The sequence below is a fragment of the Brassica napus genome, chromosome C9 (genome assembly GCF_020379485.1).
Source record: "Brassica napus cultivar Da-Ae chromosome C9, Da-Ae, whole genome shotgun sequence".
Lineage (NCBI taxonomy): Eukaryota > Viridiplantae > Streptophyta > Magnoliopsida > Brassicales > Brassicaceae > Brassica > Brassica napus.
In genome coordinates this window covers 30,580,416-30,723,109 of record NC_063452.1, presented here as the reverse complement: position 1 = coordinate 30,723,109, position 142,694 = coordinate 30,580,416, and the positions used below count along the sequence as shown (strand labels likewise).

The 142,694-nt window shown below is 38.6% G+C and overlaps 12 protein-coding genes, 1 long non-coding RNA gene, 1 other non-coding gene and 2 pseudogenes across 18 annotated transcripts in view; 8 read left to right on the top strand and 8 right to left on the bottom strand.

Moving 5' to 3' along the window:
• Positions 1-7,488: 7,488 nt before the first annotated feature.
• On the bottom strand, positions 7,489-19,919 carry LOC125593199 (annotated as a pseudogene).
• A 6,004-nt stretch (positions 19,920-25,923) lies between these two features.
• LOC106439144 (N6-adenosine-methyltransferase non-catalytic subunit MTB) lies at positions 25,924-29,587 on the bottom strand. Of its 2 annotated transcripts, none has more exons than XM_013880519.3 (6): positions 27,668-29,587; positions 27,339-27,422; positions 27,132-27,236; positions 26,948-27,056; positions 26,598-26,755; positions 25,924-26,491 (listed from the first exon to the last, which is right to left on the bottom strand). In XM_013880519.3, the coding sequence occupies exons 1-6, from the start codon at positions 29,537-29,539 to the stop codon at positions 26,081-26,083; spliced, it is 2,739 nt and encodes a 912-aa protein (XP_013735973.2). In that variant the 5' UTR covers positions 29,540-29,587; the 3' UTR covers positions 25,924-26,080. The 2 variants fall into 2 exon arrangements, with proteins under 2 accessions (XP_013735973.2, XP_013735974.2); XM_013880520.3 differs by having other exon boundaries at positions 26,598-26,749.
• A 3,067-nt stretch (positions 29,588-32,654) lies between these two features.
• LOC125593649 lies at positions 32,655-32,761 on the bottom strand. The gene has a single exon (XR_007329549.1). It is a non-coding gene; the product is annotated as a small nucleolar RNA R71 (small nucleolar RNA).
• Positions 32,762-36,635: 3,874 nt separating this feature from the next.
• On the top strand, positions 36,636-39,119 carry LOC125592585. The gene is made up of 3 exons (XM_048767840.1): positions 36,636-36,758; positions 36,876-37,331; positions 38,676-39,119. Exons 1-3 carry the CDS (start codon positions 36,636-36,638, stop codon positions 39,117-39,119), a joined length of 1,023 nt encoding a protein of 340 aa, XP_048623797.1.
• Positions 39,120-57,021: 17,902 nt separating this feature from the next.
• Positions 57,022-61,458, top strand: LOC106393630. The gene is made up of 3 exons (XR_007328540.1): positions 57,022-58,023; positions 58,108-58,185; positions 58,320-61,458. It is a non-coding gene; the product is annotated as an uncharacterized LOC106393630 (long non-coding RNA).
• On the bottom strand, positions 58,429-66,259 carry LOC106358883 (probable serine/threonine-protein kinase At1g09600). Its single transcript, XM_048768355.1, has 7 exons — positions 63,748-66,259; positions 63,383-63,667; positions 62,984-63,301; positions 62,680-62,907; positions 62,378-62,478; positions 61,992-62,295; positions 58,429-61,901 (listed from the first exon to the last, which is right to left on the bottom strand). Exons 1-7 carry the CDS (start codon positions 64,186-64,188, stop codon positions 61,734-61,736), a joined length of 1,845 nt encoding a protein of 614 aa, XP_048624312.1. The 5' UTR covers positions 64,189-66,259; the 3' UTR covers positions 58,429-61,733.
• Positions 66,260-74,405: 8,146 nt separating this feature from the next.
• Positions 74,406-76,001, top strand: LOC106439145 (annotated as a pseudogene).
• A 5,100-nt stretch (positions 76,002-81,101) lies between these two features.
• On the top strand, positions 81,102-82,996 carry LOC106439146 (elongator complex protein 6). Its single transcript, XM_013880522.3, has 6 exons — positions 81,102-81,298; positions 81,547-81,781; positions 81,865-81,937; positions 82,084-82,283; positions 82,363-82,509; positions 82,606-82,996. The coding sequence occupies exons 2-6, from the start codon at positions 81,560-81,562 to the stop codon at positions 82,738-82,740; spliced, it is 777 nt and encodes a 258-aa protein (XP_013735976.1). The 5' UTR covers positions 81,102-81,298; positions 81,547-81,559; the 3' UTR covers positions 82,741-82,996.
• A 7,841-nt stretch (positions 82,997-90,837) lies between these two features.
• On the top strand, positions 90,838-93,131 carry LOC111209943 (probable serine/threonine-protein kinase PBL17). The gene is made up of 6 exons (XM_022710012.2): positions 90,838-91,220; positions 91,298-91,632; positions 91,710-91,845; positions 91,927-92,063; positions 92,182-92,305; positions 92,402-93,131. Exons 1-6 carry the CDS (start codon positions 91,136-91,138, stop codon positions 92,905-92,907), a joined length of 1,323 nt encoding a protein of 440 aa, XP_022565733.1. The 5' UTR covers positions 90,838-91,135; the 3' UTR covers positions 92,908-93,131.
• BNACNNG51420D lies at positions 93,078-94,338 on the bottom strand. 4 transcript variants are annotated; one of them, XM_048769467.1, is made up of 2 exons: positions 93,550-94,338; positions 93,078-93,399 (listed from the first exon to the last, which is right to left on the bottom strand). In XM_048769467.1, exons 1-2 carry the CDS (start codon positions 94,231-94,233, stop codon positions 93,394-93,396), a joined length of 690 nt encoding a protein of 229 aa, XP_048625424.1. In that variant the 5' UTR covers positions 94,234-94,338; the 3' UTR covers positions 93,078-93,393. The 4 variants fall into 4 exon arrangements, with proteins under 4 accessions (XP_048625424.1, XP_013735979.1, XP_013735978.1 ...); XM_013880525.3 differs by having other exon boundaries at positions 93,078-93,363; XM_013880524.3 differs by having other exon boundaries at positions 93,078-93,366; positions 93,550-94,336.
• An 8,791-nt stretch (positions 94,339-103,129) lies between these two features.
• LOC111209407 lies at positions 103,130-105,713 on the bottom strand. Its single transcript, XM_022709292.2, has 9 exons — positions 105,599-105,713; positions 105,502-105,513; positions 105,306-105,387; positions 105,093-105,204; positions 104,846-105,009; positions 104,654-104,774; positions 104,360-104,584; positions 103,319-103,400; positions 103,130-103,203 (listed from the first exon to the last, which is right to left on the bottom strand). Exons 1-9 carry the CDS (start codon positions 105,711-105,713, stop codon positions 103,130-103,132), a joined length of 987 nt encoding a protein of 328 aa, XP_022565013.2.
• Positions 105,714-107,926: 2,213 nt separating this feature from the next.
• On the top strand, positions 107,927-108,325 carry LOC111209349 (molybdopterin synthase sulfur carrier subunit). Its single transcript, XM_013880530.3, has one exon. It carries the CDS (start codon positions 107,927-107,929, stop codon positions 108,236-108,238), a length of 312 nt encoding a protein of 103 aa, XP_013735984.1. The 3' UTR covers positions 108,239-108,325.
• A 170-nt stretch (positions 108,326-108,495) lies between these two features.
• On the top strand, positions 108,496-114,120 carry LOC106439149 (subtilisin-like protease SBT3.8). Its single transcript, XM_013880527.3, has 10 exons — positions 108,496-110,842; positions 110,938-111,029; positions 111,124-111,221; positions 111,367-111,522; positions 111,607-112,268; positions 112,350-112,438; positions 112,530-112,778; positions 112,863-112,977; positions 113,052-113,244; positions 113,339-114,120. Exons 1-10 carry the CDS (start codon positions 110,726-110,728, stop codon positions 113,908-113,910), a joined length of 2,343 nt encoding a protein of 780 aa, XP_013735981.2. The 5' UTR covers positions 108,496-110,725; the 3' UTR covers positions 113,911-114,120.
• A 68-nt stretch (positions 114,121-114,188) lies between these two features.
• Positions 114,189-115,404, bottom strand: LOC106439150 (splicing factor 3B subunit 4). The gene is made up of 3 exons (XM_013880528.3): positions 115,075-115,404; positions 114,855-115,011; positions 114,189-114,514 (listed from the first exon to the last, which is right to left on the bottom strand). Exons 1-3 carry the CDS (start codon positions 115,318-115,320, stop codon positions 114,408-114,410), a joined length of 510 nt encoding a protein of 169 aa, XP_013735982.1. The 5' UTR covers positions 115,321-115,404; the 3' UTR covers positions 114,189-114,407.
• Positions 115,405-122,200: 6,796 nt separating this feature from the next.
• LOC125592584 lies at positions 122,201-125,989 on the top strand. Its single transcript, XM_048767839.1, has 5 exons — positions 122,201-123,912; positions 124,008-124,539; positions 124,612-124,711; positions 124,797-125,123; positions 125,726-125,989. Exons 1-5 carry the CDS (start codon positions 123,534-123,536, stop codon positions 125,987-125,989), a joined length of 1,602 nt encoding a protein of 533 aa, XP_048623796.1. The 5' UTR covers positions 122,201-123,533.
• Positions 125,990-141,916: 15,927 nt separating this feature from the next.
• The window catches only part of LOC106359691 (DPH4 homolog), an 857-nt gene continuing 79 nt past the window's right edge, over positions 141,917-142,694 (bottom strand). Inside the window, exon 1 of the mRNA XM_048768916.1 lies at positions 141,917-142,694. This exon is cut by the window's right edge and continues 79 nt beyond it. Coding sequence (XP_048624873.1) covers positions 142,148-142,694 — 547 coding nt within the window. The 3' untranslated portion in view covers positions 141,917-142,147.

The following is a 142,694-nucleotide window of genomic DNA, read 5'->3' as shown; positions in this document are numbered from 1 at the left end:
TATCCCGAGGAATTTCCGAGGAAATTCCGAGGAAACACAAAATTGGGTTTCCTCGGAATATACCGACGGAATCAATCCGTCAGAATATTCCGAGGAAATTCCGAGGAAAAATGGGTTCCTCGGAAAAAACCGATGAATTCCGAGGAAATATTATAGCCGTTGGAGAGCCGTTGGGGGATTTTACAAAATTCCGAGGAAATTCCGACGAACTAGCCTTTTCCGTCGGAATTCCGTCGGAATTTCCTCGGTCTGTCGGCAGGATTTAAACTATAAATACAAGCCCTCTTCTTCCTCTTCATTCACTCCATATCTTCATCCCCCCTCTTACTCTATTTACACACGAATTTGATTCATAAAAATATGTCTTCTTCAAATTATTTTCGTTCTTGGATCGATCGACCTCATTTGGATCCGAACACTAGATTGCTTACGGAAGAAGACCAACGAGGTATAACCGAATTCATGGGGTTAGTTCACCAACAACCGGAAGAAAAAACAGGTATGTTAAGATGTTCTTGCTCTAATTGTAAAAATAGAAAGGTTATTAAAGAGTGGGATGTTTGGACTCATCTATATTTGAGTGGGTTTTCACGAAGTTACATAATTTGGTATCATCATGGAGAAACTGATTATGAATATGGTAGTACTAGCGAACCTCAGCCAGCGGTTAGATTAGAAGAACCAATTAGAACGGATGTAGATTATGGTGTAGGTACTGAGCAGATGGTAAATGATCATTTTAGAGGGGAAGATTTACCCAATGCAGAAGATAGGAGATTTTATGATATGTTGGATGCTGGAAAGCAACCATTGTACGAAGGTTGCAGAGATGGTCATTCAGCTTTATCATCTGCTACAAGATTGATGGGCATTAAAACAGATTATAATTTGGCTGAAGACTGTGTGGATGCGATTGCTGATTTTGTAAAAGGTATTCTACCCGAGGATAATATAGCTCCTGGTTCATACTACGAGGTTCAGAAACTCGTAGCTGGTCTTGGTTTATCGTATCAGGTAATAGATGTATGCAGCGACAACTGCATGATTTATTGGAGGGCAGATGAACAGCGGGTTACATGCAAATTTTGTGGAAAGCCTCGTTATAAAGATACGAGTGGAAGAGTTCCAGTGCCATATAAAAGGATGTGGTATTTACCTTTGACGGAAAGGTTGCAGAGGTTGTATATGTCTGAACGCACAGCGCAACCAATGAGATGGCATGCAGAGCACTCAACAGATGGTGAGATCAGACATCCTTCAGATGCAAAAGCGTGGAAGCATTTCCAATCAAAGTATCCCGACTTTGCGTATGAGAGAAGAAATGTCTACCTTGGATTATGTACTGATGGTTTCAGTCCGTTTGGCAAAAGTGGAAGACAGTATTCTCTATGGCCCGTCATTCTTACACCATACAACCTACCCCCAAACTTGTGCTTGCGACGAGAGTTTTTGTTTCTCTCGATTATCGTTCCCGGACCAGAGCATCCTAAGAGATCACTTGATGTGTTTCTTCAGCCACTAATATATGAGTTGCAACAACTATGGGCTCAAGGTGCTGAAACATACGATGTTTCGTGTAAAGAAAACTTTCAAATGCGGGCAGTACTAATGTGGACAATAAGTGATTTTCCAGCATATGTTATGTTGTCTAGATGGACAACGCATGGAAGGCTATCATGTCCATATTGTCAAGATAACACTGATGCTTTCCAACTAAAACACGGAAGGAAAACGTGTTGGTTTGACTGTCACAGGAGATTCCTACCACCCGATCATCCATATCGTAGGAGTAGGAATTTGTTTACGAAGAACAAGAGGGTGTTTGACAGTCCACCTCCGGAAATTTGTGGGAAAGATTTGAAGATACAACTAAGAGATTTTGGTGCAGAAAGGACGCCAGACGTCGGTGGACATGAGCGTTTTCCGGTAGATGATGTTGGAGAACTACATAACTGGCACAAAAAAAGTATTTTCTGGGATCTGCCATACTGGGAGGATCATCTGCTAAGGCATAATTTAGATGTCATGCATATTGAGAAGAACTTTTTTGACAATCTCATGAACACGATCCTTAATGTTCAAGGTAAAACAAAGGATAATTTGAAGTCAAGACTGGATTTAGTCGATATATGTGCTCGTTCAGAACTTCATGTTGATGAGAATGGTAGGGCTCCCTTTCCCATATACCGACTTGATGCAGCGGGAAAAGATGCGTTCTTTGATTGGATTTCAAACGATGTGGAATTTCCAGACGGTTACGCATCAAATTTGCGTAACTATATCGACAGAAAGGAAGGAAAGTTTACTGGCTTGAAAAGCCACGATTGCCATATAATGATGCAGCGCCTCCTTCCGTTCGCCTTCAAGGAACTATTACCACGAAATGTTCATGAAGCAATTGCAGGGATAAGTGGTTTCTTCCGCGATTTATGCACGAGATCAGTGACTCTTGAAGGTATTGAAAATTTGAAGACTAACATAGCCGTGATTCAGTGCAACCTTGAGAAGATATTTCCTCCCTCATTTTTTGATGTTATGGAGCATCTTGTTATTCACCTGGCAAGAGAATTGGAACTTGGTGGTCCTGTGCAGTATAGATGGATGTATCTGTATGAGCGGTATATGTTCCATTTGAAGAAGATGGTGAAAAATTTAAGTAGGGTGGAAGGTTCTATAGTCGCACAGATGATCAATGAAGAAACTTCAAACTTTGCCGAGTACTACTTTCCAGCAGAGGTTCAGACCAAAAACAGAAGACCTGCTCGGCATGATGATAGAGGCGAACGGGCAACATATCATGTTACGGTTCCAGACATTTTCACAGACGTTGGACGACTTAGCGGAAAACCAAAGGACCGTCGACTTACTGAGCAGGAGCGCAGTCATTTGCAAACATATTTGCTCACCAACTGCGAAGACGTTCTACAATATGAGAGGTAAATAAATGAGCTTACAAATTTTTATTTTAACAAGTTGAAATTTAAATCTTAATTAATTACATTATTGTCATCATATACAGGATTTTCATGGCAGAAAAGCGGTTCGAGTATAGATACGCCACAGAGGACGAACTAGAAGAAATGAAGCAGAGAGAATTTACTGGATGGATGTTTACTTATGTGAGTGCTTTAAACAAATTAAAATATATTTTATCACATATTTATACTAATTCACATTTATTGATATAACATATATATATGTGCTATTAATAGGTGTCTGCTGGTTTAGCCAGAGGTGAAACATTTGACGATTGGATACGTGAGATGGTCGTTGGACCAAACTTTGTTGTGAAGTCATATCCGAGATTTTGTACTCGAGGATATGCATTCACAACTCAGAAGAGGAGACGTTCGAGTACGACTTATGATGCTGGCGTTTGTTCTGCATCAGGAGATGATGTATACTACGGACAAATACGGATTGATCGATGCGTTTTTGAACAAATACGGATCGATCGATCACATTCTTACGCTTTGGTCCATCTTAGTGATCGATCGATCCGTTTTTGGACATATATCCATCGATCGATCCGTTTATAAAAAAACTTACAAGATTTTCCGAGGACATTCCGAGAAACATTTGAGATTCTCGATCGATCGATCACATTCTTACGGTCCGGTCCATCTTAGTGATCTATTGATGCGTTTTTGGACATATATCTATCGATCGATCCGTTTATAAAAAAACTTACAAGATTTTCCGAGGACATTCCGAGGAACATTTGAGATTCTCGATCGATCGATGGGATAATCTCATCGATCGATCACATTCTTACGGTCCGGTGCATCTTCGTGATCGATCGATGCGTTTTTGGACATATATCCATCGATCGATCCGTTTATAAAAAAACTTACAAGATTTTCCGAGGACATTCCGAGGAACACTTGAGATTCTCGATCGATCGATGGGATAATCTCCTCGATCGATCACATTCTTACGGTCCGGTCCATCTTAGTGATCGATCGATGTGTTTTTGGATATATATACATCGATCGATCCGTTTATAAAAAAAATTGACGTATTGAACCCCAAACACTAGTTCCTCGGAATTTCCTCGGAATATTCCGAGGAAGAAGAGGGTTTCCTCGGAGTTCCCTCGGAATAATCCGAGGAAATTCCGAGGAAATAGGGTTTTTAAACCAAAAACAACGTTTTGCGGTTTGAATAACACCTATATAACCCTTATTAAGTGTCTTACGTTCATTATGAAGTCAAATATTTGTTCCTTACCGTATAATTAACATTTTTCCGATTGTATGAACGAAATCCCACAACATAAGAGAAACACTTATACCTTTTAATGAACGGTAAAGGGAATAATTTCAATTAGTTTTAAAATTTGTTATTTCATGGTTTATGCTCATCTATACAAAGAATCCTCAATGGTATGCATTACAATTGTATAAGAAATGAAATACGGCAAAAAAAAATTGATGTTTTGAAACCCCAAACACTAGTTCCTCGGTATTTCCTCGGAATATTCCGAGGAAATTACTATCCGTCGGAATTTCCTCGGAATATTTTCATTTTACCGGGCAAATATTTCGCAAAAATTGAAATTAGAATTTCGACGGAATTCCGACGGATAATGTCCGTCGGACCCTAGGTTTTATAACCACGAGCCCCTTCTTCTTCCCCATTTCTCTCTTCTTCCTCTGCGCGACTCCTCTCTTCTCTCCGGCGATTTCCCCCTGAAATCCGACGATATCTCCGGCGATCTCCCCCTTCTCTTACACAAATCATGTAAGGACCCTATCCCACTCTCTTTGGTTCTATTTGTTAGGTTTTTGTGTAGTTTTGATAGATTTTTGTTAGGGTGATTGGTTAGGATTGTGATTTGGTTGTATAATAGGTTTAGAATTATGATTTGGTTGAATAATTTGTTTTGTTGAATTGATTTAGAATTTTTTTATAATTTTTTTTTTTTTGTATTTATAAAATCGAATTTTGTATTTTACAAATCGATTTTTCTATATAAATTTGATTTTTTGGATTTTACAAAAAAAAATTTGTATATAAATTCGATTTTTTGGATTTTACAAAACATTTTAAATATCTATAAAACTTTTTTGTGATTAAAAACTATTATTTGGGATTTAAAATATTTTTAATATATATATATATTATTAAAACTATTTTTTGTAATTATTAAACTATTTTTATTTATTAAAACTATTTTTTGTTTATTAGAACTATTTTTATATATTTATTAAATATTTTTAATATATATAAATCTTTTTTTGTGATTAAATTATTTGGGATTTAAAAAAAAAAAAAATTAATTTATATATTTCTGTTTTTATTAAATATATTTTTTTAATTTACAGGTCTCATGATGATCAGAGCCGGCCTCGACAGCGTCGTGGTCGTGGTGGTACGGGAAGCCAGTCTCAGGATTCCAACCATTTTCAGGATTCCCCTTCGCTGCACCCGCTCCTGCTCCTCTCGCTCCCGCTGCTGCATCCGCTCCTGTTCCTCCAAGTCCTCCGGGAGTGATGCGTGTTGCGGAGTTGGTTCAACAGCCCGGTCGTGACCATCTTCCGTATCTCACTCCGTATCCACATGGACGGGGTCAAACATGGTAATTAAACATTTTTTTTTTCTTTAAATTTGGATTCATTATTAACCGTTTATTCTTTTTATTAGGTTCAACCGATCCGGGAACGGGATCAGCGCATGGATCAACCGTATGATGTACTCGACCCTCGACAGTGGACATCCGACTTTCACTCACTTCCCTACCGACAAGCAGGTTCTGTGGTTTCGTCAGTTTGCGGTAAGTATTCTAATTTTTTACTTATATTTTTAATCTTTAATATAAATTTTCTACTAATTGTGTTTTTTTTTCAGCAAGAGTTCAACTGGAATTCCGATGAGACGCTTTTTATCTATCACCACTTCGTCCATAAAGTTATGGACAACTATGGGAAGCAGATCCACGAGTGGAAGAAGAAGTGGGAAATCAATAAGGTTCGATTTAATTTATTAAACAATTTTTTAATTTATTAAACTATTTTTTAATTTATTAAACTATTTTTTTTTTTATTAAAAGGTCCCAAAGTCGATGAACGACACGGTCTGGAAGGAGTTGTGTGCGCATTGGGATAAGAAAGAGACGAAAGAAACTTCTTCCACCAACTCCACCAACTGCAGGAGCGGCCGTAAAGGGAAGGGCATCTACAAGCATAACTTGGGTGCTCAATCTATTGCCACTCTAGGAGATCGCATGGTAAGTTCAACCGCTTTTTCTTCAATTATTTGAGTTTCAGAATTTTAATTTATTGTGCATTTCTTCTAATTTCTAATGTTTCTTTAATTTATGTTTTTTTCAAGGTGGAAGAAAATGATGGCGAGCCGGTTGATGATCTCGCCCTAATGAGGAGGGCGTATACCAACAAGAAGACCGGCCAGATTGATGACGGTCTTGTGAGGGACGTGGTCGACCTGGTCCAAACTCAGGTGGTAGACGAAGTGTCTCAGCTTCAAACCGAGGATGACGCTTTTACGGCTTCGACCAACTTGTCCCGGTTTCGAATCAACGAAATCGTTGAATCCGTAAGTTCTTTTTTTTTTAAAGTTCAATTCATTTATTTCTTGGTTTAAATTTGTAAATTTGGCTATTTTCTATTCAGTCGGTTCCAAAGAAGAAGGGACGTTTGGTCGGTTTGGGTTGTTGCACCCGGTCGGTTCCTCTTTCTTCTGCACCACCGCCCTTTGTTGATCCAGAAGTACTTACGGCTCAGTTGAAGGACAAAGATGATCGTATATCTTTGTTGGAGACCCAGATGGCGGCTCAACAGGCGGGCTACGAGGCACAGAGGAGGCTGAACCAGCAAATGATGGAGATGATGCAGAAGATGTACCCGAACGAGGTGTTCCCGGACGTGCCAGGCCCGTAGTTTTTTTTTTCCCAAAAACTCGGAATGTTTTATTTTTATTTGTGAAACTTTGAATATTAATTAATTTGATTTCAATTTTAATTTTAATTTCATATTTTCGAATTTAAATTTCAGAAATTTTATTTTTTTAAAAAAATTAATATTTTTTATATTCCGAGGAAATTAATTATATTTTTTACTCGATCGATCGATGCGTTTTTGGACATAAATCCATCGATCTATCTGTTTACAAAAAAACGTTCGGAATATACCGAGGGACCTGTTTCTCGGAATATACCGAGGAACTGTTCCCTCGGTATATACCGAGGGACATTTCCCTCGGAATATTCCGAGGAACCGGTTCCTCGGAATATACCGAGGGACATGTTCCTCGGAATATTCCGAGGAATATGTCCGTCGGTATATTCCTATCGATCGATGTATATATGTTCAAAAACGCATCGATCGATGAACGTCCGAGGAAATATCCCGACGAAGTTCTCCCTCGGTATATTCCGAGGACATTTCCGACAAACTAGTGATCCTCGGAATTTCTTCGAAAGTTTGTTTCCTCGGAATTCCGTCGGAAAATTCCGAGGGATTTCCGAGGAAAGAAGAAATTCCGAGGAATACGGAAATCCCTCGGAATTATTTCCGACGACTTGTTTCGTCGGTATGTCGTCGGAATAACGATATTCCGACGAAATTCCGACGATTTTTTCCCTCAAAATCCTTGCTGTTTTCTTGTAGTGAGGAGCTGTCCTTGGAAACATAAAAACGTAACCCCTTTGTCCGCCATGCCTAAAGACAACCTGAGACAAGTTTTTAAAATAAAACATAACATAAAAATACTTTAAAATATCATAGAACTTAGATAACTAAAATGGACCAACAATTAGCATATGGTAAGGACAGTTGTGGCCTCGTTAAAAACCTAACTTGGAAAACCCAGTGGGACAAAACCAAGCTAGGGAAAAAGAGCACACACAACAGCCATTGCTAAATTGTTGATCAGCTTGTTGGAGAGAACTCCATAAAGGTGAAGGCTTCATGATTAGAAACTTGGCAAAGGCATTCTTCTTGATCTTCAATAGACTTAAGCATTCTAGTGACAGCTTCCTTGAGCTTCTTTGATCTAGCACGAGTCATTGGAACTTCTGGAATGGCTAAGATATCTTCACTGTTGATCTCTTCTTGAACAGGTTCATGTTGCATTCCCATGATCACATCATCCACTCCCTCTTGAAAAGGATTTTTCCTCAAATCTGGATCATATGCAACAAAAGGAGCCAAGTCAGAAACATTGAAACTATCACTAACATCATACTTACCTTGCAGATCAAGTTTATAGGCATTGTTGCTGATTTTGTGTGTGACTGTGAAGGGACCATCAATTCTTGGCATCAGCTTTGATTTTCTTTCATTTGGAAACCTCTCCTTCCTCAAATGAACCCAGACTTGATCACCCACGTCAAAGACCATCTCACGCCTGCCCTTGTTTGCTTGTCTAGCATACTGCTTAGTCTTTTCCTCCAAGTTCCTTCTAGCTTCAGCATGAATCTGTTTCACCATCTCTACTTTCTTTTTCCCATCAACACTAACTCTTTCACTCAAAGGTAGTATTAGATCCAAAGGTGAGATGGGATTAAACCCATAAACAATCTCAAATGGTGAAAACTTAGAAGCAGAATGCATGGCATGATTATAAGCAAATTCAGCATGTGGCAAACATTCTACCCAAGATTTCAAGTTCTTTTGAATGAATGCACGCAGGAGTGTCCCTAGAGTCGCCCTATTAACTACCTCAGTTTGACCATCAGTCTGTGGATGACATGTAGTGGAGAATAGTAGTTTAGTTCCAAGTTTAGACCATAGAGTTTTTCAGAAATGACTAAGAAACTTAGTATCTCTATCTGACACTATAGTCCTAGGCAATTCATGCAAACGAACTACTTCTTTAAAGAACAGATTGGCTACATTTAATGCATCATCAGTTTTGTGACATGCTATGAAATAAGCCATTTTTGAAAACCTATCAACAACCACAAATATAGAATCTTTTCATGTTCTGGTCCTAGGCAATCCAACAATGAAGTCCATAGAAATATCATTCCAAGGATGAGTAGGAATAGGTAAGGGAGTGTACAAACCATAAGGCTGAACCTTAGACTTAGCTTGTTTGCAAGTGACACACCTCCCACAAACCCTCTCCGCATCTCTCTTCATGCGTGGCCAATAAAAATGATCCTGCAAAAATTTAAGAGTCTTCGCAATTCCAAAATGCCCCATCAAGCCTCCTCCATGAGCTTCTCTAACAAACAAATCTCTCAAAGAGCAGTTAGACACACATAATCGATTTTCATAAAAGAGATATCCATCCTGCCTAAAATAATGACCAGTAGCTGATTTCTCACAAGATTTGAAAGTTTCCTGAAAATCTAAATCAGTTTCATACATTTCCTTAAGCTGTTCAAATCCAAGCAGTTTAGCATCAAGAGAATTCAAGAGAACATACCTTCTGGATAGTGCATCAGCAACTATGTTTTCTTTACCTTGTTTGTATTTGATTACATATGGGAATGTCTCAATGAATTCAACCCATATGGCATGCCTTTTGCTGAGCTTGTTTTGTCCCTTTAGGTACTTGAGAGACTCATGATCAGTGTGTATGACAAACTCCTTAGGCCATAGATAGTGCTGCCATGTTTGCAAAGCCCTCACCAAAGCATACAACTCTTTGTCATATGTTGCATAGTTGAGAGTTGCTCCACCAAGCTTTTCACTGAAGTATGCTATAGGCCTTCTATCCTGCATCAATACAGCACCAATACCAATTCCTGAAGCATCACATTCGATTTCAAAAGTTTTAGTAAAATCAGGAAGTATAAGAAGAGGTGAATGAGTAAGCTTCTCTTTTAGGCATTGGAAGGCGGTTTCTTGTGCTTCTCCCCATTTGAATCCAACATCTTTCTTGATTACTTCAGTTAATGGGGCTGCTATTGTGCTGAAATCCTTCACAAATCTTCTATAAAATCCAGCAAGCCCATGGAAACTCCTTACTTCACCTACTGTCTTTGGACTTGGCCAGTCTCTGATGTCTTTTACTTTCTCCTCGTCCACCTTAACTCCATCTGCACTCACAACAAAACCTAGAAAGACCAAGTTATCTGTACAAAAAGTACACTTCTTCAAGTTGGCATATAGTTCTTCTTTTCTCAGCACACTTAAAACAGATTCAAGATGTTCAAGATATTCTTCTAGACATTTTCTGTAAATTAAGATATCATCAAAATAAACCACAACAAATACTCCTATGAAAGCTCTAAGAACATGATTCATTAGGCGCATGAAAGTACTAGGTGCATTTGTTAAACCAAATGGCATAACCAACCATTCATATAAACCATGCTTAGTTTTAAATGCAGTTTTCCATTCATCACCTTCTTTCATCCTAATCTGGTGATAGCCACTTTTAAGATCAATTTTAGAGAAAATGCAAGACCCATGTAACTCATCAAGCATGTCATCTAATTTAGGAATAGGATGTCGATACTTTACAGTGATATTATTGATGGCTCTGCAATCGACACACATCCTCCAGCTACCATCTTTCTTAGGCACAAGCAACACAGGAACAGCACATGGACTCAAGCTTTCTCTGATATGTCCCTTCTCCATGAGTTCCTCAACCTTCCTTTGCAATTCTTTGGTCTCAACAGGGTTGGTTCTATAGGCTGGTCGGTTTGGAAGTATTACACCAGGAACAAAGTCTATTTGATGCTCAATCCCACGAACTGGTGGTAAACCCTTGGGACTGTCTTCTGGAAAGACATCTTGATATTCCTGCAACAAAGAAGTCATCTCACTCGGAAGCACCGGTGCAAGGTCAGTCAAGCCAAGGAAAGCTTCTTTATAAACAAACAATAAGACAGGCTGTTTAGAATAAAGGATTTTTTTTATATCACCAGCCTTCGCATAGAAATTGTTTGATTTACTCTTGGTTTCTACTAATTTATCCTTGTTTTCCTTTCTGTTTTTGAGTTGTAGTTGGTCTTGATGGACTTCTTTAGGTGTCATGGGCACCAGCACTGTTTTCCTGCCATTAAACTCAGAAGAATGTTTATTAGTGAAACCATCATGTATAACTCTTCTATCAGATTGCCAAGGTCGGCCCAAAAGGATATGTCCTGCTTCCATTGGTAAGACATCACAGAGAATCTCATCTTCATACATGCCAATGATGATAGGGACTGTTACTTGATTGGTCACTTTCATTTCTCCTTCTTCATTTAGCCATTGCAGCCTGTATGGTTTTGGATGCTTCTTAACCTTCAGACCAAGTTTCTGGACCATTGTCTCACTAGCCACGTTGGTGCAGCTTCCACCATCAATTATGAGACTACAAAGCTTTCCCTGAACCATACAGCGTGTGTGAAACAGGTTCTCTCTTTGCTCTAATTCTTCAGTCTTTGTTTGCAAGTTCAGAGATCTTCTAGCAACCAGCAACTCTCCTTTTATAGGTTCTTCTTCTGATTCTTCTTCTTCTGTGTATTCTGGCGCCTCATCAGTAGATTCAAATTCCCCACTCTCCAGCAGAACCATAACTCTCTTATTAATACACTCATTAGCATAGTGTCCTCTTCCTTGACATTTGAAGCATTTAACATCTCTAGTTCTTGTTCCAACAGCTTCAGTCTTTCCTTTATCCTTGAAGAGAGTGTTTGGCTTGTCTTCTTCTTTCTTTACTGGAAAAGGCTTGATTTCCCTTTGATAACTGGGTTTATCCTCCTTGTGATAGCTAGATCTTCCAACTCCATAGCCTGATCAGGAACTATTCTTTCTCTTTAGTTGCTGTTCAACCAGGATAGCCTTGTCTAACATTTCCTCTAGCTCCACATAGTGTTGCATCTCTATCTGATCTTGTATGTCTCTATTCAGTCCACCCAAGAATCTGGCCATAGTAGCTTCTCTGTCTTCTGAAATATCTGCTCTTATCATTAGAAGTTCCATCTCCTGAAAATATTCTTCTACTGAACGTTGGCCCTGTTGAAGTTTTCTCAGCTTCTGATGTAGTTCTCTGTGGTAGTGGCTAGGAACAAATCTTTTGCGCATTATGGTCTTCAGTTCCTGCCAAGTTTCCACTGGATACTCTCCATTGCGCCTCCTGGAAGTAACTAACTGATCCCACCAACTTAGAGCATAATCATAGAACTCAATAGCTGCAACTTGAACTCTTTTCACTTCAGTGTAGTGTGTGCAGTCAAAAACCAGTTCTATCTTCTTTTCCCATTCCAAATATGCATCAGGGATCAGCTTTGCCATGGAAAGATGGGATTTTTAGCTTCAGACCAGCAAGGTCATCTCTTGGATATCTTCTTTCTTCTCTTACCCGTCTCTGCCTTCTCTGACTGCTGTTAGAGGGTGAACTTCTGGTACCATAATAGCTTTCAGCTTCTTCCTGATGGGAATGGTGAGAGTGCTCAGGCTGTTTCTCTCTTCTTCTTCTTTCCCTTTCGTCCTCCTGATGAGAATGGTTCTGGTTCTGATGAGACTGGTGAGGAGCAGGACGAGATGATTCTGGTTGTCCATGATTTCTCCTATTTCTCCTCTGTCCCTGCCTGAATTCATCAGACTGCTGTTGTAGCTCTTGTCTGAAACCTTCTAGTCTGGTATTCAGCATCTGATCCATTCTAGCAGTGAGTGCATCCAGTAGTAGTTTATTAGCAGGACTGACTCCTTCCTCTTCATTTCCTGTCATGCTGTACCTGAAAAACAAAATAAAAACAGAGCAAACCAGTGAAAAGTTCTAGAAAGACAAACAATTAACTTGCAATCAGAAACAGATCCATGAGGATTTTTTTTTTTTTATTAATGATGCAGGAACATACACAGATCTAACAACAACAACTTAGAACAGATAAACAAAGGAGATTCAGCAGATCTATCAACAACTCAGACCAGATCGAAAATAACAAGCCCTAAATCAGACAATAATCAGAGTTTGGGTCGTTTGAGACCGTGTGGTAAAACTCGCTAAGAGTTTGAGCTTGTTTAAAGTTGAAAATAGAGTTTAAGGATATTTCGAGCCAATTGAGACCGAAAAGTGAATCCCAATAGTAGCTCGAGCTACTGGTAGTGTGAGAATAATGTATAAAACATTTTGCGGTTATATAAGTTTATTTATGAAACTTGTGATTCGAAATAGTCATTTGAACTTGATAATATATAGGTTGTAAAAGTAATTCGAGAATCTATTCTCTTATGCAATGTATTTATGTGTAAATAGATTAAAGATAATTGTTTACCGACATGGACGTGTTCTGGTTTTAACGACTGCGATCTAGCGGAGAAGAAATGGTGTTGGATGTTTGATCAGGTTTTCCTTGTGTAGTTGATGAGAAGTTGATGCGGCTGTGAATTATTAACTTGATATGTGCACAACTCATAGTACACCGTCGTGGACCATGTCGCGCTTACTGCCTCTTGCGGCTTTACTTTTGTTTGGAAATATCGTTTAGACAACATGTGATCTTAGAATATTTCTGCGTGGTTTGTCCAGATTTATCGTTTTCCTTAACATGAAATGATTTCGTGACTGCAGCTCTTTGGGAGTTGTGTTGGTCGATATTCTTGAAGAGTCGAACTCGGCCACTGAGCTGCTAAAGTTCCTGGACATATGGCTCATTGTTTTCATGGAGCAAGATCCAGTTTCGGCTCCTCGAGCTTCTGCATCAGAGATTGAACTCGATGCCATTATTGGAGGAGGGCGGCTTGTCGATCCTTCGTGTTTCACGAGCTCGTTAGAGGTCGAGTCTGTCTTATTTTTAACTCGGATGCAAGATCTGTATGTCCTTAATGATAGTGGATATGTGTTTCATACAGTTCGTATCTGCATCATTAGGGTTTCGGGAGCTCGATAGCTCGAGGGATTTTTGCGTTGCCTTTGGTCGGTCAAATTGATTGGAGCGCGAACTGGTAGGCTTTCGCGTTCGAGTTAGCTGATCCAGTCTTTGCCCAGTCTATTGAGACTTAGGCTGTGGTGGTTTGATTTGGATCGTGGTGCTATCGAGATGCTTCTACGGTCTAGAAATGTACGGATCGTAAAATGGAAAATTTGGGAGCACCTAGAGATTCTCCGTGGCTCGACCGTGTTACGTCGGTGGCGCTCAAATAAGAAAAGTCATCGAGATGATATGACTGTAAATAGTGTCTCTCTTTGATCTTTGGTCTTCGTAGTGGTACCTTTGTCTTAATTCACGACCTCTGTTTGTTGGAAAAGTCTCTCGGCTCTTTTCTTTTCTTTAGAACAAACTAACGGTTGAAGGGTTGATGATAACCGGGTTTTTTATCCTTTGGCGGGATGTTGTCCCCCCAGTTCTTCAAGTGAGGTGACGAGGTTGTAGAACGGAGAAGCCTTTAATCATGACTCTGAGTTCCCTTTTCTTCAATGAGAAGTTTTCCTCATTGGTCCTGAGCAAGCCATCGGCTTCGTCGGTTTTTAATGGTACGTCGGTTTTGGTTAACGAGTTTGACATCGTGATCGTGATAGAAGAACTTGTACCCTTATTCATCTATCATAGTTATAATATGATCTCGGCTCTTATTATAATGAATACGGAGATTTTCTTATGTTGTAGGAAGATCGTAACGAAATGGTGTGTCATCAACTTGAGATCTTGTTGCGCTATGTTCGTAATGGGAGAGAACCGCTTCCATCGAACACATGACTGTATTTGGCTCTCTTTAGCTAACGAGAGTTTCCTGGTCATCTGTTTATAACGCACATCCACTTCTCGTTTGCTTTTCGGGCGGCGAATGTCAATTATTGAATATCTTTCTTCTATAAACAATTAGAATCATTTAACGCCAACAATCACATGATGATAGGAGTATGGTGATCTTTTTAATGTTTTCTCTTGAGCGGTGAGAACTCTTCTTCACTGGAAGGTGAGAGAGGGGTGCTTGTAGTCGTGGTTGCCCAACTTGTGAGCTTTTGTTCATGGATGTCGCGTGGGTAGCAACCCTGGTTCAAGTCTCTTATGATTCTATTTATAATCATCTCGATTGAGACATCAATTTTGTCGCCTTGAGTCGGAAGCTTTCTTCATCGATCTCGAGTAAGATATTAGCTTCATCGGTCTCGAGCAAGACAGTGAATTCATGTAAATATCATCATATGAAAATGAGCTCTTACCCTCATTCATCAGTATGAGCAAGTTCATTTTCGTAACTTTCTTATCTTCAGCGAATAGAGAAGAACATATTCTTTGTGAAGAGTAGTAAAGAAATGCATCTCGTTTTCTTTTCGTTGAATAATCGAGTGGTGGGGGAAGCGTTTAACCATTATAAAAACATAATGTTTCAGTTACGTGGGAATGAAGTAATCATCAAAGTCGCTGCTCTTGCTGAGCGAGGGGAATTCTCTTTAACTCACGAGCTCTTCAGCCTTGGGATGTCGTTTGCGGGAAGTCTCTCTCGTCAAACTTATTGTAGTGGTGATCCCATCTCATTGTGATAGAATTATGACGGTTTTTTTACTTGTTCTTCCTTTTCTTATGAGAGCTCGTGCTCTTGTCTGGCAAGAGGGTGGAAGAAGATTCTTATTCTCAAGGTAGTAATATAGTTCTGCTAATATTTCTCTCAATTTTTGGTTTTGTCGAGTTGCTTTGTCGGATGAAGGATTATATTCTAGCCAAATACGTTACCGTATTTGACTCGTGAAGCGAATGGCGAACATGCTAATGGTCTTTAAGACTTAGGCTCTTCTTCTTTGGAAAGTTCGTGTCTTTGTTCATTGTTATAATGAAAATATGATTTGTTTCTCGTTGTAGTATGGACACGTTTTTTACTTTGTGCATCATGCATAGAATCAAGTGTCTTCCCTCCACAAATAGTCTGAATCGTTTTGTTGTTAATAATCATGTCTAGCCAGACATGGTTTAATGAATGATCGATCGCACCAGGTCGGGAGGACGATTTCATCAGTCTTGAGCGAGACATTAGTTCAGTCTCGAGCGAACCGTTTCCCTTCATCGGTCTCGAGCAAGATGTCGGCCTTATCAGTTTCATTGTCTCGAGCGAGATGTTGGCTTCATCAGTCTCCCGGTTTCTTCAATTATATCCTCGAACAAGATGTTGGTTTCATTGGTCTCGAGCGAGACCGATCGACATGAAACAACTATATTCCTTCCTTGAGTTTTGTTGATAAACGTTAACCTTCTATGGCAATGTGTTCGTACTGAAGGCTTGATATAAATTTTTCTCCTTCTCTTCCAACCAATCACGTGCTGGAATGGGATATTTCTTTATTTTATAATCCAATGAGAGACACGTGTTACCTTCGGTGTTGTTTCTCTCGTTGAACCAAAGAAGTCTTTAGGGGCTCGTGCTTCTTCTTTGGGAAGTGGAGAAGTCATCATAGTGAATGATGTCTACGGTTTTGGCTCATTGAGGTCCATGAATTCTCGTTTGTCACCTTTTCATCAAACGGTGGTAAAGATATTCCTTGTTTCCTTGTCGGTGTTTTGCTCCAAGAGAGATGGTGTAATCGTCATAAAAAGAGGAAGTCAAAACCAATTCACAGGGAATATAAGACTATCATTTTTTGTGTGGATGAAGATCCTCATTATCATAAGATCATAATAATTTATTTCTGTTTGTTTACGATTTTCTCCATCCTTCAATAGGAAGTCTCGTTGAGCTGATTTGCTGGAGGAAAGATTCTGGTATGGTCAAATATGTGACCATGTCGTGAAGAAAATAACGAGCACATTAGTGGTTTTTAAGAGCCTGTACTCTTCTTCTTCGGAAAGTGGAGAACTCTGATCTCTAGACGTCTCTTCGATACAAATATCGAGCTCTCGAGGGTCTGTCGTACTTTGTTTTTTGTACACATTCCAAAATGTGCTCGAGATATTGTGTTTCGGCCTCTTTAAATTCTTCCTTGCTTTTGATCATCTATTGATTGAGGATTCCTGCTTGATTCGTAGTAAGGTCTTTTTTTGCGCTTTGTTCTAAGACCATCTTCTGTTGATAATCGCTTTGACGCATTTGTTCGGTTAGTAACCTTTCTCGTGTTGGGCAATCATTTGACTGGACCCGAACTCGGGAGGTCAGGCTATCAGAACTCATCGTCGGTCTCCTGCGGTTTGAGGGTATTATCGGTGAAATTCGGCGAGATGAATTATTTTTATCAGTAACAGAGATTCGATTTGGCTTAAGTCGGAATTGAGTCTCATGTTCCATTTCTAGTTACGATCGAGTAAGATCGGTGTCGTCGTGATGGGATGGTTCATTTGTCGCGATATTGGACACCATATGAGATGGATCCACTTTCGTGCTTACAAGCCTTAGATCGGGTTCCTAGCAAGGATGTTTTCGTTTCTCTTCCCCCACAGTCGGCGCCAAAATGTAGATCCTAAAATCTACACTAATAATTTGATAGTGATCGGGAGTTCAATCTAGGGAAGAAATAACGTGGGCAACAATATCCTCAGAACACAACGATATAATCAGGTCTGAGTCGTCAAAAATGGACTATATTCGTAGGTCGAATAACGTAGAGATATCAGGAGAAGGAAGGATCGTGACTGAACTCGGGATCAAGCTGCCTACGTACCCGTCAAGGGATCAAGTCTAAACGTAGTTCGGTTATCATCATCTCGAAAGAGATGTCGGTTTCACTGGTCTCGAGCTTGACATCGGCTCCTTTGGTTCTCGAGAGAGACGTCGGTTTATCTCTTACCTTCTTGGACGAGAGGTCGTTTGAGTTTGGTCGGGAAGTCTTTAGGAACTCAGGGTTCAATATTGGTGAACAAGGACTCGTGTCTTGTTCATTGTGGTGGAGAGAACTCGACGTTGTGAGCATTACGTAGACGTCATCGGGATGGCAGTGAAGAATGATATGGTCTCAGGTGGATGACGCTCTATCCCTCAATAAGCCATAATCATCTTTCATTAAATAGGTAGATCGTGAACAATTGTATTCATGGTCGTGAGCCCTTGTGAGCTCCAAAAGTGGGATCCTTGTGAAGATAACTTTCTTGTCTTTTTAGGACTTTCTGTACACATCCTTTTGTTGTTACACATGCTCCTCATCTTCAGCTTTGACCTATTCTATGAGGTCGACAACTAACATATTTGATCCAATCTATAATAGTAATCAACGCCCAATATTAATGGAAGAGATTTGTACAAAATCTCGGTCCAACACCAACTTATTGAAGCGGCATCACTTCACACTCATATAGGTAAATACTTTCACTCATGCACCTGCAAATGCACTTTTTCAAAGTATTTATTAAGAATAAAATTTCAACCTAACTCTTTCTTGCAGGTCCAAGCACATACACTGGGATAATATATATACATGTGCTACAATCTTTAAGTGTAGGCTTTCCACATTGAATTTAACTTCTAACGTCGTATTAGAGAGGAATTGGGTATCCCACCATTAAAGATTTCAAATGGACTTTAAATTCATCCCTTTAACAGACTCAATTACCAAGTGTTTAGCTAATCGTTTCTTCAAATGATATGCTATATTTCTTTCAGACCGAACAAACCCTTATGGTATTCGCCCTGTGAGTGATCAGCTCACATAATGCGCTATATCTAACGCTAGATGTCGCGACTTACCATTAATCACTTGATTATAAATCTTAACCAAGACTACTTCACTATCATAAATAGAAACTGGTGATACTATTTTGGTCACAATAGAATCTCTTAAATTAAATTCCTTCGCCAATATGCCTATTAACCGGCATATGCTAATGCTAAAAAATATTATTAAATAGTCAAACTTTCATGTAAATTTGCTTCTTGGAAGCCCATGAGATGGCACCTCCCCAAGCAAAATTACTCAACAACTTAATAGAAGAATGTTCTTCTATATTGATAATCAAACTTGCATCTAAATACCATTCTACCATCGAAGAAAATCTAACATATAACAAACCATAATTTATGATTCCTTTCAAATATTCAAGTTGTAATACTTTTGTCCTATATAAGGTACAAGCTTCACTCTCACATACATGGAAGACTTCATTGGAGAACAATCTCACAATTGAACTACTTAACAACTTTCTCAATATATTGAGACTGTGTTAACAATAGTTTTTATCTAAATACCCTTCTACCATCGAAGAAAATCTAACATATAACAAACCATAATTTATGGTTCCTTTCAAATATTCAAGTTGTAATACTTTTGTCCTATATAAGGTACAAGCTTCACTCTCACATACATGGGAGACTTCATTGGAGAACAATCTCACAATTGAACTACTTAACAACTTTCTCAATATATTGAGACTGTGTTAACAATAGTTTTTTATTTATATGTAAAATTTTGACAATCACATCTACCTCCCCATGTCTTTCATTGATGTTACATTTGCACCTTATCGGTGATGATGCATTCGCACCCTTTTGGTGACGATACATTCGAACCCTTTTGGTCCCAAACCATTCGCACCCCAAACCATTCGCACCCTTTCGGTCCCGAACCGTTCGCACCCTTTCGGTCCCTAACCGTTCGCACCCTTTCGGTCCCGAACCGTTCGCACCCTTTCGGTCCCGACACGTTCGCACCCTTTCGGTCCCGACACGTTCGCACCCTTTCGGTCCCGACACGTTCGCACCCTTTCGGTCCCGACACGTTCGCACCCTTTGGGTCCCGACACGTTCGCAACCTTTGGATCACGACCCGTTCGCATCCCTTGGATCACGACCCATTTGCATCCCTTGGATCATGATACGTTTGTACCCCTTGGATCAAGATACACTTGCATCTCTTAGTTCACGATGCACTCCTCGAAGAAAATCTGACATATAACAAACCATAATTTATGGTTCCTTTCAAATATTCAAGTTGTGATACTTCTTGTCCTATATAAGGTACAAGCTTCACTCTCACATACATCGGAGACTTCATTGGAGAACAATCTCACAATTGAACAACTTAACAATTTTCTCAATATAATGAGATTGTGTTAACAATAGTTTTTTACTTATATGTAAAATTTTAACAATCACATCTACCTCCCCATGTCTTTCATTGATGTTACATTTGCACCTTATCGGTGATGATGCATTCGCACCCATGGATGCGATTGCATTGTTGGATATTTAAGTGAATCCTTGCAACCATTAAAGTGAAGGATTGTAATTGTTTATGAACAAATGCAATTGTTTGTGATTGTAACTACTAGTGATGAACCGATGCAACTTTTGGTGATAAACCATTGCAACCGTTGATGATTAAAACCTTTGGTAAAGAACCATTATGACTTTTGGTTAACCATTGCAATTGTTGGATACCAATCGTAACTCTTGGACCATTACAACTGTTGGTGCTAACCATTGTAAGTGTTGGTGATAACCATTGCAACTGTTGGTGTTAACCATTGCAACCTTTAGTACTCTATATAAGGTGTTGTACGCAATGGAAAAATAATAGCTTCATAGCTTGAATCAGAAGAAAATCTGAAACTAGTTAATAGAGAGAGAGAGATTCATTGTTCAAAGATCATCAAAGATCTTTGAAGAACCACATATAAGCATTAAAGCTCTATTAGTTATTCTTGTATCTTAGCCTAGAACAAGAGTGAGACTTTGATTGTCTTATCCTACAAAGGGATTTCGTGTAACCCAGGGTTTGGAATAAGGTCGAAATACTCTTTAAGGAAAGCACGGCGGTTCAGTCATTATCCATATATATAATTCACAATTATTCGGGTTACACCAAATAACCAACAATCTTAAAGTGCATCGTGAATTGTTGGATATTTAAGTGAATCCTTGCAATCATTAAAGTGAATGATTGCAATTGTTTAGATAAACAAATGCAAATGTTTGTGATTGTAACTACTAGTAATGAACCGATGCAACTTTTGATGATAGACCATTGCAACCGTTGATGATTAAAACCTTTGGTAAAGAACCATTATGACTTTTGGTTAACCATTGCAATTGTTGGAGTTAACAGTTGTAATTATTGGACCATTACAATTGTTGGTGCTAACCATTGTAACTGTTGGTGTTAACCATTGTAACCTTTAGTACTCTATATAAGGAGTTGTAGGCAATGGAAAAATAATAACTTCATAACTTGAATCATAAGAAAATCTGAAACTAGTTAATAGAGAGAGAGAGATTCATTGTTCAAAGATCATCAAAGATCTTTGAAGAACAACATATAAGCATTAAAGCTCTATTTGTTATTCTTGTATCTTAGTCTAGAACAAGATTGAGACTTTAATTGTCTTATCCTACAAAGGGATTTCGTGTAACCCAAGGTTTGAAATAGGTTTGAAGTACTCTTTAAGAAAGGCACGGCGATTCAATCATTATCCAAGTATAGAATTCACAATTATTCGAGTTACAACCCAAATAACCAACAAATCTTTTGATAATTTGATATGATGATTCAAACCCTATCATAATCCATAGAAAAATATGCACCGTTCATAGTTTATCACTGTACAACCACCCATTGATTAAGTGTTTTTAGACACATATATGTAATTTGATTTGTAATACTAACCTTAGAGACGTTCAACAAGAAATAATAACATTAACTTAGCCTTCAATTTATTGTTTACAAACCTTCTTCATACACTTCATCAAAAATAAACTTTCTCTATATACTTTTATCAAAAAAGAAAATCTTATTTTACAATCAGACATATATATACATAACATCCACGTAAATGTACGCCTGTATCACTCGTTAATGAAAGTGAGAACGTACACATAATATTAATTTATTATATGGCACGCAAAGTATACCATCAAGATTTAAAAGATTCCTTTGGAGGAAAATTAAAGAGAAAGGCAACTTACAAAAAAAAAATTAAAGAGAAAGGTGAATTTGCAGAGCTTAATTTAGTGTTTGAAAGTGACAGGCGCAAATTGTATTATTGCAGAAGAGCGAGAGAGAGAGATAGAAAGTAGAGAGAGAGAGAGGGAGACGTTAACGTTGTGATGCATCTCCTCATTCATTTGCCCTAGTTTCCGTTTTCTCTCTCTCACCTTATTAAGTAATTTTGTCTTTACTTTCCTTCTTAATCACACCAAACTCCAAAACCCTTAATATATTACCAAGTTAACTATTTAAGCCATTCGGTAGGTTTGTGTTGGCCTGGGAGTTTGTTTTCGGTTTAGTTTCGGTTCGGATATTTTGATTTTTTTTTTTTGGTTTTTTGATTCTACATGTTTAGAAACCGTTCGAGTATACACAACTCAATTCGGTTGTTGTTCTCTAAATTTTATTTTCGGACAGCAAAGTTAAGAACCGACTAATACACAAAATTTGGTTCCGGTTTTTAAAATAATTTCAGATATTATGAGTAAAAATATCGGATAACTCATGTTTTCATGTTAAATATCCAGTCATTTAGATTGTTCGAATAAAAATATAATGCAAATCAGATAACTTTAAATATTTCAAATAAATTGTATTCTTAAAATATTTGGTTATATAGAAAATAAATATAATTAATATATAATCTGTATTTTAAAAACCAAGTTCCCATTCGGCTCTCGTGTTGATTCCAGGTTTGTTTCAGTTTTATTGGTTCCAAAGATATAGGATCCATTCATATATTTATGAAATTTATTTCGGTTTCAAATTTTTTTTTTGGTTCTATACGGTTCAGTTACTTGGTTCCAGATAAATATGCCCAAACCTAGGCTTAGATATTCGCGTGTTCATGTCGGATTTGGGTTGGTTTTCTTTGGGTCTGGATCCTTCGGATCTTAGATAGTTAGACTATATAGGTATTTGTAATTTTGTTGGTTCAAGTTTGGTGCGCTTCCAACCAGATCCGGATCAATCTGGGTCACAAAACTAAATACATGTAAGAATTGGTAAATTTTGGTTATGTACCGGGTTTGGATATTTAGGATCCAAAAAAGACCCAAAGTACATGAGTGTATTCGAAAACCCAAATATATCCAAAACCCAAAAAATCAAAAATATTTGAATATCTAGAAATACACAAAAATATCTGAAAAGCTAAAATATATTTCTAAAATCCAAATTTTTTTCTTGAAGCCCGAAAATATATCCAAAAACATGAACTAGAAACTTATAAAAATATGAAATACTGAAATATACCCAATAATACCTACGGTACTACATAAAATTTAGTGTAACTCCAATATCCTATCGACTTTTGAACAAGACCTGAACCCGAACAACACGCGGGTCCAACAAAAAACACAACAGTTTTTTAGCACAGACTTGGACCCGAACCGAACTTATATTTTTGGGTCGATTCCAATCATATTTTTTGGTCCGATTAACATTCCTAAGCCTATCATTCATTATTGTTAAATTATGTTTTAGAATATGGTGTTTAGGATGTCAGAAAGGCTCTTTCAAGGCAGATTATAAATCAATTAAAAGAGTTATAAAAAGTTTTAGCGATTATATATATGGACTAATAGGATTTATCAGTTTTTAAGGCACAGAAGAAACTACGTACGGTCACTGCAATGCTCCTTGTCATTATCAGACGATTAATATACTATAATCAATTTCATAAGAACACGACTACGGTACACAAGAGTAATAATTTAAATGAAGGTAAATATCATTAATTTAAATGAAGGTTTGGTTACAAACTTAATTGTGACCACAATCTGCTTAGAAGCTGATTTGATCCTATAGGTCACAAAAAGAAAAAATTTAAAAAACCCCTAAGATACATGAGATTGATTTCAAATTTCTCACAAGAGAGAATTTGAAAGCAATAGGGAGTAAGATCAAGTATAGCAACAATTTAATCACCCTAAACAAAGCACTTCTCGCTGCATCTGAACAACTCAGAGAAAACAAGGGAATAGCCGGGGGAAGTTCAGTCGAGAACTCACCGAAGTGGCTCCAAGCAGGCATCGACGGAGGCGCCTGGCTACGCCCGGAGCTCCGCTGGAGGAGGACCTCGACCAACAAACCTAGCTATCTCAACTGAGAGACAAAAGTTCAGGCCCGAATCGCCGCTGTTAACATAGAAGCACAAGTTACGGTCAAGCGTAGGCTGGTACAACAGGCTCTTTTCACCGCCTACGCGACACAGAGAATGCAGCAGAGACCACGAGGAACACTAAGTCGGACTGTCGGAGCTTTGAAGATAAGGATATGAAGCATAGAAGGAGGTTTAATTCTCCTTGAAAACAGGCAACCCAGAAGGCGATATAGAACTCAACCTACAAGCAAATGAATCACCACATCGGGTTGTCCTCAAACCCTAGCAGACGACGTCGGAAGCAAGAAGGGGAAGCCAATCACACCACCAAAGGAAGCCATGGCTGTTGCTACTTGAAATAAATGAGAGGTCCCCAACCAGTTCCTCAGACTCGTCATTTCGTCTCGGACCATTAGAACAAGACGGAGAAGCTCTAAAACTAGCAGCCGACGGAGGAGACAGGGGAAAGCAGAGGAGGCGGAGGTTGGAGGAGAAGAGGCAGCGACGCGCTTCATTCCGACAAACCACCGTGGCGGATCTGACCCAGATCCAGAGCGAAACAAACCCTAGATCTACCAAGACGACGGCGCCTCCTGCAAGCATACAGACAATCACGACCTCGTCCTCTCTCCGGAGACACTGGAGACACACCCATACGTCGATTTGGTCACCGGATCCGACCGTAATCCGGCGAAAACTAGAGAAGGAGGAGTAAAGAGAAGGTGAGGAAGCCAACAGCTTTACAGAGAGAGGATTGGATCAAGAGGAGCGGTTTTAGGGGTGGTTGCCAGCGGTTAGAGACTCACCGCCAGCCACCGGAAAAGGATCGAAGAACTCGCCGAGAGTAGATGAGTCGGGAAGAGAGAACATAGAGATTTTCTGTCACCTCTCTTTATGTTTTTTCGTCTTTTTTTAATGTCGATGATTTCCTCTATTATTATTTAGAAATTTTTTTGGTGCAAATATTATTTAGAACTAATATATCGATTATTATCAACTCTAGTCGTACCCATTAAAGAACTTTTTCCCCACTAAAAAATTATTTTAGCTACGTTGAATTTACATTGTTTTTTTTTCTCGTTTTAAATTTTAATGGATCCCTATAAAGTTATTGCTTTTCTTGTAATTATGCTCAGACCACTTGTGTGTATTAATGAAGAGTTAAGAACATGTCAAAGCTGTGCTCGAACCTTCTGAGGAAACACGTTTTCGTAAAGTTAACACCACTGGTCGGGCCTAAATATAGCAACCCAATAATACATAAATACTTTTTCACAAAAGAATATATTTACAATACTTTTGTGTAGCAAGCTCATCAAATTGGAGTTTTAGCACACGAAAAGAGAAAATTATAAATTATAAAACCTAAAATCTAAACAATATGATCTAGAAACTAAACCTTGCATCCTAAATGTTAATCTCCACAACCTAAACTCAACACAAAAATATAAGATCATCTGAGGCAAATTAGCTTTCTGTTTGGAAATTCATCTGACAAAAAAAAAACTTAACAAGAGAAAAAAGAAGCAAAAAGCTAATAACAAATTGTGTTGTTACAACCTATTGACGAGGATATTTTCTTTTGTTCTGAAACCAAACACATCAAAGTCACTCACTGTCCAGTTTGCAGTTTCTTTTTGTCTATTGCTAACATATACTACCTCCGTTCTTGAAAGTAAGATGTTTTAGATTTTTTACTTGTTCCACAAAGATAAATTTTCTATATGTTTAAGGTACTTTTTTATACTTTTAAGAAACATTAAATGAAAATATTTGAATTGATTAAATTTCATTGATGAAAAATTAGTGGAAAGTGTATAATAAAGTAAAAAAAAATTAAATTATAAACATTTATTGAATTCTTAATAAGCGTGAATAGTTTAGAAAATCTTACTTTCGGGAACAGAGGAAATATTTCTGTTCCAACAATGATTGATGTTCACACTCGCGTTTCTGGTTTGGTTCCTATAATCAAAATACTGCAAGATCCATTTTTCATGTGGCTTATGCAGAAGCAGATGTCATATGTGAGAAGGGCTCGACTTACTGGTGAACAACTCCATTGGAAAAATTGGAACCATTTGGTAAAGCTTGATGGATAAAGAAAATGATTACATAAAAAGTTTCTTAAAGAATTACAAACAGGGAACCAACCCCATAAAAAAAAATCCATACAATAGAAACAATTTTGGACCACCCTTCACTTTGAGAAAGAAAAAAAATGGCTCAATTGAATCCGTACATGTCAAAAGTCTTGTCCTCGGGTGGTCTCGGGTTGTTGTTGGCACCTTCAGGCACTCTAAAGCTCTCCATCGGTGGAGGAGCTGTAGCGGGAGATGGGGCCCAGTGTGGAGGAGGAACAGAGAAGTTAGAACCAGAAGCCTCTTGATGTAAGACAACAACATTAGGATTTGCTTGTGGTGAGTTCCCCGTGGTTCTTCGGTTTGAGTTATTTGCAGAGGAGGCCAGAGACGGTGTGTATGATTGTTGTTGCTGATTCTTCATTGGTGATTTGGGCCGCAGAGATTCGATATCAGGAGTTGTCACAACTAGATGCGGTGCGTCTGGAGGCGGATTCCTTCCTCCTCCCCCTTGCCACACTTTACCATCCTTGTCCGCAAAGTTCCTCACAAAAGACTAAATAAAAACACGCATTATCACCAAAACCGGTCAAACAGATCTTCACACTTCTTGTCAGAAATAGATAGATGTCTGCAGAGTGAAAATAAAGAGTTTTTTTTACTTGTGATTCGAAGTTTGAGGAAGAAAGGCCTTTTCCAACAGTAAGCCAGCCAGCTCGAATATTGTGATCTTCGCCAAAAAGCTCAAGCCTTCGCCGACCAAGTGCAAAATGCTCTATTATCCTATACATATCTTCAGGCTTTTGAGTCGAACCTGCAACTTTGAAGCGCAGAAAGGAGCAATTAAGCAAAATGGCTTGCAATAAAGCAGCGATACATATCCATTAACTTTTACCAAAACAATCTTATTTATACTTTCATTCAACTGAAGTTGCGACATGTTGGACAAACTTATCAACAGGCCCACTTAATAAGAAACTTGAAGCTGGAAGCAAGCACATTTTTTACTAACCGTAGGGAGGCTCTTCAGCAATAATCACATCAGTGTCAATGTTAGCATGGATAATATGTCCATCAGTGCTACGTCGAACAGTACCCTTTATCCCCATCAAGCAGTGCTCCTTTACAAAGAGAGAAAAAATAATAATAAGCAAAAGTTGAATCAAACAAAAATGCAATGGTAGGCCATAACAGACCTTGGAGCGCTGAAACACAGTACGAGAATCGTGGCGCAATGTCGGTGCTGCACTACTTTTGTTGGTCTTCACCCAGCAAATGTCTTCGCACCTTCTGAAACCCCACTGTAACACCCAAACAAACAAACAAAAAAAAAAAAATATATATATATATATATATTAGATGAAGCGAATACTTATCAAGACTAACAAATGAAAGGAGCAAACCTTCTTCAGGCATTGGCGCCCTTGCTCTAGCCCAACACCATCACCAACCCAAAGGAAGACAAAGGAGGGAGTGTCAGCTATTGCCTACAGATACATGGAATATTTTTGCTTTGTTATACACCGTCATAACATATATGGAGCCACGAGGTCTACTCACAAGCCAAAAAAAAAAATGTTAAAAGTACCACATCTACGTTTAACAGATGATACTGCTACCCAATATTAAGTCAAGCGGTAAGAAAATAATAACACCAGCCAAAAAAAACTTAACGCTGTAGAGAATATGTATCCTAAACCACCTTTGAGCAGTTAAAAGAGTAAATAGTTACCTCAATCTTAAGATTGATGATGTCCTCAAATGACCAATACTCCATAGTATCAGAAACACCAGGAGCTCTATGGACATATTCCTCCCACGGTGGATCGACAAGAATAACATCAAACTTTGTTCCAAACAGCTCGGGAGATAACTCAAGTTCATGCAAGTCGCCTTTCAAATACATTGGCGCAGACGCGGAATTAGACACAATCTCATCTTTCTTTTGTATGAGCTCCCTAAGCTTGGGATAGTCTTCTACATTGGTAAGCTCCAGCTCTCGGATGAAATTCTGGGGACGCATTCCAGTATCCACAAAGTTCTGGGAATAGTCATTTTGCTCTCCTCTTGAAGGAGCTTTCCCAGGAGGTCCACCACCTCGAGGAGGAGGAACCCATCCCCCTGCATTCTTATCAGAAGAAGGCATCCCACGTCCCATTGGTCCAGGAACATTGAATGTAGAGCCGGAGAAGTTGGGAGGGCCTCCTCCTCTTTCAGAACCCGGTGGGTTAAAGAACATGTTGGGGTTTGGTGGAGTGCCAATCGAAGGAAATCTTGGGCCTGATGGTCCAGGAGGAAGAGGTGAGAGAACAGGGTTAACAGGTAACATATTACCATCGACTCCACGAGCACCAGGCCAGACAAGAGCTGGGGGAAATGGAGGCATGAAAACAGGAGCGCCGGGAATCGGAGACATGCCAGGGGTAAGAGAGTGAATGGGACTAGGTGGTGGCATTCCAAGGTTCGCAAATGGAGGCCCCATGATAGGCAATTGAATAGCACCTTGTTGGTTATCTCTGCCGCCACCTCTTCCTCTTCCACCCCTTGCGGGTCTGTTCCCTTTCATGCCGCCTTGTGGAGTCTGCGGACCTCGGTTAGGCGTTTGCATGAAATTGGTCCGACCAGGTGTTGCACCTCTCTGGTTTCTTGCTTTAGCTCCTGAGTAATCAGAGCTAGCTTCACCAGCTTCGTCTCTCGAATCCTCACCATAAGTTTCACTTCTCTGCCTGTTTTCTTGGTTGTAACCCCAATCTTCATCAGGCCTTTTGGGAGGTTGCTGAGCAAAGTTCATTACCCCATCAAGTGGTTTGGTTTGAATCTCAATCACATCATAATTCTCGTTTGAAACGCCGCCACTTGACAAAGCTTTAACAGCCTCACCCCTGTTTCCATCTTTCCTACCACACAAACGACCATGTGACCTCTCGCCTTCACTCCTTTCACGTCCTTGCCTTGGATACTCCCGTTCCCTGCCACGATCATAATGCAAGTCCCCATCTTTCTGATCTTTATCACTGCTACTAGAATGTCTTCTCTTCCAACCTTCTTGATCCCTGTCTCTATCAGACCATCCATCATCTCTTCCTCTGGATCGGCTATATCTGTCCTTGTCATAGTCAGCCTCTGATTGTTCTGATTCTTGATGACGCCTTCCACTTCTGTCTGGTGTCTTAGACCTGCTAGACCGACCAACTTCCCCTTTCTTAAGAGGACTATCTCTATCATCTTCTTTAATGCCACGTGTCTTACCCTTCTCCTCTCTGCTACTTGATTTCATACTTCTCTCAGAATCAGAAACCTTACTGCTTTTGTTGTGATCCCCTCTTTCGCTGTCAGCAGCAGCAGCTTCGTCCCATCTCCTCCTCTTGCTCGAATCAGAAGAAGACCCATGAGTCCGATCCCGACCACCACTTTCTCTTTTGTCGCGATCGTGATACTCTTCAAGAGCCTTGTTGTCTTCCTTGATTTTACTTCGGGAACTCTCAAGTTCCGATGCTTTTGCACTCAATCTTCTCTTCTCGCTTCTCTCTCCACCTTCCTGCTCTCCGTCTTCATACCAAGTACTCAGCTTTTCTAACGAACTCTCTTCTGATTTTTTCTTCATTTTGCCCTATCTCTCCCTCTTTCTACGGTTAGGGTTTGTATATCAACGCCGATCAAATCGACGAGACGGTGATACCATCCAAAGACCCAAATCAATGGGCCTCCTTGGCCTTATGGGCTACCTACATCTATTTTTATTTACGTTCTATTCTTTACTAATTCAGCTGTTGAATATTGTAAAAGGTTACCAAAGTTTTTTTTCTTTAATATTTACTTTTTTATTATCAACCCGAAATCCAAAATTACAGCGTCAGTTACAAGTTTGACTCAATCAAAATTCCCTAATTCAAATATAGCTACACTAGCTTCGCTTACCCACTACACCAACGCGTTCCACTCTCCACATCCGAAATTTTTAGAATATCAATCGTTGATGATAACCCCTAGAAGGTGGGGTTTTACCTCATTGCCTCGGATTCTGATCTTCTCATGACATCCTCGAAGTAGTTGGTGTATCATAATCTCTTCAAGCTCATAACTTAAATTGTCGATGAAGCTCTCGAAACAAACAGTAAGAAGGAGATAGCAAAACTTGGGGGTGCCACCGGAACCTCACAAACCGCATAAATGATCGGGAAAACGGACCGCCAAGAGCCAAGGGACAACACAGCTCAACATAGATGACACACATCAATCAGACTGCAATGTAGACATAACTCATCTCCACCCAAGCCTCCTCGCCATCTGCAAACCAACTGACTCAATTGAATAGCACAACGATGTCTTGGTCCAAATTACAGGAACTAATTCGATATTTCTTGCGCTTCACATCCACTATATGTTGAAGACATGGAGAGGAGCCGAGATATTGGAACTGAAGAAGTCATAACCATTCGCGAAATGGCCCGAACAGATTGGACCGGTACGAGAGACATAACAAACAAGGAGAGAGAAACTTCAAGCGACGTCGAGACCCCTGCCATAGACGACAGATCCTCGACGTGTCACCTAAATTTCATATGCCAAACCAAAGAAAGAAAGCCACTGCACAGAATCTTCAACATGTGCACGGGCCGACGGTAGCAACTGCCGCCTCTCCTGAACAAAAGCAGACCTACAAAGCGCCGGTGAGAATGAAAGTTTTACGCACCACTCCACACCGAGGAAGAAGATCCTCAAAATACATCAACACATCTAACACCAAGGAGAGAGATGTCCAAGAACAACACATGCCTCCATCGCTGAAAGCATCCAAACATATCTACAAAATAAAACGCAAACCTGATATATGGTGTTTTTAATACCATTATATGTGTTCTTTAAGTTAATTCTCAGTCCTAATTCATGCTTATTTGATATCATTCTAGGTTTGGAGCAGGTAAAAGAGTAAAGAAGAGAGTGCCATGAAGGAAGAAGTCATTTTAGAATATCTAACGCAGAACATCCAGTCGGATCAATCCGAAGGTTGTTCCCAAAGAGAGCAAGCGACTGACTGTTCCCGACTATTAAGGAAACCTCCAAGATTTCAGGGGTTTGCCCTAGATTTTCTCTCCTTTCTCTTTACCACTGGCGCCTCCATATAAAAATCCTAGGCTATCATTTCTAATTTCTGACGCTAGTTTTACAAGAGACCTAGAACTATTGGATTTAGCAACTTGTAAGGGAGAAGGCTTCATCTCTCATTTTCACGAGAAGATCGTCCTGAACCCTTGTCTTTCTACTTTATTTTATATGCAGTATTATTAAGAAATCATGTATGTGTCATCTTGCTTTATGATTGAGTAGTCGACTAAGCTTGCTTAGGGTTTTAGGGTGTCAATCGCATGAGCTAAACGCAAATAAGTGATTTTAAATGTTCTTCATTTATATTGTTCTTACTGCTTGCATTGAATTGATCATTTAATGTTCGATCTCTAGTTTAATCACCTAGCTAACCGCTTAGGAGATAAATTGACATATATTGAATGAGCTTCATATTCCTGATCAGCGAGAGTAGATATTAGGGTATTAAGTGAACTAATCAGACCTGATCTCTAAGGCTTGCTATCACATCTTGTTCCAAGTGAGAGCTTAGGACTCATGATCGATCAGCAAAGGGAACAAGTCCACGATAGTGGATTGCTCTAGCCGAGTGATCCGAGTTCTAGACTGCACCTCATTGCACTTGAATAGTTGTTTGGTTCCGCATTGACACCCGATGAACAACCCTAAGCCGGCTTTTATTTAAATCGAATTTGAATCTCTAGGTATTCTAGTTACTTGCGTCACCATTGATTTTAAAACCCCACTTGTTTCCCAGCTAATATTGAACTCATAAGAGTAAAGAGTAAACTGGTCCTCTGGATTGAATCTCAAATATTACAATTACCACTGTTAACTTGACAGTAGCAAGGATTCATTTTTAGTGTATCAAATTTTGGCGCCGTTGCGACGGGGACCAGGCTTTTACCTTTATTTTTTGGTTTAATATTTAGTCTGAGATATCTAACTTGCTTTTAATTCTTTGTTGGAACAGATGATCCAAGTGCATGACCAGTAGACATACTCGGAGCAGCGCACAAGGACCACTACATCAACTGACCAACGACGAACTCGCAAGATTAGAAAGACAGAACCGTCAACAGCCGAGAACAACTGACACCAACATGAGTGATCACGGCAATCAGGATGACCTCACTGCTGCATTGGCAATCATTCAACAACAAATGCAGACTCAGCAACAACAGATGTTGCAGATGCAGCAGACCATCCAAAATCAGCAACAAGCTGCTCAAGAATTAGCTGAGAACGCTGCGCGAGAAGAGTGTGGTGCTCCTATTGGGGAGCGGAACCTTCCGCGGAACTTCGCTACTAACCGCTCCCCCATCAACCCTCCTCCTTGCACTCGGCAAGACTATGAGATCAAACCTACACTGATAAATCTGGTACAGAAGAGCACGTTCAGCGGTCTCACTACTGACATCCCGATGGACCACATCGAAGCCTTTGAGAGAATCTGCAATTTCTCTCGCTCTAACGGAGTGCCACCAGATTATGTCAAATGCACGCTGTTCCCATTCTCTCTTGAAGGGAAAGCTTCTCGCTGGCTCCAATCTATGCCGACCGGTTCTCTTACCTCATCGAACCAGGTCCGATCAGCGTTCCTGAGCCACTTCTACACGAAGTCTAAAACCGCGGCTCTACGACACAAGATCTCCAATTTCGAGCAGAAGTCTGATGAACCTTTTCATGAAGCTTGGGAGAGGTACAAGGAGTACCAGAGAGAGTGCCCGCACCATGGGTTTGACGATGACTATATATTGGAGGTGTTCTATGATGGAGTGAGCTATGAGTTTCGAAACACCCATGATTCTTCGAGTAATGGAGACTTCATGACTCAAACCACACCTGGTGCGTTCGAGCTGATTGAGAACATGGCTTCAAGTTCACTAAACAAGAACAAGGAGCATGACCCCTCGAAGAGTGTGAACAGCATAGATGATCTCGCTGCAAAGGTGGACCAACTGCTTAAGGGAAACCAAAGCCAAGTGTTCATAATGGAAGAAGCAGCTCCTGAGAAGAGTGCCGGTTACCTGGCGTTTGATGCTGAAATATCAGGAGACGATCAGCAAGAGGTGAGCTACGTGAATGGGCAAGGATGGCAGCTCAAAAACTACCACCCAAACCCTAACGTGAGGAACAATCCACAGCTTTTCTGGCCTAAGCAAGACAAACCAGCTGATCCTGCACAGAGTAACCAAGGTCAGTATGTCGGGAATCAAAAGAACTACCAACCCCGGACCTATGTTCTAAGCCAACCGCAGAATAATCCTCCTCAGATGCAGAAACACCAGAACACTCAGCCAGCTACCTCCGCTCCTGTCGCTGTTCCGCAAGATGAGAAAAAAGCTAAAGCTATGTTGCAGCAGCTGCTCCAAGGACAACAGCTCCAAGGGAAGGCTCTAAACCAGTTTACTACCAAGATCAATACCAGAATGAACCATATATTCAGCGATTTGAGCACCAAATACGACAATGTCACGAGTCATATGAGACAGATGGACATTCAGATTGCTCCGACTGCTGAGAGCGTCAAGAGGAAACAAGGTACTCTACCTGGGAAAACCGACAAAAACCCTAAGGAGTGCAATGCGGTTGAGTTGAGAAGTGGAAAGCAACTGTCTGAGCCGGTAAAGAAGAGGTTCACTGCGGCTGAGAAGGGGAAGCAGAAAGAGTCGGAAAAACCACCAGCCGAAACCCCGGTAGCTGAGAAGGAGAGGGAACCAACAGTTGGAACCAATTCGCCAGGGCCAGAACAACCAGCTGAGGCTGTCCACCCGATCCCAGAGCCTGTTCCTGCTCGCGAATAAACTCCTAAAGTCCCTTACCCTGTTCCAGCAAAGGCTACTCGTAAGGACCGAGAGAAGATGAAGTACAGAAAGATGCTGGAGGACCTAACCGTCTGACTCCCCTTGATGGATGCGATCCAGATGATGCCCTCCATGCGCAGCTTTATGAAGGGATTGATCTCAGGAAAAATATCAGAGGAGAGCGAATTCATGACTGTCTCTAAGGAGTGCAGCGCCGTGCTTCAGAACAGGCAGATAAAGAAGCGAGGAGACCCTGGCAAGTTCGTCCTCTCTATCCAGATTGGGAAGACAGTTTTCTCATTCTCCTTGGTTGATCTGAGATCCAGCGTAAACCTCATGCCCTACTCTGTAGCACGACGTCTGGGATACACGCATTTCAAACCAATTAAGATGTCATTGGTGTTCGCGGATAGATCAGTTTAATCCCCGGTTGGTATTCTAGAGGATCTCCAAGTAAAAGTCGGGAACACCTCTGTTCCAGCAGACTTCGTAGTTCTAGAGCTGGAAGAGGAATCCAAAGATCCTCTCATCTTAGGAAGATCGTTCCTATGTACTGTTGGAGCCATCATTGATGTGCGGCAAGGGAAGATTGATCTCAATCTGGGGGAAATAGTCATGCAGTTCGAGATGGATGAGTTGCTGAATAAGCTGATGCTGGATGGACAGTCCTTCGAGGTGGATGAAGGGATTGATCCGTTGCAACCTCGCGACGGGATGATCGAGGAGATTCTTACAGAAGATCCACTTGAGCTTGCACTAGTAAGAGCTGAGGCCGAGCAGAGTGTCGAGAACATTGACGCAGACGGGTATGCTAAGATGCTTGACTCCGCAAGGAGTATGGGAAGAATGGTGGCGAGTCTAAGTCTGGGGGAAGAAAGCAACAAGGACGAGAACACTCCAACTTGAGCGACCCCTTTACCGAACTCGCCTGTTCCGCCGAACCTACCTGATGATCCCTTGAGCGAGTTGAAGGCTCCCAAGGTTGAGCTAAAACCCCTTCCCAAGGGGCTCAGGTACGCTTTCTTAGGTCCGAGTTCTACTTACCCAGTCATTGTGAACGCTGAACTCAATAATGTGGAAACTGCATTGCTTTTGTGTGAGCTTAGGAAGTATCGCAAGGCATTAAGATATTCACTAGCTGACATACCTGGCATCTCACCTGATATATGCATGCATAGAATGCACCTAGAAGATGAATCAATGACTTCTGTTGAACATCAGAGGAGGTTAAACCCGAATCTAAAAGCTGTTGTTAAGAAAGAGATAATGAAACTTCTTGAAGTGGGTGTGATTTATGACATATCTGATAGTAAGTGGGTTGGCCATGTTCATGTAGTACCTAAGAAAGGTGGGATCACTGTTATCACAAATGAAAAGAATGAATTGATCCCTACTAGAATAGTGACAGGACATCGCATGTGCATTGATTTCAGAAAATTAAGTGTTGCCACTAGAAAGGATCACTTTCCACTTCCCTTCATTGATCAAATGCTTGAGAGATTGGCTAACCATCCACATTACTGCATTTTAGATGGTTATTCAGGTTTCTTTCAGATCCCTATCCATCCGAACGATCAGGACAAGACGACGTTCACATACCCATACGGAACGTACGCATACAGGAGAATGCCATTCGGCCTGTGCAATGCGCCAGCAACATTTCAGCGCTGCATGATGTCGATCTTTACTGACCAGATTGAAGACATTATGGAGGTTTTCATGGACGATTTCACTGTCTATGGAAGCTCCTTTAGTGTCTGTTTGTCAAACTTGTGCAGGGTACTCAAAAGGTGTGAGGAGAAACATCTGGTGCTCAATTGGGAGAAGTGCCACTTCATGGTCGGAGATGGGATTGTTCTAGAGCATAAGATCTCCGAGAAAGGCATTGAGGTAGATAAGGCAAAGGTCGAGGTGATGATGAGCTTGCAGCCACCAACAACTGTGAAAGCTATCAGAAGCTTCTTGGGTCACGCAGGGTTTTACAGGAGGTTCATCCAGGATTTCTCAAAAATAGCGAGACCACTCACCAGACTGCTCTGCAAGGAGATCAAGTTTGATTTCGACAGCAAGTGCATAGCTGCGTTCCATACGATCAAAGGAGCTCTAGTCAGCGCACCTGTTGTACAACCGCCAGACTGGGATCTCCCTTTTGAGATCATGACCGATGCTAGCGATTTTGCAGTTGGAGCAGTCCTTGGGCAGCGCAAGGATAAGAAACTTCATGTCATTTATTATGAAAGCAAAACCATGGATGAAGCTCAATGCAGATACGCTACGACTGAGAAGGAACTCCTGGCTACTATTTTTGCATTCGAGAAGTTCAGATCCTACCTGGTGGGATCAAAGGTGATTGTGCACACAGACCATGCTGCTCTTAAGTACTTGCTCACAAAGAAGGATGCAAAACCGAGGTTGTTGAGGTGGATTCTTCTTCTCCAAGAATTTGATCTCGAGATAAAAGACAAAAAGGGAGTCGAGAATGGGTGTTTGCAGACCACTTGTCCAGAATGAAGATTGAGGACGACACAGCTCTTGAGGAAGAACACACAGTGGAACACGTCAACGCGATTGGTCTGCGCTTCGCGAAACAACCCCTGAGCATAACATTCGATTGTTCTCGCGTACCGGAACAACCAGTAGCAGCGATCCAAAAGTAGTACTCTCACCTCTCTTAGTTTACTGAGATTGCGAACTTCCTAGCTGCTGAAAAGGAACCACTTAAGTTCACTGGAAACGAGAAGAGAAAATTTTTAAGAGAGGCGAGGCAGTATGTTTGGGATGAACCTTACTTGTACAAACATTGCAAGGATGGCATATTCAGAAGGTGTGTTCCAGAGGCAGATATTCCAGGGATTCTACATCATTGCCATGGTTCCTCTTATGCAGGGCACTTCGCCACATTCAAAACGATTTCCAAAATCCTCCAAGCAGGTTTCTGGTGGCCAACTATGTTCATAGATGTTCACGCCTATATAGCTCGATGCGATGCATGCCAGTGACTTGGGAACATCAGCAAAAGGAATGAAATGCCTCAGAATTACATTTTAGAAGTTGAGGTGTTCGACTATTGGGCGAGTCGACTTCATGGGACCATTCCCTCCGCCCTTCAAGAACAAGTACATCCTGGTCGCCGTTGACTATGTCTCCAAGTGGGTAGAAGCAGTGGCGAGTCCCACTAATGATGCAAAAGTGGTAACTAAGATGTTCAGCTCCATCATCTTTCCGAGATTTGGGGTACCTAGAGTGGTCATTAGCGATGGCGGAACACACTTCATCAACAAGGCATTTCAGGGCATGTTGAAGAAGAATGGGGTGAAACACAAGGTGGCTACCGCTTACCACCCCCAGACGAGTGGACAGGTTGAAGTTTCCAACAGGGAAGTCAAGAACATTCTACAGAAAACTGTCAATACTTCGCGCAAAGACTGGTCGCTTAAGCTGGACGATGCTCTCTGGGCCTACAGAACAGCCTACAAAACACCGCTAGGGACCATCCCTGTTGGGGTCAAAATCGGTCACGGCGGAATCGATGTCCGAAAGTCCTCAGATAAACAGAATCTCGTTCAAAACTTTAAAAACCTAGCAGACAAATAGCCGAAACAGATCGCCCGGTGAGCTCGACCATGAAACAAGCCAGCTCGCCCGGCGAGCACAACCGTGTTGTCGGTCGACTCACCGGCGAGCTCGGCCACGACACGAGCCAGCTCGCCCAGCGAGCACGACCGTGTCGCCGGCCGACTCGCCGGCGAGCTCGGCCGCGACACGAGCCAGCTAGCCCGGCGAGCACGGCCGTGTCGTCGGCGAGCTCGGCCGTGACACAAGCCAGCTCGCCCGGCGAGCACGGCCGTGTCGCCGGTCGACTCACCGGCGAGCTCGGTCGTGACACGAGCCAACTCGCCCGGCGAGCGCGGCCAATTCTCTGTGGGTCATTCCGAACCCGGTCCCATCCCATAACCTTGCATCTTCGTCCGAATTTTCCGTAACTCAGTCTTCGGGTCCGTGGATACGACACCAATGTTCCGTCTAAAAAACATCGTTGAAAGTATTCGGGAAGTTGGGAAGGTTATGTCTCTCGAACGGTTTCCTATTCTTCGTAGTAGAGCAGGTTACAGTTAACTTAACACCAACTGCCTCGGCTATGCGAAGAAATAGGGTTCCGTTGGAAGAACCATGCCTATGCCAACGGCTACTTCGCGAGTAAAATCGTAAAAAACGCTTAAGTCTCGATACGGCCTAAAGAGGGTCCGAATTGTGGACAACGGCCCATCTATGGTCCCAAAAGACTTGAGCCCGAACACTGGTATGACGGTTTATCTCATCCGCGGGAAGAGATAAATGTCAAATTTCCGAAGATAATCACAAAGAAGAAGGAAATATGGAAAAGCCCGTTTCGCGACAAATCCGGCCCAAGAAGATGTAAACCGACCTAAGGAGGAGTATATAAGGAGGACCAATGACGAAGAGGTAAGGGACAGAAGAGCACATCTGAGCAAACTTAATACTTAGAGCAATTTAGGCATTTTTTCATTTTTACTATCGAGCTGCGACTCGACTAGGTTAGAACTTAGGTGGCTAGACTAGCGAACATACCGACAGCTCTCGTGGCCTAGGATCTTACCTGTTGTTCACGCTCAAACGCGAATTCGGAAATAAGACCTCTTTGTTCTCTTTTCGCTCTTTTACGATTTATTACTTTCGAATCTTTCATATTGATTGTGTTGTGCGTGGCCCAGCAGATAACCGGGACCTTCAGGGAAGGCTAGGTTAGCTTGGCTTTCCTCCGATTAACAAAAATCGACGGTGTGAATTTCGGTTCCCACAACCCCCTATCACCTGGTCTACGGTAAGGCTTGTCATCTTCCTGTCGAGCTCGAATACAAGGCTGCATGGGCGGTCAAGTTACTGAATTTCGACATCAAGCCAGCAACTGAGAGGCGCATGATCCAAGTCCATCAGCTGGAAGAGACAAGGCACCTCGCCTATGAGAGTTCCAAAATTTATAAGGAGAAGACCAAAGCCTACCATGACAAGCGAATCATTGCCAGGCGTTTCAAACCAAACGATAAGGTCTTGCTCTTCAACTCCAGACTTAGGCTGTTCCCAGGCAAGCTGAAATCTAGATGGTCCGGACCCTTCACCGTTAAGGAAGTCCGCCCTTACGGAGCTTTTGTGTTGCTGGACAGAAAGGGAGACGAGTTCGTCGTCAATGGTCAGCGCATCAAGCATTACCTTACTGACTCCACTATCGCAGAGGGTGAAGAAATTCCCCTAAGCGATCCCCCATCAGCCTGATCGGCTGAGCCAAGTCAAGCTAATGACTTTAACTAAGCGCTTGGTGGGAGGCAACCCACTGGTGAGTGTATATATTGTTTTCTATAGTCTATTTTATTTCTTTTCAGATTTAGTTTGCAGGTCAAAAACAAGAAAAATCGAACACTTCAGTCAGAACAATCGAAGGACTGTTCTTCTGGTGGAACAACTCATCGCCTGTTCCAGACACAAGCAGAGCAGACTCCACGATCGCACCGTCCAGGAAAGGTGCCTATGGGAACATGCACTTCAACTGAGGAGGTTCATCGCTCGCGCAACAAACGTTCATTTGATCCAGCCGAGAGCGGCGAGGCTGACTGAGTCCGCAAGGACTATTCTCTATCCATTGTTCTATCCATCTGAACTCTTTATTTTTATGCTTTGTGTTGTTATTTGGCTGACCTCGATTTGGTTTCACACCAGGGATGGTGTAAATTAAGTCTAGGGGAAGCACTTGTTGTGTGCTGATACTCTATGTCTTTATTTCTGAGTCAGTCCCTATGTCATTTGGATGTTTTATTGAGACAGTTTAGGATCGAGTCAGCTAAAACTCTTGTGGGAATTAGGACCTTGTGTTGTGATAATCTTTTAACCACCTCGTGCTCTAACTTTCTTATCCAGTGACCTTAGGAGTGATGAAAGACCCACACTTGGACCTGGAACACCCCTGACTTATCTCATTTGATTCTCCAGAAGCTCTCAACCGATCAGGTTACACTGGGTAGACTCAACTCCACCTAACTTGAACCTAATCTTGATTGAAATTCTTCTTGTTATGGGCACTAGATCAGGGAAACGAGACTTACACTCAGGACTTCTTACTCCTTTTACCAATCTTGCTGATCCTCAGTGGCTAGCTCATCTTTAGCTAGTTCCCACCTTGCGCCTAAGCCTTTATTTTTACCCTCATCCACTCTGTTTTTCAGTGTCATATGTGCAGATATGTGCAAAAGGGTCCGAGAGGAAAGGATCAACGCAGCCTCTTACTCGTTAATGCCATACACTCAGAGAAGAGAGATCAAGCATGAAGAGAACAGTCGATGAGATCATGCTCTAACAAGATAACAGTCTATGAGTGCATGTTCTAACCAGAGGAACAATGGCGACCAGTGAGAAACAAAAGAATAGACCACCAGTGGCTGCGAAACATTCATTATGTTGCCTCTCCCTCGCAACCCCATCACCTTGTATGTAAAAAAAAAAAAAAAATTATAATAATAATAATAATAATAATAATATATAAACACACGCCACTGGGAAGGTTGAGCAAGGAGTTGGTACCAATTTTTGAGGAGTAGGCAAAGGAAGTCAAGAACTGAAGAACAGTCCCACGGTTGATCCGAAGGAGAGAACAACTGCACCCGTTAAGCAGAAACGAGTAAGGGCTGTGGACATCAATGGATCCGTCCTCTCCTACTATTTTGCGCGATATCCTGCATCCACTTAAATTTGGTAGCCCCTAAACACTCTTAGCTTCACCATAAAATAACATGTTCCTTACCTAGCCTGTCTACCCTGAATAGTGCCTGTGATGAGAAGCTCACGTTGTTCTTAATTGAATTTAAGGAGTTTTGTCTCGATAGTGTACCCTTTTTCAGGTATGAGATACAGAGTTTGGAGCTGATTTTCAAACAGCGATCGTGGGTGTTCTGGTAAGGGTGTGTGGTCTGAGTCTACAGCTTGTATGGTTCATAGATGTGTGGTAAGAGTATGGTTATTGAGGTCAAGCGAGTTTCCACTCTTTCAAACCTTTCTCCCTGTTCTTGAGGCTTGGCCTTGTTCGTGGACAAACAAGGATCTAATTCTGTGGGAATTGATATATGGTGTTTTTAATACCATTATATGTGTTCTTTGAGTTAATTCTCAGTCCTAATTCGTACTTATTTGATATCATTCTAGGTTTGGAGCAGGTGAAAGAGTAAAGAAGAGAGTGCCATGAAGGAAGAAGTCATTTTGGAATATCTAACGCAGAACAGCCACTCGGATCAATCCGAAGGTTGTTCCCAAAGAGAGCAAGCGATTGACTGTTCCCGACTATTAAGGAAACCTCCAAGATTTCAGGGGTTAGCTCTAGATTTTCTATCCTTTCTCTTTACCACTGGCGCCTCCATATAAAAAGCCTAGGCTATCATTTTTAATTTCTGACGCTAGTTTTACAAGAGACCTATAACTATTTTGGATTTAGCAACTTGTAAGGGAGAAGGCTTCATCTCTCATTTTCATGAGAAGATCATCCTGAACCCTTGTCTTTCGACTTTATTTTATATGCAGTATTATTAAGAAATCATGTATGTGTCATCTTGCTTTATGATTGAGTAGTCGGCTAAGCTTGCTTAGGGTTTTAGGGTGTCAATCGCATGAGCTAAACGCAAATAAGTGATTTTAACTGTTCTTCATTCATATTGTTCTTACTGCTTGCATTGAATTGATCACTTAATGTTCGATCTCTAGTTTAATCACCTAGCTAACCGCTTAGGAGATAAATTTACAAATATTGAATGAGCTTCATATCCCTAATCAGCGAGAGTAGATATTAGGGTATTAAGTGAACTAATCGGACCTGATCTCTAAGGCTTGCTATCGCTTCTTGTTCCAAGTGAGAGCTTAGGACTCAAGACCGATCAGCAAAGGGAACAAGTCCACGATAGTGGATTGTTCTAGCCGAGTGATCCGAGTTCTAGACTGCACCTCATTGCACTTGAATAGTTGTTTGGTTCCGCATTGACACCCGATGAACAACCCTAAGCCGGCTTTCATTTAAATCGAATTTGAATCTCTAGGTATTGTAGTTACTGGCGTCACCATTGATTTTAAAACTCCACTTGTTTCCCAGCTTAATATTGAACTCATTAGAGTAAAGAGTAAACTGGTCCTCTGGATTGAATCTCAAATATTACAATTACCACTGTTAACTTGACAGTAGCAAGGATTCATTTTTAGTGTATCAAAACCCATCGGAGCCCTCACCCAAAAATAAAATTTGCTTGCCTCTGATGCTCACCACCTCGCTGAATATGAGAAAGACAGTCATCCACCACAAAGTTAGTCCTCCCCAGAGGAAAAGTAGAAGAACCCACAGCGGAGACACTTTTACAAACCATGCATCTCGAAGACAAAGGGAAGAAAGGAAAAACCGATCAAAAACGAAAGAGAAAGAGGAAAGGATAGCGCATCTGGCAACAATGGGCGCCACCACTGGTCGCCGCAGAAAAAAACATGGCGAAGATTAAAGTAGAGTCTTGAAACGAGAGGTTGGAGGTTTTCCACGTTTAATTTCGTAATTACCTTAGGTTATCCGAGTTTTGGTTTTACAGTATATATAATTATTATTATAGTTTTCAATAATATGTTTTCGGTTTGAGATTCTTATGTCTCCTTTTTTTGTTCTAGCTATAAAATATTGATTAAAATTATTGATTCCCATAATTAATATTTAAATACTAAAAATGAATAATAGTATAGTTATTAACTTATACTCTATATTTGAAAGGTTATTTTGGAAACAAAATTTCAGTATAGTTCTCGAAGAATTATGAAGCACAATAAATATTAATAATGGAGTACTTACATCATATGTTCAAAATTATGGTAGGTGTGAGTTGAACAGTTGGTGTGGGGCTAGTAAATTTCAATATCTGGTAGTAAGAAATATTTATTTTAATAATAAGATCCTAAATTCGACACGGAAAAACTTGTTTGTATTTAAAAAAAAAATATTTAAAAAATATATTATCTTCCTCCATTTTTTTTTTGGTTTTTTTACTCCTTAAGCTATTTTATGGTTGCATGCGATTGTTTTTCCTTAAATCATCAAAATTGTGATTTAGGGTATGACTGATGAACAAGAAACGACGAGGAATTATGCATTCCCTAACATTCCTAAAAAAATCACAATTCATAACAAAATAATTTTTTCTTCTCATTCCCTACCATTCTTTTTTTTTGTAGAGAAATACAGAACAAAATTATTATGTGTTAATATGGGATGAAACAACTTTTTTTTTCCATTTCTGCAATTTTATTCCTATTCGTTATTTTCATATTTGTTCCTCTTGTTTGTAGTTTGTCACCAATCGGACGCTTAGTGTTGTTTATGTCTCACATACATATATATATATGTCACAAACACCAGTTTTAAACATTCAGAATTCAAAAAGGTGATGGCTTCAAACAGATGTGTGCTCATAGTGCGCCTGATTCCAAGCGATTACAAGCAATTCCCTTAGCTAATGAACATAATCCTCTGATGGATGTCATCAATGAAGGAAATGTAGAATGAGAATCTGAAGCCCTCCATAGTTCACCAGAACCTTCGGCCGAAATTGCAACAACATCTCTACTGTTTGATCGGAAAACGGTAATAAATAAGATGTGGGTTTAAACAAAGACGTCTTATTAATGGTCGGAGAAAAAACGTTCGGTCGGTTACAAGGGAAAAGAAGAGAGTGCGACAGAAAGGAAGCCAGTGGCTCGATGAGCTACCGGAAAAGTACAACTAACGGTGAGATGAAGCAAAGGTGAAAACCCTAATCTAGCCGCCAAGTGTTAGTCAGTGATTTCGGATCCTTTTCTCGTTGTCTCTCCTTTCCCTTATATAGACGTCATGATACCTCGTCCTTGACCTAATTTACGCCATCTTGGTGGGCCTCCTCTGCTGGGCCGAGAAGCCCGTAGGCGTCCGAGCAGCCACTGAGCCGAACGTACTTCAGTCGATGATGATCAACTAAAAGTACTCAAGAGTCAAGCCGAGAGACCTGACTCTCGAGCCGACCGATTGAGCCGTCGCTCTTCCTAATCCAGGCCAGGACTTCCTATTCCTCGGGCCTTGTGGGATGGTCAAATCCATCCTCTACCGTAAGTCCCCCCCCCAGTCCATTAGTGAGCGAAGTGCTTTCCAGCTCGTGATGGATTCTAAGGTTTGAAGGTTTGAGGGAATAGGAGGCCTGTCGGAAGGTTGGAGCGGTTGGTCGATGAGTCGCACAGCGTTGTTCTCTCGGAAGCGAGCAGTAGAGGCTTTTATCTCTTCTTTTGGTCGTCGTGTCGCAGGAAGGGTTCGTCGCGAAGGTCCGCTGGGCATTTGGGAGAGTTTCAAGGCCCATTTGGGCCCGTTTAGGCTTAATGACGACACCTCGAATTCCCCCCCCCCTTTTTTCTCTTTTAAATGCACCGAGAAGTCGAAACGTCGCGAGGGTCCGCTGGGTTTTTAGGGCGGATTTCGAGGCCCGTTTGGGCCCGAATAGACCTAATGATGGCTCCTCGAGTTTCCCCCCCTCTCTTTTCCTTATAAATACGCAGATCCCCTTTCATTTCTTCAAGTTTTTCTCCGCGATCAAAGGTACTTTCTCTCTCTTTCCTTTATCTCTCTAAGCGTTGTTAGATTCATTCGAAGCATTCTTCATTGTTCCATTCTGCGATGTCGTCGGGTCAGAGGCTATCGAAGCAACAGAAGGGAAAGGCAGTCGCAGCGACGTCGAATCCGACAAGGAATCCCGACGGGGGTCGTGTCGAAGATCCGGAGGCGATTCATCGCGCGGCGATGATGGACACGGCGAATCTATCTCGCTCTCAGCGACTTCTGGTTGCGGATGCTGCGAGACTCGCGGGAGAAGGATGCCAGAACGTCGTTGCGAGGGATGCAATGGAATGTTCGAGAGACGGGCAGAGCGGGGCGATGCATGTTGACTCGGTCACCCTGAGAGCTCGACCTGCGGATGTTGGTCTCTCGGAGGACGATGATTCTGAGGCCGATTTCTTCCCGACTACCTTTTACCCCGACGGAAATTTCGAAGAGCTTCCTCAACTCCATCCCGATTTATTGCGTCCTGCCTTCTTGGCCGGTCAGGATTGGGAGGGCGTAGAGAAGACGAAGTCGACTCGTGGAAGCGTGAAGAGGTTTCTTCGGGCTGCGGGTGCCGTAGGCGTGACCTTCCTTGTGCCAACGGAAGCGCAGAGACCCTGGTCTCCTCCGATGGGGTACTAGACGGTGTACGAATCCTATTTTCAGGAAGACACTCGTTTCTGGTTCCCCATCCCGCGACTGATCACAGCATACGCCAGACGTCGAAATCTCGCTATCAGTCAGCTGCTGAATGGCTCGCTGCGACTAGCGGTGACTTTGTCGGTTTTGGCAGAGCAGATCGACATGCCGATGAGCGTTAGGTCGTTCGAGGAGATGACCTCGATAACCGACATGAAAGATGGCACTTACTCGGTGAAGATGCGACCGAACTACAATGTGTGTGCCGGTCATCCGAATAAGACGCAGAACTGGCAGCGCTCCTACTACTTCGAGGAGCCTCCCCGAGATGATTATCGAGTTCTTTGGAACCGTTCTTGCGGTAGAATATTCTGTCGCGAACCGTAAGCGATTTGTCGATTCTAACCAACCATTTTTTTTTTGCTTTGTATGCAGTCGGCCATCCTACCTCCCCAGTTTATCCCGAAGATTTCTTGAGGAGTGTTCGCGCCGTCGCTCTGCTTCGAATCTATCGTTGGTCCGAGATCTCCGTCGAGAAGATCCGTGAGCTTAAAGATCGAATCGCTCGAAGTACGTTCTCTCGCAGCTCTAGACTGTGCTCTTTTAGTCGCAAGTTTTATTTGTCGCGTCCTGACCGTTCTGCCTTATGTTTTCAGGAGAGTGGAGATCCGATCTTCCAACCGTTCTTCCCATTCGCGCTAAGCGACTGGACATCTTCCCGAGAGACATCCAAAAACAAATTACCGAGGCGAAGAAGATGGGTACTCTTCCTGATCTGAGCGCAATAATAGCGGCCCAGCTGGGGCTGACTAGCGGGGAAGGACCCTCAACGGCGGTTCCTCGTTCTGACGAGGTTTTCCCTTCCGATGCCAGAAGCGCGGGGAAGGGCAAGAAAAGGAAAAGAGGCGATGGCTCGGGAGCCGAGAGGAGTACTGAGGAGACGGGTGATGTCCCACCTTCCAGTGAGCCCCGGAAGAAGAACAAGAAGAAAAGGACAAAGAAGAAGTCCGCCGGCGAGCAGTTGGAAGATGCTGACGAGCGGATCGAGCAAGAGGAGGAGGATGCTCGAGAAGAAGAAATTCAGCCCGAAGAGGGGGGTTCTGAGGCTGAAGCCTCGGAGGGACGGAATGACGAGGAGGGAGTAAGTGAAGGAGGGGAACGCGAGACTTCTCTTAATGCCGCCCGCTCGGGTGATTCCGAGGAAGATAGCGAAGGGTCACCACTCCTGATAAGGAGGGGAAATGACGAAGACGATGATGAGAGGCGGTCTCCTGTTCTGACGTCTCCTCGCGAGAGAACTCCAGTTCCCATCGGAGGAGGGGCCGTCCAGACCAGTACTTCTTCCCGTGGCACCGCTATCCTAAGGAGGGCACCCAGATTCAGCTTTCCCGACAAGGTCGACTTCCACTATGAGGGACCGGCTCCCTTAGTGTACGTTCCAGAGAAATGTGGGGAGTTTCTCTGTCAACTAAGAGGGAGGGCGAAACCTCTTCCCGCTGTGAAGGACCTTATCTTCGGAGGTGAATACGAAGAAGCTGCAAGGGCCAAACTGCTGGTAAACGGCTTGGTCCTCCTTTTTTAAAAAAAATTCCTTGACTCCTAACTTCTCACGATTTCCATTGTGTCGCGTGTTCAGGGTGATAGCACGATGAATGTCGTGATTGATAAATACGACGCGGCCCTTAAAGGAGCCTTGGAGGAGCTCGAGCTGGCCAAGAAAGAGTTTGCTGAGAAGGAAGAGGTTTCTGCTCGTCAACTGAACGAATCAAGGGCCAATCTGCAGAAGCTCAACGGGATGATGACCCGCACCGTTGCTCGACGCGATGAGTTTAAAGCCACGCTGGAGTCGTCTCGAAGAACCATCCGCGAGCTTGAACAGAAGAATGCTGACCTCGAGAGCGAGAGGGCTTCGCTCGCTGCCACGCACGAGCGAGAGATGAAACGTCTGAGAGACTCCAGAATCTTGGAGGTGACGAGAGAAAGGGGGAGAGTTGAGGCGGAAATGACCGCCAAGGCTAGTCGTTGCTTCGCCAAGATTCGTTCTCGAGAGGAGCGTCGGGGTCCTTACGACGCGGCTTGGTTACTTTACAGCCAAGCCTTTGGGACTAGGAAGTGCCTCGAGGCCTTGAAAGGAGCCGGGAACGACATACCGCAAGCCTCTATTGATATGTTCGTCGAGTACGAGAGAAAGTACGAACAAGAGGCTGAGCAGCTGAAGGTTGGCGAGATCCCTGAAAGCGATTTTAGACTCTCTCCTCTCGTGTTGGAGTCTCAGTTTGTGGATGCTCGGATTCTGGCGGGTCTCGACCCGTATGGTTCCAACGCTGGCTTAATTGACCCGGAGACCGCGGTGAATCTGCATGTCTCGTCTACTCATCCGGTCGGAGAAAGGCGCGAGGAACCGACGCTTCCTATCGAAAACCCTTCGACTGTTCTTGAGGAAGGAGTGCCTGGTCGAGGAGCACGAGTCGATGGAAATAACGTTCCTGTCCTCGTGCTTTCGGACACTTCAGTCGAGGGTCGCGATTCGCCGCCTCCAGAAGAGTCTCGTCGGGACGGCGAGGAAAACACTGGCGAGGTGTCGGAGGATGCTGCGGTGCAAGTCTCTCCGATTGCCCGCGAATCGAGCGTCAGGGCTTCGGAGCTTTCCGCCCTTAATGATCGCGAGAGTGATCGGGAAGCTTAGTTTTCTTTGTTTGTTGTTTTCTTTTGGGTCCCGGAGGACTTATGTTGTTGCCTTTTAGACTTTTGCCTTTCGAGGCTTCTAATTTTTTTTTCCTCTGTTACAACTCTTCGAATCGTATTAACTGTTTGTCTTTTATTGTACCTGTCTATCAAATGCATGATTTTTCAAGATTTGAAGTGACTGTTTGTTTAGTATAAACATTATTCGAGATATCGAATCGTCGTAGTGTTGAGCTCGTTATGACTTTGTCTCGGTCGATTTCTTTGATTCGCGATCGTTCGTCATTTGAGTTTAATTATAATCGAGATATCGAATCGTTGTATTGTTAAGCTCGTTAAGACTTTGTCTCGGTCGATTTCTTTGACTCGCGATCGTTCGTCGTTTGAGTTTAGTTATAAGTCCTCGACGTTGACGGTTCCAAATCGACCCTAGCGTAATTTTCAAGCGTTCGGTGGGCCAAACTTTACTTTAGTAAATTACAAGGTGAGTTGGAGTCATTGTCTCGGTCGTGTTGGTTTAAATCGCAACACGGTCGACTCCCGTGAATACGTGTCTGGTCAGAACGTGGGATGCGAGTACCGATACGCTTGTTCAAGAAGCCGGGACATGCTCGTGTCGGCACCGCTTAAGTGATCGTCTGCTTCGGAGATCGATTCCTCGGGGAGGAGGTTTGTATATTTTTTTTTTTTCGGCTGGACCCCTTTTTCTTTTGGGCTGCCTACGTATCCCTTTGTGGGAATCAAGCCATTCGTAGTTCTTAGATTGCGAGTAAAAGTGGCTTTTGAGGCGCATTTACTCGGTTTTTTTTTTTTTTTTTTAGCGAGAGAGTGTGACCGTTGGTCGTTCTTTCGTTTTTTTTTTTTTTTTTTTTTTAAGGAGACCGAGTAAAAGTGGCCTTAGTGGCGCATTTACTCGGTAAAGTGTTCGTTTTGACTAAGGATGGAAGAGGCGGAGATGTTTGGAGTTCCAAGCTCTCGGTACTGCTTCGCCTGTTGAAGTCTCGAGGCGGTATACTCCTGGTTTGATGACTTCGACTATCTTGTATGGTCCTTCCCAGTTGGCTCCAAGCTTGCCGGCTTTCCACTCCTTAGTATTTTCGAAGACCTTTCTTAAAACAAGATTGCCCATTTCGAGGGGACGCGACTTAACCTTTTGGTTGTAGTAGCTCTCGATTTGATGCTGGTAATTTTGGATACGGAGTAGTGCTTGGTCGCGCTTTTCCTCGATGTCGTCGAGTGCGTCGAGCAGCATGTCACGGTTGAGTTCGACGTTTTGTGGCATTCGTGATCGGCGCAAACTCGTCACATTCACTTCTGCGGGAGCCATTGCCTCGACGCCGTAGGCCATTGAGAAGGGCGTAGCCTTCGTCGCTCCGCGAGGAGTTGTTCTGTGGGACCACAGGACACCATCTAGTTCATCCGCCCAGCAACCCTTCTTTAAGTCGAGTCGTTTCATCAGACCGTCGATGATGGTCTTGTTCGTCGATTCAGCTTGGCCGTTACTCTGCGGGTTTCTCGGGGTCGACATGTTGAGTCGAATGCGCCATCTGTCGCAGAATCCCTTGAAATGATGCGAGATGAATTGTGAACCGTTGTCTGTGATGATCTCATATGGGATCCCGTGTCGGCAGATTATTTTCTTCCAGACGAAGTTTTTCACCTCCTTGTCGGTGATGCTGGCATAGGCTTCGGCTTCGACCCACATGTTGAAGTAGTCTGTGAGGACCAGGATGAACTTCTTTTGGCGAGATGCCGGCATTGGACCGATGATGTCCATTCCCCATCGCATGAATGGGTATGGAGCAGTTAGGGTATGAAGGAGCTGCGTTGGGCTGTGTAAGGTGGGAGCATGACGCTGGCATTTGTCGCACTTGCGCACGTATCTCTCGCAGTCGGCGTTCATGGTTGGCCAGTAGAATCCGAGATTCTTCACTTTTAATGCAAGAGCTCGTCCGGCGAGTGATTGCCTGCTGCTCCTTCATGTGTTTCGGCCATGACTAGTCTCGTTTCTTCGCCGGAGATACATTTGAGTAGCACCTTCGTAGCGGTCCATCGGTGTAGTTCCCCGTCCATGACAACGTAGTGTGCACTACGTCGCTTCAGTCGCCGCGCGTCCCATTTCTCGGTGGGCAATAAACCTTCAGCGAGATAATCGATGAGTTCCTTGCGCCAATCTGTTGGCTGATCATCCTGCGAAGGAGGTTCTGCTTCGTCGATGTCCATCGCTTCGCTAATCGCTGCTGCGATTGCAGTCTGTTCCGCCTTCGTGTCGATGCTCGGTTTCTCGATTTTATGGATTGGGATTGTCCTCTTGACTTGATCGTGTAGCTTGCTTCCTAGAGCAGCGAGGGCGTCGGCACAGACATTTTCTCCGCGAGGAACCTTCGTGAGTTCGAAGAACTCGAAGTCTCGCGTGAGGTCTTGGACGAGTTTGAGGTAGGCGTCCATCCTTTCGTTGCGGACGTCGTAATCGCCGAGGTACTGGCTTACAACAAGTTGAGAGTCGCAGTAAGCGCTGATCCTTTTGGCCTTTACTGCCTTGGCGAGACGGAGCCCTGCGATGAGGGACTCGTACTCAGCTTCGTTGTTTGACGCCGCAAAACCAAAACCGAATGACTGCCGGATGAGTTCTCCTGTTGGTGATTGCAGTTGCACTCCTGCCCCCGACCCTTTACTCGTGGATGAACCGTCAACGTGGAGGATCCAGTTCAAACTTGGTAGGATGAGGTCTTGCTCCAGCTCTGGTGTTAACTCGATCAAGAAGTCTGCAAGGACCTGTGACTTTGCTGCTGTGCGATTCTTGTACACGATGTCATGTTCGCTCAGCTCCATCGCCCATTTAGTCAACCGTCCTGACTGGTTGGTATTCTGCATAACCGTTCGGAGTGGTTGGTTGGAGAGCACTTCAATCGTGTGCGACTGAAAGTAGGGTCGCAGTTTCCTGGCCGAGGTGACGACAGCTAAGGCCATCTTTTCGAGTGTTGGGTATCTCGTCTCCGGCTCGGTCATTCTTTTACTTGTGTAAAAGATTGGTTTCTGTTCTCCCCGATCTTCTCGAATGAGCACGCTGCTGACAGCGGAGGATGTGACGGCAATGTAGAGAGACAATGTGTCGCCGGCTTCTGGCTTTGATAGTACTGGGGGGTTGTGAGGTAGTGCTTGAGTTAATTGAACGCCTCTTCGCATTTTTCGTCCCAGACGAACCTCTTGTTGCCCCTTTGTAGCTCGTAGAAGGGAAGACACTTATCGGTTGATCGCGAGATGAACCTGTTGAGAGCTGTTATGCGTCCGGTTAGTCGCTGTACTTCGCGGCTGTTCTTTGGGCTTGGAAGATCGAGGATCGCCGAGATCTGCTTGGGGTTAGCCTCGATTCCTCGTTGAGTGACAATGTAGCCGAGGAATTCTCCCGAAGTGACACCGAAGGTACACTTGGCCGGGTTGAGCTTCATCCCGTAGTCATTCAAGATCTTGAAGCAGTCGCGTAAGTTGTTTAGGTGATCGTCGGCCTTGAGCGATTTGACTAACATGTCGTCGATGTACACTTCCATGGTGTTGCCTAGCTGATCGGCGAACATTCGGTTGACGAGTCGCTGATAAGTCGCGCCGGCATTCTTTAGCCCGAAGGGCATCACCTTGTAGCAGTAGGTCCCTCTGTCGGTGATGAATGCCGTCTTCTCGCGATCGTCGGGATGCATCAAGATCTGGTTGTATCCCGAGAAAGCGTCCATGAAGGTTAGGAGTTCGTTACCAGCAGTTGATTCGACGAGACGATCGATATGAGGGAGTGGGTAACTGTCCTTTGGGCACGCCTTGTTGAGGTCCGTGAAGTCGACGCATATGCGCCATTTGCCGTTTTTCTTTTTGACGACAACCGGGTTAGCCAACCATTCGGGGTATCGGACTTCGGTTATGAAACCCGCGTCGAGGAGCCTGTCGACTTCTTCGTTTACGGCTTTAGATCGTTCTGGACCGAGTTTTCGTCGCTTCTGTCGGATGGGTTTGAACGTTGGATCGACGTGCAGTTCATGAGAGGTAACTGCGGGGTCGATTCCCTTCATGTCGGAAGTCTTCCAGGCGAACGTCGAGGCGTTTTCTTTTATGAAAGAGATGATCCTTGAACATACGTCGTCGGACAGGTAGACGCCAACTCGGATGATTTTCGTCTGGTCGGATTCATCAATTGCGACTTCGCGAACTTCCTCCTTCTGAGGGTATATCTTGTTGAGTGGTTTACTGACGGAGTTGACAAGGGAAGCTTGTTGCTGCATCTTTACAGTTGCGATCAGTAGTTCTCTTGCGGCTTGTTGATCGCCCCGAATCGTCTGAGTTTTGCCGTCTTTTCCGGGAAACTTGATGCATTGATGATAAGTCGAAGGGACGGCTTTCATGGAATGCAGCCATGGTGTTCCGAGTATGGCATTATAGGGTGCTTTGGCGCGGATGACGGAGAACTTGACGGTGCGGGTTATACCACCTGCGTAAACTGGAAGGCGAATTGTCCCGATCATTTGCTCCGAGGCTCCGTTGAAGCCGGTGAGCGTGCGAGAGGAAGGCTTCATATCCCTTAAATCAACTCCATTTTGTCGAGTGTGTCGCGAAAGATGAGATCGACTGAGCTGCCGGTATCAATAAGGACTTTTGCGACCAGACATTCGCCGATGTCAAGGTCGACGAGGAGAGGATCGTTATGTGGCATGTGGACGCCCTTGGTGTCTAGTGCCGAAAAAGTGATCTGGTGATCATTTTCGACTGGAGAAGGCCACTTCTGAGAGGTGGTTGCTTGACGTTTGTAATCTTTGACGGCTCGAACCGAGTCACCGCAAGGTGGTGATCCGCCCATTATGACACTAATGTGCGGGGCTCGGGTAGCTCGCATTGATTCGAGTTGCTTCCTCAAATCGTCAGTTGTGTTCTCGAATGTAGGAATTTCTGCGGGCTGTTTCTTTTTTGACTCAAGACGTCGTCGCAGATCGGACCCTTTCGAACGGTTGAGTTGGATTCGCAGGTCGTCGGCCTTCGAATTGAGCTGGTCACGAAGGTCACTAGTTTGACCGACTCTCCGAGCGTTGCATTTTGAGATGGTCGCACGGAGGTCGGTGGTTCCTGGGTTTTCGTTCGTGGCGCTTTTTCGCTTCAATAGAATGCGTAGGTCTTTATCTGCTTTCGAGGGAGCGAGAGACTGCTTATCCTTGCTGTCCAATTTATCGCGCAGATCTGGTTGCACTGTCGGGACGTCGTCATCAGAGGAGTCGCAAGGGCGAGAGAGTATGACTTCCACTCGTCGCCGGCGACGCGGGTGTTCGTCTTCTGACGAATCGTTGGCGGGGCCGACGTTGATGGGAGTGCGCTCAGGGCTTGCTCTTTCCTCGCTCGGGGCCGTGTTCTTTTGAGACTTCTGTGCCTTCTTCTCCTTGTTCTTACTCCAGCTTTAGTGTTTTTCGGTGTCGAAGGAGAAGTGGGCATTTGGATTGTCCCATTAGTGATCCCGTCGAAAAACTGCCCGATGAGGACCTTGCATTCCTTCGTGTCATGGGAATCCCTTTTGTGGTAGAGGCACCATTTTTTCGGCTCCTCGGAGTTTGAACTCGCTGGTTCGGTTGGGGTTGATTGCTTCGGAGCGGAGTCTCGATCCCAGTGGTTCCAGCCTTTCTCTCGCGTGATGGCTGCTGATTTTGGAGATTCCTCATCATCGACCGAGCTGACGTAGCCTCGCTTCTGAGTGGTATTTCCACCGGAGGAGTGCTGGCGAGGCTCGGGGCGGGTGTCGTTTGTTCGGGAGGATCGCTGTCTCGCTGCTGCTTCTTTTGTGAACTTTGCTCTGGTGTCTTCTTCCATGCGGATAAAGTTGTGCGAGCGAGCGATGGCGTCGGAGACAGATTTTGTCGGATATCGGTAAAGATCCTGGCGGAATGTGGAGTCGACGGGCAAGGTGTTCATCAAAGATTCGACGGCGATATGGTCGGGAATATCGATCTTCGAGACAATAGCTTTGAATTTCTCCATGAAGTCGCGGAGACTTTGGTCGCTGGCGTGAGTGAGGTTCCACAAATCTGACACGGTCGCTTCCTGGTTGGTGAACATGATATAGTTCTTAAGGAAAGCCGTTGAGAGGTCGTGGAAACAGTCGACGGAGTTCTCTCTGAGGCCTGTGAACCAAGTAAGGGCCGGCCCTTCTAGGGTTTCGACGACGAAGAGTTGGCAAAAGCCGGCGTCTTTGTCTTCGTCGGTCAGGTTTGCGCGTCGCATCGCTATGTTGAAAGACGTGACGTGAGTAGAAGGGTCAGAGAGACCTTTGAAGGTTGGAAGACGGAGTTTCTCCATCTTCTGTAGCCGCACGCCGGTAACCTTTTGCGTGAAGGGTGTACGAAGAGATTCCGCGATTTCATGCTCGATTTGGGGCGCGGACGTCGTCACCTGGTGGATCTTAGAATTGATATCGAGGACCGACTGTTTCAACGCGGTGTGCGCGTTGGTGTCGTTACCGGCGCTTTGGTTATCGTATTCCCGCGTAGGTGCCAAGTCGGTGGTTCGTTCTGTGGCGAACAGGTGTCGACGATACTGCGCCGTTGAAGCTTCGGCGTTTGCAGCGAGAGGAGCAAGGATCTTTCCTATCGCCGTGATTTGGTCAACTGCCGCCTTCTGCGCCGCTTCTTGTAAGGCGAGGCGTGCAAGGATAGTTTCCATAAATGCAGGATGGGGAAGTGGAGTTACTGGTGTAGGCGTAGGTGTCACCTCTGGAGCCGGTGTCACCTCGAGAGCTTCGCGCTCCTCGCCTGACGAAGAACTGTCGTTGCTAACGACCATAGTTCTGACGTTACTTTGCTAGTTGCCCCACAGTGGGCGCCAACTGTTTGATCGGAAAACGGTAATAAATAAGATGTGGGTTTAAACAAAGACGTCTTATTAATGGTCGGAGAAAAAACGTTCGGTCGGTTACAAGGGAAAAGAAGAGAGTGCGACATAAAGGAAGCCGGTGGCTCGATGAGCTACCGAAAAAGTACAACTAACAGCGAGATGAAGTAAAGGTGAAAACCCTAGCCGCCAAGTGTTAGTCAGTGATTTCGGATCCTTTTCTCGTTGTCTCTCCTTTCCCTTATATAGACGTCCTGATACCTCGTCCTTGACCTAATTTACGCCATCTTGGTATGCCTCCTCTGCTGGGCCGAGAAGCCCATAGGCGTCCGAGCAGCCGCTGAGCCGAACGTACTTCAGTCGATGATGATCAACTAAAAGTACTCAAGAGTCAAGCCGAGAGACCTGACTCTCGAGCTGACCGATCGAGCCGTCGCTCTTCCTAATCCGGGCCAGGCCTTCCTATTCCTCGGGCCTTGTGGGATGGTCAAATCCATCCTCTACATCTACCACTGGATCCAGTAACGGCCTTCGATCTAGGAGATGAAACTCTAGCGCTCCTATGGATTTGAACACCAGCGGAAGGAAGGAGCACAGGAGGAAAATCGTCATCATTTGACAAACCGTTGGGAATCATTACGGATTTACGGATAACGGTGTAGGGGGTAAAAATATTTTCTAAAATCTCTTCAATCGAAGATGCCGTCAAAAAAAAAAAAAAGGAAGCAAATAAAAGATGAGAAGATTGAACCAAAATCACAAAAGAGTAAAGGCATAGAAAAAGAATATAAAGATAGAGAAAATCACAACAATTGTGAAAAGAAGTGGGAATAAATAAATAAAACTGATGCACAAGCAATATAAACATAGAATGCAAAGTAAATGTGTGTGAGAGAGAGAAACCTTTAATTTCCTTCAAATGACAAGAGTGAAGAGTGAAGAGTGAAGAGTGAAGAGTGAAGAGTGAGAGAAGAAGACAAAGGGTTTATATCTCCACAAAAGAATGAAAACATATGCCCACGCTAAATCAATTTAATTTACAAAGAGAGAAAATCAAATCTCTTAATTGCAAACAATCAAACGCCAAGCCAGAGCATTAATAACTTTTAAGGATCAGAATCTTGAACCGGGCTTTGAAAATCATAAACCACCACTACAAATACGTCATCAAGTCGGAATCAACACCGCAAGTGGCAGAAGATATGAAACACTCCAGACTCGAGGGGGCTACTGTTGGAAATGGGTTTTACCCAATTCTAAACCTGATTCAATAATCTAGCCCAATATTCAAAGATCTCAGTAAGGAGACAACAAAACATAAAAGAACAAAGGTCCATCAAGTCCAAAGGAATTAAACATTGCTTCGACATCGAACTCGAAAAATAGAAGAAACTAGGCAGTTAATGACGACTTGATCGCCCTAGATTCACGATGAAGATCAAGCTTCCATTAAGATTCACTTAGAACCAACTATAAAAGAAGAAAGAAGACGAAGGAGAAAGGGATCTTGGCCTTTTAGACATCCTCTCTAATCTTAAATTCTATAATTTATACTCCGAGATGTTTACAATCATATAATCACTTTCACTTTTGTCTATATCATCTTCTACGATCAATAGTATCATATTTTCACAATCAAATCATAACTAAAGCTATTTTATTCAAGATTCAAGATCTCATGACTACAAAATAACATATATCCCTAGGGGACAGAATGGAACTACAAAGAATTTAGCTAGAAAAGCGAGATCCTTTAATAGGGACATTTGCTTTGTTGGTTATTATGTTTCGGTTTGGTTATCCAGACCACCTCAAGTTTGAGTAATAGAATGACTTTTTGTCTTATAAAAACTATTTTATTCATTTCTTGTTAATATGTAAGACCAAACTCTAACCCTAATATTTGAGTGGATTCTAAGATCCATCAACTTAGAGCATCTCCAATGTGTTACTCCATTTTTTACTGTAAATTGGTGTAATACCAAAATAAAGTTTAGTTTTACTCCAATGTATTACTCCATTTTTTACTCCAAAAGTGAATATTCCAAAATAATTCCACTTTGATTTAATTAATAATTGTTAGTAATACCTTCTACTTATAAAAAGTTACAATAAACATAAATATATATATATATAAATATATATATATATATATATATATATAAGATATCATATTTTAGTTCAATAATGAACATTAGAATATTTTTTCCACAAATGGTCAACAAATGTATTTTATAATGAATATTTTGTTTTAATGTTGGTCATTTTTATCGTTTGGACAATACTTCACCGATCTTAGCGGTTTTAGAAATGATTTACCGGATTATTAAATCACTTATATTTTATGTTTAGTTTTGATATTTTGTATAATTTATGCACTTTTATTTAAAATTATTAAATAATTTCTTTTGGAAATCTATTTTCATGTTATTGTATTATTTTACAATATTTAAGTACTAGATAAAAATGAAGAAAAAAGTATGAAATGGACTAATGAGTAAGACTACTCCATAAATCGAGTAACCCTAGTCATTAATCCATTTTGAAGTTAAAAATAGAGTGGGGTTGGAGCATATTTTACTCCAAAATAATGTTTGGAGTAGAAAATGAAGTAGTGCTGGAGATACCCTTAGACAATGATTATCGGGGGGATTTTAGATGGAGTTTTTAGTTTATTTAGGAATTAAAGAAAAAGAAAAATGGTAATTACCATAAGCAACATATCTTAAATAGGTAACACAAGAGCCGCCTCTTATATGACACGCGTCGCTTTATTACTCTTCTCCCCTATTTTCTCTGTTTCGTTTCTTTTGCCTTTTCTCGAGAAAATTCCAGAGAGAAAATATTGTGATTACAAATCTGATCATGGAGATGGAGTCATCAAAGGTTCAAGAAGATACAGACCAGAAAACTGATCCGTGAGTACTAATCCAGCGATGACCTTCGACGAGGTTCCATGGAACGCAGCAAGAGCTTCGTCAAGGCCTTGCATGTTTCCTTTTCTTTAATCTCTCTCTATCTTCGCTGCATATTCTTTTGCTTCTGTTTGATTAGATTCTTTTTAAAAAAATAAAAATCTATGAACATGATTTGTCTGAGTCAGATCCATGATCTCCTTGTATGCTCTCAAGGCTTTGTGATCCAATGATCTCTAATAGCTTTGTAATTTGTTCCAACAATTGGTTGTTGTTTAAGAATATATATGCTCTGTTTTTTGTTAGGGTGTTGGACAATTTAAAGGACTATACTGTAAAGACTCTTGTTAATTTTGTTGATCACTTGGGTACCGTTGCTTCCAAGCTTACTGATCTCTTTGATCAGCAGAGTTCTGACATTTCAACTATGGAGATGAGGGCTTCTTGTGTTAGTCAGGTAAACAAGACTGGCACTCATTGACCTAACCCTTTTGTAGACGTTCTTTGTTATTAAGGTTTGTGTGTGTCTTGTTTTTGTCAGCAACTCCTTACTTGCCGGACTTTGTTAGTCCTCTCAGACGATCTGAATCAAGACAGAATCATTGCAATGCGCCAGAAGGTGAGTTTTTGTGTTTCCACACAGCTCATCATTTTCATGTGGCAGAGTGTTTTATTTATATAGTTTGCCACCTTTGATTAGTGGTGCCTTTGTGAGATTGACCTTGAGGATTACTTTTTTGTTCTACTAACCAGGTTGTTCCAGAGCATCCAGAGACACATTTACTTGAAGGAACCAATGGACAAGGTCACCTCCGCTGCCATTCCTCTTGCCTTGGCTGCATCTTCTCTCTACATGATTGTAAGTTTGTATCTGTTCCATTTTCTTGTTTTTTTTTTCAGAATTGTGTATTCATGTTTTTCCATGTTTTCTTAGAATATGTTATGTTCTTCACTGAATAGTTTTGATTAAAGTTTATATCTGTTGTCATTCCTCTTGCCTTGATTGCTGTTACTAAGTTCTTTAATAACCTGTTAGGCTGGTACTGAACTTCTTAGGATCTTGCTTCCTTTCACTCAACAACACTATTGTTCTGAGTTAGGTCTCAAATTGCAGGTCAATTGCTCCCTGTGTTTTGCATATCTATAAACATCTATATGCTTGTATCCAATCTTCATGAACCATATACATGTTTGAGCAATGTTTAATTTTTTTTTAAGAACCTCTAAGTAAGAGACTCCCATTGGAGCACAAAATCAAAGTATTTCTTAGCTAAGGTTCTTAATTACATTTAATTAATAAAATAATCACTAAGAGACCCTAAGTGAGATTGTGGGTTAATCATGCTCTTACGTAGTTTTTGTTTATGTAAATGCACTTCTGTGTAAGCATCTTTATCCTTGCAACTCATTATGGGTTGCTTAGTAATATTTTAGTAGTATTTAAGAAGTAAATTATGCTAAGAGACTTGGGTAAGCAACTTCCTTATTTTGCTCCTCCATTGCAAGTCTCTTATATTTGGTTGCTTAATTTTTTTTAACAATTTTTATTAAAATTTAAATTTTTTTATTACATAAAACATAATAAAAGATAACATTTTAAACATAGATTTTTTTAAAAAAAACTTGAAAACAACAGTTTAGTAAAATAAACGATAATTATTTGAAAGAAGCATCCGAACTTAGTTGTTGTCATCACCATCCCCAAATTGACGCCATATATGCTCAACCAAATCATGTTTCAGTTGTTGATGCATTGGTTTATCACGAATTCTTGCTCGAGCATCCATCGTATTTGCCACCCCATTTATGTTATCTCGATCAAAATCGCTCTCGACATGTGAACTTCCATTTTCTTCTCCTTGGATGAACTCTGCAAGATTATATTGAGTGTATCCATTTCGTTCGTCTTCTACTATCATATTATGGAGTATGATACATGCTCTCATAATCTTCCCGATTTTAGCTTTATCCCAGAACAGCGCTGGATTTTTAACAATGGCAAAGCGAGCTTGCAGGACTCCAAAAGCACGCTCGACATCTTTTCGGACATGTTCTTGATGTTGAGCAAATAAAACTGCTTTTGGCACTTGTGGTAAACGAATAGATTGGATAAAAGTAGCCCATTTCGAATAGATACCATAGGTGAGATAGTAAGCCATATCATACTGTCTTCCATTAACAGAGAAAGTGACTTTCGGAGCATGACCTTGAATTATGTCATCAAAAACAGGTGATCGATCAAGCACATTGATATCATTTAACGTACCTGGAGGTCCAAAAAATGCATGTCATATCCAGAGATCGTATGAAGCAACCGCTTCTAAAACGATTGTTGGTTTATCCTAACCACGAGAATATTGCCCTTTCCAAGCGGTCGGACAATTCTTCCACTCCCAATGCATACAATCGATGCTTCCTATCATCCCGGGAAAACTTCGATACTCTCCAACAGCAAGTAGACGTTGAAGATCAGCCGGTATTGGTCTTCTTAAGTCCTCATCGCCGAACAAATTTATTATGCCTTCCATAAATTTTTCTACACATAACCGAGTTGTTGTTTCACCGAGTCGGAGGTATTCGTCAACCATATCACCCGCAGAACCATATGCTCAACAAAATTTGCTGCCTCTGCGTATGGAGTAAAATCCATATCAGGAAATGGCAAGGGAGAGAAGAAGAAAATTGAAAAGCTGGAAAGAAAGAGAAGAAGGAATGCAGAGAACGAAGCTGAATAGAAAGAGAAGAAGGAATGCAGAGAAAAGTAAGAGGAGAACAAATTTAAATTCAAACATTCATCACACAACCAACCAATGCATTCATCACACCCAACAACCTAAACGACTTGACATTTTTCTAACTCATTCAACACACTTCACCTTCAATTTTCTATCTAACCATCAGTTCTATTAAATTCCATACACAACCATAACAATACACTAACCAAAGCATTGATTACCCTCGATTCAATTCCTAACAGAAGCTAATTCAATGCTTTTCATTTCATTACACTAACCAAAGCATTAACACTAACCTGAGAAGCAATTGAAGTCCTTTGTTCGATGAACCTTCCTCAAGTCTCTTTCTACAGAACATGACGACAGAGATTTGATCACTCCATCTCACCACACAAAGACAAAAACAAAAAGAAAAGAATCAACAGAAAGCAAACAAATCAAAATTCTTAAAGTTAGCAACAAACAAATCCCAATTGTTCAACAAAAATTCTTAACAAGAATTAAAGTGGAAACAAATAAAAGAGGAAACTTTACCTGATCGATACGAGGAGACCCACCAACAGAGAGCTTCTCCGTCGCCGTTGTGAGAGACGGAATCGAACTAACAAACACACAAAACTTTCGATCAGAACGAGAATAACCCTAATCTAAGACATGCATGATATAAAAGAACACAATATCATCTTTACCTTTAGATTCCCGGAGAGCCACAGAGAGATAGCGGGTCCTCGCCGTCGACGAGACCCACGGAGAGGGAGAGAATCAGCGTTCATGCCGTCGACGAGAGACACCGAGAGAGAGCGGTCCATCGCCGTCGCCGTCGAGGAGGCACAGAGAGAAACCGAATCGCCTTCGGTCGAGAGGTTTCGAGAGATAGATTGAGAAAGAACCGTGAGATGAGACGAAATCGACGACCCCTCTCTCCTCTCTCATCTCTCGTCCCAACACGTGTCCAAGAGCGTAGTTGCTTGAGTGGGTTTAATTAGGCAACGTTGTTATTGTTAATTTGGGTTTTTTATTTTCTTTTAATCCAATATTAGCCTAAGCAACCTACTAACAACCATAGATAAAGATGCTCTAAGTAAGAGACTCCCATTTGAGCACCGGGAAAAAAAACTTATATCTGCAGAATTACTTGCACAACTAAACACAGTTCCTAAATAGTACACACACACTTATTTGCTTCTCCAAGCCACATGAAAATGTGAGGGAGAGAGAAATCAAAGAGTTTCCATGTACAATGACCACATAATTACAGAGCTTAGTAGCACAAGCATAGCTGTGGCGGCAACGGCCTGCTAAAAGATGTTGAAGAACCGTCGCTAATGCAGCATAAAACCGAGTAGCAGAGCCCGACAGCCATGGTCAGACTTCCTTCTTCCAGTTCAGGTGATGTTTTTGGTGTTACGAAAGCTTCACTCATGTCTTCTATTTATGAACCTGTTTTGTGATTTTTCTTTGTTGCAGATTTCTCAAGCCGCGATTTCCTTACAGCCTCTTGGATTTGCCTCTCATGCTCTTTCAGAATGTCCTCAATGTTTCCACCTGGAGGCATCAATGGACCAGAACAGTGCATTCTGTTCTTCTTGCGTCTGTATGTCTGTAACAGCATGAGCAACAAAAAAAAAAACATATTATGAACAATTATCTAAAGGGGGGAAATTATAGCTTATATGTTGACTTTTATTACCGTCGTGGGTTCAATGGCTGCATCATCTTTATATGAAGGAGACAAGTATCTTGCTGTGACTGGCACATTGCTAGATCGGGTAGCTTTCAGCTCTACTACATTGTGCCTAGAGCTTTCGTTTTTACTCCATGTTGCTGTTATACTTGGGTGAATCATTGAATTGGTATGAGAAAATCCTTTATCTCTATCGCCTCTTCCCGTCTCTCCTCTCGACCCTGTTCTACTGGCTTCCTCAGGATTAAAATCTCTCGAAGCTTTTCTCACCAATTCAGCTTCACGTCCCTTCACAGTTTGGGCACGTTTCCTGAATTTATATAAGAAGATATGCTTAGAACTTTGCATGAAATGAATCAATGTGGGAAGAATATGAAACATTATTCACATACCTTCTTGCTTCTTCATCACGGACCTTTGCATCAAGTTCCTTGCTTGGAGGATACTTGGGCAAAATTGATACGTCGCAAGGGAGTGGTTCGGTTGTGAAGAACTAGAGAAAAGAGAAATTTAAGGTATGCTTTCAAAAAATGATTTAGGAAAGTGAAATTAATCTTTTTAATCACAAATTTAAGGTATGCTCTCAAAAAAAAAAAAAAAAAAAAAAAAAAACTAGAGAAAATAGAAGACTAGTGTTTTAGTTGAGGAAATCAAGAACTGCTAGCATGATAAATAAGCACAAGGATATATTTACCTTGCTGTTTAGCGTTGATGAAGTTGAGCCTCGCTTCTCTGGTTCTAAGGATAGAAGCTTGTCAACAAGAGCTAGAGCAGAAGATGGCAAACTCTTGAACGTCTCCAGAAGGACACGTTTGTAAGGTTGTTGTGGTTTGAAACTTGTCGCAAGTGGTAGCTTTGTCTTCAGCCAGTAATCATCGGATGGTGAACCACACAACTTGAAGATCTTATGCATTTGCTCCACCTAAAAGACATTGCTTGGAATCAATAAATTAAAGAGATGAATTGTTATGGGGATTCAAAGAACTGATGATGTTCACCTCTGTTCTTCCGGGCATGATTGGTTTCCCTAAGAAAAGTTCTGTTAGAATGCAACCAACACTCCACAAATCTATGCCGGCTCCATACTCTGTAGCTCCAAGAAGAAGCTCAGGGGCCCTGTACCACAAGGTGACTACACGGCTCGTCAGGGGTTCATCTTGATCTGGATGATAGAAACTCGCCAGACCAAAATCTCCAATCTTGAGGACTCCATCATTGTTCACCAAGAGATTTGAACCCTTAATGTCGCGGTGGAGGATTCCTCGGCTGTGGCAATGTTCAAGACCGCTAAGCAGCTGTTTCATGTAACATTTGATCTGCGAGAAGCAACCATGGTTATTAGTCCATCATGGTTCCTTGTTAACTTTTTTTCGGACAAAATGAAGCATTAAATGTACCTGAGGTTCTGTGAATTTGACACCGGGTCTAAGAGCGAGACCAGAAAGATCATGCTCCATGTACTCGAACACAAGGTACAAGCTTCCAGAGAGTTTTGAGGTCACAAGACACTCGAGCTTCATAACGTTTGGATGGTCAAGTTTCCGCAAGATGTTGATTTCCCTAGCCATGAATCTCACACTCTCAGGATCCATATTTACGAATCTAACCTTCTTCATGGCTACCATTTTACCGGTCTCAAGATCACGAGCTCTGTACACGGTACTATAAGTCCCTTGTCCAATCTGAAAAAGACATATAAGTTTAAATATTAATACATGCCGTGAAGAGCTTCAAACCAAAGATTAGGGCAAAAGAAACTAACTTTTTCCAACTTCTCAAAGGATTCGGCCGGACGAGGAACCCAACCCTTGATGGCTTCACCTGCAACAGAGGTTAACCAAGAAGGCCATCCAGCTGCAGTGAGCTCAGACTCGGGGCTACTTGAGATAACATTACTCGGGGGCTGCTGAAACAATTGAAATCCTCCACCTGTTCCAACATCTGCTGTTGAACATCTCCGGTGGGACCTCGTGGGTCTCTCCACAATCACCGTTTTACCATCACTATCGTCTATAGGAACAATCAATCCGCTGCCCCGACCAGATGCTTTATGCGATGAGCTTCCGTCCACGGATTTATGTGAAAAGTCATCTTTCTGGGAGGTTGTAGGCGCAATCAATTGAACTGAGGATGTTTCTTGAGGTTTAACATTAACTTCTTCTTCTTCTTCTTCTGTATTTCTTTTTGAGAAGATGCAACCCATAATACTCCAGACAAATCACAATCTCCGTGTGCATCAAAAACAAATACTATCTCCTGATTGATCCCCAAGTATAAAACCCAAGAATCTCAGGTTCATCAGATGGAAGACAGAGGATGATCAAGAGGTAATTGAGTCTCTCAAAGGTTATGTGTCAGGAGGGTTCGTTTGATCTATATGAGGATCCAGGTGAATAGGAATATCTTTTCTATGTAAATGTAAATGGCAGAGGAAGGAGAGAGAGCCAAATGTAGAATCAATGACTTTTCAGAAATGGAAACGCCCTAGTACAATGAGAAATTCTAAAATCACAGGAGAGAAGACTTGTAACTCAAGAAACAAGAGATGAGGACGAAAAGAAGCTTTTGTTTTTTCCGTTAAGTCACTGCATGGTGGTCAAAAAGTTGCAGCAAACTCTGTTCGTCGATAACGAAAATCCGGAGAGAGAAAACTGAAGAACAGAATGTCATTAATCTTTAGGACCATGAGAGACTGATTCGTTTTTGTTTCGCGAGAAACTAGGAGGAGCCCTAGATTCTGTGGAGTAGACAATTCAAAAGATCTAGCTCTCTCTTTGTTTTTCTATTTTGGGGTCTTTAAGAAACAGTTTAACGACTTTGCATGAGGTAAAGATTTGATCCAACGGTCAAATATGAGAGATGTTTGTTGTTTTCTGTTGTCGTTATGACAATGACCCACGTAGAATCTTGTCTGTCAGAGATAATGGGACCCACTTTCTCTATGTTTATGTTATCCTTTCGAACATGATCTCAAGCAGTGTTGTAAACAGCGTTCATTACGCCTTAGATAACTTTTACATACGGATATATCTTTTTATACGAAATATAAGTATAAGACATAAATATATTTTAAATCCAATTTTATGTATAAGTATATAGTTTAACATATATAATCAATTATAAAAATCAAAGCCATTTTAAATATGTAAAGATGATAAATTTAAAATAATTTTGAAACAATTGTACTGATATCTACAATTATATAAATATATAAAATAAGTAAAAGTAATATAAATAATAACATTAATAAAACATAATAATAATATTAATAGCTTATTTTTCTGAATATTAATGCTTAAAATCCGTCTAGGCATCCGCGTAGATCACATATTGTCCGCTTAAACGCTATTATTCGCCCGAATTATATAAATTTGCATAAAACACCGTATAACATAAAAAACAGTACGACTGACCACTGTATAATGCTCAAACGCCACCTAGACGAACGCTTAGACCGTATTTTAGAACACTAATCCCAAGGCTCTTCTAAGTTCAAGTCTGCCACAACGTATCGATCACTATAGCTGATAACAATCTCTGTAACAAGGACATCGACAAGATTATTACAAAATAAACTCCATGTTGCATTAGATAAACCACATTTAAAGAGTCATACTAGTATTGGGGATCTTAATAATAAAATTCCTCAAATATCAATTATATATTTTAAAATTTTAAACCAAAATTTTGATATAAGAAAAAACTAAAATATACTACTGATATATCCTCTCAAATATCATCTCATTAATTATTTATTGATAAAAAAATTCAACTAAAAATCTACAACAAAATTAACCATTGATTGTATTTTAAAAACACAAACATTTTTATCACAAAATAATAGATCAAAATAAGAAACATCACATAGTGTTTCAAAAAAAAAAAAAACATCAATCGAGTTAAATTGACCCAGTCTCGCCTCAAACCCGCAAAGCCCAAAAATACTAGATTTTTGCTCGGCATGAAAATTTTTCTAGCCTATATTCTAAAATCGATCAAACCCTGATATAGCTAGAGAGATTTTTGAATTTTCTTTTTTAAAAGAAAATTATTTAAAACAAAAATAATTTTAGTTCCAAACTTAAACAATCATCATTTTATGTTTTTGGTCAAACATCATATTTTTTGATGGGAAAGTACCACATATACCACATTCATAATATCATTTATCATGTTTACACTAACCACTTTTACCATCACTTTTAATGAAGGGTAAAAACATTTATACCGTAAGATTAACTAATCTACACTTAGGTTTAGAGTTGAGGGGTGAGGTATGGTTTTTGGAATGTGAAATTTAGATTATAATAAATATATAAATAAATACTTAAAAATTTTAAAAATAGTTTCAAACATAATTTTCAATTTTCAAAAAAAAAAGTTTGAAAAAACATTCAAAAAAAAATTTATAAAAAAGTTCAGATTCCAAAAAGTATAATTCGAAAACATAAAAAAAAATTATTTTTTTATTTAAATAATTATTTATTATATATAGAAAACAAGAGTATAAGAGTCTTTTACCACTTAATGAAGAATGTATTTTTGAAAATGTTTCTTTAGTGGTGGTAAAGATGAATAATAGTACCTTGAAAGTGGTAAACATCCAATTTTTTGTTTTTATCAATTCTAATTAAACTAAAACAAAGTTTTAATTTAATAAAATATGATACAACAATAATACCAAATAAAAAATTATATATATATATATATATTTATTTATTTATTTATTTATTTAAACTCAAAGTAGTAGAAACTGTAGAGTCAAGAGTTTTATTTGACACTCGGTAAAATTTTCTGGTAATCAGAGACTAATATAAATATATAAAAAACAGAAAATAGATAAAAAAATTATTAATATCTGACATATATAAATTATTTAAAATAAACTTCGATAAATGATTACCAGAATCATATAAGGTAAATCTATGCAAATTAGTGCTTTAACATGTCGTGGTAGAAGATGACTTTTATATTTGTTAAAGACATCCATACTAATACTAAAACAAGACTAATTTTAATGTAGTACTAATCACATAATAGAATTATAAGAAGGATTAGCTAAATACCTCGATTCGTGGTTGCAGAAATCTTCTTGAGTGATTTTGATCAGGGAAGATAATTTCTTGATCTTTAATTTAGGTTTTAAACTTCTCTCCCAAGCCTACAAATCTTTCTTTACATGTTACTCTTTAGTGTTTGTGATGTTATGTCTTTAGGATGGAACAAATACATCTATTTATACGTGGGAAAATTGACATATCTTTATCAAGTTTTGATTACTTGCTCACCAAGACTTTCTTTCTTCCTTGAAAAATTTATTCTTTAATTCTAACCATCCATCAAAGTTGAGTAATAACATGTGTTTAGTCTTCTACAGCATTCATTCATACATTAAACTTGGTCTTCCTTTATGCATTGAACTTAATTCAAATGCTTAAAGTGAAAAACCTTCTAGAACATGAATCACTTGTCCATTAGTTATATTAGGAACTAAACTCTTTTAATTACCATTTTAATGGTTACCAAGTGTCCTAGGGTTTAACAATCTCAATAATATTAGGTTTACCATAATACCACATAATGGTAAAGAAATATTCTCATACTAATAAAACTATTTCTTACAACATGTTCTCCCCACAGTGCATCAATAGTTTCTTCTCAACTAAAATAAACAACATGATCATGATCTAAAAAAGAGCCAGATTGGGAAATGATCCTATTCTTTCCCCCCAAATGAGGGACCCAACGCCACTCTGTCTAAGAGGTCAGAGTAAGATTTAATCTTGTGACAAACCCTCCTTGTCCGCATCAAAGAAGTACGACTTAGTCAGCTGCTATAACAGCATTGGGGAAGGTGGATTGACATCAGCAGAACGAGCCAAAGGTGATGAACCATGGTTCTCTTGCCTCGATTAACCTGACATATCGACTTCGGCCTCCACAGCTGAAAACAGAGAATGAAATATTATTGGCAGATAACCAAGACGATAAAACTAAGATGAAAAATACATACCAAGACTTATATGAAGGTGATCTCAAAAATCCCCACAAATCCTAGATACACCTTCGAAAATTTTGGCTGGTGGAGGAAAGAATATGGGATGACGCTCTACGGCGAAAGCAAAACGTGTTAATTAGGACATTCAACGCAATCCAAGTACATAATAGGGAACATAATACTTACAAGGATATGGGTTCCAATCACTCCTAAAAGCATAAATGTGATCGGCAGCTGACGTCGAGCTAGGCCTGGGCATTTTACCCGGACCCGAAGACCCGAACCGGAACCGACCCGAAAATACAGGTTCGGGTCCGGGTCCGGGTCCATGCTAAGTACCTATTGGGTCTTTTTTTTTGGACCCGCGGGTCTCGGTTCGGTCCGGGTCCTAGCCGAGATCCGTTCGGGTACCCGAAGTACCCGCAAATAATTGTATATACTAGGTATATTTGGGTGATTGGGTATATTTTGGTATTTCGGATTTTTTTAAAAGTTTCGGGTTTGGATTTTCGGGTATAATTGTAGGTTTTTGGTGAAATTTTAGATTTTTAGAAAATATAATTTGGGTATTCGGGTAAAATTCGGGCATGTTTTGGGTTTTCGTGTCTGATTTTGGATAAATTTTTGGGTATTTTTGCGGTTCTTCGGGTATTTTTAGAGTTTTCGGGTCTAGTTCGGGTACTTCGGGTCTATTTCGGGTCCTAACTACCCGAACCGACCCGGATCCGAAATATACCTGAAAATTTTGGGTATTTTACGGGTATTGAAATTATAGACCCGAACCGACCCGGACCCGACAAGAACCGACCCGAAAAATTGTAGGTACCTATATGTGTCTAAATTGCTAGGACCCGAAAGACCCGGACCCGACAATACCCGACCCGAACCCGACCCGAAGACCCGGATGCCCAGGCCTTCGTCGAGCCAACCCACACGAAGAAATAACGGTGAAACCAATTGTGAGCCTTGCTAGCTCTGTTTTGGAGATTGCTATACTTGGGCTTAATATTGTTGTAATATGTGTTCGGAGTCTCTGGCTTTCTGCTAATATTGGCCAGATCTTCAAAATAACTGAGATCACATCGACTCTGACCTCAGCCCCAATAACAAGGGCTACAATCATGTCCCTCACTGCAGCAGGAGTAAACTGCGAATTAGCAATCTTGTGCGCCTTGACATACAACGTCAAGAGCCGTGGAAGAGAAATCAGAGTCTTGAATGAGAGTTATATGAGATATATGGTGTAGAACTAGGCCAACTAAGGTTAGCTTCTATTAAAACAGGTGCCTCATACAAACATACCCAAACGAGGGAGGCCTCTAAGGCCTCTACTTGGAAGTAGGAACACACATCAAAAGCTCTAAGTAAACCGAAAAGCGCTGAATATCCTGATCATCATCTTGTTCATAAGAAAGGAGAGAAAACTCTAGAGACGTTCATCCCACTTAGGGGTGTCATCGACTTTGCCTACATCACCTTTTTCACCTGTCAAGATCGACAAAATGTTCATTGGCAGGCTGAGGAATGGCAGTTTGGCTTGCATGAGCGGAAACACCACGAGTAGGAGACATTAATTGGAGGCTCCAACATTAAGGATGACCTTCATTTCATTATCTAGGGACTGGCTGATGAATAATTGGAACATCATCTTCATCCGACTCCGATGAACAGACTCTAATTGGAGAAGGAGACGAACGCATATAACCAGAACCTCCTTTTAGGGTCACCGATAATAAACTCGATTCAATTCACGATTTCTGAAACATGATTACAAATAAAAAACCGATGAAAATAAGAATGAAGGAAGAAATATCAGAGAAACAAAGCTATTGAAAAAGAAAAAGAAAAATAAGAATATGTCAGAAATATGTTCACTTATAAAGAAACAGAAGACGACAGTTATCAAGAAAAGAAATTTACAGAGGCGTGATTAATAAATGACAAACGAAGAAAAAACCCATCTAATTTAGAAATGACACGTCAGAAGCTTCTTGGAAAGCGTAACAAGGCCAACTCATTTATACGGTGCTTCATAAAGTTTGTCAGCACGACCCCCCGAGTTGGCCCGACCCAAAGTTAAGAGGAGGTCCTTTAGAGGAAGAAAATGTGTCATCAACCTGCTTCCAGACAATTGTCCTCTTACCTACTCGGTTAGTCGACCCCTGAAAACATGCGATGGGACAGCTCATTGTGGCAACATGAAGGAACATAGTCGTTGTGCTGACATAGCTGCTTAACAACCCGCAAAGACTGTAGAAATTTGTAGGTGTAGTGAAAACCTAAAAACAATATATGTGAACACAGAGACTAGAACTGCCTATAAAAAGAAATAGAAATAAAAAATTACAAGGGAATAGAAAGAATGACGGTTGGTCTTTAACTACCTATTTTATTGTTCTTTTGAGTTTAGGCTTATATCATTATTTTCCCGTTTCGTATATATACTTTACTTATTCAGAATGTCTGACCATTCCTTTTCATCACTACAAACTTGTTTGTAGATCAAACCTCAATTTCTACTTTCAACATAATTGTTAGGTCCGGGAGCTTGTGGTCAAGTGGTAAGGGGAAGGGCTTGGGATGTCAACACATTTCAGGTTCGATCCAGCTGTCATGCGAAACTAAGTCACATGTTACCTGGACACCCTACATGGATATGTGCTCTTGCTGTCGGCCCATTTGAAAATCTGGAGAGATGGTCTATCCATGGGCTGCACCTCCCCTTGGAGATTAGTCTGGGCCATTCCATAAGTTCGGGATACCCCCAGGTTAATAAAAAAAAACATAATTGTTAGAATAATATAAGAACAATAATATATATAATATGATGTATTGTAGCCAAACGCATAAATCAGAGATCACGTGAATTATTAAAATTTTCTTGCTTTCTCCTTATCCTTTCATTTTCGCTAAAGTGTGCCATCCTTGCTTCGGGGTCCGACTAGAACGTGAGCATCACCGCCAGCGCTGGAAGGGTTTTTTTTTCTCTACTTTTGTTTCTCTTTAGCTACTCCGCTTATTTCTCTCTTCCCGTCCGATATGCTTTCGAACTGGGTTAGGTTTTTGTTTTCTGTCGAGATCCCCGCTGGCAAGGGGTTCATTTCTAGTGGCGGCTCTTCTTCCTCTGGTTTCTGGAGAGGTTTTTGCAGCGGTTACTTGCGGTGGTAGTCGGCATTTTAGGGTTCAAAGAGCAGATCAATTTTTCATCTCTTTAGATCTTGCTCTAGGTCTTCTTCGCTCATTGCGGTTGTGGGATGTTTTGGTTCCACCTCCATATTTGCAATATCTTTGCACACTCTAGTATCAGGTGGTGTTGTCAGGCTTCAGTGGTGTCATGGAGGTCTGATGCTTAGTTGCTGGTCTTAAGTGCGATCCAGAGGATTTCAATAGCTCGAAGGCGAGTTCTGAGTTAGGGTATGCAGGGGGAGATAGTACCTCAATTTTGTTCTGGCTCATGAGAGTTTAGCATGTAGCTTGAAAAGGGGTTTGTATATGGCTTCTCGGTGGCTTCTTGTCGTCTCTCATCACTACGGATCTTCTCTGATTGGTTCTCTCTAGATTCCTCCAAAAGACGGTAACAATCTTATCTTTGGAGTATGGCTTTTAGTTTACTATGTTCCCCTCTCTTTGTTGAATCTGAAAGTGGCTATTTCGGTCACAATCAATTGCTTTTTGAGTCTTAATAGGCAGCAAATGTCATTGCGGTATTGGGCGTTTGCTTAACGTTGCTTGGTTTCATTATTTGTTTGGATCTCACAATGCTTGAGATATTTTCTTGTTCATCTTTGGTAATATATATCGGCCTGTTTTTGTGCAGGTTATGAGACATGCTATAGCAGAGTCTAGTGGCGACTTCAAGCCTGCTTCTTATTTTTCTTCGATGATGAAGGCGAATTTACAACTAGAATTTCCGGCGGATTACTCAGGTGAAATTTTTGGAACTCTCTCTTCTCGTTCATCAAGAGCTTCAAAGATGGTGATAGTTACAAGTTCCGATGAGTTCATCATGAACCATCTACTCTGAAATCGACATGGGAAGTCTTGGATTTTGAGGCAGAGAGGTGAATCTCACTTTCATGTGGTTATCGTCAATGGTGACAATGAAAATCAATACTCAATGATTTTGGCTCTGATTTAGCGGAACGCACCGGGGTGCTGAGTCGAACGAAACTAATTAGGAAACATTGTAATTTGGGTAATTTTGTTTGAGTTGGATTTGCAATCGGATTTTTATTTTCGTCTTTCGAATTAAATTTATAAATTAACTAGGGGGTGTCCGCGCTTATTTTATTATGGTTAAATATGATGTTTTTGGATGATGTAATTATGTGGTCAGTATTTATTTGTGAAGAACATGATTTAATATTTTATTGTGTTATGTAGTATTAGATTATATGTTAATATATTATGTGTTCGTCTTTTCAATAATGTGTTGTTGTGTGTATAGAAGTATTTGTTAGTGGTGAATTGAGCTTCTAATGTAAAGCATATTGAATTTCAATAACTTTGAATTCAAGCATTTGTTGATTCTAACATTAACGGTTTCAGCGTCAAAATTGTATTTCATGTTTTCACATTTTTGAACATTATTATTTTTTTAACAACATTGTAAATTATTCTTCGAAGATGTTTTTTTCGTCTCCGCATATTTTGAATTGAGTCATCACCATCTATGTATTTTATTTACATTTCCGGTATGTGGTGTTTCTTACCATCACCAGAAAATGCTCACCTTCGTTGCTCTTGTTTTTCTTTTTCTTCTTCTTCTTCTCTTGTGAGATTATCTGATATTTGTTGTAGATCAGGTTTATGAGTTTCCAGTTGTGCGGTTGTTTCTCATGATGTTGTACGCTGTTCTGGTCAATATTTTTCCTCTTCTTCCTTAGATTTGGCTAATGTTAGGAACTACATCTCATTGGGTTGGGTCAAAGTTTAGTTGTCTTCCTCGTATTTGGCTTGCCGTTGATAGTCCCTGCTAGTCTTGGTTTTCAAGATCTGGTTTTTGGTGATCTGACTTTTATGTTCTCTTCATAGCTCGAGGATGGCTCCACAGTTTGCTAATTTTGTGTAGTCTCTTTTTCTTTCTTTGTTCTCTCATCTCGTTGCACTTTTCATCGCTGTTTGCGTCTCTGGTGGCTCTCCGTTTCACATATATGACACTCAAGGTTTGGATAGTGTTTTCTTTCGTGTATGTTTTGTGGGCTTGAAAGATTATTTCTTGTCTCAAACTTGAGCTCTGATTTCTCTGTGGTTGGTTTGCATTCTCCCTCCTTTATGTAGCTTTTCTTCTTCTCCTACTTCATTTGTTATAGGTGTGTGGAGTTAGTCTCTTAGTGTTTTGGTCTCTTCTATTCAGAGCTTTGTGGTTCTTTATTGGCATGAGCTCCTTGTATGTGGTTGTTTTGTTTGTGAGGTGCTTCATACCTTTTTATCTGGTGGTTGTGTATTATGCATGTGTTTTCATGCTTGTGGTGACATTGGTCCGGTGATTATTCTTTCTGTGATCTTTTTTTGGTGTTTTGGATTGGTGCTTGATCGCGTTCATTTGTGTTCCAAACCTTTATTGAGTAAGTGTTACTATAGTATTCTATTTTTTTTTTGTGATTGTGGAGATTTAAGTTTAGATTATGTGTCTTACTCTAGTTTTTTTATAGTTTAGTTATTTTATGATTTTTAATAGTAAAATAAATTATAATTTGTAAATAAAATAATAGAAAATAGTAAAAAATAATAAAATAGTAAAAATTTATGTTATTTTTAGTTGTGAATAAATAAAATATTTAAAATCTATTTTTATTTTTTCTTTATTCATCTCTAATTTTATTGACTAATAAAATATATTATAAAACTTCATATAATAATGGTTAGTATGAAAAAAATAATAGTGCGTAATTAGAAAGTATTAAGCCAAATTGCAATAGTGTAAAAGATGAATGATCTAAAATGTAAAAGCAAAAATACATGGGGACACATGTCATCAAACCCTATTGCCACTTGTCATAAGAAGAGAAAAAACAAACTCTATATATATAGATAGATAAATAGATTTCTAAAAAAAATTGTTCAGTTTTTTTTTTTACAATTTTTTTTTATGTTTGGGTCTACATATCCAGCTTCCGAGAACAAACAAAACCAACATTGCAAAAGCGAATTTCTTTTTTTTTTTAAATACTAAAAAGGAATAAGGCCATGTTCGTTTACGGGTCGCGCAACCTGCGACCTGCGACTAAGATTATGTTCGTTTACGTGTCGCGCGACCTGCGACTAAGCATGCGACCTGCGACTAAAACTATGTTCGTTTACGTGTCACGCGCAGGATCTGCGACCTGCGACCAATCGCGCGATCAAAATTTTCTTAATTTTTAGTCGCTGTTTTTTTCGGGCGACTGGTCGCGCGATCAGTCGCGCGACATCAAAACGAACAACAACTTGCGACTTGCGACCTGTGACCAATCGCAGATCGCAGGTTACGCGACAGCAAAACGAACAACAACCTGCGACCTGCGATCAGTCGCAGGTCGCGCGATAGGTAAACGAAAATGGCCTGAATGAGTCAATCGACTCAAAGTTAGAGAACCAAAAGAAAATGCCACGTGGGCTCATAAAACGAATGGCGTGTGGGATGACGCTCAGGCTGCCACCTACTCTTCTTCTTCCTCGAACGTTCATTTAAAACAAAGTCCCCCTTTCACATAGAAAAGAGATAAAAAGGAGCCACCGTTCACGGTTCATTCAACAAAACAAAGACAAAAAATCTCAAAAGCAACCGTCATTCAGATTGTCGATCAGAAATGGCGTCGTTCGATGAAGCACCTCCCGGAAACCCAAAGGCCGGAGAGAAGATATTCAGAACCAAGTGTGCGCAGTGCCACACCGTCGATAAAGGTGCCGGTCACAAACAAGGTCCGTCTTCCCCTCTTTATTTGATCCTCTGAGATCATCATTTTTCTATTTTAATCTCAATCATTTTAAGTTTGTTCCGCTCTGGATCTATAAATGTGAAATTGGGATGGAAACAGGACCAAACTTGAACGGATTGTTTGGGAGGCAAATCAGGAACAACGCCAGGGTATTCCTACTCTGCTGCTAACAAAAACATGGCCGTCATGTGGGAGGAGAAGACTCTCTACGATTACCTCTTGAACCCCAAGAAGGTACTCTTTTTTTATTTGTTTATCAGTATATATAGCAAAGGTTCATTGTTTTTTGGTGAATGAATTGAAGATCTTGCCTTGTTCCTTCATGGATTAATGCTTTTCTTATTTTCTTAATGAGATTTATCAACTGTTACGACTCTGATACCATCCAAAGTATTCTTCTGTTGAATATGTGATTTGCTACGAACCCCATCTGCTTGTTCATGATTTAGGCAACATGTTGATTGTTTAATACCGAGTCATGTCTTCATTAGTAGTTTTTTTTTTCTTTAGTAGTTTCTCTTTTTGATGTGGATTTTGTTTGCTTGTTACAACAGTACATACCTGGGACGAAAATGGTGTTTCCTGGATTGAAAAAGCCACAAGATCGTGCCGACCTCATTGCTTATTTGAAGGAAGGTACTGCATACACAGACGCTCGGTTATAATGGAGCCTCTGTTCCCCCTCCATTTTTTTTCTCATAGATAAAAATAAGACCAACGTATATGGTGGTCATAAACTTGCTTTGTATATCTTTATTTTTTTCAATGGGGCGAGTTACCTCGTACGAAGAAGAAGAAGAAGAAGAAGCAATCTTCTCCACCACGAAATTCAGGAGATTTTATTCCACTTGCCTAGTTTTTGTTTCAAATCAGATTCTTCGACGACGAAAGTTGTATGTACCATTCCATGCTGAGTTCTCGATGCCCAATAGGCATATTTAGAAACATATAACTAGGGAAACTAAAATCGCACTTGAACAGCAAGACTAGTTTTGTCCGGACTGTACGTACATTTGTAGTGTGAATTGAGTTCCTAGCTTGTTCTAATTCATAAGCTGACAAGCAAAACAAGTGAAAGACCACGGCATTGTGATGACTGATACAAATCTTGGGCTGTGAAGGCTTCCATTTCCTGGTATCTGTCAAAATAAATGGATTGTCTAATTGAGACTTTACCATCAAACAGTGAGTGAGTCATAGAACACTACACAGAACAGACCTCAACAACATGAGCTCCGATTCCGTTACGTGATATGAAATTCACAACCAGTTTCGCAAACTCCTCCGGTATATCTTCCTGCGTTCATTGACATCCATTTTGGATTATTATCATCGTCAGCACACGACGTGATGTAAAAGAACTCACTTTTAAAGAGTAGGCAATCACATGTTTGCCTGTATGGCATGACCGGTGTGTTTTGAAAGTGGTAGTCCAATTATGCTATTTTAAGCAATTTCTTAATATATACAAAATTTTCATTCAAAAAATTCTATTTACACATTTATAAAGGTATTCATGACCTCTCTAGAAACCTTTCCTCTGCCATTTCTCTAAAAACTTTAGCTTGATTTTGCCGGTTTACCGGCTTCGGTTGCTTCCTTAGTGCTGGGGCCGGTCCGTTTCTTTTCTTTTGTTCTCTTATCTTTCTCTTTTGGTTGATCTTTCTAGTCGAAGTGAGTTGGATACTTGTATCCTTCAGATCTGGTTCTGTCTAAGAACCTTGTATGTGGCTTGATTGAATTGCATGTCGATTTTGAGCTTTCTTTGGCTCATACCAGGTCTCGATCTTCAACCCTCTCAGTCTTTTGAGCTTGGTTGTTCTTGGTTCTGAGTTGTTTCTCTCCTTTTCATTAACCTCAAGATCCGATCGAGATCTTCTCTTCCGTTTGGCTTCGATTGGCGTTTCTATCCTTCTGCGCCATCGTTTTCCGGTTGATGACTCATGAATATGACGTGTTCTGTCTCCTGGAGCTTGAAGCTTTGGTCTTTCATTTGCATGTGCTATTTATCATAGGAGGAATCGTAAACCGGAGGTTTATCCAAGAATGGCTGCCTCGCTTTGCCTTGTTCAAAGAAGCTCTGTTAATCATCATGTTTTATTGTTCACTTTTGGTGAAGGTTTATTTTGATCTGTTTACTCACTTCTTCTAGTTTGATTAGGTGTTGTTCTTGTCGTTGGTCTTGTCGTTTCCCTTGTTAGGGCTTTACACTACAAGAAAACACAAGTTTAGCGAGGAAACTTAACGACGAAAGCTAATCCTCGTAAATTTACGTCGACTTTAAGAGGAACTTACGAGAAAATATAAAATCAACGTTATTTCCTCTTAAAATAACGACGAAATCATTTCGTCGTAAAGTCGATATAATGTCACGTGGCTTTTACGAGGAAATACGCTTTCCTCGTAAACTCGACGTAAATGTAGCGTGTACTTTACGAGGAAATATTTTACGTCTACTTAGTAAGGAAATTTTGAATCCACCACCAGGGATATTGAAGCTGAAATGCGTCATCTTCAAATGTGAATGGTTCGACCCCGTCGTCAACAGAGGTGTTCGGTTTAACAAATTCGGTGTAGTTGATGTCAATGGTGGACGAAGGTACAACAAATTCTTATTTTGTCATACATGAGCAAAATAAATTAATTTCTACGTTTTCTTTATTTTTGCAGGTACAACAAATTCGAGCCTTTCATCCTTCACAAGCAGACCAAGTTAGCTTCCTTCTATACCCTCGGATGAGAGAATCGGGAATAAATTGGTTAGCCGTGGTCAAAGTTACACCTCAAGGATGAATCATCAGTGGAGAAGAACCACCATTGTAAGAAGAACAGATAAATGAAGTCGAGGAACCTGAACAAGAAATTGATGACATCCTTCTCATTGATCCGCATAATCATGAGTACGAAGATATTACCGACGATGCTACGGACGAAGCTGTTGAAGACGAGTTTAATGAAAATGATGATGTTTCTAGTGATGACGAGAATGTCGATGTATCCGATTGATGTATTTATTTTTAATAAGATTGATTTTCAGACTTAATGCATGTGATTTGATGGATTTAATCATGAAAAACTATTTATATAATTTGATTTTGTGTAAGGTAATGGGAGTTTGTATTAGAAATAAGAGATTGAGATTATAAGTTAAGGAATTGTGGTTTTAGAATTTGGGGTTTGGAATGGAAAGAATAGATTGAGGTTAAAGTGAAGATGGGTTTGGGGTCTGGAATATATGAAGTAGAAGATAACGAAGATGGAGTTTCGGGTATGGGGTTTCGGATTTTAGGGATTTAAACATAATCCTCGTAATTTCCTCGTAAAATAACGATGAAATAACGACGAAATTAAAAAATAAAGAATGCGGAAGTCTTTAATTCCACGTAAGCCGTATTCGTCGTAAAAAACTCGTAATAAGAAAACGCGGGCCTCGCTCATTCCTCGTAAATGAAAAATCAGGCCTCGCTAATTCCTCGTAAATGAACGACCAATTAGGGACTACCGTTGTAATATTTGAAAATAGAAGAGAAGAAAGATACTGGAATCACAGGTGGGAAGAAACAATGCGAGACCTACGTAAGTCTAGCCTTGTCTCTGCCCACATGTGTTCCAGTATCTTTCTTCTCCTTTTTTTTTTTTCAAATCTTTCTAATTTGAGAAGCAAACTGGTGAGTATTTATAGGAAATTTCAAAAGGTTTTACGACCAATTAGCTTCGTGTCATTCCTCGTAAAAAAAAGCGGGCCTCGCTAATTCCTCGTAAATGAACGAGGACGTTACGAGGAAACCAAACACGGGCCTCGCGAGTTCCTCGTTAAAGGGAAGATGGGTTTGGGGTTTGGAATATATGAAGTAGAAGATAAGGAAGATGGGGTTTGGGGTTTCAGATTTTAGGGATTTGAACATAATCCTCGTAATTTCCTCGTAAAATAACGACGAAATAACGACAAAATTAAAAAAAATAAAGAACGCGGGACTCGTTAACTCCACGTAATCATAAATCGTCGTAAAGACCTCGTAACCGGAAAACGCGGACCTTGCTATTTTCTCGTAAAATAAAACACGGGCCTTGCTATTTCCTCTTAATTTAACGTGGGCTTTACGAGGAACAGAACGCAGGCCTTTGTAATTCCTCGTAAATTTACGAGGAAATTACGAGGATATCTAATCTCTTATATATACTCGCGAGTACTCACACTTTCATTTCGTCTCAACTTCCTCTCCACTTCCTCTCTATTTCGTAGCAATGGTAACTCTCTTTAATTCCTCTCTAATTTGATTAGTTTAGGATAGATTAGGTGGTTAGTGTAGAAAATTTAGATAGGTTTACGGATTTTATGTTAATTAGTGTTGATTATGTGGTTAATATAGGGAATTTAGCTAAATTTATAGAAATTGTTAATTATAGAATTTGTTAATACTATTGATGTTAACTTCAAAGATTAAATTTTTTTGCAGGGCCTTCGAAAGAACATGCTTACTCCCCATTACAGAGAGTTGCTCGGTGAGCCTGGTAGTCGTTTAGACCCGCCTTCTTTGGCTCCCGGTTCTTCATCCCATTCCAGACGAGTCATCTGACACACATAACGAGGTGGATGTTGCGGAAGGAGTGAGGAATTCTACCAGGCGATGAACGACCCTTAGTTCTTTTTTTTTCCGGTTGTTGTATTATAAATTCAAAACTTATTTATATATAAAATATTTTCGTATTGATTTTTATTTTAAATTATAATTTTATTAATAAATTAAATAATTTTAACTATTATTTTTTAATTATATTTTTAAATTCTGTAAAATAAAAAACGAAGTAAATTCGTAGCTAAATTACGACTTATTTACGTGGAAAGTTTACAAGGAAATGACGAGGAAGGTTAAACGAGTATTTTACGAGGAAATACTTTCGAGGTATTTATGTGTATTTTACGAGGAAATACTTTCGATATATTTACGTGTAATTTAAGAGGAACACCTTTCGAGTTATTTACGAAGAAATATAGCGACCTCCTTACGTGGAATGATTACGTGGTCTTTACGACAAAATGATGTACTTCGTCTTTACGACGAAAGATTTTTCTCGCTAAGTTACGACGAATTGGCGAGGAAATATGCGTTACGACGAACGAGTAACGACGAAACGTGTTTCCTCGCTAATTCCTAGTAAAGCCTCTTTTACGACGAACTCACGAGGAATACCGCCGTTGTTAATCTCATGTTTTCTTGTAGTGTTAGTTTCTGGGAAACCTTTGGTTTGTCCAGCTTTGTTTCCAAAAACACTGAAGTGTGCTGCTGGCTTTGTATATCACCTATGTATCTCATCCTTGTAGGTTTGAATGAATGCAGTGTTTAAAAAAAAAAGTATTCATGAATTCAAATCTTTTTATTCAGGAAGATAGTATACAAGCTCATGAGCTTTCCCTAAATATTTTTAAGATACATAGAGAAAAGACAAACTTTTTTAAAAAAAGTTGAAAATAGATTTTATTTGATAAAAAAGTTTGAAATTTTTTCTTTTGATAAAAAGGTTTGAATTTTTTCTTTTGATAAAATTCTCTTTTTGGAAAAAGTTACGTTTAGATTAAAAATTGAAAATTAAAATTTTTGAGAAAGAAATATCAAAAAAGTAATTCAATTTTCTTATTTTTTTATTTTTATTATTTATTTATTTTTATATATTTGATAATTTACTTATAATTTTAAAGTTAACTAAAGGACAAAAACTTTAAAAATGCTATATACACGATTTGCTCTTTAATCAAAGTCTAGGGTCCCTTTTGTTTTTGTTAATGTGAATACTTTTACAAGTTGCAAAAACTAGTATTTTAAAAACCGGAGGTCGCCGTAGCTAGTTTTTCTAGTAGGTTTTGAAATATGGCAAAAATCTGATTTAAGTTAAATCTGTAAACTCGATCAAATTCGTTACAACTAGTGACTCGGTGTGATATTAAAACTTGATTGTTTTCAAAATTAAAATCAAAAAAATAAAAGAATTGCAAATTTCAAAAAGATTCCATAAAAAAAATTAATATTTTCTTTTTAATTTCTGTCTAAATAAAATTGCTTTATTATATTTTATATTATTTTTGAAGTTTTTTATTTTATTTTAATAGCATTTTTTTATTTTAAAAATGATAAAAAACTTTATGAAAATAGTTTTATATTTATACATATATATCTAGTTATTTAATTTTGAAATTATTAAAATATAAAATCTGGTTGAACCGGAACCGGCCATTGTCTGGGCTTTGTAAAAAGAAAAAACCTAACTTTCGCCGCTCGTTTCAAGGCTACATCTCTGTATCCTCTTTCTCCGGCGTAGCGTGCAGCCAAATTGCCACCAACACGAAGCTTGTCACCCCCGGATAACACTCATATCAGCCGTCAAACTCGTCACCTCCGGTTCGTTTCTCTTCTCCATATAGTATCTCAACCGAAATCCTCTTCATTGATTCTCTATTCATCAACATTGTTGTGTTATTTGTTGTGCCTAAAAACGAAGGAAGAAGGATTCGGATCAGATTGAAATCAAACTGAACAAACTTTTCTGGAGATAAATCAAAAGATTGATAATTAAAAGAAAACTTATACTCACTTAACTGTGTAGGAGAAACTGTTTACTAAATCAAAGACTACATCTTTTTTCTCAGTTTGGTTGAGCCCATGGATCGATCTGTGAACCTCCTGGATCTAGCATTAGGGTTTGATGAGCCATCGCCACTAAGAGGGAAGGTAGTGCTGATCGAGGACTGTGTGGAGACGAGTGGGTCGTTTGTGCTTCACCAGATGATGAAGCGTGTTCTCTCCCCTCATTCCTCTGATGCCCTTATCTTTCTCGCCTTTGCTCGCCCTTTCTCTCATTACGATCGAGTTCTGCGTAAACTCGTAATGATCCACAATCTTTTTTTTTTTTTTTTTGTCTTCTAAACCACTATTTATCTCATTGTCTTACCATGTTGGTCTGACAGGGATGCAATCTGTCTACTCAAAAGACAAACAATCGATTGGTTTTCGTTGACATGCTCATGATGAAATGCTCAGGTATACTGGAGTTCTCCTAGTCATTCGAATGTTGAGAAAAGATCTCTGTTAGATTTCTATCTACTTGTAGAGGGCGTTTCATTGTCTTGTGCCATCGGCTCTGTTTGTTGAGACATGACAAGACTTTCTTTTCTTTTATTGAGCAGATGGTGACGATAATGTGAGTGGAGTTGCAAAGCTATTTCGGGAGATACAAGGAACAGTTCGAAAGCTAGGCAATGTGACTAATAGAAACATAACTGTTATGGTGGATGACATGTCTCTCCTGGAAATTGCTGCTACCAATAGCAATTCAGATCACGTTTTGGACTTCCTTCATTACTGTCACACCTTAACTTGTGAAAGCGTAAGCTTATTCTTCTTTACTCTATTAACCCCTTGTGAAACTTCTATCGAGTCTTGATAACTTTTTTCTCTACCAACAGAATTGTTCGTTGGTCACTCTCAATCACGAAGATATATACTCGAGCATGGAGAGACCTGCGTATTTGCTACAGATGGTATGCCTTGCGGATATTGTGATAAAAGCAGAGCCTTTAGCCTCAGGTTTAGCAAATGACGTACATGGCCAAGTAAATCTCTCAATGCCTCCTCCTTTTCTTTGGAATCATTAGAAACTAATCTTTTGTGTTTGGTGTTTTTTGCTTTGGCTGTATTTGCATATACAGCTGACAGTTGTGAACAAGGGGATGATAAGCAGCAAGTCGGGAAAAGGAAGCTCGAGGAACAAGTTGCAGAATTTTCAATTCAGGATCAAGGAAAATGGTATTGAGTATTTCTACCCTGGTTGCAGCAGAAGCTGAGGATTTGGAGATAGTTTTTGACGGTTATAAATGTTGTATGTTAGTGAGATATGCAGCTAAGACATGCGTGTGCGCGCTTTGGCATATGGATGAAGCTATTGATGCATCTTTGACTTGGTCGAAACACTGTTTTTCTTCTTTAAAATTGGTTTATTCTACAGTGGGCCCAAGTATTGTTTCGTAGTATTTTATCCGGGTCGGGTTTAGTGTAACCGGATCCTAAATCTATACCAATAAAAGGGACCTTTTGAGGTTCCATAGAGCTTCCACATCAGCGGAAAATTTTTTCCCGAAAGATGACACGTGACATTATTATTTAAAAAATAAAAAATAAATAATAAGTAAATTTGTAATATAAGAAAAAATAAATAATAAGTAAATAAACAATATAAGGAGTAGAAACATTGCATTAAACAATAATAATTAAATATACAATATAAGAAAAATAAATAATAAATAAATATATAATTAAGAAATCTATACTAATAAAAGGGACCTTATACAGTAAAGGAGACTTGGGTCTCTCTTCATCGAGCCACATCAGCATGTAGAGATGGGCAAATAGAGACACGTGGCTTCTCCTAATATTACAACTTTCTCTTCGCTTTTGTGACAAAGCGTATGACCCAATCGTTTCTCATGTTTTAGCAGATATTGTATCGTATTTGGGCTTTTATGCTAATGTTTTGTGTAGGCCCAGATGGGCATAGGGTATTAACAATTTTGGGAGTTCGAGAGTACTGTACTCCTCATTCCCATGCCTCTTTATAACCGTCACTGTTACTTTGAGGTTTACTGACCGACGATTTATTGTAAGTTCTTAATGACGACTTACATCAATCTACAACTCCACATCCTTACAGCTTTCCTTCTTTCTTCACCAATTTTTTACACTATATATATGAAGCTGAAGGAGAGGGTCCTGCTCTTTTTTTTTTTTCATCAAAGAGGGTTCTGTTCATCTGTTCGTCCCGCTATTCTATTATAGCAAACTATGTGTAAGAATTCGTATAATCATGGCTACAGCTTCTGTATGAAGCTGAAGGCTGGTTGGTGTAAGGATATTGATGTCACACGCCTCCTCCATTTTTGGGAAGCAGAGAATGTGAAGGGAAGCAGAGAATGTGAAGCAGAGCTGTGCCTACAGATTTTGTTAGTTCATCCTTGGTTGTGAGAAGGTATTTTCTATTCACTGAATATGTTTTTCTGAAAGTCATTGTGGATATTTAAAATTCTTCAGATCTTTTATTGATGCAGACTACGCTCATCTAGGGCTCTATCAGCATCCATCAGAAAATCCTACATAAAGCTTAGCAATGGTAAATTCAAGCTCTCAGACTCTAATCTCTCCATATGATTCAATGACCAGAGACCGCCTACACTGAGATAACCGACCCGGTTAATCCACTCCCTATGGAGTTGTTCCGGTTCCGAAATGAAGAATAATTACTTTTTGGCAAACACCAATATACATCTTTCTGGTTAGTCTCTTATCCATTGCTTTTAAAACAGAGAATTCAAATATCCTTATGCTATTGACAATGTTCATTTTCTCTCTAGGGAAGACATTATTGGCGAACTGAAAGCAATCAGGCACAAGTTGAATGATGCCACACACGACAAAGAACGTGTCATGGAAACTATTAGAATTCAAAGGTCAGTGAAAACGTCCTGTGAACACTTCTTCATTGAAGAAGCTTCATCTCTAATAAACATTGAAACGATTAACTCCACTTCTATCATTACACATGTATAGGGATGTATCTTTTGTTTGCATGAGTGTGTTCGACGCACGAACAGTAATATTTCATGAAAATTTGTCCAGCTTCAACGTGGACGTTTAGGTCAGCTGAGCTGAAAGAAGAAGGTTCAGATTTTCACTAGGAACAGTATTGGTGCCAAGTTACCTTCGTTAAGTCTCAAACCTTGGTTATGTCAACAATCAAACAAGCGATTGAGGTATTACACGTCAACCCTTCGGTTTTTGTCTTGCGCCTTTTGTATTTGATTTGGACTTACATACACTCTCTTTTCGATTTTAGATTGGGTAGAAACACATCGGTTGTACTTCGTTATATGGTCACAAGAAAGAGGTAAACATTTTTAATATCGAAGAATTTGAGAGAGACCATACACTATGAAGTATGTGTGGTTGAAGTTTCTTGCCTCTGTAAGTTACGTTCTCCTTGAATCCACTAACTAGATTGCTAGAGTATTGAAGAAGTTAATAGATAATGGTTTCGTGAAGCGTGAGAAGTTAGTTGTTCTGTTGTTCATCACTTGGAAACTCTGTTTTGTCTTCTTTCTGCGACCAAATTTTTTTCTTCAGTGCAGGTCTATATTAAGTTTGTAATTCCCATCACCTATGACTCCTTCTATTTACATTACACTAGCAGCAAGTGTTTTCTGAAGAATTTAACGGGAAACATCAAGTGAAAGATTGTGTATAAGAGTTAGCATCAAGAAATGTTTTGCTTTTAACTATGTAATTAAGTTGCATTACTCTTTGTTGTATCAACCATTACACCACTATGAATTCTCAATTATATAGTTGGGTTTGTTATTAATCTTCAGATCTGTTAGCATTGGTGATTATTTTTTAAATAAAGTAAGGATGAGATATATCTACAAGGGATCAGTTAACTGTTCGATTCTGAACATGCGAAGATAGTTTTGGGAAGAAGATGGTGTGATTTTCAGTTGAGAAAAGCAAGAATTTGTACCATCACAAACTAAAGAAAGGAATATTGATGATTGACGGTGTGAGCATTAACGGTAAAGCAAATGAAATCAATTTTTATTGGTTTATGAGATGAAGTGTTAACTCTTTTAAGTTATAAGGAAGGGAAGCGAATCAATATTTGAGAGGGGCTAGAGGCGAGGATGATAACTTTAGGAGTGAATATGTAACAACCGCAAATTATTCACCATCATCACTATAATTAAATAACGCACTTTCGGAACAAAACAAAAAAGTAAATGCGCAAACTTTATTTGAATATACATGCAAAACATAGAAAATTTTACTATCATTATATCAAACACAGCGGTTCATTTAAAACCGTGCATGCCCATATAATAAAATTTGTTCAGACGTTCAATATTAAAATCTAATACTCTTAGAAATTAAAATATATTAGTTATTCTTACTTTAGATTTTCTTCAACTATATTGTTTTTTAATTTAATAATTTTGTTTCTAACAAAACAATATGAATATTCTTTTCAACTCATACCATCAGATAAAAGTAAAATTTTTCTCATGTTTTATAAAATAAAATATATTTTAGTATAATATTTTTTTAGTGTAAAATTATTATCTGAAAATATAATTCAAAAAAACAATATTCAAAAGAATAGTTATATACTTAATATTTGAAAATCAAAGATATTTTTGCTAAAATTGTACTTACCTGGCCAAGGAGATCGACCATCTTTTTACGGATCGATCGATTGTTGAGCATGTGGTCGATCCGAAAATACTCTGCAGTTTAATTAAATATCTAAAACATTTATTTCAACACTCAATAGATAGTTTTGCTAAATATGATAACTAGATAGCCAACAAAATTACAAAAAAATATTTAAATAGTAAAATATATGTTAATTTAACGTGTTAAAATTTAAAAATAAATTTTAATTATGACATGCATCTTAACATTTATATAAATATATATCATAACCTAAATATAAATAATTTAACAACTTAAATTAGAAAAAAAATAAAAATCTCGGACGTAGCCCGGGTTAATCTCTAGTCTATACTAATAAAAGAGACCTTTTGAGGCTCTACATCAGCGGAAAAAATTCTCCCGAAAGATGACACGTGACATTATTATTTAAAAAATAGAAAATAAATAATAAGTAAATTTACAATATAAGAAAAAATAAATAATAAGTAAATAGACAATATAAAGAGTAGAAACATTGCATTAAACAATAATAAGTAAATATACAATATAAGAAAAATAAATACTAAGTAAATATACAATTAAGAAATAAAAAAATAAATTAAACATATATCTGAAAAATGTATAGTAGAATAAATGATAACTAAATACACAATATAAGTAATAGAAATATTATATTAAATATTTATCGTAATATTAGAATAAATAAATATAAAATATAAAAATGTAAATATAGTATATAAGAAATAAGAATATACATTAGATATATATCGTAATATTATCATCGATATAAAAGCAAGAAATTTAGAATAAATAAATATAAAAAATAAGAAAAGATAAACAATAAATAAATATACAATATAAAAATAGAAAAACTAAATTAAACATATATCAGAAAAATGTATAGCTAAATAAATAATAAGTAAATATACAATATAAAAATATGACATTAAACATTAATTATAATATTACAATAAGTAAATATAAAACATAAGAAAAATAAAGAATAAGTAAATATACAATATAAGAAATACAAAATATACATTAAACATCTATCTGAAATCTATACTAATAAAAGAAACCTTTTGAAGCTTCATAGAGCGTCCACATCAGCGGAAAAAAATTATTTCGAACGATGACACGTGGCATTATTATTTAAAAAATAAAAATAAATAATAAGTAAATTTGCAAAATAAGAAAAAATAAATAATAAGTAAATAAACAACATAAGGAATAGAAACATTGCACTAAACAATAATAAGTAAATATACAATATAAGAAAAATAAATAATAAGTAAATATACAATTAAGAAATAAAAAAAATAAATGAAACATATATCTGAAAAATGTATAGTAGAATAAATAATAACTAAATACACAATATAAGTAATAAAAATATTATATTAAATATTTATCGTAATATTATAATAAATAAATAAAAAAAGTAAATATAGTATATAAGAAATAAAAATATTACATTAGATATATATCGTAATATTATCATTGATATAAAAACAAGAAATTTATACTAATAAAAATGACCTTTTGAGGCTCCATAGAGCGTCCACATCAACGGAAAAAAGTTCTTCCGAAAGATGACACGTAGCATTATTATTTAAAAAATAGAAAATAAATAATAAGTAAAATTTCAATATAAGAAAAAATAAATAATAAGTAAATAAACAATATAAGGAATATAAACATTGCATTAAACAATAATAAGTAAATATACAATATAAGAAAAATAAATACTAAGTAAATATACAATTAAGAAATAAAAAAACTAAATTAAACATATATCTTAAAAATGTATAGTAGAATAAATAATAACTAAATACACAATATAAGTAATAGAAATATTATATTAAATATTTATCATAATATTAGAATAAATAAATATAAAATATAAAAAAAATATGTAAATATAGTATATAAGAAATAAAAATATTACATTAGATATATATCGTAATATTATCATTGATATAAAAGCAAGAAATTTAGAATAAATAAATATAAAAAATAAGAAAAGATAAAAAATAAGTAAATATACAATATAAAAATAGGAAAACTAAATTAAACATATATCAGAAAAATGTATAGCTAAATAAATAATAAGTAAATATATAATATAAAAATATGACGTTAAACATTATTTATAATATTACAATAAGTAAATATAAAACATAAGAAAAATAAAGAATAAGTAAATATACAATATAAGAAATACAAAAAATACATTAAACATCTATCTGAAATCTATATATAACAAAATAAATAATAAGTTAATATATAATATAAGTTATAGAAATATTACATTAAACATCTATCGTAATATTACAATTTGATATAAAAGCAAAACAGTTAGATAAGTAAATATACAATAAAAAAGTTAATATACAATATAAGAAATGAAAAAACTACATTAAACATTTATCTAAAAATTTATAGTTTTACATTTTTATTATTTCCAGATATTTTATAAGTAAATATACAATATAAGTCAAACAAGGATACAATATAATAAATATAAATATTACTTCAAACCTTTATCATAATATTATCATTTGATATAAAAGCAAGAAAATTAAAATAAGTAAATATACAATATAACAAAAAATAAACAATAGGTAAAATACAATTAAGAAATTAAAAACTAAACTCAACATCTCTGTGAAAAAAATGTTTAGAAAAATAAATAATAAATAAATATATAATTTAAAAAATAGAAATATTATATTAAACATCTATCGTAATATTATAATAAGTAAATATATAATATATGTAAAAATACACAGTAGTAGAAATAGATACTAATAAAAGAGACATTTTGAGACTCCATAGAGGGTTCACATTAGCGAAAAAAACTTCGCTCAAGAGACGTGTCATTATTATTTTAAAAAATAAATAATAAATAATAAATAAATAAATAATATAAGAAATAGAAACATTACATTAAACAATAATAATTAAATATAAAATATAAGGAAAAATAAATAATAAGCAAATATACAATATAATAAATAGAAATATTACATTAAACATCTATCATAATATTATCATTTGATATAAAAGCAAGAAAATTAGAATAAGTAAATATACAATATATAAAATGGAAATAGTAAATTAAACATATATCTGAAAATGTATAGCTAAATAAATAATAAGTGAATATACAATATAAAAATATTACACTAAACAATAATAATTAAATATACAATATAAGAAAAAATAAATAATTAGTAAATATATTATATAAAAATAAAAATATTACATTAAATATATATCATAAATTTATCATAGATATAAAATCAAGAAATTTAGAAAATGTAAATATACAAAATAATAAAAGATAAATAGTAAGTAAATATATAATATAAAAAATAATTATACATCCATCTCAAAAATGTATAGTTAAATGGAAAATGTATAGTTAAATAAATAAGAAGCAAAAATACAATATAAGACATATAAATATTATATTAAATATCTATAGTAATTTTACCATTTGATATAAAAGCAAGAAAATTAGAATAAATAAATATACAATACAAAGAAATTCCTTAAGATGGTCAGTTTAAGTTTTTGTCACAAAATAATATTAATGAGAAAAATGACCAAAAGAAGTTTTATTAAAGCGTAAAAATACATTTATACCGTAGAAATATTATACTAATAATACGATAATATTAAATGTTTAATGTAATATTTTTATTTCTTATATACTATATTTAATTATTCTAATAATACGATAATATTATACTAAGTAAATATAAAATTAAGAATTAAAAAAACTAAATTAAACATCTATAAAGTAATAACTAAATACACAATATAAGAAATAGAATTATTATACTAAACATTATCGTATTATTATAATAAGTAAATATAAAATATAAGAAAAATAAATAATAAGTAAATATAGTATATAAGAAATAAAATATTATATTAAATATATATTGTAATATTATCATTGATATAAAAGCAAGAAATTTAGAATAAACAAATATACAAAATAAGAGAAGATAAACAGTAAGTAAATATATAATAGAAAAATAGAAAAACTAAATTAAACATTTATCTGAATTAAACATTTATTAAAGAGTAAAAATACATCTATGCCGTAAGGTTAAATAATCTAGACTTAGGGTTTAGAGTTATGGGGTGGAGTTTTGAGGATATGATTTCAAATTTTGAAAAATAAAAAAGAAATATTAAAAATTTCAAAATAAAATGAGTTATTTTAGTCATTTTTCTTATTGATGACTATTTTGTACAAAAACTTAAAAGTAACTATTTGAAAAAATTGCCTTACAATATAAGAAAAATTAAATAATAAGTAAATATATAATATAAAAAATAAAAAACTATATGAAACATCTATATGAAAAATGTATAGTTTTTTGTTTTTTTTTTCTAAAAAAATAAATATTCACACAAACATACAATTTAGAATTTTGTTGTTGTTCAGAATATAACGTCCAAATAAATAGTTATATAGTTAACATTTAAAAATTAAAATAACGCGCGGATTAAATCCTAGTTCCTAACAAAAGAGAGAAGACTCATTCGTTTTCAACACGGACCATTGGAGGGTCTACTCGGACCTGTTTGGTGACGTGGAGAAAATTGGTTAAGAAGAAGAAAACAAGAGTTAATAGGGTTGGCTCTTCTGATTTGGCGGCTAGTCTCTGAAATTCCATCGATTCCAACGGATCACTCACTCTCTCTCTCTCTCTAAAATTATTCTTCCTTCCTTCCTTTTTATTTTTGTTTTTCACCTCTCTCTCTCTCTCTCTCTCTCTCTGCCTGACTCCGAGAAACCATCATCTCCATTTTGTTTTTTTAAAGTAGCCAAGTTTCTCGGAGATCGGGGCTTTTCTTCTCCTTGATCCGTCTAAGATTTCTTGCTTAAGATGGAGAATGTGATGATGTCAATCGAATAAAATAAATAGGTGACAAGAAAGGCATTTTATATCTAGGAGTTTCATGGGGATTTGCTTTAGCGCTCAAGGGCAGTTCCAATTCTCTCAAAACCAAAACTCCTCTCAGAAGAAGAAGACACCAGCACCAGGTATCTCATCAATCAGATTTGGATCTCCTTTTTGTTTGTGTAAAAAACAATTGAATTTTGCTTGTATCCATCCTCAGGGAAAAAGTCAAAGTCAGCAGTGTATCTAATGAATACGGATTGTAAAGAGTCGTCGGTTGGTGGTAAACCGAGTCCAAGCGGTTTGCCTTTGCCTCCCAAAAACATCAAAGATCTCCAGTCCAATCCTGGTTACGAGAACGTCGACATCTTCACCTACGAGGAGATGAAGTTAGCCACCAAGCAGTTCAGGCCTGATTTCATCCTCGGCGAGGGTGGTTTCGGCGTCGTCTACAAAGGTGTCGTTGATGAGACCGTCAGGCCTGGTTACAAGTCCACCAAAGTTGCTATCAAAGAACTTAATCCAGAGGGGTTTCAGGGAGATCGAGAGTGGCTGGTATGTGTCATTGTGCCTCTTTTAATGTATCTAGAGAGAGTTATGCTTTTCAAAGTGTTGGATTTTTGTTGTTGTAGGCTGAAGTTAACTATTTAGGACAGCTTAGTCATCCCAACTTGGTCAAGCTTATTGGCTACTGCTGTGAAGATGACCACAGGTTGTTAGTCTATGAATACATGTCATTGGGAAGCCTCGAGAAACATCTCTTTCGAAGTTTGTTACATCAACTTGTTTGTTTGTGATTAAGTCTTAAACAAGGATTATATTATATGAAATGTTTCTTTCTCTTGGCAGGAGTTGGATGCACTTTGACATGGTCCAAAAGACTGAAGATCGCTCTACACGCAGCCAAGGGTCTCGCCTTTCTTCATGGTGCTGAACGCTCCGTCATCTATCGAGATCTCAAGACTGCCAACATATTGCTCGACGAGGTCTGCTATGTTTTCAGTTTTCTTCTTCTTTGATCTGTCTACAAAGGTTTAGAATTGTTAGTGAAGTTACAGTCTTGTTTCGATTTGTCTGTCCCTGAAAGGTGTAATGCTTGTGCAGTGTTACAATGCTAAACTCGCTGACTTTGGACTAGCGAAAGATGGCCCCAGCGGAGATCAAACGCATGTGTCAACACGTGTTATGGGCACTTACGGATACGCCGCTCCTGAGTATGTTATGACTGGTCTGTCTCTCTGTCTTTGCTAATTTTCCATTCCCACTTTTCACCCATTAAAGTCATAGCTGTTTTTAAAATGACTCTATTTGTTGTTGTAATTAGGGCATTTGACATCGAGAAGTGATGTTTATGGATTTGGGGTACTTCTCCTTGAGATGCTCCTTGGGAAAAGGGCAATGGACAAAAGCAGACCTTGCCGGGAGCATAACTTGGTCGAGTGGGCAAGACCGCTACTCAATCACAACAAAAAGCTTTTGAGGATCATAGACCCTCGAATGGATGGGCAGTACACCACCAAGGCGTTGATGAAAGTAGCTGATTTGGCATACCAATGCTTAAGCCAAAACCCGAAAGGAAGACCCCTCATGAGTCATGTAGTAGAAGTCCTCGAGACTCTCAAGGAGGACGGTAATGCCCAAGAGGAAGTCATGGCTAATCTCCATAGCAGAGGCAAGTCTGTAACTTTATATGAAGCAGCTCCTTGTGATTCTTCCCAAGGCACAAGAAACGTTGATGGACAGAGGAGGAGTGGTAGAAGCAAGAGCGAAGCTTCCGTGGATGTTTCTGCTCTTGTTTCAGACTCGGATCCGGAATCTACCAAAGTTTAAGACTCAAAACAAGAAAGATTCACAAGTGAATTGAGGATTTATGATCAAGAAAGGTAGCAGAGTTGGGTTAAGTGTATAAATAAGCTGAGTCTTCGTTTTGGGGATCTTTTTTTTTTTTTTAATCTTTTTGGGGATTACGAATATTAGTGCAATATGCAATTTGATCAACCTTTGAAATTCAAATGGATTTTTTTTTGATCAAAGAAAATGGTATATTTGACAAACTGATTGCATAGCAATATTATAGCATATGATAGGAGCATCAGAAAGACGCTGTACACGCATGCATCTCTGTTCTTTTGGTAGATGAAAAGATTGTATGATCCAGCTTTCTCATCTAAGGCTCAAAACGGGCCATGCACCAGGAGCTGGCAGAGCAGGGCGGATCACAGGGACCCTTCTTTTCTCTGTGAATCCTTCATTGAGTCGAGCTGCCTGACTCATCACCTGCGACACCTTCTTCACAGACCATATAAACAACCCAAGCTAGGACTGTGAAGTAAACCAAAATTTGAAATTCTACAGCTAAAGGTAGACCAAGTTTACTTTGCATCAACGTAAGATAGAGCAAAGCTGACTCCTAAAACGAATCAATCTACCAACGTCAAACAAAATGATAACGCAATTCAACTTCAATGTTACCTTATAGTCGAAAGCAACTTTAAGATGAATCCTTTGAGGTTTGTTTTTAATATTGTAGAGTCTGCGTCCAAAGAGAAGAAAACCCATCACAGCTGCAGCCATGGAGACAGACCAGACAGGACCAATCCTAAAAGCACAGTACTTGACAAGCGCCAAAGGCATCTTCGACCAAACAGTCTCTCTGCCTTTACTAGTATCATCACCACATCTCACAACCACAGCATCCCCTCCACTTTCCTCAACTGCTTCACTATCAGATCCAATCTCCTCTTCACCGTAAACAATCCCAGAAACCAGTTGGTTTCCCTCTGAATTGCTCGGATCCTCTTCAACACCAAGTTGGCTCTCAACGTGCCTTCTTCCATCAGCAACTTGGAGATGGTCTGTTTCGGAAAAACACTCTCTCGCAACATGGGATTCATCATAAGCCACAGCCTCGCTCTCGGCTTGCGCATCTTCGTTTATGATACAAGCATCACTCGATTCACAAACATCCAACTGATCGAAACCCAAATCGACCCGGGAAGAATCCTCCGATTCCAGGCTCTGAGAGAAATGATGCGAGAGAATCATACCATCATCGATTCCATCTGAGCTCCCCATTTTCTTCTCCGATGCGATTGAATCAGTTGATTCCGTGTCGGAGCCATGCACAAGCTCCCAGTCGAGCAACTCTGCCTCCATAACAATCGAAGTTCGAAGATTTCAGATTTGAATTTCTGAGAAAGAAAATGAGCCAACTTGGGGTTAGAGCGGTTGACGATGATCAAAACAGCCTAACTGTGTCTTTTATCCACTCAAAGGATGAAGACGTGGAAGTTTCTAATTGGCTACGTGTCAATGCATGCGTCTTTAAATCTTCAACTAGATTCTCGACACGGCATTTAAGTAAAGGTAAGGTCACAACTCACAAGTATGGTATAATTCGCTTTGTCTCCTCCTAGAGATATCATGCGGACCAAACCGCGGCCAAGTAGTCTACCCTAGCGGATAATTTTTACGAACCGGGCGGGCTGATCCACGGCCAATTGTGGTTTTTATGGGTGTGATTGGTAGTGGCCGTAGGTGACAATCAATCTTATATATGTCCAATCCTGTTTCGCATGGTTAAACGGTTTTGTGGACTAACTCACAAGTTGTTATTTATAATGTTTAAAATATATTATATCGTTTCCATAATCTGAATGTAAATTTATAATGTGTTTATAAAAATAAATTAATTATAGAGTTATTTTTGTGTAAATGACATGCATTAGATTTAAAATTATTTATTTAATAAATGATAAAAAAAAATTATAGAAAAATGAGAAAAACATAAAAGAATATATCATTTACAACTCTTATTATTTGAATTATATATTCATTATATGTCTGTTTTTATTTATTACTACTTAATACTTGTATCCAAAAATTAACAAAAACAATAATAACCAATATATAGGGAATTGAGAAACACAAACCTAAGATCATTTATAATGAAAGGTTAATACACTAATTGTTTAGCAGAGTTGCTTCTTATTTTCTTGCTTTTAGAATTAAATTCGAAAGTTGCTAAAAGAAACAAAACCTTATTTGTTGGATCCTAAAACCGGTACTTCAGTTTATGGATTTATCAAACAATAATGAGAGAGATTTGGGGCCAAAGATTCTGTTTATTGAAGTGTTTAAGCCGTAACCGGAAAAAAAATAAAAAGTTGAATATCTAAAATAAGAATGGGTTGTGGATTGCTCTCATAAAATGAATTTTTATTCTCTCTCCTTATCCTAATCCTCTCGCTTCTCTCTACAACCTCAAGAACTCCACCGCGTTTCCACCGGCGTTGGCGGCTCGCCGCTGGTGCCGGTGCCTCCTTCTCCCCTCTCGTTTTCCCTTTGCTTCGTTACTTAGCCTCTCCCCCTAGCCGATATGCTGAAGCACTGATGTCGTTGGTTGATGATTGATTCGGGGTCCGACCATGGCGGTTCTTCCAGATCTGTCGTCACCGGTGGCCTTGGTTGGACAGCGAGGTTCGTGGAGGTGCGGCTAGTTGCGGAGTCGGATTTTAAGGTGGCTAGGGTTTTGGATCTGCCGATTTTCAGATCTCTTTGGTGTGATTCTCCCTTAGCCAGTTCTGGAGGCGCGTGAGTCACGGAGATGGCTCAATCGGTTCAGATCTGTCAGCGGTCTGTGTTGATGTGGGGTTGGCTCTCTGCCTTGGTGTCTCGGCGACAGCGACTTGCCATTCATACCCAAGTAGGGCTTCGTGGGCTTTGCTCACAAAGGTGTTGGCGCGTGTTGCTCAAAGGATAGTGTCTGGTACTCAGGCGTCGGCTGTCTGGTCAAGCTTCCCCTGTCTTTGCTCTCTTCGGTTTCACAGAGATGGTGGGTTGGAGAGCCCGTTTCCTGGTTTTGAGCTCTCCAGGCTTCTGGGCTTTGGGGTCTTGGTTCTTCATCTTCAGGGTCATGCGTTCTGTCTCGTTTGATTCCATTATCTCGTAAGGAAACTCTCTCTTGTTTTAAGAGAAGTATCGTGGGTGGTGTTTATCGGGTTCGTGGTCATGGAGCTCCGGTTTCTCCTCCTCGACGGCACGATTAAGGCTGTTTCATCCCAGTGTCGTGGTGTTCCCTTGGATTTCCCGCGGCAGAACTAGTCTTCTTCCTTTCAGTGCAGGTCCCGTTTTCTCCTACACCTAGCTTCCTCCTTAGCAACATGTCCTTTCGGCCATTGGAGTTGTGTGTGTGCTCGTGCCTCTCACGTATGTTGCTACTCACCTTCTGTGTGCTTAATTGTCAGTGGTAGTGCTTGTTTGGACGAGAGTGAGGATGCTTCGGCTCCTCTCTGGATTAACAGCTCTGGAAGGCAATCGAATGTAAGGCCCGGAGTTGCTTCTGTGACTTGTCTGTGTAGTCTGACCATTTTCACCTTCCGGTAGTTTGTCGTACCAATTTTACTTTCGTTCATCTTGTGAGCCATTGTTATTCACCTTATAGGGTTTTGCTTATCGGTGTTGTTCTTCGTGTTTTCCTTTAGTACCAGTTGTATTTCTTTTATTTTGTTCTATTTTTCTTCTTCTTTGTGAACTCTGTATCCTCTTTTTTCCTTTGTTAAATTTTAATATGAAAGCCAGTTAAAAAAAAAAAAAAAAAGTTGTGGATTGCTCTCGGGCTCGTACTTCTTCTTCTTCTTCTTAGTTAAGCTGCGCTTTTTTGTGTGCTTCGGTCACTGATTTCGGATCAGATCAACTTGTGGGGCCGAGCGGGTATCCAGGCACATATCCAACATTATTTATGTTGTCGAGTTATAAAATGTGATCTTTAAGATATTTTGTTGTTTTATTTAGTATTTTAATCATTTTAATTTGAGAAATTCCTTAAGATAGCCTTTTTTAGTTTTTATAAAAAAATAGTGATCAAAATAAGTTTTACTAAAAGGTGTGAAAATAGTGATCAAAATAAGTTTTACTAAAAGTTGAAAAATGTATTTTTACCCTAGAATTAACTAATCTAGACTTAGGGTTTATGGTTAAGGGGTGGAGTTTTGGGGATATAGTTTAAATTTTTTTTAAAAAATATATATTAAAAATTTTAAAATAAAAAGTGGCTATTTTGGTTTTTTTTTGTTTAAAAACTATTTTATGACAAAAACTTAAAAATGATTATCCGAGAGAATTCACTTTTTTATTTTAATCGGCTCAAATTTTGTTGTTATCGATATAAAGTATTTAGAGAAACATATGTTTTTATGTTACTCACAATTTTTATGTTCCATTAAAATTATTAGCGTAGAAATTTCAATCATACCAATCCACATCCAGGTAGCCCAATCCCCAATAGGTTCGACTGTATTTTGATATATGCGGGCCAGTCCACAGAAAATTACGGTTTGTATACATATATCCCGATCTATCTCACTATTAGACTATTTGCGGTCCATTTTGACATCATTGTCTCCACCTAATTTAATTTTGTTTTATCATGAACCGTAAGGACCCGTAAATTTTTCTTGGACGGTAGGCACTAAAGTTATGTGGCTATGCCTAGGCACGATGTTTGAATGTTCAATTAGGTTCGACTCGGTTTCAATTAAATTTTAGTTTTTCAGGAATATAAAATTTAACCACTTTGAATATTTTTAAACTTTAACTAAAATTCGGTTATGTTTTTTTTGGGATTCGCTTCGAATATATTAACATATCGCAAACTTAGTTGAACCCGTTTTAAATTTCAGTTAATTCTAATTTGGATTTCGATTATCAAATACTTATTTATTTGTGATTCGAAAATACAATTTTACTTCATAAATTTGTAAGTTAAAACAAATTACACTAACAAAAACTTGGTATAGTATGATTCAAAAGTGGTAGTTGAAAAGACAAAAACATAAATAAATTCAAACTACCAATTTACAACTCTACGAATGTATAAAACATTATTTAAACTTCAAAATAAAGAAACATTATTTAAAGTTTAGAAGCAAACTTATTTCATAATCAAACTTTAAATGCAACTATTATAACATAAAACTATAAAATTTAACCAAATATCAAAATATACATTAAACTAAGTATTGAGTTAATTATTAATCTAATACTTATTTTACATACATTCTTAAGTATTTTAAGTACTTATTTGGGATTGGTTCAAATTTTCTTTTTAAATTTTTGAAATTTTTCTTTTTAATTTTGAAATTTTGTTTTTTTGGGCTATTCATTTGGGTAGAACCCCAAAATCAAATACCTTAAGACTCATTTGTATATTTATGTAAAATTTTATTTGGTTCAGATATATTTTTCGGGTAGATTTTGTTTAGATTTTCAGATTTTTTCCCACCCACTAGTACATATCTTCGGTTCTCCATTTAGTTCTGATTTTTTAGATATAATGAAAAAAACTATTAAGAAATCTATAGAAACCGATTCGGTTTTGGTTTGATTTTTTTTATTTACTGTTTAGTATGATACTAGTATTATTGCCCGTGCCTAGCACGGGTTGATTTATTGTCTTTAAATTTTTTTATTTTTCTGCTAAAAAAATATTTGACCAAACATCTAATTTTCAATCAGAATAATTATTATTTTTGTCAAATATTTTATGAACCTTGATAACAGTAGCACATAATATTAGAGGTATATGCTTCCAAACAAAACGGATAAAAAAGATAAAACAATAATTCTTATCTCATTCTTAAAATACATGTGTGCTATAGTTTTCCAAAAACAATTAATATATCTATATATCAAAATATAAAATATAAAATATAAAATATTGCTAAAATACTGTATGTGATCCAGTAACAAATACTTAATTTAATATAAATTTAGAAATAGTACATGTAGTAGTTTATACAGTGTTTCCAATCTTTATTATCTTACAATTTTCTTTATGATTTTTTTGATATGAAATGTTTAATTATCTTTTTTTTAAACATGTACTTAAAAATCAACCTATATTGGTTATTTTTATAGTTTATTTGTTTTTAAAGCTTAAAATTTTAAAAATTTGCCTTGCTATTCTATTAAAACGTTTTTGAATTATTAAAATTTCTAGAAAATTATATGTTTTTTTTAAATATTAATTCTTTCGTTTTTAGCTATTTGTAAAAACTACTTGAAAAAACAATAGAAAATTTGAGAATTTGCAAAATTAACTACATAAATTATTGGAAATTTTGAAACTGTTTTAACACATGATACCGACTAAGACAGTCTAAATGGTCAAGCAATAATGTAGAACATTAAAGAGTTAAGGCCTTAATTTGGTGTGTAAAAACTACTGTAAAAGGAAAAATGAAATTATTTTTTTACCTGAAATTCTGACTGGTCACAAGTTTTGCATCTGATTTATCTAACCCATTCGTCTTCAACCTTCTTTTTTGTGAAAGGACTTGTCTTCAACCTTCGTCAAATTTATTCTAGAATAGACCTCATCTAATTTTCAATCAGCTTTGATTTCTCATGCATATCTGCAACAAACAAAAATAATTGATAAACTGAACAATATAAATATTTATGCTTTTTTCTTTCAAAAAATATATCTATGCTTTTTTTTTGTTTATTCATATTTTTGGAAAATTAGCTAAACTTATGAATTCCTCATACACCTGCAGGAATACTACAAATTCTGGAAGCCATGCAACAAAATACTTAAGTTAGAAGGATATCTCCATATTACCTTACTCGTATTAATCTCTTCTAACACGATGATTTCAAACTTGATACTTTGAAAAAGGTTTAAAGACACATGTATATTGATAAAAAATGCATGATTTAGAAAAACTCGTGGATGATAGAAAATAGAAGTTTTGTATTGGTGCAGAAAACAAAAAGAAGATATGAATAAACCAGTCAATTAAAATTGAAAATTTAGGAGAGGTAATGGATCAGTTGTTTCTTTGAGCAACTGAAGATAGTAGAAGAACGGTTTTACTTTAATGAAGCTTGTATATAAATTTGTTGATATGATCGAACTGATTTCAAAATTATTTATTTATATTATAAACAACTTATGTGAAAGAGGTGAGGATCGTGGTTAGGAAGAAAATCAGTATGCTTAGAAACTTGTTGATGACGTTTTTAAAATTACTAGATTCTTTGTCCGCGCTACGCGCGGAAAATAGGCTATTTCAATTTTGTGTTTATTTGAATTTTTTTTTATTATTAGTAATTTTTATATTAAGAAATATGGACTATTTTAATTTTGTGTTTGATTTGAAATATTTTATTACTATTAATAATATATATTAAATATTTGTAAAATGAGAGCAATTTATTTAAAATAATTCGAAAATATTGATGAAGTAGCAATTTACAAAAGCTCTACACAATTTTATCTCCCAATAAATCTCATCTTTATAGTAGATTTCTTATTCACTCTAATCATGCTTTCTTACTCACTAACACCTAGACATCACATATGTCTTTTTATTTATTCTCTATATATTTAAATTGCTTAGCAAAGATTGAAAGACATAAGTTGAGTTTTAGATTTTATATAGAAGTAGAGATCTAAAAAAAAAACAATGATAAAATAGTTTAAAATGTAAATAAATCTAGGTATCAAGTTCTCTGAGAAAGAGAATAATAATCCGAATGATGCATGAATTAGAATCACTCTTTGTTGTATGCTTTTGCATGATCTCTTATTCGCCTTTTGAAATGCTTTATGTAATCAATTGATTTGTTGAAGTAGAAATTTGTTGCTGGTGATGAACGGAGTAGTAGTTTGCCTGAAAAATATTGGATATTATTGTTATGTTGATAATAAAAATTTAGATCTGTATTATTTTTTGAAGTGTTTAAAAAAATTATTTACCTTGGAAAAGTTTAGGAATTATACTTGTGATGATGACAACTTTAAATTTCATATTTTTCTTGCTTTTTAGGATGCTAAAATCTGATGCTTGCTTGTCGCACATGATGAGTTTAGCAATTGTCGACCTGAGATAGAGATGTATGTATGAAGAGAATTATAATTTCGTGTTTAACTATTGTGTTAGACTTACCTGTTCAGCCGCAGACCAATCGTGGCATCAATATTGAGTTTCCGTTGAGCCGACCTTCTAATAGTTGTCCCTGAGTGTGAACAAATTTTGTTGTGCCAAACCAATTAAGTAAATAATGAGTAGTTTAAATCAAATATGGTGGATTGGAAAATATATATGTATATGTTAAAGTTTTAAAAAAGCTTACGTGGTGGTCGTAGCACAGGAAGCCGATGGAAGTTTGAGTATTATCTGTTTGGTGTTTTCTGATGTCCCAAACATTTCTTATACATACTGTGATAGGACGCACTGAAATCCCTTCCTGAAGTTGGTGGATTCTTTGAGGAATGTATTGCATGTAAGACGTCACTGTAAAACATGCGATTTTAATTAAGGCTGAACTTCAAAGCTCTGATTGTAATAAATGATTACATTCAAACAAATTTTATTTACTACCAAAACCAATACATGGATTTTATTTTATCTGAATGATATGGCACTTCCAATTGGCTTTTTTCCTTTGTCTTGACTAATTAGGTATTTTAAATAATATGAATAATGTTTAAAGCAGCGGGTAATGAATAATTTAAAACAATATCATTAATATATATGGCTGGTCAAACCGGATTTTTTCTGGGTCACCGGATTTAACGGTTCAACCGCGGGTCTGGGTCAGGTTTTGTGAAAAACCTAATATTTAAAAACCCACGAAAACCAGAAAAAACCCACTAAAACTTGGAATCCGATACCGGTTGAACCACCGGTTAAACCAATAAATAACTTTTACGTTATTTTTTTAGTTTTTAGATTATGTTTTATATTCTAAGTTTTCAATTAAGAAGTTAGCTGCTGACAAAATGTCAGGCTTTCCGTTTTTAATTTATATATGTGATTTTTAGAATTTGATGAAAACTTCACTATGCCAGTTGATGTGATTTGGTGTTAGTTTATTTCTGCTATCGATAATTTATTACAATGATCTTTTACTTTTGGTTTATTTTTAATTTGAAGTTTGATTTATTATTCACATTAGACATTTAAATATTTATGAATTTTATATCTTGATTTTTTAGATTCAGAAAATTTTAAATAGTCTAAACTATTTTTTGATATTTTATATGTCAAAGGAAAATAAAAATATAAAATTAAAGTTAAGTATTTTCTAAATACTTTTTAAACATAAAATATACACATATCCAAACTATTATTTTATGTTTTAAAAAAATTTGAAAATATTAAACTTTATTTTTTTATATTTATTTTCATAGATAATATATTATTATTATATTATAAAATTAATTCATTTATAAACCCGCAGTTGATCCAGTGACCCATCGACCCGGTAAGTCGTCCGGTTCAGTGTCCGGGTCGGATTTAAAAACATTGATTGGAACTAATATTAGGTTTTAAGTAAATAAAAATATGACCATTGACGAATAGGCTGTGCTATTAGCATTTGAAAACATATATAACAATTTAGCATTATTATTATTTATACAATGGTGTAGTTATACATATCACCACCTATTTCAGCCATTAGATCTGCGATTAGAGATTTTGGTGTTATAGGATAAAGTATGATTATGATGCGTTTTGTTTGATAAATACTTATTATTATAAAATTTTGATGGTTTCCTGAAACAATATGAACGGTGTGATTGGTTTCAATTTGAAACATACATGGTCTGTGGAATCGATGTGCCAGAAATCACTATTGCATAATTCACAAAAAAAAAAAAAATTTAACAGATATAATCTATGGTATATAGGGAATTCATTCGCAAGTATCACGGAAAAGAATCATGAATTAACGTAAAAATGGTGTCCAAATTTTATAAACATTGACTTGAACCATGTAATAATTTCCTCCATATTTTAATATTTGAGAATTGTCTGAGCGAAGGTTTACGCAGCAAATGCTCTCTTTAATTAGATGAAGATTAGAGTATATAGTGCCTGGTAATAACAAATGGGTAAGTTTGTGTGTAGGAAATTATAGATTAGCATTAACAGTTTATAAATGACTTTTGAACAGCTTAGCTGTATATAGTATAAGATCGTTTTCAAATTTATTCAGTGAAGACGATCATGCTTGATCACTGAATAGGAACAATGTGCGGTTATGGTTTACGTGATTGATACGTTAGATATATGCAAGCAGCTTTGTAAGCAGTCTGATTAGCTAAATGAGAGTCTGCTTAACGTAAACAATAATTAAATTACATATTTATCATGTGTAAAAATACATAATTATATAACTTTAAAATTTTACAAATTATCTAACACTTAAAAATAAAGATTTGTGTTACCTGCAATTTGGACAGGAGGGTTAGGAGGTGGGTTCTCCATTCTGTCGATCTTGTGATCCTTAGACTCAATCTGTTCATAAATCTGTAATTAGGAATAGGTATAGAAATTTGTTGACTTATTGTAAATTCTTACACCTACACTTTGGAGGCTTTTGGGGTATTGACTTGATATTAGCTTAATTGTCGGTTCCAATGGCGAAGGTATGAGAGAATAATTAATCTAGGTGTTTCTTTGATTGTGCAAGAAAAAAGGTGTTTCTTGAAAGACGGAGGTAGGTGTAATTCGCTTTGGTTTATATTAAAGACGAAGTTATTCCTTAGGAGATATGATCTGTATATATTGTTCTGTTTACGTTTTTGGAAGTAGTAGATAGTAACAAATTTACTTAATTACTTTATTATAATTGATGCTAGGTGCTAAACTTATGGACCAAATCACGTAGGTCAAAGATTTAATAAATATGTAACTCGATTTGGTTTATACTAAATAATGAAGTTATTCCCTAGGATATAAGATCTGCATATATTGCTCTGTTTACGTTTTTGGAAGTAGTATATAGTAACAAATTTACTTTATTCTAATTGATGATAAGTGCTAAACTTATGGACCAAACCACGTCTATCAAAGATTTAATAAATATGTAATTTCAAAGACGTTAGCATTGGATGTGATCATACATATACGTTGTTCAGTAATAATCACAAAATCAGATCCTAATGACTTCCTTATTTTAAAGTCTGAATGTATGCGTAGTAGTAAGGGAAAATAAGACTAACATAATATAAAACCATAAAAGGGAAAGTGTATTAAAAGAAACATAGAAAGCATGCAATGAACAAAAGTTTGAAGATAAAAATGGTAAACATAAAACAGAACTTAAACTGCAGCAAAATCAATCATGGCATAAGAGGATTGATAAAGCTGTATTAGCCACTCTTGGGACGTTTGGCTTCATCCGACTCCATACCATCAGAGGCTTTCCTAACCCTCTCACCCACAGTACCATCAAGACCTCAGATAGGACCGGAGTCCTCACTTACAGACTTCAAGACATCATCAGATGTTGATGGAACAGCGTGTTCTTCCAAGAGAGCTACATGATGTGGAGCCTCTGGTGGGAATACCTTCGTGACAGTAATGGTTTGGGTCTTCCCTGAGAAATTAAGATCGGAGACTTCCACAATGAATTTATGTGTCTGCCCTATTGTATCGAGTAGAGCCTGCGGCACCGGCACGCACTGATCAGCCTCTACGCCCTCATTACACTAACGTTCAAGAAAAATATATGTAAGATCAACTAACTTGGAGCTATGTATAGATATGTTTGAAATTACCTCAAAGTAACTAGCAACTAATTCTGATGCATGTTTTCCAGTCAACTCTCTGCCGGCGTCACCAAGGATCACGAAAACTGCATGTTCACTCTTATCATAAACATTAATCCTCGTGAGGTATCTGCAATGAGAGGCGATTAGATATTAGCGGTGGGAAAAACATATAGATGAAACTGTATATAGGACACTCACTGAGGAATGCCTGTAAAAACACTCTTGTCACATTTCTTGTTGTTACAAATGAGAGAGGTAGGCCCATTGACTGCCTTACTGTTACACCCACCGCATGAAATATAATACCAAGCGGAACCACGAACGACATCATCTATAGTTGCTGTACATTCGAACCACGCAACCTCCCATTTTGAAAATAAAATAAATTATATTAATACACAATGAAGCATAACATAATAAGTGTGAGACAGAACAACTATTGTACCTTAGCAGTTTCCAGTTTGATGTAGGAGAAAAGTTCCGCTAGAGTTGCGGTCTCAGGCTTAGTAACAACCTCTGCATCAATTTTGTTAGCAATATCTGAGTTGAAACTCAACCTGAGAAAACGGGGAAACCAAAAAAAAGTCAGTGCTGAGTTCGCATGAGATACCAAAACAGTAGTTCAATGAAAATTCTAACTGAATACCAAAATGCATACCAGGCAAGATAGTCCCTGCTAGGCTGGACATCAGCATCCATAAACACTCGAGATGATGACATCGACGTGAGAGCAAGGGTTCCTGTTCACAACACATTAATTAATTACTACCATACAACTCGTGAGTACACAACCAATTACGACCACGGTCTCAAATAACAGTAAAGATGTCTCAATACAATTCAGTTTGAGTTACCACACATACGTTCTATATGAGTACACAACCAATTACGACAAATAATGAGACAATATAGTTTTAGTGACTTAATCCGGTAGTTGAACGAAATGCTTACCTCCAAGATGTTTAGGGTTTACTGTTGTGACCAAAATAACGCTTGGAGTGCTTACATACGACTTGAATTTCTCGCAGAATTCAGATGCTGCATGGTCCCATAGATAGAGTTTCATTACTGGCCCGCTGCACAAGTATAAATAATGTGTTAGACATAACACACAAAAACGCGTCTAATATTTGAACAAACTTACCCATGTGTCTAAACATGAACACATAGATGTCGCTTCTCTGCTATATCAACTTCGTCGAGGACCATACGTTCAGTGATAGCCTGCCCATCCACCAGCTTCATGTGGCCAACATAGTCTGAGATAGAACAATTCAAAGGAACAATGTTATTTGGGTGGAAAACCAAATGATTTAAGTATAAAGATCAACAGTGCTTACCATAAAGATTAATTTTGCGGTCGCAGTCGGCCTGAAACTCTTCGTAACTGTAGAACCTGAACCTATCTTCCTGGAATGCAACCGGAGGGTTATCAATAACCGATAGCTCAGAATTCCAAGAAAATGTGACGGTGGCGCTATGATCCGTAACCTGATACTGAGCTTTGTTTCTGGAGCCGTAAAAATGGCTTAGCTTATAAACAGAACCAGAAGCCAGCTCATATGTCCCAACCCGACCCGCTGGAACAAAACCTTGAATAACAGTCCCCTACAGATCATTTGAGATAGTCGATAAATAGAAATCAAACAATATTAGAGCAATATTAAAAAGGGGATCAGTAGTAAATGATTCACAGACAAACCTCTTCATCTATGAGGAGCATCTCCTGTCCAATGAGCGTTTTCGAGTTTGGATTTCGAGCCTCCCAGAAATGAATCAGTCGAAACCTTAAGTCGGCTTCGTGTGGGCCGAATGAAACATCTCTAAAGAGCATCACTTGATCGCCACGCGCGGAGGAGAGAGCAGACGAAACAAGAGACTTCCCGTTAGGTTTCATCACGGTGTCGGAGGAACCGGTAGACATCCGGCTTGGCCTTGGAGTCACTTGATCGCCACGCGCGGAGGAGAGAGCAGACAAAACAGGAGACTTCCCGTTAGGTTTCATCACGGTGTCGGAGGAACCGGTAGACTTCCGGCTTGGCCTTGGAGTCGCGGAGGAGGCGACGGTCTTCTTGTTGGTATTGCGATCGCCAGAGTTCGGTGAGTTTCCTTTGGGCTCCATCGGGATTTTGTATGAGAGAAGAAAATCAATTGTAATCGACGCAAAAAATAGAGATTTATAAATAGAGTAATGGAGAGGAAGATGAAAAGAATCCATTGAATGAGAGCAATGAAGATGAAAGTATGTGTTGAAACGGTTCCGGTGAGAAGAGAAAGAGAAGATCTGGAAGATGAAAGGTGAGCGAAGAACAACATATTCATCGCCTACAGGAGAGAATTGTGCCGACAGAGATAGGGGAAGAAGCCCTAATCGTAAAATAAAAGAAGGCATATTAGGAAGCCCAAAACCAAATACAAAATAAGAAAGACGAAGCCCAAGTCGTGTAATAGACGGATGATATGTCTAATTGCTTGAATATTACTGGTCGAATTTCCAATCCTAGGTGGCGTACGTAAGAAGCCTCCGTATTCTCCTTTTAATAGAGTTTTGATTTCTAGGCAGTTTACGTGAAAATAGTGGAGGCGGTGGCCTCAATTGAGAAATGGTGATGAAACTTTATTTTTTAATGGGAGGAAACTTTGTATCTTAACACACAAAGTACCCAACGGAGATTAAAGCTAAGTGGACGCAAGTAATTAATATTGATTTTTTTGTTTGTTTTAAATTTTTTTGTCAAGCTGAGATTCGGATTCGTCGTGCGACTTGTGATTTAGTATATACGGATTACTTGAAAAATTCGGAAGGAGTTCAGGTTTAAGTTAAACCGTTTAACCATCATCTATCTCCGGAACGAGGGGCAGTTCAGTAATTTAAACATCTTGATGGTCAGACATAAACCAAAGAAAATTGTCGACGCTGACCAAACAACATCACCTCACCTCGTGGTTGGTTTCTCACCGCCGGATTGCGATTCCGCTGAAATCGACACGCTGCCTCCGTCGCTGGAATCTCCGGCGATCGAATCTCACGGTTTCGCTTAATCAACCCCCGGTAACTCTTTATATCCTTACATTCAGAAATTAAAAGCGATGGTATCTGAAATCAACGAAATAAAGGTTTCTTGTTAAGGCAACTCCGATGCGTGGAAATCGAATTGGAGCGTAGATCAAAGTTGGAGATTTTCTACTTCTCTTCTCCTTCTGTTTAGGACTCAACCACTGTTAATCCTTGTGTTTTCTTTTTGTCAGGTGCTTTGGTGGGGATCTTCCCTTTTGGCCATGGACGTTACAGGACAAGCAGCGAAGAAAGAGGTTTCAAAGATTGTAAACGATGAAGTTTCATCAATCGAGATCAAAGTATTGTTATTCGCCAGAGCGCGTGAGCTCACGGGTGTGCCTGATCTAAAACTGAAGATGCCATCAGGTAGTACAACAAAGAAATGTATGGACGAATTGGTCATCAAGTTTCCAAAGTTAGAAGACGTACGCAGCTGCGTGGTTCTTGCTTTGAACGAGGAATATACAACTGATTCGGCAATTGTTAAACACCGAGATGAGTTGGCCATCATACCTCCAATAAGTGGTGGCTAATGCCTTTTGTACTTGTAACTAAATCCTCTTAACTTGGGGTTTTGTATTTTCATTGGCAATAAAATCATAAATGTAACAGTTAAAAGACTTGAAAAACTCGTTACTTTTTGTTCTAAACAACACAAAAAACAAAAAAAAAATCTTTCTTTTGATGAGAAAAAGGTTACATTAGTTCCAGTTTGCTCTGTTTCTCCTACAATCATGACTTCTGTGTATTGATTTTGTAGTCTCTCTGTTGATTTTGGCAAAGAAGCAGCCACATTATCATAACCCAGTAGCCAAATACATTTCTTTTCGATTTTCTTCTTTGTTCCACCAATCAGGTAAAAGAAACGAACCTTTTGTACACAAGAAAATGGAAATGTATGAGACAAGAGAAAGTATTTGCTCTTATAATATTAGTTGAACGCTTGTATATATTAGAAAGGGAGCTAATTTTTCCCGTAAAAGTTCTCTGCAGTTTGCGCTATTACATATTATATGCAAAGAACATCGATTTCTTGCACCTGTTATTGGTGTTTAACTCCTTGGTGAGAGATATAAAACTTCAGTGCATCTTTTAGAGATTGTGATCTATTGTCTGGTTCTCAACGACCAAACATATGGAACTGTTTATTTTCCCTGATCATGTACGCTTTGGTACCGTTCCCGGATAGAGGATAGAGAAATAAACGGAGGAGGTATGAAAGCGAGAACAGAGATATATACATTGTACAGAGGAGTCTAATTGTATTAAACACTTGCAGGGTAGGATCACTTTTTATCACACATTAGGATTTGAGATATATATTACAAGACACCAAAGGAATTAATCAATGATGTTAAGTAGATGAACCAAACAAGAAACAAGTGTATTGATATGATGCAAGGTGTCTGCTTCAGGAAGAGATTTCGTGGAAGTGAGGGAGCATCGAATTCTCATTTGCAAAAACCAGATAAAGTAAACTCGGTGTGTTGATCTGTGATGAGGTACGCAGGGGGAAGCAAAGCCGCGACATGTATAGACGAGCATCTCTAGTTCTTGTAATCGACCGAATTTTTTTATTCCTGATTCTTAATACACAATTCTCCGGACCCATCATACATTTTTATGCATTACATCATTGACCGGACATGCAATCCACAGTTAAGATTGATGTATTTTTTAAATTCAGATACACAAAGTAAGAGAGAGATAAGAGAGATTACGAATCTAAACTTATTAGCTTCCTTACACCCTTCAAGACCATCCACGCAAGGTTTACTGATCAGTACATGAGTTTCAGGTTTAGGAAAGCCAACCCAACTGGCTTACACTTAATTTGCCTTTTGATTGATCCATCCATTTGCTTGTTATTCTTACCAATACTTTGTTTAGATATGTTCATTGCCATGTTGGTTGTTTCATCCCCTGCAAATAAATTATACATTAGTTGACTAATCCACACTTCTTGACATTTTCTTTAGATTTTTTGTTATTGTGCTTTACTGTGTCTAACTATGATGTAAAATAACGGATTCAAACAATCAAAAGTAAGAACAATTCCAAGAAGTAAAAACGTTCTTGGTCAAAATCTTCTTGAGTAGACATCGATAAGAACATTGTCCAAGTATTTTACATTTCTTTATTTGTTGCTTGAATTAACAAATGAGACTTCTTTTCCTGTTTGGAATGAAAAATTAAAGAATATCAGTTCTTGTGGTACTAATTCTGGCAGCCTTATTTTACACCATCATCTTTTATACAAAAAGGGTAAGGTCGCCCATAAGTTATGGGCCATAACTATGTCATATGCATAGTTACCACATATACTAAGCAAGTGTGTTGGGTTTAGTTGCATGTAATTAACTCAAAATAGAACTGGTCAAATATAACAACAGTAGAGTACCTTTCCGCTAAAATTACTTCAAACATGTAATTTACAATATTAAGAAAATAAAAAATATTTTATTTGTTTTCTCAATGTCATATTAGACTTTTTCTGATTCCTATAGAACAAAGGAATAAGCATGGTGCATACCAAGTAAAATTCTGAACCTAAACAGTTACCCATTTCTCCGGTCAAAACGCTTGCTTACGTGCACCCACCCTCAAGAGCAGCAAAGCAAGCTTGACAGAGCATGGAAACCTGAGTTTATGGTCAAAGGAAGATGTCTTTGCACCATCTATTCGCTTGTTGTAGTTACCAACTGCACTTCGTTGAGATATGTTCATTTCCCTGTTTATTGTTGCTCCATTCTTTGCAAAATAAACTATAATTTAGTTGACTAAGACACACAGCTTGACATATTCTTTAGATTTTGTGTGTCTGCTCTTTGTTGTTCTACATTTGATGTAAAATAAGAGATTCAAACAATCAAAAGTTAGAACAGTTCCAAGAAGTAGAGCAGAATCATTCTTGGTCAAACTCTTCTTGAGCAGTCATCTCTATAAATGTTTGGGAGTTCTCGATATTAGTTCCAATTACATTTCATCTCTTTCTCTTTCTTTGTGGCTTGAGATTTGAAATGGGACTCCTTTTTATGCTTGGAATGAAGAATTACAGAATTTTTGTGGTGCTAACTCTGCTAATAATTCTCAATGGGCAGAGCAGTCTCGAGGCAAGAGCTGGTGCGGACAGAAAGGTACTAGACAATGATTATTATTATTTTTTGACCAGTAACATAAGCAGACACCAGTAGACTAACAAAGTTGGTTCTGTTGTTGTAAACTATAATAGGTTCATATAGTGTATTTGGGTGAGAAGCAGCATGATGATCCTGAGTTTGTCACAGATTCTCATCATCAGATGTTGTGGTCTCTTCTTGGAAGGTATGTGAGACTAGTTTCTCTTCCCAAGTTTATATTAATGCCTCAAACTGTTACTCAGATTTCTAGAGTTTTGTGTTTGTTCCCATGATTACAGTAAAGAGGATGCTCATGATTCTATGGTGTACAGTTACCGACATGGCTTCTCAGGTTTTGCAGCCAAGCTTACCAAATCTCAAGCCAAACAAATAGCAGGTACCACATATCATGTCTCTAAGTCTCATATATTTTCTTGGCTTTCTTGTAAGAAAAACACCTACGTCATACATCTACATGCCATCTTCATTTGCCACGTCAAACACATCTGAAATGTTTCTCACTGCTAATTATGTGGCAACAGATTTACCTGAGGTGGTTCACGTCACACCTGATAGTTTCTACGAACTGACAACAACTCGTACGTGGGACTACTTAGGACTTTCAGCCGCCACTCCGAAAAATCTTCTAAATGACAGTAATATGGGTGAAGAAGTTATCATTGGCGTTGTGGACACAGGTTGGAGTGTTAATTTATTTGTACATACATGTCCTGTTGCTTCTGAATAATCAATTAAAAAAAAAACATATTCTGATTGTGCAGGAGTATGGCCAGAATCTGAAGTCTTTAACGACAATGGTATTGGACCGGTGCCAAAACACTGGAAAGGAGGCTGTGAATCAGGAGAGGATTTCAACTCCTCTCACTGCAACAAAAAGCTCATAGGAGCCAAATATTTCATCAATGGGTTTCTTGCGGAGAACGAAAGCTTCAACGAGACAGAATCACCAGACTTTATTTCCCCTAGAGACTATGATGGTCATGGCACGCATGTCGCTACCATAGCTGGTGGTTCGGTCTTGCCTGGCATAAGCTACAAGGGCCTTGCCGGAGGGACGGTGAGAGGCGGGGCCCCTCGTGCTCGAATAGCAATGTACAAGGCTTGTTGGGACGATTCTGGTTGTTATTCAGCTGACATCTTGAAAGCTATGGATGAAGCTATACATGATGGTGTTGATGTTTTGTCCCTGTCTCTTGGCTATCGAGTTCCTTACTTCCCAGAAACTGATGTTCGAGATGCGATAGCTACAGGGGCATTCCATGCCGTTTTAAAGGGTATCACAGTTGTTTGTTCAGGTGGTAACTCTGGCCCAGCTGCTCAGACTGTGGGAAACGCGGCTCCTTGGATCTTGACAGTGGCTGCAACTACTTTAGACCGGTCCTTCCCCACACCTCTTACACTTGGGAACAATAAAGTCATATTGGTAACATTATATACATTGTTATACCATGTGTAAGATGTTTACACAGCAAATAATAATGTCTTATTGTGAGTTCTTTATCAGGGTCAAGCAATGTACACAGGTCCAGAACTGGGTTTCACTAGCTTGGTTTACCCAGAGAATCCAGGGAACAGCAATGAAAGTTTCTATGGGTAATATCTCTAGCTAGTTTCTTATTAGGATAATATATGTTTATTGTTCAATAAATCATTTGCTAACTTTACTCTGGTTCTTGTAATACAGTACATGTGAGCTTCTTCTCTTCAACTCTAATAGTACAATGGAGGGGAAAGTTGTGTTGTGCTTCACATCATCGAAACGTTCCGGGGCTGTATCAAGCGCTGCACGTTATGTGAAGAATGCTGGTGGTGTTGGAGTTATTATCGCAAGAAACCCAGGAGACACTCTCTCCCCATGTCTAGATGATTTCCCTTGTGTTGCTGTTGACTACGAGCTGGGGACAAATATACTTCTCTACATACGTTCCACTGGGTATGAAGACATGAGCTTTGAGAGAAGAATGTGATCAAACTCTGGTTCTTGTATTACGGATAATGTGCTTGTTGTGGTTTGCAGATCGCCTGTTGTGAAGATACAACCTTCTAAAACACTCATTGGACAACCCGTTGGTACGAAGGTGGCTGAGTTCTCATCAAGAGGACCTAATTCAATTGCCCCTGCGATCCTTAAAGTACGTCAGAGTCCATGCACATAACTTGTCTGTCTCAAGATGCTTTTAATCACATATCATGTGTGGCAATGCAGCCAGATATAGCAGCACCAGGAGTGAGCATACTAGCAGCTACAAACACTAACACCACTTTCAACGACCAAGGATTCATTATGCTCTCAGGAACATCAATGGCGGCTCCTGCCATTTCAGGAGTTGTTGCACTTCTCAAAGCTACACACCGTGATTGGTCTCCTGCTGCCATTAGATCAGCCATTGTCACTACAGGTTCTTGCCTTCTTTGGAAAAGATAAGACAACTAATAGAGTCAACTCTTTAAGAACATATTTATTCTGACAAATGTGTTTTAATAACTATGCAGCTTGGAGAACAGATCCATCTGGAGAGCGGATTTTTGCAGAAGGGTCACCCCGGAAGCTAGCTGATCCGTTCGACTATGGAGGAGGTCTTGTGAATCCAGAGAAAGCAGCAAAACCAGGTCTTGTATATGACTTGGGCCTCGAAGACTATGTTCTCTACATGTGCACTGTTGGTTATAACGAGTCATCAATCTCTCAGCTTGTGGGTAAAGGAACAATCTGCTCGAATCCCATACCTTCCGTACTTGATTTCAACTTGCCTTCTATCACGGTCCCAAACCTCAAAGAAGAAGTTACACTCACCAGAACCCTCACCAATGTTGGACCAGTCGACTCAGTCTATAAAGTAGCTGTTGAGCCACCATTTGGAGTTCAAGTGACTGTGACACCAGAAACGCTAGTGTTCAACTCAACCAACAAAAAGGTCTCTTTCCAAGTGAGAGTCTCGGCCACACACAAAACCAACACAGGATATTACTTTGGAAGCTTGACTTGGAGTGACTATGTGCACAACGTTACAATTCCTTTGTCTGTGAGAACCCAGATTCTGCAAAATTACTATGATGAGAACTGAACTTCTCTCTAGTAACTATTATTCTTGTGATTGTACTGACATTATGCTTTGTATACTTGTATGTGTCCAACTATTTATGTAATGCTGAATAATAACTTCGTAATTTAACCGGGGGATATACAGGGTCACCGGCAAAAAACAAAGTTGAATAATTAATAACGATGGAAGTTTCTGCTCTGTTCTCTAATCCCCAGTTTTTATAAAAAAAAAGGTATTATTGCCTATTGGATCTCCTAGGTATTATTTTACCCTGTCTCAAAGAAAATGCCTCCAATAAATGGTGGCTAATGCATCAGCAAATGCAGTTCCCTTAACTTGGTTTCAAATCTGAATCACGTTCCCTTTGTTCTAAACAACACAGAAAGATGCGTCTTTTTACTGAAAAACAAAGGTTACATCAGTTGAACTAAACTTCCTTGGATGATTACAATCACGAGTTCTTCATCTCCCTCTAGTTCGTTCTTTTCACAACAACAAAAAAGCAAAGAAAAGTGGTCTCAGTAGCGACTGGGTCTTGAATGGTTGATATCTAGTGCCGAACTCAGAACCCTTCTACTGCTGTACTCCAAACCGGCTCCATTTGAAACCCCTGGCGGAGGTGGCTCTGCAAAGACCCAAGAAACTACATCAAGTCTCATACTTAGAAAGACGAATTAGGGTGACCCGAAAAGTCCCTTCCTTACTTACACGTTGTGGTATCAAATAACAAGAGAAAGAAGATTCTTCCAGGATCTTATTATCAATAAACAAGTATCTTCCAGCATTAACCTTATTCTCAAGAGAGACTAGGGTTAATGCAAACTAAATACTCTGTTTCGTAATAACAATCACGGCAAGACTGAGGCAGCCATGTACATTTTGGCCTACTTTGTGCCAATGCTTTTACGAATTTTGTATCTAAGAAAAGTTTCCTTCTTTTTGGATAAGAGCAACAAAGAACAAACCTTGAGTGTAACCAAGAGGCATAGGGGAAGGTGAAGACATCAACTGTGATGAGAATCTCTCCGAATGGTGATGAGTTCTATCCGAATGATCGAAACTCAGAGACTGAGGTCTTGTCCTGTGACCTGAACCTGACTGTGCTTTGTCTTGTCCAGATATCTAAAATCCACAAGCGAAACTCAGCACCACACAAAGTCAAAGAAAGGAGGAGGGAGGACTCACGGCGAATTTGAGAGTTCGATTGTAGAGAGAGACAAGACCGGAGAAGAGCTTGACGGCGTAATCGGCGATCTCTTCAGTCTCATACTCTGCGAACGCAAAGCCTTTTGGTTTTTCAGTTTCTTTATCGCGAGGGATGTGTAGATCGATTACTCTCCCTGCTTGGATCAAGATATCATACAAAACCCTATCGCTTACTCGCTCGTCCAAGTTCCCTATGTACACGGTACAATTGGTGTTCCCGGACATGGACGCTGATGATTACCCTAAAATGAGGAGACGATGAAAGAGATGCTGTTCCGAGATTCGTTTCCGTCAACTGATTGTGAAATTGAGAAGGTAATTACGAAAAGCTTCAAGAGGGCTGGAATTGTAATTTCCTTTCATTTTGACAAAAGATTACCTATCGGTCTAGTGGTTTCGGTTTACACTTACCTTCTTTTTTTTTTTTTTTTTTTTTTCTTTTTTGTCAACATAACTTTCATTAATGTTAAATCCCTAATGTTTCAGAATACAATGAAAGATCCATATAGAGAAAACATTAAATTTTAAAGTCCAAACCCAATTTCTAGAATAACCTAGGAGCATCATCCTCACACAACAAATGTCCTCCATGCACACACAGAGCAGTAGCCGTCAAGGTCGTGAAGCAGAAACCGTCAACACCGTGAAACGACAACCGTCGACTTTGTGAAGATTTCACCGCAAAAGACTCTGTTCTTTCAACCCTGCTTTTGTTTCCTCATCACCGAAGATCGGTAAATACCTTTCCAGTAGATCTGAAACCAATACTCTCCTTCGCGCCTCTGTTTCTTCAATGTCCAATCTCTTCCTCTGGATGTGAAGAACTCCAAATACCTTCAAACGATTTGGTACCAACTATTGCCAAAACATTTGCAAGAAGCAAACTCTGGCTTTTCTTAAGTTGAAACAAACCGGTGAGGTTAATCTGCAAAACTCAAAACTCTAACCCTTTTGAATACTTTGCCTAGATTTATAAAGACAAAGATTGACTTCATCCAGTAATAGAGTTTGAGGATAACCATCGGAGAAGATGAGAGCTCAAAGAGACAACCGGAATTTGAAACTAAAACCGGAGAGTAGATGATGTTTATTCAAACACACAACAAAAACATCGCCTTGCGAAGATATAAATCGGCTAAAACCTAAGAAGTAATCCGCAGACGGAAGGAAGGATTGGACTACGCCGAAGATCCTATTAATATTTACACACAAAAAGCAAAATACAAAAGAAAAGACGTGACCGGCGGTGGTGAAACCACCGGCCCCTGACCCTGATTTCTTTCTTTGAAAACTCTTAGAGAAAGGTTAGAGGAAACCAATGTTTTGAAACCACTAAAATTGGAGAGAAGATTGTGGGGTCAGGTGACCCCACTAAAATTGGAGAAAACCAATGTTTTGAAACTCGACCCGGACATTGAATCAGAGTATTTTCCGGGTCACCGGTTCGACCGCGGAATAACCATGGGTCAATAAATTCATTAAAATTAATATATAATTATATATAACTATTAAAAATAAATATTTGAAAATCTAATATGAATAATACTTCCAAAATTTAATTCCAAAAAACTAAAACATCAAAATTGTAATAATTGTAATAGATTGTCAATAATAAAAATAAACTAAGTTAGAATCATCTAACTGAATATTTTTTCGCTTCTTGCTCTCAATTTCTTCAGTGTTTGCATAAATTTAAATCGCACATTTGCCGGAACCTTCGTACATGCATCAGTATCCCCTTTCATACCAGCAAGATGATGTTTCAGCCTATTAATACCACCTCCTAGTTTTTTTTTTGTGACAAAATCCACATTCTAAAACCAGTTTTCATCTTGAATCGTTTGACTGAATCACATAGGACCATGCAATATCTTTTTTTCTCGGACCGAACGGTTTGCAACAGCTATTTCTTCGTAGTTTTCCTCAGGTTCAGTCTCCATTGCCTGTAAAAATCATACACAAAGTTTTTTAAAAATCATGGGACAAAGGAAATATATAGTGTTGTACAAAACAAACAGAACATGACACATCATTGTGATTAAACAAAACAATAGTCACAGCAAAAAAAAGTCACGCAGAACATGATTCATGTCATATGGTATTGCATAAACAATTAGAATAAGACTCATGACTTTGATTCATACAAAACATATCATCATGAACAAATAAAAACTATAAACCTAGTTGGGGATACAGAGTATGTGAGACAGCTGCAAGAAAGACAATACTAGGAAATTGATAAGTGAAAAACTGAAAACCTAATCCTTTTATTTGGAATATCCAACCGACTTTAGTATCACAATTTTTTAAAAAATAAATAAAAGTTATCCACTGGTTCAACCGGTGTCCGGGTTCCGGGTTTTAACGGGGTTTTGCAGATTTTACCGGGTTTTTAAATAGTGGATATTTCTTAAAACTCAAACCGGAATACATGCTGGGTCACCGGGTTTACCGGTCCGACCGCGGATCCGGGTCGGACGTGAAAACACTGAGAAAACAAAATTTTGATGTATTTTTTCTAAAATTATTATAATATTTAGTTAAAATATAGGATCCCACTAATTTATGTGTAAGTTTTCATATGTCCCATTAAATTTGAAAAAGAAAATTCTGTAATAATATATATATATATATATATATTTAATTTAGGGTTTATTTGCCAACTAGCCATATTTAGAAGACAAATTAAGTGAATAACAATTATTTTGACATAATGAATAAACTAACATTTAACACCCTAATTCATCCGGTTATACTTTTCTTCTTTGCCATTATCCAGTAAAAATGTGTTCTGTGTGTCCACGTAGTCTATGTAATACATAGTCAAGTATGTCTTAAATATTTTATTAGAAAGAAGAAGGAGTCATCCACGTTACACTTTTATTAGTCACATACATAGATATACCAAATGTTTTATTCTATATAACTGAAGTAGTATAAGATTATAACTTCACCTACAACCCGTAATACTAAACATATCACAACTGCAAACCCTAGGTACTAAACTTTGTCCCAATCACACCTCGACCTCTAAATACTAAATCCTAAATTACAATTACTAAACCCTTACCTAAATATAAATCATAAACCCAAATATAACTCTAACCCAAATAGAATAGAACAAAATAAATAACATAGTTCATATTAGTGAAATTATGAAATGTCTATGATTGCATGTAAGAAGTTAATGATGACCCCAATCATACTTCCTCACCTTCTAAATACTAAACCCTAAATTATAATCACTAAACCCTTACCCAAATATAAACCGTAAACCCAAATATAAACTCTAACACAAATAAAATAGAACAAAATAAATAACATAGTACACATTGGTGAAATTATGAAATGTCTATGATTGCATGAAAGAAATTAATGCTGACCTCAACGATACTCTCTCACCTTTTAAATACTAAACTCTAAATTATTAATCACTAAACCCTTACCAAAATATAAACCCTGAACCCAAATATAAACTCTAACCCAAATAGAATAGAACAATAAATAACATAGTACATATTGGTAAAATTATGAAATGTCTATGATTGCTTGGAAGAAGTTAATGTTGACCTCAACGATACCACATCACCTTCTAAATACTAAACCTTAAATTATAATCACTAAACTCTTACACAAATATAAACCATGAACCCAATATAAACTCTAACCCAAATAGAATAGAACAAAATAAATAACATAGTACATATTGGTGAAATTATGAAATGTCTATGATTGTATGGAAGAAATGCTAGTACCAAGTGGTAAGCTAAATTAAGTGATAGTAAACCGTACCGTATAGAACCATCATACCAAAGATATGCATTTTCATTATATGTTTAAAGGGAGAATAGAAACATGGTAAATGTAGTTGCATTCGAAACAGCATCTCACTAATTCTGAAAGATTTGAGCCGTCTATGATTTAGTGGAAGTAGGTAATGCATTCCCCAAGTTCGAAACCAATAATCCAAAAACTAAATCCGTTTTTCCACGGAATATCAACTCTTATCCAATGTCAACCAAAAGAAAAAGTTTCGAGCTGACACCAAAGATGCATTTCATTCCACATGAGTCATATAGAATAGACAAGGTGAAAATGTAATTGCAATAAAAAGACAATGTACATTAATGTATCCCAAACTGTGATGAATTCAGCATAGCCAAGTCCTCATCCTCTAATGCACCCTTGATCACCCCAATCCAACGAGGATTAGAATAGTTGTTAATCCTTTTCTTTCCAGTGGATTCAACGTCTGTCTCAAACAATCTATTCAGAAAGCCTAAATCGTCCATGCCAAACCTGAACGATGAAGGTAAGAAGTAAACACGGTTAGTACATAGTACTTTACTCTATTTATATAGATATGATGTTTTATAGTGCAAACAAGTATAATGGAAGACGAAATAGTGGAGCAGTAACCATTTAATTCCATCTCAAATAAATTAGTCTTACATATAGTTATATTAGACCATTACAAATATAATAGTAATGAATGATCTCGTACTATGTTCACACGCAGACAAACCTATACCATTTCGAATATAATAGGAATGAAAGACATCATACTATATCCAAAAAGTCAAACTATCGAAGATTATATTCCATACAACAACCTATATAACTACACCTATATCTGCTAAAAAAGCACAATTCAAATTTAACAAAAAGTAATAACAACCAGGGAAACCCCAACCCCAAATCACCCAAACCCTAAATCAATTGGTGAACTTCGTCCACCAAAAGCAAGTACGACGGGCAATGGCAACGAAGCTGTAGATTAACCTAAAGAGTACCATAGTTCTGAGTATAGCGCAAACAAGAAATAAAACAACATGAGATGAAGACAATCGAAAGTTAAAATCCGAAAAACATACAGTAATTAATTCGTCTGAGAAGAATAGACAGTTGGAATTTAAATGGGTACGGGTTTGCACTATTCACAGCTGCAACTGTAACGCCGTCGTGTGAAATTCAATTTCAGAAGAGTAGTTGAGCGCGCGCTTGAAACCAGTGAGTAAGAAGGAAAAACCAATGAATCCGATGGAGGTGACGATGTGGAGCAACTCGGTGACGGAGACCATTCAACTTCAACGAAGTTACCTAGGGAAATAAAAAGATAAGATGTGAACACAGTTAAGCCACGATTTAGTTTTACACATAATAATTAATTTTTTTAGTTTTTATTTCTTCAGGTTATGCCGGTTGCACGAAGGGGCAATACTGTATTATTTTATATAGATAACGACATGTATAGAAACGTTAGGTATATTGGTTAGACAGTGAATTAGACGTTTTTATGGTCATACAGCCCAATTTTCCTTAAATTTAAATATTAAATTTACATATTATAACCCCAGTCAAAAATATTTCTGGCTCCGCCACTATCCACAAGCATCATCATTGAGAATTTTACACACAAAATTCTGAAATTTACTTACACTCGCACACACTTATTACATGTCGTCGCCCACTTACTCGAGCAAGGAGTTGTCGCCCACCTAGTGTTAAGTGTATAAACAAAGGCCGAAATAGACGAATTTTTTTTTTCCATGAATTCTTAGATTTTCTGGAATAAAACCGACTCTTCCAGTAAGAACCACCATAACATCGAATAAATAATATATAGAAAAAATGCAATCCTTCTTCTTGAGGTAATGAACATGCAATTAAAAGTAGATCTACTGAAAAGAGAAAAAAACATGAGCTCTGTACATGATTTTATTGCATGCATGTAGATCAAAGACGAAGGAGAAGAGAGGAAGAACCTTCACAGGTCAAATAATCATCACTGAAGATACAAGCTTATGTCGGTGGAAGTCACCATCACTGTTGCCATCAGTTCTTTCCGTGAAGCTCCTCTACTACATAATTTCTGACGATGTGTAGACCGGAACACCGTCGGAGCTCGAACCATCGTCACCAGAATTCATCTCTCTCTCTCTGCCAAAGTCACAAGGTATTGTCTTCTTCTCACTCTCTCTCTCGTTTTTTTCAGGTGAAACAAGAAATGAAGAAAAAGAGACGCGGGTCCTTATAATCCCGCATGACTCGTTTTGCCCCATCCCAAAAAAACCCAGTCCCGCAACATCCCATCCCGCGAGTCCCGTAAATTTGTGGGCCAAGAAAACCCTCACTACAAGAAAACACGGAAAATCCCGACGGAAAATCCCGACGGAAAAACCGACCGAAAAAAATCTGTCAGGATTTTTCGACGAAATGCCGACGAATATTTGTCGGAAATCTATTTCGGCAAATTCGTCGGAACTTCGCCGGAAAATCCTGACAGAATACTTTCGTCTGTATTTGGTCATACGATCCCGACAGAAAACCGACAAAATTCTGACAAAAATATGACCGTTGCAAAAAATTGACGCATACAGACAAAATACCGACGCAATACCGACTATTTAGGTATTCGGTCAGAATTCTGTCGGTATATTCCGACGGGATACCGACGGATTTAACAGCCGTTGCACTTCCCGACGGAATACCGACAAATTTAACAGCCGTTGCACTTCCCGACGGAATACCGACGAATTATGTAGCCGTTAGTATCCGTTTAAATTACCGACGGAACACCGACGGGTTTTGGACGTTAATTTAGCCGTTGTTATTCCCGAGGGAATACCGACGAATATTTTCCGTCAGGAAGTTTTCCAGATTATTATAAATACGACCTCTCCTTCATTCATTCAAATCACAACAAAACAATATAAATCATGGGGACTGCTTATAATTTTCGTTCTTGGCTAGATTAACCTCATGTGGATCCAAATACAAATTTACGTACGGAGGAATACGCACGTGGTATTCAAGAATTCATGGCGGTGGTTCAAAGTCAACCGGAAGCAAGAACAAGTAAGTATTTATTATGTCCATGTTCTACTTGTAAGAATAATATATGTGTCAAAAAAATGGAAGTATGGAGTCATTTATATCTGAAAGGATTTACACGTGGTTATAAGATTTGGTATCTTCATGGAGACAGATTTGAGTATGGTAGTAGTAACGAACCTCAAACTGCCGATAGGTTAGATGAACCTACCACAGATTCAGATGGTATATGATTTATATGGAGAAAATTTCCCGTCGGTGAAGAGGAAGGAGATAGACAAGAACAACCCAATTTAGAAAATTTCCCGTGTGAAGAGGAAGGAGAACGAGAACAACCCAATCTAGAAGCCAAGAGATTTTTTGAAATGTTAGATGCAGCTAAGCAGCCATTGTATCAAGGATGTAAAGATGAGCATTCACCTTTATCATCCGCAAGTCGATTGATGGCGCTAAAGACTGACTATAATTTGGTTGAAGAATGTGTGGATGCGATTGCAGATTTTGTTAGATATGTTCTACCTGAAGATAATCTTGCACCTGGTTCATATTATGAGGTACAAAAATTGGTCGCTGGTCTTGGCTTACCGTATCAGGTGATTGATGTATGCATCGATAACTGCATGATTTACTGGAGAGCAGATGAGAACCAGGAGAATTGTAAATTCTGTCGGAAACCTCGTTATCAGGATACGAGTGGAAGAGTTCCGGTGCCATACAAACGAATGTGGTATTTGCCGTTGACTGAAAGATTAAAGAGGTTATATCAGTCAGAACGAACAGCAGAACCAATGATATGGCATGCAGAGCACTTAACAAATGGTGAGATAACACATCCTTCCGATGCAGAGGCGTGGAAGGATTTTCAATCAACATATCCAGAATTAGCATCTGAGGTAAGAAATATGTATCTTGCATTATGCACAGATGGTTTCAGCCCATTTGGAAAGCATGGAAGACAATATTCATTGTGGCCGGTAATCTTGACACCTTACAACTTACCACCACATTTGTTTATGCGACGAGAGTTTTTGTTCCTCTCAATTCTCGTTCCCGGGCCAGATCATCCTAAGAGATCACTGGATGTGTTTCTTCAGCCATTGATATATGAGCTGCAATTATTATGGGAGCACGGTGTTCATACATACGATGTTTCACGGAAAGAAAATTTTCAGATGCGAGCAGTACTTATGTGGACAATAAGTGATTTTCCAGCATATGGTATGTTATCTGGATGGACCACGCATGGGAGGCTATCATGTTCTTATTGACAAGACAACACAGATGCTTTCCAACTAGAAAATGGTTGGAAAACGTGTTGGTTTAACTGTCACAGGAGATTTCTACCACACGATCATCCATATCGTAAGAGTAAGACATTGTTTACAAAGAACAAGAGGGTGTTTGACAGTCCACCTGAAGAAGTAAGTGGCAAAAAGTTGAAGGAACAATTAAGAGATTTTGGTGCAGATAGAACGCCAGACGTGGGTGGAAACGGACATGAACCGATTTATGGTGTAGGGGAAAATCATAATTGGCATAAGAAGAGTATCTTCTGGGATTTTCCCTATTGGGAGACTCATGTGTTGCGGCACTGTTTAGATGTCATGCATATTGTGAAGAAATTTTTCGACAATTTGATGAACACCATCCTTGATGTCCAAGGCAAGACGAAGGATAACTTGAAGTCAAGACTGGATTTGGTTGATATTTGTGCTCGTCCCGAACTTCATGTTGATGAGCACGGTAAAGGTCCTATTCCCATATATCGACTGGATGCAACTGCAAAAGAAGACTTTTTTGATTGGATAACACACAGTGTTAAATTTCCAGACGGTTATGCATCAAGTTTGCGTAATTGTGTTGACAAAAGTGAAGGGAAGTTTACTGGCTTGAAGAGCCATGATTGTCATGTAATGATGCAGCGCCTCATTCCTTTTGCGTTTTCCGCACTATTGCCACGAAATGTTCATGAAGCAATCGCAGGTACTTTAAAATTTAACATAGTTAATTAATTGTCATATTATTTTTTAATGCTTATATATATATGCTTATGGAATTTGTTTTCTTTGTGTATGTAGGGATAAGTGCTTTCTTCCGTGATTTATGCTCGAGATCACTCACATCAGATGGTATTCGCAATTTGGAAGTTAAAATACCGGTGATCCTTTGCAACCTCGAGAAGATATTTCCTCCATCATTTTTTGATGTTATGGAGCATCTTGCTATTCATCTTGCGAGAGAAGCGACACTCGGTGGTCCCGTGCAGTACAGGTGGATGTATTTGTACGAACGGTTTATGTTTCATCTGAAGAAGAAGGTCAAGAATTTAAGCAAGGTGGAGGGATCAATAGTGGCTCAGTGCATCAATGAAGAAACCTCAAACTTTGCTGAATACTACTTTCCATCAGAAGTTCGAACAAAAAGTCGAAGACCTGCACGGCATGATGATAGAGGTGAAAGGGCAACTTATTATGTTTATGTGCCAAACATGTTTACACAAATTGGACGAAATAGTGGAAAGTCAATGGATCGGTTACTTACCGTGGCTGAGCATGCTCATTTGCACACATATTTGCTTACAAACTGCGAAGACGTTCTTGAATATGAGAGGTACATAGATTTAAAACTATGAATTATTTGCAATATTTTTGACACATATCTAACATTTTGTGTTTTTTACAGTATTTACTTGGCAGAGATGAGCTTAAAGTACCCGGATGCGACCGAAAAACAACTCGAACAACTCAAGCAAAACAACTTTGCAACTTGGCTTTCTGATTATGTAAGTGTCTAATCAGTAATTATTAGTAGCTAATCATTTTACTTATTATCTTTAATGAATGAAAACATTTTTTTTGTTTTTATAGGTAAGCCATTGTTTAGCTATTGGGCACCCACCTAAAGATTGGTTACGTGAGATAGTTTGTGGTCCAAAATTTGTTGCGAAGTCATATCTGAGATATTGCACTCGAGGATATGCATTCAGAGTTCTTAAGGAAAATACTGCAAGGAGAACAGTTGATTATGGGGTTTCTTCGTCATCCGGAGACGATGTGTACTACGGTAACGTACGCGAGATTTTGGAAATTCAGTACCCGGGAATGATTGGCATGAGATGTACTGTCTTCTACTGTGAGTGGTACGACAACGTTGTTGGTCGCGGAGTAAGCATTGACGCATTCGGTGTTACATCTGTACATTCGCGACGACGACTGGATTATTACGATCCATTCATTCTTGCTTCACAAACTGACCAAGTATGTATTTTGAAATATATTTTCCATCTAAACTAATCATATATAATTACTTCCACTTATATAATTTATAATTTTTCAGGTTTGCTATATTCGTTATCCGCGGATTAGGCAGAGGAACGATCCTTGGATCGTTGTCATGTCAATAAATCCCAGAAGCCGAGTACAAGGAGTATTTGATCCACTACAACAACAATTAACCGAAGAGGACGGCGAGATTGGAGAGTTTGACGAAGACGATTCAGATTTATCATGTTCATCATCAGATAATTCCTCAGATGCAGAGTAGATATCTCTTTTATGAATGTATTTGCAAATTACTTTTAAACGTTGTAGATTTCTTCTAAAAACAAATTATGGGTTTGAAACGTTGTAGATTTTTAAATTAAAAAAATAAATTGTATTTGTTGATTTAAAAATCGAATGGTTTTGATTGATTGATTATATACGGTTTTGATTGAATGATTATATATGTCATGTTCAAAGTTTTAAAACTGTGAGAATACAATGTGTGTTATATGTATTTTTTCTTTCTCATTCAGGTTGTTCCAAGGAAAAAGGGCCGTTATGTTGGATTGGCTCGTCCGACCGGAGGGGCTTCTTCTTCTTCTTCAGCTCACTATCCACGTGTTAATGAGCTTATGGAGCAGATTAAGACCAAGGATACGGAGATTGAGTTCCTGAAGAAGGATAATGCTGAAATCCGGGTTGAGCTGCAGCAAAACCGAACGGCTATGGAGCAAAACAATGTTCTCACCCAGACCTTGTTGCAGAGGTTTAGGACCCGCTTCGGTGAAGACTTTTAGTTGTTTTTTTAATTTTCAAGAACTTTTTATTACTTTTTATAACTTTAATGTATAATAATAATGTTGAATTTATTTATCTATAATGTTTTTAAATTCTAAATTATCAATTTTTTACTGAAATTAAATTAAGAATTATAAAAATTGTTTTTTTTTAAATTAAAAAAGGAATACCGACGGATACAGTTAGCCATCGGAATTTCTACAAAACCGACAAATAGGATCTGTCGGTATTTTCTAGAAATTCCGACGGACTAAAGTCGTCAGTTTTTTTTCAGTTACCGACGGACTTACTTCATCGGTATTTTCTGAATATTCCTACGAACTCGCTTCGTCGGTATTTTCTGAATATTCCGACGAACTCTCTTTGTCGGTATTCTCTAGAAATACCGACGGATATGTGTCGTCGGAAATTTTAGAAAAAACCGACGAAATATATCCGTCGGTATTTCCCGACGAATTCCCGACAAATATCTGGGTACCGACGAACATATTTCGTCGGGATTCCATCGGGATGCGCCTTTCCCGACGAGATTATGACGGATTAGTCCATCGGTATCGCACAGTTTTCTTGTAGTGCCTGGCCAAATATTGTCCCGCTACAAGCCTTTGCAGGCCAGGCCCGCGGTCCAGGTTTGACTTTGTCATCTCTATTGAAGACAATTTGATCTTTTTTGTAAAATACATCTGGCTTAATCCTCGAAAAATGTACATATGCAACCGTTCATAATGTCCTATCCGAAATTAATAAAAATTCTTTAAAGTCTTTTTCAAAATTTTCAATTTGTGTGTGTTTGTAGCAGTGTTTTTAAATCCGGATCGGACCGGCAATTAGATTGGGTTTAACCGTGAATTGGAAACTAATCCGGGTTGGGTTAATGCCAAAACCCAACTGAAGTTGAACCAAATAAAAATCCATATTGAACTGATTAAAATACGGGAACCGGTGATCCAATGAACCAACAAAATACTGGCTTGTATATAAAAGTAAAAGTAGGGTTTGCTAGTTTAACAAAGTATCTTCATCTAGTCTTTTTCTTTTGACGCCTCTGTAACTTACAAGGTATTGTCTACTTCTCAAACTTACAAGGTATTGTCTATTTCTCAAGGTATTGTTTTTGTCTACTTCTCACTTTGTTTTATTTTTCTATGAAGTTTGCCTATGAATGCAGTGTTGGGGTCAAAATCGATCACAACGGAATCAATGTCGGAAAGTTCTCAAGAAAAATGTCTCACTTTAAAAGGAAAGAGATAATAGTTAAAAAATAGCGGGAAAAACGAAATTGAGTTTCGTATGAATTCTGAAAGGTATTCATACGATGAGCCCTCGAGAAAGGTTACTCGAATCCTCGAACAAACAGATCCCGAGCAGCAAAACAACCATCAATTAACTCGCCGAAGGGGCGAGTTGGATCGAGCAAGCCGTCCAACTCGCCAGTTCGGCGAGTTGGATCGTGCAAGTCGTCCAACTCGCCAGTTCGGCGAGTCAGATCAACTAGCCTACCTTTGTTCCGTCCTCGTAGCTCCCTCCTTCGAGATTGGATCAAACCTTCTCTTGTTTCGTCTCGATCGGAGTCACCGTTGGAAATTTACGATTTAAAAACCGTAAGAACTCGTTTTCTCGTAAGAAGCTCGAATTGATTGTATAAAATGGCAGTGGTTAAATAAACACCTCGAGCTGCCTCCACTATTCGAGAAAATTCGACCTTACTTTGGAATCGACGTCGTTTCGGAAGCGCTCTTTCGATAAATCGTAAAAACGCTTAAGTAGAAAAACGGCCCGAAAGGGTTCAAAACACGGCTAGAAGCCCACTTACGATTTTATATGAAATCAAGCCCAATCGTTATGAAAGCTTATATTATATTCCGTAGGAGAATATAAATGTCAAGTTCGGAGGATAAATACGAAGTTTCCAAAGATAAACACGAAGATCGAAGGATAATGAAATATTTCCGCGAAGCGATAAACTTGACCGAGGATAGGAAGGGAAAGAGCAAACCACCTCTAGGAAGAGTATATAAGGACGTCGAGGTTGAAAAGGCAAAGGGACAATTCTTTTTACTCATAAAACTCTCTGCACTTAGAAACTTTTAGGCATTATTCTCGACATGTTCTGTTTCCATGACTGGCACTCGATTACTAGACGAACTCGCCCAGGCAGTTCGATCTCTTGTTCAACCCTTTCAATCGAACAACGTTCGGCTTGATCCTCGAAAGGGGTACATAGACAGCCTTTCATAAGGTTTAGTCCGAAATCAAATCAAAACCCTTTTCGTGTCTTTTGTTATCGAGCTGCGACTCGACTAGGTTTCAGGTTTTAGGTTGCTAGAACTATGTAACTCGCTGACAGCTCTTGCGGCCGAAACTTTTATAATCTCTTGTTATGATCGCAACGCTCTTACGCGGATTCGAAATAAGATCTACATTTTCTATAAATTTGTTTTGCTGTCTTTTAATATTTTCGCATTTATTTGGTCACTTGACGTTGGTTCTCGCAGAGAATCCGGGACCTGAGGGAAAGTTAGGGTTTCTTGACTTTTCTCCGATTACGGAAATCGACGGTGTGAATTTCGGTTCCCACTGTTTGGCTCTAGGAGGAGGGGGGGGTACGGATTACTCTAACTCATAGCCGCAAAACACTTTTTCAAAACGATGTCTGGAAAAACGAGAGAAAAAATTGCAGTTCGCAACAACGCTGGTAAAACAACTCCAGTAGCCACTGCACCTATTGCCAATTCTTTCGGAAACGCCACAATTCTTGAGAAAATTGAAAACCTAGTCGCGATTTTTCGCCACATGAAGAGCAACGAAACGAGCTCACGATTTCTCTCTCTAAACATAAAGGAAAACGATAAATTTGATCAAACCCCGTAAGATTTGGCTCATTACCGAGCTAAAGAAGTCTCAACGTGAAGGGTTTTACCGAAAGACGTTTTTCGAAAAGTTTTCGGAAAAAATAAAACTTGCTCTCCCCAAAACCGCGGAAAAACCCTAGGTTAATGGAGGGAAAAGGGAGCACAGAAAATCGGTTACATAACTCACCGTTGTACTTCTTCTGAATATCTTTCAGAAAAACCCTAGATGAATCGCGGAAAATCACCGCTGTACTTCTTCTGAATATCTTTCGGAAAAAACTTATATTACACGCGAAAAAAGAAAGCATAACAACTCTGTTACACAATCCCCCCCGGTTGTACTTCTTCCAAATAACTTTCGTAAAATTAAGCTTAACAACATTTTATGAAACATCTTTTGTAAAACTAAACTCATGACATTTTGCGGAATAACTTTCATAAAATTAAAGCTCAACAACATTTTCCAAAACAGCTTTCGTAAAATTAAACTCGGCAATGTTTTATGGAACATCGTTCACAAAGTGAAAGAAGTCAACATGTCACGATACGACTTTCGTAGAATAAAATTGACAGCATTTACGAAACGACCGCATCAACGTACCATCAAAAATCAATTTGGACCGAGCGAACCATCCAACTCGCCTGTTCGGCGAGTTGGACCCGTCTAACTCGCCGAACGGGCGAGTTGGACCGAATGAACCGTCCAGTTCGCCGAACGGGCGAGTTGGACCAAACGAGTCATCTAAACTCGCCCGTTTGGCGAGTTGAACAGTTGGAACCCCCCCCCCCCCAAAGGCTCCTTCTTTGCGTTCTCTTTTGGATTCCGATCGAAACGCTTTTTGTTTCATCTCAATCGGAGTTTCCGTTGAGATTTTACGACGAAAACAAGTAAGACTCGCCTAAACTCCTTGGCTTGCTCCTACTCGCTCTCTTGGGCATCCTACTCGCCCTCTTGAGAATCCTACTAGCCCTTACCTCCATCTTTGCGTTCTCCTTCGAATCTCGATCAAAACGTCTCTTGTTTAGTCTTGATTGGAGTTACCATTGGAACTTTACGACAAAAACCGTAAAGATTTGTTTTCTCGTATGAATTCAAATTGATCGTATAAAACAACAACGGTTAACTTAACACCCTAGCTGCCTCAACTATACGAGTAATTTGAACCTGTTTATAAAAATTGACGTTGTATCAAAGGAGAAGATAAAAGTCAAGTTCGGAAGATAATTGTCAAGTTTCAAAGGATAAACCCCAATATCGAAAAGGGCGTTCAGACACGAGAAGAGGAAGGGGAAATGATCAAGCAAAACAGAGAAGAGTTAAACCCGAATCTTTGAGAGAGCTAAGGTATGTCCGACTTGAAATTGTTGAAATCAGACTTGGAATTTTCGTAGGAAATTACTAAGAAATAAAAACGCCTTTGAGACTGCCATAGAACTTCAGGGAACTTAAAACCTAGGTGGATAGTCTAGCGAATTAAGTCTTAGGCGATTTTTCCTGTCTCGATATATCATTCCATAACTGTTCAGCCAGATCTTGCAAACCGGTCTAAACTCTCTGAAAATTGAGAAACGATCGCCACGAATATTCAGCTCGCTTCCTAAAGAAAGAAAGAACTAGAGACACGAACATCGTCTTAAATCCGATTCGTTTCTAGCGATTTTCTTAAAACCGACATATTCTAAGTCGTCAACCTGAAAACAACCCAATCACAGTCCCAGCATCGTCTTTAAATCGACCCAGATTGTCGATCATTCCAATCCTCGGAAAAAGAAACGTACACAACCTTTCAAAGTATCGGCTCAACCGTTTTCTTTCGTAAAAAAAAGGGAGTAGGTACATATACTATACTCGTATACTCCCAAACTTCAAAAACTTTTGCCTCGTCATCAAGAAAACGCTTTCGCCAAAGAAAACTCTCACATCAACAGGCAGAAAAACATTTAGGCAACACGATGCCACACTAAAATTGTCCAAAAAGGCAAACGACAATATAAAATTTGTTTAAACGCTAGCAACATATCCAGACGATCATGAACATAATCTCAAAGACTATACAGCATTTCTTGTCGCAATCATGCGTATAGAAAAAATGTACCAGTATGAAACTGAAACTCGACGATTAGCCAAAGTCTTGAAACCATTTCCGGCTTTCTAAATCCAGTATCGTATAAAAAATTTTACAAGAAATCTTCAAGCATCAAAACATTTCTTTCAGTTTCCGTTGAACCAAGTGAGTCATGAAAAAGCATCAAAAACATTTGCGACGAAGAAAAATCGAGAACAAAAGTAGCAGCATGCACATTAAAGGGAACACTGTCTTCTCGCTCGTTGGCTAGATATACCGCTGGTTGATCAATTCGTTCCAGAAACAAATATGTAATGAGAATCCTCTCAAAATCCTATGAAAAATGATATCTCTTGATTTTAATAAGTTTTAGATTCATATTTATGCTTATTATGATCATTTTAGGTTGCAATTAAGTCTTTATGTTGCATTTGCATATTCATTTGCATATCATAGGGGTTGGAATGCACATTTGGAAGTTTGGGGCAAAATTCTTGGAAGTTTGGGGCAAAATTCAAGGGTTATATTCACATTTTGGAAGTTTTGGGTCCACTGCAATGTTAACAAGAGGCTAGGGACCAATGCTGCAAATTCAGAATACTCGCTTGGGTTAAAATTATACAACTGAAAACTTTGGGGTTGATCCAAGAGGAAGTTTCTACAATTTACAAAGTCTTGGGTCGATCTGAAAATAAGAAGAAGTTGAGGGACCTGTCTTCGAAAATTGAAGAAACCACCATTGTCACGAGCTTCTCGTGGCTGTAGATCCCGACGATGACAGCAGGGCCGATTCCGAACGGCGGAGGCGGATACCACGGCTTGGAGATCCGATCACGGCGAGGAGGAGACGACTTGTACATGAGAGCTTTTCGATGAGGAGTCTCGACGGTGAGGCTCAATCCCGACGGCCACGCGGAGAGCGGAGCACGACGGAGACAAGAGCATGGCGCAGAGACACAACAGAGATTGACGAAGATGGAGATTCGTGGAGGAGATGCCGGTGGTGAAGCAAGGAATCACGGGATAGACTTGATTTGGAGCTTCTCGTGGCTTTGGACCCGGAAACGGTAACCGGCGGAGCTGAGCACGGCCACGCAGACACGACTACGAGGAATACGAAGCATGGCTGAGATCGACGGTTACGGAGGAAGAACAGAGCTGTGGCCACTGTAATGAAGACGAGGTCACGGAGCGAGCCGCGTCATCCGCTGTAACGTTCACGAGTTCTGGTGCGATCTCTTGGAGCGATCACAACACACCGCTCGCATTCTCTACGTAAAGACGTCTTGAAGCTTAAGTGTTGGAGCGGGTAAGCTTGGCGAGTTGCAGCAGTCGTGGTGTCTTGAGCGCACATTGGAGCGGGCAGTTGGAGCGACGACACCGAGCCGCTCACATTCTTAAGCAGAAGTCGTCGCGAGCCAAAGTACCAGAGCGGGTTCATGGAGCGGCCGAGCTAACCCGCTCTCGCACTTCATTGGTCAAATTTTATTTGTTTTGTGGGCTTTCCCAAATTTGTTAAATGGGTCCACTCGTTTTTAGAAGTGATAAATATATTTTAGATCTTAAAACTAGGGAGAGCTTGTTTTCTAGAAAAATACATCGAGACTTTGGAGAAAGTTTGAATTTTTATTAATCTAATCTTTTTTTTTTGAGTAATTTGAGTCTATCTCATTTTTTTAACATGTTTTTCTTAAATCTTTCATGGGTTTAAGGTTATTCATGAAGATTAGTGAGTAAACTCTTTTTGTATTAATGGGTTATGATGATTAGGATGATTAAGTGATGATCTAGAATGTTTAGAGTAGATTAATATGTTTCCTTGCTTGATTGAGTGATTGTAATGCTAATCTAGAGTTGGCCATTTTAGATTAGAAATCTAAAGATTTCATTGCCCAAAAGGTGTTCGATGAAATGTCTGAGCCAACTCAACATGCTCTTAGCTTACCCTACCAAAGGCATTTGATGTTAGGGGAGTTTAGAAAGTTGAATGATCTGTTCTTAACGATTGCTTGATTGACACAAACCAAAAGCATTTGATTTTGATCAATGAGAGTAAATGAGCATTTGTCTTGACAAAGAACTTGCTTAGAATTGTTATCTAGACTTAGAAAAATGTGTTGATTGAAAACTTATCATTTTAGATTAAATTTTAATCATCTGAAATTAAATTCCTATACTCATGATTCCTCCTTTATCCATTTGCTTGAAAACTGCTAGTTAATTGTGTTAGAATCTTGTTAGTTTAATCAAATCACTTCATTATACTGAATGCACTTAGATTAAGTTTGAACTTGTATTTTCTTTGCATTGAAACACTTAGAAATGAATTGACATCTAAAATACTACACTGATTTGAATTAGGATAAAAACATCGTTATAAAAAAACGTTCTACGACTAGATCGTGGCGAAATAAACTTTGGTAAAACTCATTAGTAACTCCAAGCAACTTTCACCAAAGATCGAAATCAAAGCAGAAACGTTTCTCGTAAAACCCGCAGAAACAACACTACTTTGACATTTGTATACATATCACTGATTTACAACTTTCGTAAAACTGGTCGCCCATTACTTACGCGAAAAATCTTTCATACAATCAGATCAAATCATACGAAGAAACTTTCAAAAGTAAACATAACAAGTTTTACGAAGAAATATTTTTCGTATAGCAAATACAAAGCTGTAAGATCAGACTTTGGATGATCAATCTAACTCTATCTCTTCGCATTACGATCTAATGGATCTCATTTTTTAGCCTTGCGGCTCCCTGGCTTCTGCCTTTCGTTACCCTCGGTCTCCTCCGAGCAGGCAATCATCCCGCAACTAACTCCACACTGGTTATGTATCAAACCTCTTAGGCTTCGTCTTCCTCAGACGAAATCGAATCAATTTTCATAAGACTATAGGTAACATTATACGAAACATTCATCGTATAACTGAAACCTAAAAGCGGAGAATCGTTTTCTATGACTATCGGCCATCTTAACACGGATAACCCCGGCAAACATGGCCTATCAATCTCGATAAGCACTCTTTGGCCCTCGGTCAATTACGCCTTCCAGTAAAAGTCCGAACCAGAATTCGGCATCCCCTTTAAGGATAATCGTAAACTAATATAACCTTAATGTCAACACAAAAGTACCATGGTCTAATCCTTGACCTACAAGGTCCTTGGCTATCTAAGTGAACACATCCTTCACGCCAAGCCCAAGTATTTGAGCAACCATTGCTCCATCACTTAACGGCTAAACGACGATCTGCGATTTAACTATTAAGAGAACAACTATCGTATAACCCATAGTCGGAAATCATATGATTAATTCTTCGTAACAAAACTCAGTCCTAACAACCAAACGGTTAACAGAAAATCTAAACTTCTCAACAATCGACCAAGTTCAATACGTTTCACAATTCACTTTAAGCCCGCTATGTTTTATCCATAACACGCGGCATGTAAGGAAAAATTCGTAACAAAGCTCCTAGAGCTATACGAAACATCCTCAAAAATGCACGAAATAGATCTCGGAAGGCCAACACTTCACAAAGCACTATGAAGGAAAAAACTTCTTCCCATGGAAAAATTTACGCGATCACAAATCGAACTATTAGCATCCAAACGGCAACAACGGTTCTGGCTACGAACATACGCAGACAAACCAAAAATGTTTCTCCGACGTAGGGTTAAGACTAAACTCTTGCAGAACCGCGAAAAATCTTCAAGCCCACAAACATTTCAACCACGAACCACGACATGCAAAAGAAAAAACAATCTTCAACATGGCGAGACATCGCAGACGCTTGAAGAATAAGTTTTTCGACAAAAATACATTCCTCGATAAAAACACCATCTTGGAAGACCAAACAGTCATACACACTAACATCTTCTCAAACACGTATTCTTCGCGAAGACTCAAAATGGTAATATCTACCGATAAGTTTGTTGCTGATCACAACAAACTCTTAACGTCCTAAATAAACTAAGCCATCTCGTAGAGATGATCTCGTACACCCGACACAAGGGTAATATCGCTATTTAAAAAAAATCCAGAATTTTGGTCTGCACTTTCGGGAGACTTAAAAGTTGTCCTCGAAGAGATGCTCGATTCCTACCATACAAGTCACGTAAGCCGAGAACATATCGCATACTTTAAGGCGGGACAAAATCAGGACAAAAACGATACGGAAAACGTAAGTCGAAGTAGTCATCACACCTTCTAAAGCCGTGATTAGACCTAGGTCTTGCCCTAAACCCAACACACTTGTCTCTAACATCTCTAGACATAGTATCAAACACCCTGATACGAGAACCAAAAATTTGTCTCTTTGCTAATATTCGAGCGTCTTCAGAAATCCTGCAAGTTTACGCACTGCGGAAAACTCTCGAAACAGATCACATATATAGCAGTTCACCCAGAGTTAGATTACGAGATGACAACTCGTAGTCTTCCCTCTACACCAATATAAAATGCCATCGGTAGCAACATGCCTGATAACTTCTGCACGACACATAACAAGACCGTAAAGGTCTGACTGGAAAACAGGTTGTAAGAATCTCAACTCCAGGACGAACTACAAAAGACTTGATCCCTTCGACAAGGGTACGTAGGCAGCCTTCACAAGGCGCATACCTAATCTTATCGCACTCCACTTTTAGTACAGTGAACATACCACTTCCAACCATTAATTTCGCCTAACTTACCTGACCTGCCTAACCGCTCGCAAGAACATCGCAAAGATTCTAGAGTGCTGGGGGCTAACTGTTGGGGTCAAAATTGGTCATGACGGAATCAATGTCGGAAAGTTCTCAAGAAAAATGTCTCGCTTTAAAAAGAAAGAGATAATAGTTAAAAAATAGCGGAAAAACCGAAATAGTATTTTGTATTGTCTTCTTCTCACTCTCTCTCTCATTTTTTTTCAGGTGAAACAAGAAATGAAGAAAAAGAGACATGGGTCCTTATAATCCCGAATAAATAATATATAGAAAAATGCAATCCTTTTGAGGTAATGAACATGCAATTAAAAGTAGATCTACTAAAAAGAGAAAAAAACATGAGCTCTGTACATGATTTTGTTGCATGCATGTAGATCAAAGACGAAGGAGAAGAGAGGAAGAACCTTCAGAGGTCAAATCGTCATCACTGAAAATACAAGCTTATGTCGGTGGAAGTCGCCATCACCGTTGCCATCGGTTCTTTCCGTGAAGCTCCTCTACTACATAATTTCTGACGATGTGTAGACCGAAACACCGTCTGAGCTCGAACCATCGTCACCGGAATTCATCTCTCTCTCTGCCAAAGTGACAAGGTATTGTCTTCTTCTCACTCTCTCTCTCGTTTTTTTTCAGGTGAAACAAGAAATGAAGAAAAAGAGATGCGGGTCCTTATAATCCCGCATGACCAGTTTCGCCCCATCCCAAAAAAAACCGGTCCCACAACATCCCATCCCGCGAGTCCCGCAAATTTGCGGGCCTAGAAAACCCTGGCCAAATATTGTCCCGCTACAAGCCTTTGTAGGCCAGGCCCGCGGTCCAAGTTTGACTTTGCCATCTCTAGTGAAGACAATTTGATCTCTTTTGTACAATACATTTGGCTTGATCCTCGAAAAATGTACATATGCAACCCTTCAAAAGGTCCTATCCGAAATTAATAAAAATTCTTTTAAGTCTTTTTCAACTTTTTCAATTTGTGTGTTTGTATCAGTGTTTTTAAATCCGAACCGGACCGGCAATTAGACTGGGTTTAACCGTAATTGGACACCAATCCGGGTTGGGTTAATGCCAAAACCCAACTGAAGTTGAACAAGATAAAAGTCCATATTGAACTGATTAAAATACGGGAACCGGCGATCCAATGAACCAGCAAAATTCTGGTTTGTATGTAAACAAAAAAATTATTAATAAAATAATTAACTTTTTCTTTTAAAGTAAAAGTAGGGTTTGCCAGTTTAACAAAGTATCTCCATCTAGTCTTTTTCTTTTGACGCCTTTGTAACTTACAAGGTATTGTCTACTTCTCAAGGTATTTTTTTTTGTCTACTTCTCACTTTGTTTTATTTTTCTATGATGTTTGCCTATGAATGCAGTGTTGAGGTCAAAATCGGTCACGACGGAATCAATGTCGGAAAGTTCTCAAGAAAAATGTCTCTCTTTAAAAAGAAAGAGATAATAGTTAAAAAATAGCAGGAAAACCGAAATTGAGTTTCGTATGAATTCGGAAAGGGATTCATACGATGAGCCCTCGAGAAAGGTTACTCGAATCCTCGGATAAACAGATCCTGAGCAGAGAAACAACCATTGTCCAACTCGCCGAAGGGGCGAGTTGGATCGAGCAAGTCGTCCAACTCGCCGAACGGGCGATTTGGATCGAGCAAGCCGTCCAAATTGCTCGTTCGGCGAGTCGGATCAACTAGCCTGCCTTTGTTCTGTCCTCGTAGCTCCTCCTTCGGGATTGGATCGAACCTGCTCTTGTTTCGTCTCGATCGGAGTCACAGTTGGAACTTTATAATTTAAAAACCGTAAGAACTCGTTTTCTCGTAAGAAGCTCGAATTGATCGTATAAAATGGCAACAGTTAACTAAATACCTCGAACTGCCTCCAGTGTACAAGAAAAATTGAACTCACTTCGGAATCGACGTCGTTTCGGAAGCGCTCTTTCGATAAATTGTAAAAACGATTGTCGTAAAACGGCCCGAAAGGGTCAAAAACGCGGCTAGAAGCCCACTTACGATTTTATACGAAATCTAGCCCAATCATTATGATGGTTTATCGTCTATTCCGCAGAAGAAGATAAATTTCAAGTTCAGAGGATAAATGCAAAGTTTCCCAAGATAAACACGAAGATCGAAGTAAAATTGAATATTTCCGCGAAGCGATAAACTCGACCGAGAGCAGAATGGGAAAAAGTAAACCGCCTCTAGGAGGAGTATATAAGGACGTCGAGGTTGAAGAGGCAAAGGGACAATTCTTTTTACTCATAAAACTCTCTGCACTTAGAAAATTTTAGGCTTTATTCTCGACATGTTCTGTTTCCATGACTGGCACTCGATTACTAGACGAACTCGCCTAGGCAGTTCGATCTCTTGTTCTACCCTTTCAGTCGAACTACGTTCGCCTTCATCCTCGAAAGGGGTACGTATGCAGCCTTTCATAAGGTTCAGTCCGAAATCAAATCAAAACCTTTTTCGTGTCTTTTTCGTCTTTTGTTATCGAGCTGCGACTCGACTAGGTTTAAGGTTTTAGGTTGCTAAAACTATGTAACTCACTGACAGCTCTTGCGGCCGAAGCTTTTATAATCTCTTGTAATGATCACAACACTCTTACGCGGATTCGAAATAAGATCTACATTTTCTATAAATTCGTTTTGCTGTCTTTTCATATTTTTCGCATTTATTTGGTCACTTGACGTTGGTTCTCGCAGAGAATACGGGACCTGAGGGAAAGTTAGGGTTTCTTGACTTTTCTCCGATTACGGAAATCGACGGTGTGAATTTCGGTTCCCACATGCAGTTAATTCTAGGTTTTATCAGACTATTATCTGAAAAATTGCAAGCATGGGTCATGGTTATGAAGGGCCTTCTTATCATGCTTTAAGGGTTGGTTTACTATGCGATGCTAAGCCGCAAGTTTCTTTGATTATCAACTCTTTTAGGAGTACATGGGCTGATACCGGTTGTACTTTGATGTGTGATGGGTGGAAAGATACTAGGCAAAGGGCTTTAATTAATTTTTTGGTCTACTATCCTAAGGGGATAACTATCATTTCATCAAGTCAGTCGATGCTTCCAGAATATATATAAGTGCAGAAAATTTGTGTTACTTATTTGCTGAGGTTGTGGAGATGATTGGCCCTCAAAATGTGATCCATATGGTGACAGATTGTGCACTTAACTACAAAGCTGGTGGTGGTAGGCTTGTAGAAAAATGTCCTACCATATATTGGTCACCGTGTGCAGCTCACTATATTAACTTGATATTAAAAGATGTGGGAAAGCTACATCATGTGGAGAAACTAACCAGCAATGCATCAAAGATCATTGTGTTTGTGTATAGCCATAAGCATATTTTCAATTGGTTGAGAAATAGAATGAGTTGGAGAGAGATAATTCGCCCTGCGGAAACTGAATTTGCTACAAGTTTCATTGCTTTACAAAGTTTACATGCCCATAAAGATTATTTGAGATCTCAAGATCTGAGAAAGCAAACATGCGAAACCGCTTATCTTTGATGAAGACTTTTGAATGAGTGCTCTTTGATGCTGATGAGAAACCATCTTTGCCTTTTGTATGTATATGAAGGGATGTATAGGGCACGACTAGGCATTAAAAATATATTCAAGAAAGATAAAAATCTTTATAGGTCTTATACGAAGATCATTGCCAATAGGTTGGATAGGATGTTTCGTCGTGATATCTAAACTGCACCTTTTTTTTTAATCCAGCCTTCTCGTATGAAAAAGAACTCTTGTGATGAAGCCGAGATTACAAGAGGACTGCTAAATCTGGTTGAAAAGCAGAGGGGCAGTCTAAGTGAAACAATGTTGGTATCCACTCTTCATTGCTGTAGAGATCGAGAACTTAGTTTCTCTCGAGAAATAGCACTTACTTGTAGCAAAACTACTCCAACCGGTAAGTAATGTTACTATGTTTATGCTAATATAACATGTTTTCCATTTTAACCTGGTTAGTTACTAATATATATATATATATATTATTGTACTTACAGATGAAGGGTGGAAACTATTTGGTTGTGATATTCCTGATTTGCAAAAGCTTGCAATCCAATCCTTAGTCAAACAGCTTCTTCATCAGGTGTGAGCGAAATTGGAGTGTCTTTGAACGCATTCACACAAAAAAAAACAGGCTAGAGCATCAAAGACACGATCGTGTATCTGTTCACTACAACTTGGGTTTACAAAACAGGTTATTTTTGTTTTGAAGTTTAAAACATATAATTGTGTGTTATTATTCATTTGGTAATATGTTATTGTGTTTATGTAGATATGCAGCAAAAAAAAGATCATATGATCCTGTTGATTATCAGTCAATTGATAAAACTGAGTTTTAGATCATGGAAAAAGAAGGAGAAGGGGAACTTGCTTTTTTTTTCTTCTGAATTATAAGATAAACTTCTTAAAGAATATCCTAAAGATTCCAAAGAACTGAATTGATATGATTTTGAATTTTATTTCAAAACATAATTTTTAACTATTACGTATATAATTTTTTTTTTAAAGTCACGAAGATTTAAAGTGGAAGACCTAAAGTTTAAAAGTGCCTTTTCATATTGATTTCAGATTTGAACTATTAAACTGTTTTATTGTTTTTATTACATTTTCATTTTGTTATTTTTAAACATTATGGTTATTGAAACATATATGATTGATTTTTGTAAGAATATACATATTATTTACAAAATATCATTAAATTCAGTTTAATCTAATCGAAAACGATCAAACCCGATTGAACCACAATGACCCATGACCAAAAATATTTTCTTTCGGTTTAAGAAACATTGGTTTGTAGTGGTTCGGGAAACAAATTTTGATTGTGTGAGTTTTGGCTCCCTTATAATTCTTTCATAGCCGCAAATCCAATGATCAAGACTTCTCACGTCACAAGAAGAGAATGCCTCAGAGTTAAAGCATCTGCCACCATGTTCTTATGAAAAGATTTATGTTTGATGACAAAAATGAACTGCTGCAGCAAAACTATCCACGAAGCATGTCAGAAAATGTAAACTTATGAAGTGGTTTAATAATTGTGAATTTTTCTTACAAAAGTTCAAATAAACTAGAAGAGAACTTTTTGGCCATTTTACCAATTTGGATATTTGATTGTTCTTTTCATATGTAATACTCAATGAGTAGTGTCAATTTCTGAATTGACAAAGTTGCACATAGTACTACCAATCTGGTATCTAATGAGAAGTTGTATCCATTAGCTAGTATCATACTAGTATGTGGAATGTCTTCATCAAGTTGTATCCACTAGTATCAGTCAAAGTTGTACCTAGTAGCACCAATTTGTGAAGTATGTAATAATATAATACTTTAAGCAGTATGTTGAAGAGAATGCCGGAACTCCAGAAATTCAATCCACTCTGACGCCTATGGGATCAAGTAATTTTTCCTCATTTACTTGTTATCTCAGTTCATTACTTTAATGGGTTGTAAACAGTGAATAATAACGGAACTACAAAACATTATATGTATGATATTATATAGTGAAACAAGAGAAGCTGGATATAACTGCGTAAGCACAGATTCAACAGAACTACCATGTTCCTAGTTCCTTTAGATGTTCACACTTCACAAATTGGTAGAGAGTATGATAGCTACCTGAAGGATCATGGTACTCTGATACTATATCTATTATCTAGTTTGCTATCTCCACTCCCTAGGCTTCTCTTATACCAACATTGTGTTCCTTGGTCATACGCATATTGCAGTTAACTTTTTCCCTGCAACAAGTGGAACTTGCTGTGATTACAGAACTGAAGGTTAAAACCTAATTCTAAACTTGACTTCCGGAAAAGTTTCTACCCAAAGACAAGAAGATCTTATAACTGTTAAAGACTTTTGAATCATCTTTACATGTCAAATCGCCAATAATAAAACTGAATCTACAAACTATGACAGATAATTCTCCCTGATCTAAGTCTTTCTCCAAAGTCAAAATTCAAGTCATCTGTATCAGTACTTCCAAAACAGGTCATCCACCTTTTAGGTCCTCTACATCTCACCTTAATCAAAATCACCATAAATATCAGATAAACTATGACATTACCACATAAAAATAAGTTCAATAGATATCAGAGAATTATGATGTTGAAGAAGAGATACCACTCTCTTGAGAAAGAATAATCTTGATGTACTACATCAATCACACCTATACAGCTTCGTCTCGATCATGTTCTCATACTCAAACAGAAGCACAAATGGAACTTTAAAGAAGATTATTAAACAGATCTTCGCTACAATTCAGCTTCAAGCAAATAAAAAAAAGAGACAAGACTGGAAATCCAAATGCCCCTTTTGTTACCCATTATAGTTTAAGTTTATTACAGAACTAAAAGCTCTCCGGCTAATATAAAAAATTAGTACACAAGCCACAAAAGAAACAAACTTGCAGAAGAATATGTTCAAATCTGAACCAACCAAAATCACATTGGTAACAAGACATACTTCTCCTAAAAGAATCTATCCACACATTCAAAGATCACCCTCAAGCAGAGTGAGTTCACCTTTAAGATAGATTCCTCAATTCTGAATCATCTTGGAAAGGAATCTTCATGTCAGAATCAACCCAAACTCTGGTTTTCAGAGAACAAGACCCACAAGGAAGAACAACAGACGCCACAGAAGCACCCAATCTCCTAACTTGAACACAATCACCGTCTCTCAACAACTCAAAACCCATCGTTTCAAGCTCAGATGGATCAACAGAGAAGTAATCACCACACCTACACTGATAGAAAATCTCCATGTCTTCTCCAGTGATCTCCACCGACATATCCTCTATACTAATCTCATCAGCAGTGGTTCCTCCGTCCTGTCTCGAAGACCGAAGGTCGTTGTCGTAAACCACGCGCAGCTCTGCATCGCTTAGGACTTGCCACGCCTTTTGGATCTTGAGAAACTTCTCGTCTGAGCTACAACAACGAGAGGTTTTTAGCTTATCTGGGTGCGAGTGGAGGATGGCGGATCGATAGCTGTTGCGGATTTGGTCATAGCTCGCGTCTTCTTTGACGGAGAGGATCTCGTAGTATGTGTCGTGGAGTGACGTTTCACCC

Coding starts and splice junctions, on each gene's coding strand:
- LOC106439144 (XM_013880519.3), bottom strand. CDS start 29,539: ATGAAGAAAAAATCAGAAGAGAGTTCGTTAGAAAAGCTGAGTACTTGG. Junction 26,756..26,947: donor TGCTGAAGAGCCTCCCTACG/GTTAGTAAAAAA, acceptor TGCGCTTCAAAG/TTGCAGGTTCGACTCAAAAG. Junction 26,492..26,597: donor CCTCAAACTTCGAATCACAA/GTAAAAAAAACT, acceptor GTTTTTATTTAG/TCTTTTGTGAGGAACTTTGC.
- LOC125592584 (XM_048767839.1), top strand. CDS start 123,534: ATGCATATTGTGAAGAAATTTTTCGACAATTTGATGAACACCATCCTT. Junction 123,913..124,007: donor TGTTCATGAAGCAATCGCAG/GTACTTTAAAAT, acceptor TTGTGTATGTAG/GGATAAGTGCTTTCTTCCGT. Junction 125,124..125,725: donor ACGCATTCGGTGTTACATCT/GTACATTCGCGA, acceptor TTTCTCATTCAG/GTTGTTCCAAGGAAAAAGGG.
- LOC125592585 (XM_048767840.1), top strand. CDS start 36,636: ATGGCATATTCAGAAGGTGTGTTCCAGAGGCAGATATTCCAGGGATTC. Junction 36,759..36,875: donor TTCCAAAATCCTCCAAGCAG/GTTTCTGGTGGC, acceptor ATTACATTTTAG/AAGTTGAGGTGTTCGACTAT. Junction 37,332..38,675: donor TAGGGACCATCCCTGTTGGG/GTCAAAATCGGT, acceptor GTCTACGGTAAG/GCTTGTCATCTTCCTGTCGA.
- LOC111209407 (XM_022709292.2), bottom strand. CDS start 105,713: ATGAAACTCTATCTATGGGACCATGCAGCATCTGAATTCTGCGAGAAA. Junction 105,010..105,092: donor TCAAACTGGAAACTGCTAAG/GTACAATAGTTG, acceptor TCAAAATGGGAG/GTTGCGTGGTTCGAATGTAC. Junction 104,775..104,845: donor GTTTTTACAGGCATTCCTCA/GTGAGTGTCCTA, acceptor CTCTCATTGCAG/ATACCTCACGAGGATTAATG.
- LOC106439146 (XM_013880522.3), top strand. CDS start 81,560: ATGGATCGATCTGTGAACCTCCTGGATCTAGCATTAGGGTTTGATGAG. Junction 82,284..82,362: donor ACACCTTAACTTGTGAAAGC/GTAAGCTTATTC, acceptor CTCTACCAACAG/AATTGTTCGTTGGTCACTCT. Junction 82,510..82,605: donor CAAATGACGTACATGGCCAA/GTAAATCTCTCA, acceptor TTGCATATACAG/CTGACAGTTGTGAACAAGGG.
- LOC106358883 (XM_048768355.1), bottom strand. CDS start 64,188: ATGGGTTGCATCTTCTCAAAAAGAAATACAGAAGAAGAAGAAGAAGAA. Junction 62,479..62,679: donor CATCAACGCTAAACAGCAAG/GTAAATATATCC, acceptor TCTTTTCTCTAG/TTCTTCACAACCGAACCACT. Junction 61,902..61,991: donor CAGCCATTGAACCCACGACG/GTAATAAAAGTC, acceptor ATGCTGTTACAG/ACATACAGACGCAAGAAGAA.
- BNACNNG51420D (XM_013880524.3), bottom strand. CDS start 94,233: ATGGAGGCAGAGTTGCTCGACTGGGAGCTTGTGCATGGCTCCGACACG. Junction 93,367..93,549: donor AAGTTGCTTTCGACTATAAG/GTAACATTGAAG, acceptor TGGTCTGTGAAG/AAGGTGTCGCAGGTGATGAG.
- LOC106439149 (XM_013880527.3), top strand. CDS start 110,726: ATGGGACTCCTTTTTATGCTTGGAATGAAGAATTACAGAATTTTTGTG. Junction 111,030..111,123: donor TTGTGGTCTCTTCTTGGAAG/GTATGTGAGACT, acceptor CCATGATTACAG/TAAAGAGGATGCTCATGATT. Junction 112,978..113,051: donor TTGCCCCTGCGATCCTTAAA/GTACGTCAGAGT, acceptor GTGGCAATGCAG/CCAGATATAGCAGCACCAGG.
- LOC106439150 (XM_013880528.3), bottom strand. CDS start 115,320: ATGTCCGGGAACACCAATTGTACCGTGTACATAGGGAACTTGGACGAG. Junction 115,012..115,074: donor ATCGAACTCTCAAATTCGCC/GTGAGTCCTCCC, acceptor TGTGGATTTTAG/ATATCTGGACAAGACAAAGC. Junction 114,515..114,854: donor GCCTCTTGGTTACACTCAAG/GTTTGTTCTTTG, acceptor GGGTCTTTGCAG/AGCCACCTCCGCCAGGGGTT.
- LOC111209349 (XM_013880530.3), top strand. CDS start 107,927: ATGGACGTTACAGGACAAGCAGCGAAGAAAGAGGTTTCAAAGATTGTA.
- LOC111209943 (XM_022710012.2), top strand. CDS start 91,136: ATGGGGATTTGCTTTAGCGCTCAAGGGCAGTTCCAATTCTCTCAAAAC. Junction 91,221..91,297: donor GAAGAAGACACCAGCACCAG/GTATCTCATCAA, acceptor ATCCATCCTCAG/GGAAAAAGTCAAAGTCAGCA. Junction 92,064..92,181: donor CCAACATATTGCTCGACGAG/GTCTGCTATGTT, acceptor ATGCTTGTGCAG/TGTTACAATGCTAAACTCGC.